Source organism: Globicephala melas, chromosome 4, assembly GCF_963455315.2.
Source record: "Globicephala melas chromosome 4, mGloMel1.2, whole genome shotgun sequence".
NCBI lineage: Eukaryota > Metazoa > Chordata > Mammalia > Artiodactyla > Delphinidae > Globicephala > Globicephala melas.
Window position 1 is genome coordinate 73,778,603 of NC_083317.1, and position 144,179 is coordinate 73,922,781.

Here is a 144,179-nt window from a genome sequence, read left to right on the forward strand (position 1 = left end):
GAAGAACAAATGGGTTCTTTTTCTTTATTACTATAAAGAAGCAACAGCCTTCAGCAAACAGACGATAACAAACAACCTCCTGGAGATCTTGAGATATGGACCCGTAGTTTATAGTGGGATGAACATCTGTCGACTTGAGTGAGACAATCATACCCACCTACTGGCCTGCAATCCTTTCACCATTACCGAGCAATTCTTTTTTGTTGCCGGGAGCCTAAAGGAAACAATCACCTATAGCTGGGCTTGTTCCTTGTTTGCTCTAGAAGCCAAAACTGCCAACACTGAAAATAGGTCACAAGTGACTAGCAGTCCCTGAGAGGCTCACAGGAAGTAGCTGCAAAGGTCAGGGGAGGTTTTTAAAGATTATCTAAGAGGCCAGTGAATGACAGGCCTACAGGTGTTTCTCTGCTTGGCATCTGGAACAGCCACGTGGAGGAGCTGCCTCGGAGACAGACTGACAGGTGTGGAGATGTGAGCCTGGTGCCTAAGCCCCATGAAGGAGGTGCCTTTGCTCTGTTGTACAAAAAGCCTATGACTATATACAGTATAGGGAAATCATCTTTCAGGACTCAAAGGATGATCAGGAAGGATTTACGGCATTAACTGCAGAAACCCAACACAATAGCCCCAAGTGGAGAGTCAAGGTTGCGATGAACAATCTCTGAATTAATTCCAACCCTGAGATGTTGGGATCCCATGACATCAGGTATATGTTTCTACTAATACTTGTTTTCATGGATCATTTGTTACTGAAGTTTATACCTTAATGCTGTTTCACTGAGAAAATTGTTATAGTACAAATGTCAGGGTACAGTTACAATCTTGACATTACTTTTCACTTGTCTTATTGGCCAAGAACACAATTTCAGAACCAGCTTGACCCTGGGAACTACTAGGCTCAATAATAACCATTGCCTCTCCCCGAATAAAGAGGCAGGATACCATAGAGTAGGGATCAGCCAACTTTTTCTGTAAAGGGCCAGATATTATAAATATCTGGGGCTTTGTGGGTCATATGGTCTCTGTCACAACTACTCAACTCTGCTGTTGTAACACAAAAGCAGCCATAGACAATATGTAAATGAATGAGTATGGCTGTGTTCCAATAAAACTCTGTTTTTAAAATCAGGCAGCTGGCTTTGACTTGGGGCCCTAAAGGGTAAAAGTACAGACTTTGGAGTCAGGTTCAAATCCTGGCACTATTACTTGCTAGCTGTGTGACCTTAAAGAACTTAATTAACCTCTCTGTGCTTTGCTCTTTTCGCATCTCTAAATTGATAATAGTACTTACACCACAGTGTTGTTATAAAGATTAAATAAGTAAATGTGTAAAGTACTTAAACAGTGCCTAGCAGATAGTAAGTGTTATACAAGTGTTTGTTAGATAATTAACCATCCTGTGAAGTAGGTAATATTATTCCTATTAAAACTGAAATTTGAAGAAATAAATATGTTACTTCTAAGAAGGCTAAGATTGGAACCTATTTTTCCCATCTCCAGTACAATTGTTCTTTTCTCATCAGAGGTGAAATCATTACCTCTAAACACAGAGAAATCCTGGGAACAGCCTAAGGGGGCAGGCTTTGTCCCTAAAACCGTCATTTAAAGAGCTGCTTGCATTTCTCCTCTCCCTGTCCACAGGAGGAGGCCCTATAGGCAGTAGTGTGCTGGAGCTGATTTGTGTTGGCTCATTAGAGCAGATTGCTAAATTTTCAGGAATCTGTGAGCTGTATAAACTGTTGGTAGCTTGAAAATGGCCGTGGTGGGAGTATTTACACCATGAAACTGGCAGGTGCTCCAAATCAGGGCTTTTTTCCTCCAGGAGGCCTGGAGCACTAGCACATGAGTGGCTACATGCCAGCAGTGAGCACCCCTCCAAGCAGGGGTCCTATGATCTAAGCGAGTTTGTAAACAATATTCAGTGGCATGTGACCCACCATATCCTAGTGTACCATGGCCTGAGAAGAATGCGCATCCCTGGCTTTCTGTCTCGTGGCAGAGACAGAAAAGATTACATGCTTTGTTTAGCAACAGAAACGAGTCAGTGGTGGCCCCTGGACTCTGATTTCTATACATCTGATTCACAGCTCTCTTCTTATTCCTGTTCCAACACACTCGTGTGCATGCACACACACACACACACACACACACACACACACAGAGGCCTGTGTGGTTCAAGCTAAATAGGGACAAAACGACCTAAGAGGGGCTAAGGGAAAGAGAGAGCTTGTTAGGCAAACATCATAAAGTACTTTTAATGGTCACTTTTTATAGGAAAGGCAGTGAGTGCTGTGGCATTTTGTTTTTAGTCTTCTAAATTTTTTTTTTTACTTTTTTTTTTTTGGCTGTGTTGGGTCTTTGTTGCTGTGCACAGGTTTTCTTCTAGTTGTGGTGAGCGGGGGCTGCTCTTCATTGTGGTGTGCAGGTGTCTCATCGTGGTGGCTTCTCTTGCTGCGGAGCACAGGCTCTAGGCGCGCAGGCTTCAGTAGTTGCAGCGCATGGGCTTGGTAGTTACGGTTTGCGGGCTCTAGAGCCCAGGCTCAGTAGCTCCGCGGCATGTGGGATATTCCCAGACCAGAGCTCGAACCCGTGTCCCCTGCATTGGCAGGCAGATTCTTAACCACTGCGCCACCAGGGAAGCCCCTTTTCTAGTCTTTTCTAAGGTGAAGTCTTCCTGAACACTGGCCTCTAAACTGTGGGAGCAGCGGAAGAAATACAAAAGAGGGCTGGAGTCAGTCAGAAGGACAGTAAGACAAATCACTTCCTCTTATGAAGTTGTGAATCTCATTTTTCTTCTCTATAAAATGGGAAGCTTAATCATGCCATTGTTAGTTTGACATGGTGGTTGTGAAAATCAATGACAGTTTGTTATTCATTTAGTCGACATACTTGTTACTGAGGACCATCATTAGCCCGGTCCTCCACTAAGTGGTAAGGATCCAGAGATGGGTGAGTTGGGTCCCTACTCATGAGAAAGTCAGAATCTGGGTGTTTAAACAGATAATCCAAAGAGTTTGGATCCCAGAGGCTGGATCCCTGTGGCTTCATTTGGTCGTACTGATGAAGAGTTTGACCCTGGAGCCAAGTTGCCTGTGTTGAATCCTGGCTGTGTGTTGTTTATTAGCTCTGTGACTTTGAGTGAGTTATTTAGTATCTTTTCCTATTCTGTAAAAGGGAGTTTTAAGCTCTCCTCAGTTTCATCTTTAAACATTGAGATGATAATAGTACCTACTTCCTGGATTATTCCAAAGATTAAATGAGATAATACATGTAAACTTCCTCAGTTTAAAAAATACAGATAATAAAATCTATTAAAAAATACAGATAATACAAATAAAAATCTCTTTAAAAATACAGATAATAGTAACTACTGCTGCTTTTAGTATTGGCATTGTTGTGATGATCAAATAACACACAAAAGTACTTAGAACTGTAGAAACAAAAACACAAATTCAACATAGACTAATGGAAGACACAGACGCTAAACAGGTACTTGTTCAAGGTTGCAAATGCAGTAAAAAAGATGCACAGAATAGGGATGCTTAGCCTGAGAGTCAGGAAAGGCATTTAACAGAGATGACGTTTGGGAATGTAAGTTCATTCATTCATTCATTCATTTGACAACAAACATTTGAGAGTCTACCATATGCCAGGCTTCATCTAGTGCTTGATATATAGTGATAAACCAAACCGATTCCGTCTTTGCCAGTAGCTGCACCAAAAGATGGCTTCTGGGGAAGGCAGGGGAAGTGCTTCCTGTGTCCCTTCCCCTTAATTCCAAAAATCCTTTCCCCATTTACAAACATGGACAACTGATCCTTTTTCAGTTTTATATAAAGTGTCATGGAAGCATAGCCGCAAGACAAACCCTCATTTCTTCATCCAAAAAGACCACTACTTTTAAGCCCCTTCTAGAAAAATTCTTGAGTTGTAATCAGTCCTCATCTTCACAGAATTGAAATCAGGTGGGAGAGACAGGTGTTAAATATGTACATAAACTCACAGGTAATTAAAATTGTGGTAATGGTTATAAAGAAAATAAATGGAGGTCATCAGAAAATAAAGGAAAGAATAAATAGCCAGGGAAGGCCTTTTTCAAGAACTGAGGTACACGTATTTAAGGCATGAGCTGAACTTGTACGAGTTAGCCAGGCAAGGAAACAAGGGAAAGAGAGAAAGAAAAGGTTGTGCAAAGGCCCTGGGGCAGGAAAGAGTGTGGCATGTTTGAAGAGCTGAAAGAAGGCTTACTGTGGTTGGAATGAGGTGAGGTAGGAAAGGATCTAGGATGGGGGGAAGGTGAGGGTGCAGGAATGCCACTGAAGGGGGAGTGATGGGCAGGCCGCGTCTAACCCTGGACTTTGTAGGTCAAAGAAGTTCACATTTTAATCTCAGTGAAATGGGAAGCAGTTGAAAACTTTTATCAGAAGCTATGCTCGGAGTCACACACAGTAATACACTCTGGCTGCTGTGTAAGAATGGATTGGAGGGTGGTAAGTGTGAAAGTGGGGAAATCAGTTGGGGGCTGAGGTAGTAGTTCCAGGTGAGAGAGAAACTTGAGAGGTGGCTTGGATTATTCTAGTGGAAGTAGAGATGGAGAGAGGTGGAAGGATTTGAAGTGGATTTGATATTGGAATGGAAAGAATGATACCCAGGTTTCTGGCTTGAGCAGCTGGGTGGGTGACAGTGTCTTTTGCTGATGAGAAAGTCTGAGAACGTAGCTGGTTTGGAGAAGAAGGGGAAGAGCTGGGTTTTGGATAAGTGAATTTATGAGGTACCGGTGAGACATGTGAAGATGATATGGACGTATGGCCCAGAGACTCTGAAGTGAGACCTGGGCTGCAGGTATATATATATACGGTTGTGAGTTATTAATGTACATGCAGACAATAGCTACAGCCATGGTATTTGAGGTCATCACGGGGAGTGAATGTGGATCAGGGCTCTCATCCTTTTTTGAGGTTCCAGATGTCTTTGAAAAGCTGATAGACACTATACTTCTTCGTTTAAAGTATTTTCATTCAAGTTTAAGGAATTTATAGACCCCCTGAAGCCCATCCACAACTCCTGTAAGGTCCATAGATGACAAATGGAAAAAAAAAAAAAAAAGACCCAAGCAATAAGACTTGTATATACAGAAAAACAGGCCCTGGATTGAGCCCTGGAGAGCAGCACCATTTAGAGGTGAGACAGAGGAAGTATCCACAAGAGTCTGAGGTGGCGCAGACAAAGACAGAGGAGCAATTCCAAAAGAGACTTATTGAAACTGAGAGAAAAGCCTTTCAAGAATGGGAGATAAGTGTTGCTGAGAGGTCTGAGAGATAAAGACTGAGAAGTGTCCACGGAGGTTGGCAACAGCAGTGACCTTTGGGAGGCCCAGGACTGTACTTATGAAGGGTTAGAGCTCTCGGGAGGAGGCATTGCCTGCTCCTCTGCAAAAACTGGAGTGAGGGAGAGATACTGGATGCAGAGGTGGGTTGATGTGTAGACTTGCAGGTGTTCCCTCTTGATGGCCTGCATTTTTTTCAGTGAACTAGAAGGTAAGGTGACGGTGAGAGAGGAAGACAATTGAGAACAAGGGTGGAAAGTGAAGTTAGAGCTCAGTAAGAGGACTGTTACCTATTTGGGGTTGTGATCAGGGGTTGGGTCTTAAAGAGCGAGTAGGATCAGAGGAGGGAAGGGCTGGGCTCAGTATGAACAGAAGTGTGGGCACAGAATCATTGTGGGCCAAGAGCCAGCCAGGCTTCCAGAACTTCTCAAGGCTTGCTCCACTCCCTTTCTCTTCATCCTGGGCTTCTCTTTTTTCTGGCTTGTCTTTCCCCTCAGCCTATAAACATGCTCAAGCTTTACCCAGTGACTCAGCAACTCCTCTCATCACTGTCCAAATTCTCTTCTTTCCATACCCAAAACATCTGTAACAGGAAACTTTATGAAATCTTCAATTGCTCTTGTTCTTCCTATAGTTTTCCCTTGTTTGGTTGTGTGTTGACTTATTTTGGGGATGTTGGCTGCTTTTTGAAGTCTGGAGCTTTGCGTGGTCTTTTAAAAGCCTGAGTGCATTGATAAGTTCATGCTGGGTTCCTTGGAGATACAAGCAACAGCCAGAAGACGGGGGAACCCCTGCAGGATTTTAGATAGGTATGTGTTTTAGTTCACTCTGGAGGCTGCGTGGAGGATGAATTTGTCTGAAGGAGACTGTTAGGAGGCTGCTGTAATAGTTCAGGCTGGAGAGGATGGCTGGAACTTTTGCCAGTGGGAATGGAGGTAGAGATTTGAGGGTTACTGAGGTGAAATAGAAATGACTGGATGATTGGATAACACAAGAGGCTGAATCTAGAATGACTCACACTCATTCCCAACTTTCTAATTCTGATGGCTGTGGATGGTGGTGCCAACAGCTGAGGGAGGAGCTGCTATGAAGGCAGAGGATGAGTTCGGTTTTGGACAAGCTGAGTTCGGGGCGCCCCTGTGATATCTAGATAGAGCTGCCTGGTAGGCAGTTGGATATTTGGGTCTAACTTTTGTGGAAGAGGTCTGGGCTGGTGATCACTGATTTGGTAATCGAAACTGTGAGGATGGAGGTGATTTCCTAAGAGTGGAATGAGACGAGCTGTGGGCTTGCAGTGGAGTCTTCCATATAAGGTGCAGACTCACAATTGGTGGTAAAACAGGATAGAAAGGGGCAGGGCACAACTTTTTTAAAAAATGACATAGCCATAGTACATGACAAAAACTACTGAGAAGCAACTAGGTCCAAGATGGTGGAGGATTCGACTTCCAGTAGACCTTGCGCCTCATTATACGCTCATTGTAATACCATGCTAAATGACACACCCACAGGCCCATGACAGTTTTGAGGCCAACCATAAAAGGTCAAAAAGTGGAAATCCCCATCCCTTCCCCGAAACAGTTGAAATAATCTTCCCACTCATTCGCTTACGAAATCCATGCCATATTTCAAGGACTCTTGCTTCTTGCCTTCCGAGATGGCCCACACTCTGTCTGTGGAGTGCGTTTCTCTCTAAATAAATCTGATTTTTACCTACCACATCGTCTCCGAATTCTTTCACAATGAAGAAGGAACCTTAAATTCACGGGCAACAGTGGCACTTAAGGTGCCACCCAAGGAGGAAGAGGCTTTATTTACTGATGTGAGAACTGGAAGAGTTCTCACATCTTCTGAAAACCAAGACAGTATTGAGATTCCAGAGGTGGAAGTCATCTGAGCTGTCAAATGTAGCAGAGAGATTCAGAAAGATAAGGGTCTGCAGGATGCCTGCTAGATTTGGGAAAATGAAGGTCATGGGTTACTCTTGCCCTAACAGGGTGAGGAAAGGTGTTGGGGTGGGGGGAGAAGAGGGGAAGCTTGAGTGCCTAGTGCTGAGAAGGGAGGAAGTGCAGTCAGCAGGATAGACCACCGTTTAAGAGGTCTGTATGAAAGGAAGAGAGATAGTTTTGTTTTTAGAACCTAAGCTTGTTTAAAGGCTGACGGAAAACAGTGACGAGCCAAGGAGCCCAGAGAGGTGAGGAAGGAGGCTTTAAGGGCTCCACGCCGCCAAGACAGCTTCTTAGAGTTTGCCCAACGCTTCCACGCTCCTTATCTCATTTAATCATTTGAGGGGGAAAACAAACGGTGAGACCGAGCCCAGGAATCGGGGAGTAGAGCTGTAGATCCATCCTGGTCCAGTGCGCAGTCCATGCCACGTGGTACCAGGAAGTGCGCGGAAACCGTCCAGCTCCACACAACCTACGGGCCAGGAGCAGCGTGTTCCTGGCTCCCGGTGAGGTGACATCGGTGCCGCGGACTTGGGGATGTGTGCTGCCCCCAGATGAGGTGTCAATACGTGTCACGGACCAAGGGTGGCAGCCCCCCGCCTAGTGTTATCATGTGCTATGAACCGGAGCATGAACGCTCCCTGCCCTCGGCAAATATGCCCAAGTGCTGTGCACCAGAGGTCGTTGAGTCTCCTCCTTTCTTACGCTCCAGCAGCTGGGAGTTCTGTTAGCCGTAAGGTGAATGACAGTAACAGTGATAGCCGGGCCTTAAGGGCGCGGGCAAGGTAGTCTCACGGCCGACAGATGGCGGGAGCCCGAGGAGGCAGATGGCTGAGCGCGCTCCTCGCGCGAGTCACCGAAGGGACGTCGCGAAAACCAAACTCGCGATTTGTTCATCCGGCCGGGGCCCTTCTCCGAGATAAATCTTCTGCGGAGGGAAGTATTTAATTTGCATCCAGCGCTGTCGGAAGAAACTCCTTACCGCTGGAGGCGGTGTAGTGGGTACGTGGGAGCTTTCTCTTGGGTACGTCTTCCAGTCCTCAGCCCAAGGTCGGGCGAGCCTAGCAGGTTGTTAAATGCAATTTATAGTTTTTGGTTTGTTTTTGGAGGGGGGAGTCTGCTGTTAAGGAATGAAAGGTACCTGGATTGCGAGCCAGGATCTGACCTCCTCTCCATCATTCTAGTACAAGCTACCTCTGTGACCTTGACTCGGCGCAAGTTAAGCTAGGCCCTTCACTGTGACTCAGTTTCCCTGTTCATAAAATGGGGATTTGGACTATGATCTGGTCTGCAGGGCCAGGATGGCAAATTCCACCTCCTCCCGCCCAAAAAATGAAGTCCTCCATTAGGAACATCCCCTCCCCAACAGCCGGCTCCTCCGTAGTGCCCTCCCTCACCCTTTTTTTTCTCCTCCTGCCTGGGGGGACGGGACCAAACGGGAGGAGGTGGGCGGGGCCGCCCCTCGCCCCGCCCACAACGCCCCTCCCCTCCCGACTTCCCCTCTGCGCCCCTCCGCCTTCGGCGCTGGATGAGGCAATCACGTGACCTCACATCCGGCTCGGGAGTCCCGAGCTCGCCGCGCGCGCTCCCCCGCAGCCCGCCGGCTCTCCCCGCAGCGTGATCCAGGCGCCACCGCGGAGGGGAGGGGGGGTTCGCTACGTCGGTGGCGGCGGAAGGCCGTTTCGGAGTGCAGAACGCCCCCCTCCCCTGCCTACCTCCCCCTGCTGCCCGCCCTTGTTCTCGCCCTGCTCCGGCTACACGCCGCCGCCGCGGGCGCAGAGGAGGAGAGCGCGGACGCTCCTGCGCCCGCCTCGGCCCGGGCCCCGCCGCGGCTCCTCCCTCCCCTCACCCCGAGCCGCAGCGTGCGGCGGCGGCGGCGCCTCGAGCTCGAGCGACCCGCGGCCGCCAGCGCCGGCCGAGGGCGATGGGGCTGGGCTGAGGCGAGGCGGCGGCGGCGGCGGCGACAGCGGTGGGCCCCGGCCCTGCGCGGCCCCTCGGCTGCTCCGGCCGGGAGGCCGCCGAGGAGGCGGTGCCGGGTGAGTGGCCCCAGCTTCCCCGAGGCGTCGGAGGGCTGGGTGAGCAGGGCGTGGAGCCGGTGGGAGGTTGGAGGAGGTGAATGGTATTGTCGGGGGTGGCGGGTACCAGGTGAGCTCGTGGTCGGCCTCCTCGAGCCGGAATTGGGCATCACTTCTCGGGGAAGGTGTGTGTGGGGTGGGGAGAGGAGCGTTAAGACTGCGGAATGTCTATCTGGGACAGGTGAGGCGCGGAGGAGGGCACCACGTTGTGGGTGTGAAGGCCTGGTTGGGACACGCCGCTTGGGGGGAAGGCGAGTGTGTTGGGTTTGAGAGTGAGATGGTGGTCCAGCCCTTTCAGAAAGTACGGGAGATGGTGAGATCGAAGGTAGGGGTATTGGCAGGGCGCTTGATGGGTTTGTGCGGGTGCTGACTGAGGAATCTTCATTTTGTCCTTAGCCACGGAGTAGTGGAGCTCCTGGCCAGTCACCGCATTAAGCTAATTGAGGCCCAGAGAGGAAAAGTGACTTATGACTTGCTTAAGGCCTCTCACTTTGACTCTAGAAAAACCCGGGGCCCTTTCTCCAGTACCTCCATGGCCGCTCTCTTTAGAGCCTTTCCTTCTCCCCACATCATTCGCAAAGTTAGGTTCTGGTGGATATGTGACCTCTTTTTTTTTTGCGGGGGGCGGGAGGAGGGGGAGCGGAGGGAATCTGACTGGGGATTGACAGTAGTAATTCAGAGCTTCCCAGTTTGGAAAGCTTTTGTGACAGGTGTTTATCATTTCCTCTTCCCACAGATCTGACAGAAACATCCTTGGATCTTGGTGTCTGGACATAGGAGGTATGAATCACTCAGATAATTAACTACTTTTTCATCAGTGTTTTAGAGCTGTATTGAATGGTTACATTAGTGTAAAATGAATGGGTATGGAGTTGTAAACCTAGAAACAGAAACCTATGTTTCCTACATGATTCCAAACGAAATGAGTAGAACGTTTATGTATGTAATGACTATTTTAGATCTATGAATCAGGAAGTTAGAATTTTTCAAAAATCTAAGAAATGCAGGGACGTTTAAGATAATTGCAAAATGAATACTTTTCTAAAGACTTTGTTGCTAAAGTGAAGGTGTTCTGATTTGATTGTCTTTTGAAGGGCGATTACTTAGTTAAAAATGCTCTACCGGGCTTCCCTGGTGGCGCAGTGGTTGAGAGTACGCCTGCCGATTCAGGGGACACGGGTTCATGCCCTGGTCCGGGAAGATCCCACATGCTGTGGAGCAGCTGGGCCCGTGAGCTGTGGCCGCTGAGCCTGCGCGTCTGGAGCCTGTGCTCCTCAACAGGAGAGGCCACAACAGTGAGAGGCCCGCGTACCACAGAAAAAAAAAAAAAAAAAGCTCTACCTTTGCTTAGAATTCAGCCTTTTAGTACCAAGGCACATTTATTAATTTTGTTTCACTGGAATATATGTGGTATTCTTTTCTTAGGAGGATTGTTGCTTTGCTGAATAGGCTACAGTTGCCAAAATAAATGTATGCGGGCATCCCATTCTGGTTTAGCGACTCTTTTTAAAGGCAAGTCAGTTCCTGGAAGTTGCTTGAAATAGTAAGCCTATTATTAATAATTGTTAAGAAAGTTTACTTTTGCTGCTATCCTTGTTTTTGCATTATCCACCATTAAAGCAGATGAGGATGAGACGGCTAAGTGAGATTTTTGAACATTATTAGAACAGCAAAGCCTGTTTTTGGTCAGGGGATTGGATAGGAAGAATGTTGACATTGGTTGGTTGCGTTATTTCCTAAGTAGTACAATTACAAAAAAATAAAAATATTAAGTAGCAATAAAGTTGACAGGCTTCACTTTGACTCTGTGTTCAAATTATGTAGTAAGAGGGCAGAGTTCTTCGTCCAGGCTGACCAGGAAGCTTTATTTGGGGTAGCTTTGGTTGTTAAAGTTTTAATTTACAACTGATTTGAGATAAATAGGATAAATTCCTATATAGATAGGAAAATAGTTTCACAGTAGTTAAAACAAAACTCTATAATCTGAATGTCTAAATAGTATTTTCTGATGAGTTTTCTACTTGGTTCTGCTTATTAGTTATTGGAACTAAAATCCTTCTGTTGGTTTAGTTAGCCCTAAATAGTTATTTCATTTAGGTAACATCAGTTTCCCATCTGTTGTATTTCGAGTATGGATTCTTATGTGGATAATAATGTGTGTTTGCTGCTACAGAATATTGTAGTAGAAGAAGCATGAACTTGGGAATCAGACCTGAGTTTGATCTGACTTTCTTAACTAGCTATTGACTTTGACCAGTGCTGATAGTTATTGAGTAAGCTTACTGTATACTATGCTTTGAATTAAACATGATGTGAATTGTCTCATTTAAACCCCATTTTACAGATGGGGAAACTGAGGTTCAGAGATGTTAAGTTGCTGAAAGTCACATGCAGCTAATCCGGTAAACCTAGAAATAGAAACCTCTATGTCACATACAGTAACAGAGCTAGGATTCTGGCTGTGTTGAAAGTCCCTTATACTGTTGCTTAACTTCCCTGTTCTGCTTTTTCTTTCTTTTTTTTTTTTTTTAATTAACAAAGGAGAATACTAGTACTTACGTCAGAGAGTTTTGAGGATTAGCTGAGAGCATATGTAAAGAAAGGAGCACTCTTCCTGGCACATAGTAAATATTCCTTTCCCCCTTCCATTCCATATACTGAATCAGGGCTGTGCTTGTTTAGCATGGTGGTTTTGTAACCACTGTGAATATAAGGTTTTAAATGTGAATATACTTTATTGCTGAAATGGATAGCAGTCCTAGGAAGTGGGCAATGCTGAATGATAATGGGGCATGCTGTGGAGTTTTGTCTTTAGTTTTTGTATTTTTTCCCACTGGTCTAGGTGATGGTGGAAATAGGAACTTCATGCTTGTGAATGACAATGAGGTGGTGGTTGTAGTTTCTAAAATCTTAGAAGACAGAAGTAGAATTTCAAAATGATACTGATTACTTGGTTCATCTAAAGCTGGCTTTTGTTCACTGGTATACTGGGTAACCTAAGCAGGGGACCTTGTGAACAGACCCTAAGTTGAATAGGAGTTAGCAGCTTATCACTAACTGGACAACATTCTTAAAACAACTCACAGTGGTATGCTAAAGGAAGATAATCTAGTGTCTGATGTCTACCTGGTACATAACCAGAAGGTTTGTTCCAGTGATGGAATGTGTTCTGAATGTGCTGTATAGCTCATCTGGTTAAATCTGGATCTAAGAGTTAGCTGATGGGATTTAGTCTTTGGTTTTAGAACATAGTTTTTCTGTGTGAAATGAAGCCAACTGGCCTGTTGGAGAGAGTAAATCTGTAGTCATCAAAACCGTATTCTAATTAACCCACTGAACTAGTCCAGGTAACAAGCAAGAAGCAAGGAAATTATCATTACAGTCTTACTTGAATGTTGTTGATCTTCATATTTTGAGAGTAGAGAAATGAGAGAGGATCAGGATTGGGCTACATATTTTAAGATTTAGGTTAAAAAGTAAAAGGTTCTAGGCTTATTTAATCTGGAGAAAAGTATGTATCAATTACAAGGTAGAATGTCCTGAAGTTAATGGTAACTAGTAATTATAAAAATTGAGTTAAAAACATTAAAAACATATTAGATTAAAAATAGAGGTAATGTGAAATGTTATGAATAAATGGTAACTGGAAAAAACGATCACTGTTATAATGGTGAGTTGAAAATGATTTTTTGGTCCTCAGTAAGAAGGGAGAAAAGTGGAATGAAGGAAAGGGAGAGTTGTCCAAATAATCAAATATCTGAGACAGAGGAAAGTTGAGGATGAGGATTGCTGAAGAGTTTCCAGAGAGCTATCCCAACACCAGGCCTCATAATATCTTCAACCCACAGGCTTGTATTGGGACCTTTGCTAGGTCTGAGATTGTAAAATATTAACTCAAATAGCAAACTTTGAGGCTGTCCAAATTAAAAAAGGACTTATGTACCTTATGTATGTGTCTCCCCAAGGGAAGGGTCCACATAGATTTATGAAAATGGAGCTTCTCAGAGGCACGTATCTTTGAAGTTACAGGTGAAAATGCATCTTTTATCTTATCTATCACCAAAGGCCACTAATGCTAGTATGAGCTGGGAATGCAGGAAGAAATTAGTACCCTGTGTTTGAAGTCTGTTTTTTTGTATGTAAGATGGGGTGAATGAAGTGAGTTGTAATTAATCTTTTTTTTTTGTAATTAATCTCTTAATCAAAATTTCTCTCTTGTTGACTCTTTCACTTACTCGCTGTGGATCTTGCTTTTAAATAACCCGTTGAGGGAATTCCCTGGAGGTCCAGTGGTTAGGACTCTGAGCTTCCACTGCCCGGGGCCCGGGTTCGATCCCTGATCGGGGAACTAAGATCCCACAAGCAGCACAGCGTGGCCAAAAAAATATATATATATCCAATGACACTCAGATACTAGTTAGATTAGAAGCATAATTTCCAGGAAAGGTGAGTTAACTATAAAGTAGAATTTCTTGATTACATGATGTGGAACACGCTGATATCTATATAATCTTCCTCAGAAATTATTAATAAAATTTATTTATATCTGTTGTTGGGTGATGAGGTGAAAGACAGGTCTGCCTCAGTGATAGCAAGCTAGATTAATTGACTGCTATTTTTTTGTTGTTTTTTAATTTTTTCACAAAGGAGTTTATGAGTTGGACATTGAAATAAGGAGGTATGAGATTGGAAAATAATAATGCTGAGTGGTTGTAGGTTATTTAGACTAGCCCCTTCTTTTTATAGAAAAGGAAACTGATGTCTGGAGAGGTAAGTGACAGCATGTTGGTAAAGGAGAAGCTTTCTATTAGTTGGGTGTTCTTTTCACCCTTGTCTTTAGTTTGTACTCTGTAGTAATGGCACATCTCAAAACTCAATGTATGTTTTGTGGGGTGTTTTTTTTTTTTCTTATTGAGAACCAACTTTAAAGGATTGATTTTGATCACTTGACAGACTTCTATTACATTTTTAGTTTATTTTAAAATAAGTCATGGAACAGCTCCCACATGTGTCTAGCATGGCTTCTTTACAGCATCCCTATTGCTCTCTTTTTCCTATTTGTAAAGTAGGATGAAAAATATGTTAGTAACTTACTTTGATATATAAAAGACAAGTATTTTGGTTCCTAATTCTTTCTGATCTAAACAGCTGAGTAAAATGAAATCCCCTTTTATGTAGGGGCTTTGGGCCTACATTCTCATTTAAGATAAAAATCCTGTGAAGTCAAAATTACCCATGAAAAAGTCATTTAGGAAGGCACCAGTTTGAAAACTGGTTAACTGACATATGGTTTTTCAATTCTCACAGCTAGTTTTTTCTTCAGCTATTAGTATAGGTTACTTTTTTCTGGAATCATAATCGGTTATGTGCTTTGGATTGACCAAGGAACACCAGATTTAGTCTCCGTTGCTTGCTCACTCTGGGACAAGGATGTGAGGGCAAGCGTCCTGCCGCCATTATTTAGAGTATTTTTCTCTCTTCTTTTTCTTTTTTCTTGCAGCACAGATAGTTGAATTGTAATTAAATCCATATGTGATGTGATTCCACAGTGTGAATAATGGAGAAAGAAATTAGGTGTTTAGGAAAATCTGCTATTTCCCTAGGGTTATACTGGGTGTTTTATACCACACAAAAAACCTAGCATAATTAAAGGGCTAAGTAATAAAGTTGGGATTATTGGGGCACTGTTGGTACTTTTTATAATTCTAGATGGATATTCAGCTACTATCAGTGTTTTTTGTTTCTGTTTGTTTTGTTTTTTTTGTTTTGGCTGTGTTGTGTCTTTGTTGCTGCTCGCTGGCTCTCTCTAGTTGCCGCGAGTGGGGGCTATTCTTTGTTGCGGTGCGCAGGCTTCTCATTGCGGTGGCTTCTCTTGTTGTGGAGCACGGGCTCTAGGCGCGCGGGCTTCAGTAGTTGTGGCACATGGGCTTAGTTGCTTCGTGACATGTGGGATCTTCCTGGACCAGGGCTCGAACCCGTGTCCCCTGTATTGGCAGGTGGATTCTTAACCACTACGCCACCAGGGAAGCCCTGACTATCAGTGTTTTTAAGAGTTAATGTCTCCTTACTGCTAGCAAGATTTGCCTTATTTAAAAACAACTCTGTAAGTTGTTAATGTTTTCCATGAAATTTAAAGTATTTGAACTTAAATATCGCTCTGGGGATAGCACAGTAAGAAAACACCAGTCGTTAAAGAAATGTTATGGTGACTAAAGATTTAACAGTCCTGTGCCCTGGGAGAGGGCATGTGTATTGGTTAAAATGTGGCCTCAGAGCCATATACAAGTGATTTTGAATTCTAGCCTCATCACTTACTAGCTCTGTAGTCCCTTAACCCTATTTAGCGTCTTCATTGGCTGAATGGAGGTAATAAAACATAGAGAATTGTGAGGATAAGAGGCTCAGTAATTGGTAAATTACTATTATTTATTAGTTTAATAACATTTAACGTATTCAAAACAAGTCACACTCCTGTGTGTATCTGTGTGTCGTGAGAGAGTGTGTGTGTGGGTTGTGATTGAGGATTGCTTTTTCTCAACTGGAGCAGCAGGCAATAATGACATACTGTTTAATTCCGGCTTTTATAGCAAAAATACCATGATTTTGCATCTTTGGTAGTGACATCCTGTAAAGCTCAAGATGTTAATTTCATGGGTCTCTAATGTACATTTGATGTATATTTTTATCTTGATGTTTCTGGGTGTGTTTGCAGTCTCTTTTTCCCCCATCCTCTGTGTTAATGTTACCTGTTGTCTCTCTCCCTGGCTGCATTATAAAATTTAAAAATGTTTATTTAATAGGATTTTATGTTTCCTTTTTTTTTTTTTTTTTTGCGGTATGCGGGCCTCTCACTGTTGTTGCCTCTCCCGTTGCGGAGCATGGGCTCCGGATGCGCAGGCTCAGCGGCCATGGCTCACGGGCCCAGCCGCTCCGCGGCATGTGGGATCTTCCCAGACCGGGGCACAAACCCGTGTCTCCTGCATTGGCAGGTGGACTCTCAACCACTGCGCCACCAGGGAAGCCCTATTTTCCCTTATTTTCATTTAGAAATTCTGGTTAGTGAAATGTGTCTACATCTTTTCTTTAAAAAGAAGTCTTGAAATTTTGTTTTACTTCTGTGGCCTTTGGATTGATTAGATGTAGTCACTGGTTCTTTGTAGACCAAATATTTTTTCCTTATTGTTTTCCCAAGCACCTGAGATGGAGTTCTTACTTACATGCTAATTATCATAATATAATTCAGTTTACTAAGTGAAATGTAAAGTACTGCAGGCAAGTAACCTGAGTAGCACTTAATTATTTGAAACACTAGTCTAGCAAATTGTTAGTTAAAATAGATTTTTATTCCATGGGTCCTATATAAAAATATACTTTTTATAGTTATCACCACTGTCTTAGAGTTAGTTGTTGAATAATTTTGAGCTAATCTACAGTTGTTTTCTGTTCAGTTTTTGGTGAGAAGAGTAGAAAAACTGCTTAATTTTGTCAGGTTCAAAAGCATCTTAATGTGTGTTTTCTCAAAATCCTTTCTAATCTCTGGTGCAGCCCATACCTTTCCCCATGTTACTTTAAAAGTTGTGCCAATTACCAATTGTTGTAGTGCGTAAGAGTTGTGAGTTTTATAGGCAGTAAGGAAGGAGGCTGGGTTAGGGCCACTTAGTTGAGCCCTAAGATTGTGTTGGCACATCTAACTATTGGATACTTTTTTAGTTCCTGTCTGTGCCAAGCACAGGGCTAGATGCTGGGTATATGTTGATGAGTGAGTTCTGCCTTCTTGGAGGTAAACAGTCTAGCAAGGGAACACAGAACTGCTGCTTTGCACACCATTCACATTGTATTCTTTGGGAATGTGGCCTCTTGGCACGTCCTTGGGTCTCTTTCAGTAGAGAAAAGTTCAGAATCTCCATCACGTACAAGTTAATCCATATCTTTATCAAACAAGGTCTTTCATCATAACTTGATTCTGTTCCATCTTTTTCAGCTCCATTTTCAGCCATTCCCCAGAGGCCATCCTGTGCTCCAGCTAGTTCAAGTAACTTGTATTCCTAACATTTTCTGGGATTTCTCACCTTAGCACTTCTGCATATGGTAATTCCTCTACTTGGATTCCATCTCTCTCTTATTTCCCCTTTTTACTGCTTGTTTGCTTGATGAACTTCACACCCGTCAGGTCTTAGATCAAGGGAGAGTTCTTCTCTGAAGACTCTTTTGTCCCTTGCCTGCCTCTTCCTCCCTCCCTGTGCCTCTCCGTGCTCCCAGTGCTCGCATGATACTTACTTTACTGCAGTGTGCAACCGCTTTGATAGGTTTGTTTACTTGTCTAGCCTAGGTTTGGCTTCTTGAGGTTAGAAATTTAATCTTTGTAATCTCCAACATTTAGCACGTACTTGGCACGTGTAGACAATGACATTGTAACAAATGATTTTTTATGAAATAGGAAGTAGTGATAAACCATACTGATTCTTTCTAGAATGCTAATTTAATAATTACAGATTTATTTTGAAATATTAAGGGTACTTGGGCAACATCTTGGTTTTCTCAATTAACTTGCCTTTTCCTAAATCAAACAATGGTCTAGGGTTGGATTTTAAGATATTACTTGGTTAGAATAGAGGCATTGTTTTTTTTTGTTTTGTTTTTTTGTTTGTTTGTTTTTGCGGTACGTGGGCCTCTCACTGTTGTGGCTTCTCCCGTTGCGGAGGCTCCGGACGCGCAGGCTCAGCGGCCATGGCTCACGGGCCCAGCCGCTCCGCGGCATGTGGGATCTTCCCGTACCGGGGCACAAACCTGTGTCCCCTGCATTGGCAGGTGGACTCTGAACCACTGTGCCACCAGGGAAGCCCTAGAGGCACTGTTTTAAGTTCATCGGTGACCGTGTTGGTGAGACTTTCTGTCCATAATAATGAAAAACTGACCGTCACTGGTCTCTAAAGCAAATAAAACTTTTCAACCCAAAAAGAATGGGTGATCCGTAGGATTGCCATAGCACCAGCTCCATCTGTCTCTGCTAGTAGTGCCCACTGCTGCTCCTGGGAAGCAGGGAGACTCAGTCAGGAGGACTCCCAGATTTTTATGGGCCAGCCTCTCTGAGTGGTAGAACTGTAATGCCCACTCCCTGTATCTCCTTCATGCTTAAAGAAAAAATATTTTGGGGACTTCCCTGGCTGTCCAGTGGTTAGGACTCCACGCTTCCACTGCAGGGGGGCATGGGTTCAACCCCTGGTCAGGGAACTAAGATCCTGCATGCTTCATGGTGCAGCCCAAAATAAATAAGTAACTAAATAAATTGTTGCCTAGAGATTCATCTTGGATTTGCCAGCTTTGAGAAGCTGTAACCCATTTATGTATTAACTTCTGAACAGAATAACTCTTGATGAACTGGACGAGGAAGTAGTTGATACTGATGAGCATAGTCTTGTGGCGGCGGTTGTATAGAGTTAGGTGAGGTCACTAAGGACCTGGGGAGAGGGTATTGGGAGAGTCAGGAAAGCGAAAGGGGCATAAGGATGAGATGTGGGAGTGGGGCAAAAACAAAATTTACTTTGTTGTGAAATTTTGCCCAGAAAAAGGAAAGATTTTACCCCTTCCTCACACTCACCTCCTGTCTTGCCCTGTCTGATTCAGTCAGCTATGTTGCTGGGTGCTGGCCTGCTTCCCAACTTTAAGTCTGTTTTTAGTCTGTAAGCCCAATATTGTGAGACAAGTGCTGACTGCTCTGACACGTGTAGAGGAGGGACAGAGGTGGGACAAGTCTGCTGCGGGGTGGAAGGGACAATCAAAGCTTAGTAGAGAAAATAACTGACCAGGGGCTGGAAGGACTCACAGGAGCTCTTCAGCCAGCCTAAATTAGGGAACGGCATTCTTAGCAGAAGGAACGATGTATGTAAAAGAATGGAATCAGGAATCAGTAGGACTCTTTGAGGAACTGCAAGTTGTGTTCTGTATAGATGGGATGTAAGGTTTGTAGGAGGTGAATAATAACCTTTGATGAATGGAAGGTGGTGTTGACAACTAGGCAGGGCCAGGTTCTGAAGGATTTTATGTCTCGCAGTTAGTTGTGACTTTGTCCTTGGAGCCCAGTTGGGTCTGTCTTTTGCACCAGTTTCCCATGGTAGGCAAACACATAATAGTATCGTGTGTTGTAAGACTTTCCAAAGTCTTCCTGGTAAGAGGGCTACTTAACTTTGTTTAATGCAGTACTTTTCTTCAATTTATATGAGCAGTCAATGCCTTTAAAATTTTTTTATTTTGGGGCTTCCCTGGTGGCGCAGTGGTTGGGAGTCCGCCTGCTGATGCAGGGGACGCGGGTTTGTGCCCCGGTCCAGGAGAATCCCACGTGCTGCGAAGCGGCTGGGCTCGTGAGCCATGGCTGCTGGGCCTGCACGTCTGGGGCCTGTGCTCCGCGGCGGGAGAGGCCACGGCGGTGAGAGGCCCACGTACCGCCAAAAAAAAAAATTATTTTGGAGGGACTTGTACCAGTTGGGAAATGATGCTGCAGACAATAGGAAGCCCTTGAAATTTTAAGCAGAGAGAAACGATCACATCAGGTTCGTATATTGATTAGAATGAGGGAGACTGGAGAGGGGGTCAGGACCCAAGGTGAGGCATGCCAGTGCAGGTAGGGTGGGGTGAGGTGGGTTTGAGAAAGGTAGGAATGATAAGACTTAGTGCCCAGATGGATGTAGAAGGTGTGGGATAGGAAGGAGTCTAGGATGACTTCCAATTTCCTAGCGTGGCTTTTTAGGCAAGTCCTATTCGTTAAAGGAGTAGAGGGAATTGGTAGTGGCAGCAGCAGGTGAGAGGGCAGGTTTTTGGAAGAAAGTTGAAACAAGCCATTTGAATTAGCTGTCTGCAAACATGGACTGTAGATGTTTGAATCCGTGGGTCTGGAACTCCTGAGAGAGCAGTGCTGACAATACTGATTGGTGGTTGCCACTGTAGATGGGCCAGTGGTGCCACCCTTTGCCCATGATATTGTTACAGAGAGAGGAGCATGGAGGAATTAATAGTTAAGAAGTAGGCAGAGGAAGTAGAGGCTTGGGGAATATTAATAATTAAGAAGTGGACAGAGGAGGTAGAGGCTTGGTAACCTGGCTACCTGCCTCAACACCCAGGCTAGTGTAATAAGAAGTAGATCAGCAGCATTGTGAGAGGTAAAAAGGTCATTTGCGGGCTGTCTTAGGAACCTACGCTGTTTTCCGTATGAAAGCGTGTATTTCAAGTACACGCTGCTTTCAAATGAAGTTGTGGAAAATGGATGGTGCTGTCTACATTAATTTGTTGGCAAGGCTTTTCGGTATAATGTCACCCCATGCTTGACTTTCTAGGGAAGGTGAAAAATGCTAATCTTAGTTAAGTGAAGATTATTTGTTTTCCTGTTTTTAAAAGACAGTATTGATTGAAAACTGGTAAATGATAATATTTTGTAAACTAAAAATCCCTTTTCAAATGTCAGTCACTATTATTACGGTTGACATAGTACCCAAATACATTGATTTTTTTTTTTAATCCTGAATAGTGGATTATAGAATGACCATAGGAAATGAGGAAGTTTAGATTTCTGTGATGGTTGTACCATGAGTAAGGTCATTATCCTCTTCAGTAGTAACTTAAAGTTCTGTATTATTGAAATATTTGCTGAATGAAAATGTTAAGGCCTTTATACTTCCTTTCTATGCTGAATCAGCATGAGTAGGTTTCAAATTGGGGAAAAGGAGTAAAGTGGAAAAAAATTCACGTAACTGAAAAAAATTGATCCAAGTGCCTATCAGTTGTAAGTGGAAATTTGCAGGATTGTACTTTTTGTACAGAATGGTTTCCTGGTGATTTTGTGCTTCTTTGAGGTTGAGCCTTTATAATGTTTGGAAAAATGAAATGTGAACCATACTGTAGTATAGATCATGAGTAAAACTAATTTTGTTTTTTTGTAAGCATAATACAATAATCCTGAAGTGACATATGCTGAGTTAGTGAAGAAAAATTATTTTGGAGTTTGTTGTTATAAGAAAAATGAACATATCTGTAGTCTATGTGTGACTCCTTAACATACTGAAGATTTAGAAGTATAATTCTCCGGAAAGTTCTTCTGTTCTTCCTTTTTCCTTCTCTACCTTTCCCTATCCCCCCACCCCTTCTGATCCTAGTTCTTCCTTTTCACTCTGCTGCTCTATTTTGATACTTTTCTGTGCAAATGATTACTTCTTGTTTCAGTATGCAACTACAGTGTAATCTTTTTGAATATTTTTAATAATCAATTTAAACTCAGCATTGTACTGCCAATAATGCACTTTACTCAACTGAAATGACAATGCTATAACCAGTTGACACCAACTTTGAGTGTGTGCATGCATTGATCACTGCGTCACCATGGTTACCTGTCAACTGCAGCAGTAAGATTTCATCTATAAGTTATATCCCAATTTTAACTATGCTAAAATGTGGAAAATACGAGTCTTAGAATTAATGAATGTTTAAATTTCAAAGACCATCTTTTAAATTGCTGATTGAAATGTCAAACAAGTTATTAGGGATTGGATTAATAGCATTACATTTTAGAAGAAATAGTCACTAATTTGCATTAAAATGGAAGAAACATTCATGTATATGTTGCTTAACAAAAACCCTTACCTTACCTCTGAAAAGTGTAACTTTTTTTTAGTTGAAGTATAGTTGATGTACAATATTATATGTTACAGATGTACAATATGGTGATTCAATATAGTGATTATACTTCATTTATAGTTATTATAAAACATTGGCTATATTCCCCATGTTATACAATATACCCTTGTAACTTACTTTATACGTAATAATTTGTACCTCTTAATCCCTTACCCCTAAACGTGTAACTTTTAGTTTGGGGACTTAGGCACAAACAATTTGGTTTATTTATACAGTTGTTATTAGAACTCTTTTTTAAAATAAATAAATAAATTAGGCTGCGTTGGGTCTTAGTTGCGGCACATGGGATCTTCGTTGCGGTGCACGGGCTTTTTGTTGTGGCACGTGGGTTGCAGAGCGCACAGCCTCAGTAGTTGTGGCACATGGGCTCTCTAGTTGTGGCTCGTGGGCTTAGTTGCCCTGCGACATGTGGGATCTTAGTTCCCCAACCAGGGTTGACCAGGGATCGAAACCCGTGTCCCCTGCATTGGAAGGTGAATTCTTAACCACTGGACCCTGTTACTAGAACTCTTGATTTGTCAATTCTTATTGTATTAAATGCCCATGGCACACAATTTCTTTTGTGCGTGTTTTAAAATACTCTCATTTGTTTCAGCTAGCCTTGGTTGTTTGTAGGTACCCACTTTCACCCCTAAAGAAAAAAAAAAAGCACAAAACATTTATAGTCTATTTCATAAGTCTAACAATGCAGAGAGGAATTTGAAGAAACTGTTAGTAGTAACATACATGTATAGGTACATGTGACATGGATTTCTAATTGGGATTGTTGGATCAAAGTATGTAGGAAGTTTAAATTTTTGTATACTGTCAGTTGGTTTTCCAAAAAGCTAGTACAGATGCACTCTTAACAGCAGTGTATAAAGGTGCTCTTTTTTGTGTGTGTGTGCCAATTTAATAGGCAAATAATGTTTTATCACGTAATTTCATACTTTACCTCATCTTGTTTTCTAATAGGATCATGTGCTCTTTAATTGTTACTGTTTTCCCCCTCCCTGGTTCTATAGCATTGTAAGATCCCTAAATTCTAGTTTCAGATGATTGTGAATTTGGCAGTAATCTTTATAAAGGGAATAATATACCTGCCTTTCCCTCCCATTATCATGTTTTATGTTTATTGCCATGTCTTATTTTTCCATTGAGACACATGAAATAGAATTTCTATTATAGGCAACTCCTACTTTCTCTTATTAGTATTTCCATTGGTACTAAAAAAAACTATATAAAATTTCTTACCTTTAATCATTCTTGATCAGTGATTGCCTTGCTAAGGCTTGTGAAAACTGTCAGCCTCTTTTCTTACCAATGTTGGAACGTCACCTAGTGGTGAAAGAGTGCAAGAGAAGGCTGTATACACAGGCGATACTTGTGTAGCTCAGAAGCTTTCATGGTTGGAGTAAATCATGAGTTATTGGGTTGGCCAAAAAGTTCGTACGGGTTTTCTGTAAAATGTTACAGAAAAACCCAAACAAACTTTCTGGCCAACCCAGTATTACAACCGTCTCATTTTAGTGGAGAAGTTGAAACCAAGATGGGTGAAGGAACTTGCAAAATAGTTCGTGTTGAATTAATTGACATTTAAGAACAAATTGAAGCTGATTCTTGAGTTGTGTACTCTTTTCATTTGTTTTTGTTTTGTTTTTTTGTATTTTGGGATAAAGTTGTATATCTCCTACTGTTCCTAACATAGTAGTGAATATGTCATATATGCTCACTTAATACTTATAGTTGAATTAGTTTGATAAAATAATTTAGAATTTGCTGTTGCTTATGCTGTATCACTGGCTAGTACTTTTCCTCAGTGGAGCCAAAATATGGAGGAGACAGAAAAATAAAAATAGCTAACTGTAGCTTTCTTGAAATATGCTTGTTAAAGGAGCCTTCAAAATGGTACTTTACCTTGTCTGGGGTAAAATAACAATAAGAGTGCATCCAGGCAAAGAGAGTGGAATGGTCTGATAGAGACCATCTGGAGGGTCCTACAAGTTCAGGCCCACAGTTGGCCACGTGTGGTAGAATTAGAATTCTGTACATATGCTCAGTCTTCTTCCTTTACTTTCTTCTTTAACTATTTAAAAATATTATTGCACATAGATGGTGAAAGCATTCAAAGAGCACAAAAGTCTCCCTCATTCCCATCCTGACACACTGTTACCCCTGATAGTTACGTCACCAATTTACAGCTATATTCATCCTTTGGTTGTCTTAGGGGTGGGTGCCAGTTTTCTTTTGAGGCCTTTTTGGTTCTGCCAGTTTTGAATATTCACTCTTTAGGACTGGTCTTATCATAGTGAGCCTTTCTACTGCTTTCAGTTGTCTGCTGTAGCATTTTTCATAATAGATGGTAAGATTTTGAAATCAATCTAGCAATTATAATACTTTCATAACTCTCAGTCCTTGAGTATGGAGTTTTAGAAAGTCACATACATGAGGAAGGTTTAAGGGGAAGTATAAAAGTTTTAAGTTCAAAGTAAGTTGAATAAATGAAAAAAATCTCTCATTCATATTAAGTAGACAAACTTAATTATGCTGTATATAAATTATATGTTTTACTCATTTCCTTTTTTTAATAATGAGAATAAAGCATAGATACCATTTGTCAGTCCAAAGGTACCTTCTCCCAGTTTTTACTGATTAAATACTATACAATTGACTGTAATACTCAAAGCCATTATTTTGTCTAATGATAGTCTTACCACATGGGGTTTCTCTGAATAAATGGGTTGATTTCTTTCTTTAAATAGCGAATATAATAAAAGTGATAAAAATGTATGCATGTATGTTATAGTGTAGGTTAGGTTATGACTCTTAATGTTCTTGAATTGACCCTAAGACAGAAAATTGCATTATCTTTCCTAATTATAACTTATTTTGTTACAGCTATCACATTGTTTTATAACTTACAAAAAAAATAATTTTACAAAGACTGCATTTTACAAATGTAAATACAGTTTTAGTTTGGTGTATATTGGATACAATGGTCTTCCTTAAGCCTAAACACAGAAACAAAAGCATGTATTATAAGAGAAAGTTCAAGATGGGAAGTGATAAAATGGGTATTGAGTAGAGCTTTGTTAAGATTTAGCTGGTATCCTCGTAAAATTTCCATGTATTCATTAAATTATATTATGTCATTCTTATTGTTAGGAGCTGACTTGAAGTGTTAAGTTTTGCCCTCATAAAGTTGTCACAATTTGGTTACTGTTGTTGGGAGATTGAGATTTTGTCATTCTTTTTACACAAATATTTGTATAGATACTAAAATTAAGGTTGGACAGTGAGTAGAGTTAGGATTTTATATTAATAGGGCATATTTCAGTTGTAAAGGTAGAACGCTTTTGAATTGCAGAAAGTCATCTTAATTGCTGTGGATGCTACAAATTTGACAATGAAATAATATTGATTGAAATATTGATGAAATAATACAGAATGCTGGCTTTGCTGTTTATACTTCAGAATCTTTGAAACACCCTTTGTTTTGTGGTTCTGAAAGATGTGTTTATCAAATCTTTATTTAACATGTATAGGTATGTTTAATTCTCAGGAAAAAACCTAGAACTACAAAATAAAGTGGGATGATTCATTTTGTTTTTCAACAATACAAGGTGGCCCAAAAGTTTTAGTGCAGTTTTAATTTTTAAAACTTAAGAAGTACATGTTCCAAACTTACAAAAAATATCATTTCAGAATTTTTAATACTTATTTAGTTTTGCAAATATTGAATAGTACATTTTTAATTTAATTTTGTGTATGTGTGTGTGTGTGTGTGGTACGCGGGCCTCTCACTGCTGTGGCCTCTCCCGTTGCGGAGCACAGGCTCCGGACGCGCAGGCTCAGCGGCCACAGCTCACGGGCCCAGCCGCTCCGCGGCATGTGGGATCTTCCCGGACCAGGGCACGAACCCGTGTCCCCTGCATTGGCAGGCGGACTCTCAACCACTGCGCCACCAGGGAAGCTCTAATTTTATTTTTTTAACTTCAGTTTCCCTGAAGTTGGCAAATACCAACAGAAGTAAAAAATTAAATTAAAAATATTTATTCAGAATTTGCTTGAGGTTTTACTTGAGTAGCAGATCATTCATTCCCTAATTCACCTCATAAAATTACCTACTTTGGAAATCTAAGCACATACATTGAGTATCCTCAAAGAAAACCCTCCACATATAATACTATAATATTGTTACAGCTTGTGCGAAACTCAGGTTTGAAGCAAAGATGCCTTAGGTGTGGGGATTCTATGCTTGTTAAGTCCAGCTCATCTTGTTTTAGGAAATGAGATCTGACTCTTAACCCTAGGTTTAAGACTGTACCTTAAATGGTTCTTAGTAATTACATAATATGAAAAAATGAGTTAACTTTCACAAAAATTAGCATTAGATTTTGTGTGATTTATTCCTGATAGCTTCACTTTGTCCTGTGCTGCTGTTTTTACTCACACAAAAAAATCAGGTTCATTGTAAATGCAAGGAAGGGTTTGGTTAAGCACAATAGCCTATAAGCTGCTTGCTATTTAGATAACATCAAGGCTCAGTCATGCACCGTGGAATTGGGACTTCAGTATGCTAGCTAGATATGATTTATTCACGTAATAGGAGCTCTGCAGTGACAGTCAGATGGCAGAAGGTATGTCTTCTGAAAACCCATTTAAAATTGGAGCATTAAAAAATCCTAAATTTTAATGTCTTAGTCATTTTGAAAACAGTTCAAAAAGAACCCAAACAAGTATGTGGCAGAAAATTGTCATTTGAATGGATTTTTATGCTTAGTTTCATTTTATTTTTGTTATTAAGAGCCGGCTTTTGAAAGCTCTGCTAATATCAACAGTTGGAAGGAATGATGATACAGTGCTATTGGTAAGAAAAATTTCTTTGTTTTTTATGATCTAGAAATTGACTTGATTAAAAAGCACATGCCCTCAAGCAAACCACCGGAAGTTATACTTCTGTAAGTTAAATGGATTTTAGAAGTTCGATATTAATGTTTTAAATATCTAATTGGGTAAATGGTAGGATAGTATTTAATATGTATTTTCATCTTGATAAGTAATATATTTTGAAATATGTTATATAGATTTTTATCTTCATGATGTCATAAAAATGTTAAGGGCTTTCTATATATGTACATGTTTTTAAAATTTATACATTTATGATATGTATATGTTTTAAATGTAAGCTGTTGCAGTTGTCTCACTGGGTTTTACTAAAAGTTTATGTGACGAGTGAATTCTTAGTAATTTCCTATGAAGTATAATATGTTTATAGAGAACAATAATTGGTGACTTTTAGAGCAACTTTTAATTTGAATTACTTAAATTATTTTTAACATTTCATCTTTGGTAAAGTTTGGTAAGACTTAAGAACTTTGCCTTAAAAAGTAGAACTTTGCCTCAAAAAGTAAGTTAAATTTCAGAGAAATAACACTTATAAAAAGAGTAATGAGATAATACGGTCAAGAATTGTATTTAGAAAAGTATGAACATAGATTGTTGTAGGCAGTGCACCATGTGTAATGGCTCATTTAAAAATAATTTGAGTATTTTTTTGTTGTGGTCAGTTTTTACCTGTAGAAGATGAGATGAAAATATAGTTATCTTGGACTAATTTGAACTCTGTCAAGAGATATTTGGGGAAAAGATTTTAAATAGTTATGAGCATATGGAATTAAGGAAAACATTGAATTTTAATGATAGTTCTTTTTCTAAAATTATGAAAAGCATGCTTATTTATCTGCAAATATATTCTACATTGAAAACTTAGAATTTACAGAAGTGGGGAAGTACATCTATATTTCTAGGCAATGGATGAAAGACAAGAGTGAAGAAGAGTTAGATTCAAAACCCAGGGGTAAGAGTTTATGGATAATACCTGAACATAATAGGTTGAGTCGGTAGATTTGGGACTCAGAGTCCTCAAGATTCATATCCCTTTGTGCCAGGAATGACTATCCTCTGAAAATTTTATTTTCACTTCAGATGGGTGAATTTTTTTTTTAATTCAAGTATATTGATTTACAGTGTTGGGTTAATTTCTGCTGTATAAAAAGTGATTCAATTGTGTGTGTGTGTGTGTATATATATATATATATATACACACATATATATATATATATACACACACACACATTCTTTTTCATATTTTTTCCATTTTGGTTTATCACAGGGTATTGAATATAGTTCCCTGTGCTATACAGTAGGACCTTGTTTATCCATTCTATATATGATAGTTTGCATCTGCTAATCCCAAACTCCCAATCCATCCCTCCCACACACCCTCTCCCCCTTGGCAACCACAAGTCCATTCACTGTGTCTCTGAATCTGTTTCATAGATAAGTTCATTTGTGTCATATTTTAGCAAATGGATGGCTTTTATTTATTTAAGAAAACTTTTCCATTATGGACAATTTATACATATTAAAGAGTAGAAAGATGAGTATAATGAACTCTCATGGACCATCACTCAGCTTTTTTTTTCTTTTTTTCATTTTAATTTTTTTCCATCACTCAGCTTTTAAGTCAGCTTTAGCAGTTATCAACTCACAGCCATCCCCTGACTGATAAAGATTTTTTTTTAAGTTTTTTTATTGGGAAGTAAGTTCAAACCTGCAGAAAAGTTGGTTTGTTTGTATAAAGTTGCTTGTTGGTTCCTTGATTATCCTTCTGATATCTGCATAATCTATAGCGATGTCTCCTGTTCTATTCCTGATATTGATAATTTGTGCCCCCCCCTTTGAGTTTAACTAGAAATGATCAATTTTATTAATGTCAAAGAACCAGATTTTGGTTTCATTGATTTTTTCATCATTTTTCTGTTTTTTAAAATTTCATTTATTTCTTCTCTGAGTTTTAGTCTTTCCCTTAAGTGCCTACACTGGGTATAACTTGCTGTTCTTTTTCTACTTTCTTAAGAGCATTGTAAGAGTGTACTTTCATTTCTCCATGTTCTTTGTGCTTTTGCTGTGTATAGTTACCCTCTTAGTTACCATTTCTGGTGCTCATCAATCCTTTGTGGAGATCCTTATTACCATTGGTTATCTTTTTTTCCCCCATCTGAGGAATTCTCTTAACAATTTTTTTTTTTTAAATAGTGTAGGTTCACTGCTGGTGAATTTTTCCCAGCTTTTGTATCTGAAAAAGACTTTTATTTCACCTTTGATTTGGGAAGATATTTTTGCTGGGTGTAGAATTCTCAGAATAGTTTCTTTTTCTCAGTACTTCAGAGATGTTGCCCTACTGTCTTTTCGCCTGCATTGTTTTTAAGCAAGAAATTTAATGTCATTTTTATTTATTTTCCTTTGTATGTGACATGTCTTTTTTCTCTGGCTTCTTTCAAGATATATATATATACACACACACACACACACACACACACACACACACATATACACACACATATATATATACATATACACACACATATATATACATGTATATATATACGTGTGTGTGTGTGTATGTATATATATATATATTTATATATATAACCCATTTTTCATCATGGGTTTTGATGATGGTATGCCTTGGTTTAATTTCTTATGTTCTTTGGTTAGTGTTAGTTGGACTTCTTGGATCCGTGGGTTTATAGTTTTTCATCTAATCTGGAAATTTTGGGGCCATTATAGAATTACATATTTTTTATTCCCTCCTGCCTTACATGTATATCAGGGTGCTTGAGATTGTCACACAGCTTACTGATGCTGTTATGTTAGCTTTTTTTCCCCTCTAGTCTTTTTTCTCTCCATTTTTCATTTTGGATATTTCTATTACTATGTCTTCAAGTTCATTGATTATTTTTGTGTAATATCGAATCTGCTGTTAATCCCATCTAGTGTGTTTTTCATGTCAGACATTGTACTTTTTATTTTATGTTTGATTTGGTTCTTTTTTATATTTTTCATGTCTCTGCTTCACATGATCAGTCTTTCCTCTTGCTTTTTGAACATATGAACTATAGTGGGGACAGTGTCAGGGCAGAGTTCCTTTGCAGTCATTTTAATGTCCTTGTCTACCAGTTCTATTATCTCTGTCAGTTCAAGGTCCTCTTCTGTCCTTTGATTTTTCTCATTGTGGGTCATATTTTCTTGCTTCTTTGCAAGCCTGTTAAGTTTTTTTGTTTTTATTTATTTATTTATTTATTGCGGTACGTGGGCCTCTCACTGTTGTGGCCTTTCCCGTTGCGGAGCACAGGCTCTGGACGCACAGGCTCAGCAGCCATGGCTCACAGGCCCAACTGCTCCGCGGCATGTGGGATCTTCCCGGACCGGGGCACGAACCCGTGTCCCCTGCATCAGCAGGCGGACTCTCAACCACTGCGCCACCAGGGAAGCCCAAGCCTGTTAAGTTTTAATTGGATATCAGACATTGTAACTGGATATTTTGTATTCCTGTAAATCTCCTTGGACTGTGTTCTGTGAAGCAGTTAAGTTACTTGGAAACAATTTTATTCTTTCAAGTCTTAAAAGTTTTGTTAGGCAGGAACAGAGTAGCTTTTAGTTTCAGGTTAATTTGAACCCACTACTGAAGCAAAACCCTCTGAGTACTCCGCCTGATTTCATGCAGCTAATGAGGTTTTCCCACTGATTGGTGGGAACAGGTACTCTGCCCAGCCCTGTGTGAGCCCTGATGCATTTTTCCCCTTAAACCTTTTGGGTGGATTTTCCCCTGGTCTTGGTAGTTTCCTCACACACAAGTGCTGATCAGTATTCAGCTGAAGACTTGAGAAGGGACCACTTTGCAGATTTTCAGTGTTCCTTCTCTGTACATACCTCTTCTCTGGTAATCTGCCCTGCAAACCCAGTCACTTTGGTGCCTCCCCAGACTCCCAGCTTCATCTCTTCAACTCAGGAAGATTGCTGGGCTCCCCCTGGGTTTCCTGTCCTACACTTTTTTTTTTTTTTGCATCCTGTAAATTATTCAGTTTGTAAACTGGGACAATTGTAGAGCTCACCCATTTTTGTATCAGTTTCTTTCATTGACGTCCAGCTCCTTGAAGGCTATATAGTTTTATATATTTTATTCATTTTGTTGTTTTAGTTAGGAGGGCTAGTCTTGGTTGGAAGCAGAAGTCTCTCCACTTAAGAATTTGAAGAGGTTCTTCCCCTCGAGAAACATATTTTAGGTGGTGGTGGGAAATGGGGATCAGAATTATATGTTTTGGTTGTTAAAAATGAGTGGTAAATCCTGAGTGATGATCCTGAGACATAGTCCAGAGCTTAAGGAAGAACCACGGATTAAAGGTTAAGAACCCCAGACTGGATTCTTTAGTGGGGACAGTGTCAGGGCAGAGTTCCTTTGCCTTATTACCCTTTGAAGGTAGGCATGTGCACATTTGAAACCTTGCAGGATTGGACTAAACCTTACAGGTTCAGGCAACAACAGCTGATCTTTTCTACAGGGAAAGAGGTTGGACTTGCTAATTCTCCCCCAAAGTCTGTAGCAGCAGGTGTATAGCCCTTGAGAATAACTGCTGCCTCAAGTTGTATTGGTTTGATGGAACAGTCTTACAATGGTGGGATGACTCTAGTACTATACTTTTCAGGGCTCTAACAGTACCCTAGACTGAAAAGAAATTGTTACTAAATTGCCTAAAAGGTTTTGTATGATAATGTGTCTTGTTTTCCTCTGAGAAACAAGATATCTCTGAGTCTTCTTTTCCAAGATGGCACTGAGTCCAATATATTGTGTGTGTATGTGTGTGTTTGTAATCAAACTCTTGCATTTTATTTCTGTGGAAAGCCCTGACTCTACCTAGCCCTAACCCCATCTTCAGGGCTACCAGAAAGTAGAGAAACTTTGCCCATTCAGGAGGCATCAATATTTTTTATTGGTCATTTTGTTGATGACATAAATCAGGAGATTTCAGTAGTCTTATGGGGGGGGGATTAACTTGAAATCCTGCAGTTGGTTTTACTTTGCTATTAATTCATATCATGTAAACATTACATGTGGCTATTGCTGTCTTAGCACAAATTCTTTATCAGGTCATTCATTCAGCAAGTATTTTTTGAGTGCCTACCGTGTGTCAGACTTGTGCTATACACCATATAGATGAGTGGAGGTATGGCGTCTGGAATGAGGGAGGTAATATTCCCACTGTGTTCTGCAGAGATCAGCCTAGTCTAAAGCAGTGGCTCTCAAACTCTTTGGGCTCAGGGCTCAGACCCTTTTACATTCTTGAAAACTGTTGTGAACCCTAAGGAGCTTTTGTTTATGTGTTATACCTGTTATCGCCACATTAGTTTTTATAGATCTTTAAGAATATTAATTTAATAGAACAGTTATAGATACTACATGTTAAGTAACATATTTTCCAAAAATATATATATTTTCCAGAAGCAAAAAAAAAAACGAGAAAACTGGCATTGTTTTACATTTTGCAACTCTCTTTAATGTGTGGCTGAATGTCTAATATTTGAATTTAATCTGTTTTTTTAATACAGGAAAAAGATTTTTGTCAGTGGGCTCAATGAATTTTTTCCTACACAAGCATTATGGGTAGTCAGGAACAATAAGATTGCTCAGTGGACTTGGCATCAGAATGACATAGTCAGTTGAGTGGTCTCCAATAGAGGTACACCTGCCTTAGAGATTAACCCAGCAATTGCCATACATGTGATAGGTGCTCAGTAGATGAGTCTGGGGAATGAAAAAGGAAGAGTCTGTAGAAATAGTTTCTCTCAGAATTTAAATGGCTTTGTAGCAAGGCTAGTGCTAGTATAAATTAATTAATGAAATATGCCAAGTTTTGTGATAGTAGTAAGCCAGGCAGTTTCAAGAACTGGCACACCATTGAAAATGTCACGAGAATCAGCACTTTAATGACTACTTAAATATCAGTTAAACTTGCATCAAAACAGGAAATCTGGTAGTATGAAGTTAGTATCAGATATAGTCTACCAAGATATAAGATAATGTTCTAATATTTGTTCCTCTTTCCCTCAGTTATCTTCAATTGTTCTGAAGCACAAGACCTTTCCAACCACTGTAGATATGGACAAAGAAGAAAGAAAGACTATCAACCAGGGTCAAGAAGATGAAATGGTAACCAGCTTTTATAATATACTTATAAAGTGTGAAGAATTTATATTTCTAGGGAAGTAGAAAAGTATATTTAAAAAACTGCTAAACTAAAATACAGTAAAACAACAGCTAAATCGGTGTGCTGTCGTCTTTCTGACTATGTTTTTGAGTTGGGATTATGTAACACCTCTGGTTCCAGTATAGTTCCTGCTTCACTTGTGAACTGTTAAAACTTAGAGGAAAGAGATATGTTTTTTCATTTGATAATTTAAGAAGTTACATTAGCTAATGCTTAAATATATCCCAAATGCAAATTTTCTAATTTTCCATTTATAAAAAATGTTTAAGGTCAGCTTAATAAAACTCAAGTCTTTGTTGGTGGTATGTGGGGGGAAAGATAGGGTTCTCACTTTGAAATTTACCTCTCATGTCACTTGATGTGTAATCACTATGTCCATGCAGGAGATTTATGGCTATAATTTGTGTCGCTGGAAGCTTGCCATAGTTTCTCTCGGAGTGGTGTGTACTGGCGGCTTTCTTCTCCTGCTCCTCTATTGGATGCCCGAGTGGCGGGTAAAGGCAACCTGTATTAGAGCTGCAGTTAAAGACTGTGAAGTGGTGCTGCTGAGGACTACTGTAAGTCCACGTGTTTACTTGTAGCTGATTATTTGAGGAGTAAAATAATGTCTTTGTGTGTATTCAAAATAAAATACGAAGAGAACATCACTGCTAGGATACAATGAGGAATACTAATCCTAGTATTTCTAAAGCATCTGTGTTTGAAGTGACTATTATCCCAGTGATTAGACTTTAAAGGAATCTTAAAAATGATCACATCTACCCTTTTTTATAGTTCTTGATGCACTGAGAGATTGGATCAGTGGTTGGTCTATCAAGGTCTCTTGACAGGACTGTATCCCAGATCTCTTCTACTGTGCAATGCTGTTGCACCCTAGGATTTGTTTTAAAATCCTAATTGGAAACATTTTATAAGAGGCTTTAATATCTAGTCTCAGTATATAGTTGGATAAATTAAGAAATTATGATCTTTTATGAGATCCTCTCAGTGAAGTATGACATATAAAATGGTGAGCAGTTGAAAGCACTTCATGTTTGAATTTATGCATCTTCGTAATTCGAAATGGTTTAACATTTAGTGAGTAAAAAGTGAACTTTCTCAATTAGAGATAAGTAAATAATATATCGTGTAAAGAATGGAAACCAATATATATGGTTATGTAATATGCATAATTGACTCTTTATCCTTATTCCTTTCTCTTCTAAGGATGAATTCAGAATGTGGTTTTGTGCAAAAATTCGCTTGCTTTCTCTGGAAACTCCCCCATTTTCAAGCCCCAAATCTATGGCTAATAAGGTTTCAAATGGCCATGCAGTTCACTTAACTGAAAATCTGGCTGAAGAGAATAGGCTTGAGATGAATAAATATTCACAGCCTCAATCACAACAGGTATTGTGATCTTAGTCTCAAAGTTCCTTTAAGAACCAGAATTGTTACATTTTATACTATTACGGATAGTCTATAATTTTGTACTTGCAGTTTTTTGTTTGAGATTATATGCATATAAAATGCCTATTTATCATTGTATATAACACTTTAGTTATTTACTAGAAGAAATAGATTACATGTCACATGTGATTGCTTTAATTTTAATAGTTGTTACATTATATGCTAAATTTGTGTTAGTAAACTTAATTGTTAACAAGTGATAATAATGCTTTTTGATATAACCTTTATGTATGTTCTACAGATTCGTTATTTCACCCACCATAGTGTAAAATACTTCTGGAATGATACCCTTCACAATTTTGTTTTCTTAAAGTACGTACTTTTCTTTTGTTTGGATTATGAGTATCTTGATAATGTTTTAGCTAGAAAAGAATTCATTTTAGTGTTACATAAAATTGAAGAGGTTTTTGTTACATAACTTTCATTCACTTGTTCATTAATAACTTCTTGGTGTTATTTGAATACTTACTAACCATTTTAGAATAAATCCTATCTGCAGCTTGTACCTTGGCAAAACTTACATAAAAGTTAGAAGCAGTATGCTCCCAAAATCCAGTCTGAGTCCTTTTCTTTTTGAGGATTCATCTAAAGTGAATTTTGAGTATACCTTTATTTATTATTTATTTATTTATTTATTTATTTATTTATATTTTTGTGGTATGCGGGCCTCTCACTGTTGTGGCCTTTCCCGTTGCGGAGCACAGGCTCCGGATGCGCAGGCTCCGCGGCCGTGGCTCATGGGCCCAGCCACTCCGCGGCATGTGGGATCTTCCTGGACCGGGGCACGAACCCGTGTCCCCTGCATTGGCAGGTGGACTCTCAACCACTGTGCCACCAGGGAAGCCCTGAGTATACCTTTTAGTCTTTCAGTTCTTTTTCTTTTTGAGGGTTCACCTCAAAGTGAATTTCGAGTGTACCTTTTAGCCTGTCAGCGTATCTGAATTATCACCTCTCAATTTCCTGACAGTTCCATCCACTTGTACTTGAGGGATGGAGTGATAGACAAACATAAATTTCACTTTAATATGTGGATAAAGATGGGACATCATCAAACAAGTTAAGCCTTGGGTAGGACATATTGGAATAATCCTTTAAAATTTATTTTTTGTGGAGGCTTCAAATGATATAAGTACTAAACTAGGATTCTATTTTTATTGCTGTTAAAGTGATTAAACACTGTTAAGTATCGTTGCTTGAGAGTGGCAAAGGAATTCTTAATATTAGCAGTAAAAAAAGAATCACCTTGTGAACATTTAAAATGTTCATGCCTGGATTTTTTTCCTCAGACACTAAAGAATTGGTATATTCTGGAATGGAGCAGGGCAATTCCACATGCCTACTTCTGAAGACCATTCCTAGTTAAGAACCATTGATTTCTTTATAGAACACTGCCTATAAATTGTCATTTTGTTTTTTAAAAAAATTTTGACTTGGAGCTGATCCCTGCTACCTTTGGAGAAGTAATCCATCTCAGTGGGAAAAAAGAGTCAAACATATTTGCTGTGTAGCCTTTGCCAACCATACCAACTTGTAGAATTTAAACTTATCCCAGTGATAGCAGCTAATCATGGGGCTTGGTTTTTCTATCCGAAAAAAGTAGAAAAGGATTGGAGTTAAATGATGTGTTATATTCTCTTTAGAGTTTTTCTGAATAGCATCTCAGTTAAAATAAGCATAATTAAGACATTTGTGGTGGAAAGTAGATATGCTAGTTGAATCCCAGTTTTAATAGTTACAGATTTTAGACATTGCCTGTGACTCATACAGATTCAGCACTTCTCTTCTCAGTATGTATTAGATGAGGGAAGGATTTAGATGGATGCTTTTGTAGAAAGAAAAATGAGTAGGACTTCTTAGAGTGAAGCTTAAAAATTGAAGAGGGAAAACTAGATAAAAAGTAAAAACTTTTTCATCTTTAGTTTGGAATTCTTGAGTTAGTCATACTTTAATTTTATTAATTATTTGCTCTTAAAACTTTGGCACAGACTTAAAGGATAATAATATTGTTACATAAGCTTGAGTATTGAGAGCCATCTTATTATGTGACACGTTGGATAATTTAGAAGTTGTCATATTTGAGACTTAGACCTTTCATTATTGTTTTATCTTAGGAATTGGAGATTTAAAAATTGTCATCCATATCTCAGTTTTTGTTAGGGGTTTCTATTTGTAAGGAAGTCACACTTTAAAACCAGGAATATAGAAAAATGAGGCATTGAGAAATATGGATATTTTAAACTTTGTTTAAAGTAAAAACTTTGGATTTATTTAGGGGACTGGATGAAGGTGTTTCTTGTACGTCAATTTATGAAAAGCATAGTGCAGGACTGACAAAGGGGATGCATGCCTACAGGTAATTTTTATCCAACTAAAGTTAGACCTATTATCAAAATTCCTAAATAAAGTAGTATATATAGTCTACCCTTTTACCATATAGTTGTAATATTAACAGGTATTTAAGTGTTATAGTAGATGACAACTTATTGATATTTTATTTGGGTAACATTGTCTCTCAGTTTAAGAATTATAAAAATGTTGAAGCTGATTTTGAAGTGAATATCCCTGATAATGTACTGTATTTCATCAGTTCTAAGGTGCACACTTCCCTGCATTTTAACATCTCTATAAGGAGGGTGTGTCATACAGTGGGTGGAGTGTCATCCTTTACTTGACAGCATTTTTGTCTTTCTTGATAGTACATAAAATCATGGAATGTCTTACAGTTCAAATCTTAGATTTACTGAAATGTTGGGAATTGTAAGCATGAGCTCAAATTTACCACAATGAAAATTTGTAAATTGGGAGACATAATCCTTCTTATAGTGTTATTCTTTGCTAAAGTATAAAAGTATACCAGTGTATTACATATCGTAGAGATAAATGCCTTTTTCAACTACACTAGAAATTTTCTTGTACTCCTATAGCATGTTCTTTCAAAGGGTTGGAATATAAATTCATTCATTCAGGCTTCTACTTCATAAAAGGCAAGAATTAATGTATCATATAGGAAGTACTATTATAAGGAATTTAAGTGGAAGGTTTTAAGCAACTTAAGCATTAAAAAAAGCCAAATGTATAATGTTCTGAAATAAACATTTTTAGTACAGTATTCTTATTAGAAAAATAGTACAGGACCCCTCAAATTTACTTACGTAGTCTCTTGCAAAAATTAATTGCAATTCAAAATTGTTGAGATGTATTTTGTTCATGGGTGGAAAAGAAAGTCTTTTGTTGATATGGTTATTATAGACTAGTGGGAAAGGTACTTGTCACACAAAAAGATAAAGTGATAACAGTATAGTTATCCAGTATGGACTACATTGATTTAAATACTGTAGATAGAGAGTTTAAATTGTAGAAGACAGCTGTTTAGAAACATGAACGTTTAAGTCCTGGATTTAAGGAGCAGTCGGTGGTTTGAGCCTTATCTAACGCAATGCCTTCCCTAAATTGTTATTATGATATAATATAATGTAATATTATTATTGTATTTTCCTGTTATAGAAAATTGCTTTATGGAGTAAATGAAATTGCTGTGAAAGTGCCTTCAGTTTTTAAGCTTCTAATTAAGGAGGTAAGACAATTGTACTTGTCTCAACATTTGTGATCAATAGGTTTGCCATTTGAAAAGAGCCAGGATTTAAGTAATGATATCCTTGGTGTTTTGTTTCCTAACTTCTCTTTGCTTATTTTTTTACTTGGAAGGGCAGAAAGATATTCCTCTGATAGATCAGTAATTTGGGAGCATGATTACTTTTTTATTTTGTCTAATTTTTTTCTTTTCGAAGTCTGTTGTTTTTTGTTTTTTTACTCTCAGGAAGTTGCACATCTAAACCTTACCCTATTATACAGATGTATACACCTGTCTTTTCTTTTTTCCCGCTAATTTTTTTGGCCGCGCTGTGTGGCATGTGGGATCTTAGTTCCCTGACCAGGGATCGAACCTGTGCCCTCTGCAGTGGAAGCGTGGAATCTTAACCACTGGACGACCAGGGAAGTCCCTCCTTCTAATTTTAAAAGCGATTAATCATGTTTTCTTCAGGTGGTACACTCTTAGGAACTAGGCATTGTGCCAGAAGTTTGGAATTAAAAACATGACATGATGAGTAACAATGAGGAGCTTGCACTTTAGCCCAGGAGTAATACATGTCAGTAGTTACTGTGGTGACCCTTCAGTTGTAAGAGCCGTAGAAGCGGTGGGGAATGAGGGATTGCAGGCATGTAAAGGAAGGAGTAAGTGGTTTTGCCGAGGAGAGTGGGTTCTCCAGTCTTTCTGGTTTGGGGCTAAAGTATAGAATTAGCTGTATTGAGTGAATACTTTTAGTAGAAGGTACAGATTGTTTTCCGTCAGTTCCTGAGAGTGGCCATATAATCTGCTTTAGAGCATAGCAAAGTGTAATAATGATTAGGAATTAGAAACACTGGTTTATAATGTGACTTCATCAGTAACTAGCTTTGGTCATTAGAAGACCTTTCTCCCTGCTGTTCCTTTATTGGTAAAATTGTAGGAAATCCTTTAATGATCCATTTGATTTTTTTTAAGGGAACTTTTATTTATTTATTTATTTGATTTATTTATTTATGGCTGCTTTGGGTCTTCGTTGCTGCGCGGGCTTTCTTTAGTTGCAGTGAGCGGGGGCTACTCTTCATTGCGGTGTGTGGGTTTCTCATTGCAATGGATTCTTTTGTTGCGGAGCACGGGCTCTAGACACATGGGCTTCAGTAGTTGTGGCTCATGGGCTCTAGAGTGCAGGCTGAGTAGTTGTGGCGCACGGGCTTAGTTGCTCCGCGGCATGTAGGGTCTTCCCGGACCAGGGCTCAAACCCGTGTCCCCCTGCATTGGCAGGCGGATTCTTAGCCACTGGGCCACCAGGGAAGCCCATCTCGTTTGATATTGAAGTAAAATGGGACTATATATGTGAAAGTGCTTTAAAAAGTACAGAAGCATCAATTTTAAAACATTGGGGGTTATTAATGAAATTGGTAAAATACTATAAAATTTGGGTAAACAAAGTCCATTGCCAGGACTCCTTATCTTTTTTTTAATTCAGATTTTAATACTTAATTATTTCCTTAGAGAAAGCAAAACTGTAACTTATTTCATGTTTGTCTTCTCTTTGGACTCCAGTGAACCTTTGACTTATAAGTAAATTAGTGCTTCGAGTTCATAATAAGTAAACGTTTGTTCCAGTTGGTTAAAAGTTTTTGTATCCTTTAGCAGCACAGTAATTATTGAAAGTAAATGTATTTTATTGCTAAAGCAGAATGAAGAACAGCTAAATTCACACGTGTTAGCTGTTTCTAGCTGAATCTGTATTTGGGTTTGGTATGAACCTAAATGGATGCAAATAAATTAAGCTTATTTAGTCAAACTCTAGTAGTTTGATGGTAAAAAAAAAAAAAAAAAAAAAGTAATATCTTGCCCTGCTCTTTGGGTAGTTACTTGTTACCGTAGGATACTACAGAGCTTATCCTGTAAGTATCCTGTTGGTTATTTCTTAAATCTGTATGCTTATAAACATCTCATTCAATTTGACTTAAAAATCTTGTTTTTTAGGTTCTCAACCCATTTTACATTTTCCAGCTGTTCAGTGTTATACTGTGGAGCACAGATGAATACTATTACTATGCTATAGCCATTGTGATTATGTCTGTAGTATCAATTATAAGCTCCCTATATGCCATTAGAAAGGTAAGTCCAATTTATTATGGGTTTCACAAATGTGTTTGTATTTTGTAATAACACGTAAGGTGTGTAGAATGATGCTTGGTATAACGTAAGTACTCCATACAGTTATTCTTTAGTTATGTGAATATGTACTCCCTTTCCCTCTTTTTTGAGGTGGGGGAAGGCAGCTGCTTTTTAAGAGTCAATGTATCGCTTGACTGCTTTGAGGCTGTAGGATCTATAGTTGCTTATCTAAGACTGGAATACTGGAGGGCTGATTCTGCTGTTTTCAGGGCTGTCTCATTAAAGTGCTTCTTATTTTGTCTAATGTTTTGAGCTAAAATATTGAATGATCTTTGAATCTTTTGGTCTTGACCTTTTCAAAGGCAGAGTGATATGAATTTATTATTTTAGCTTACCTTATTTTATATTACCCTTGCTTTCTAATAGCTTGAAGAGTTAGTTTATATTAACAAGTTAATTTTTTTTTCCCTGATTCAGCAATATATTATGTTGCATGACATGGTGGCAGCTCACAGTACTGTGAGAGTTTCAGTTTGCAGAGTAAATGAAGGTAAGTAAGTACTTCAGTTTACTCTTGGAAAAGTAAATTTAAAAAGATTTCCACTAAACCCTAATGTGTGAAGCAAGCCCAATATATTATACATATACACTTATTTCCATAAGAAATAAAAATGTGTGTTTGGATTTGTACTCATGTTTCTGTATCAAATTCATTCATTTATGTGAAATTGTATTTTTCTATAATGTGACACATACTATACTAGACTCTTGGGATACAGTGGATGGACATAGTCCTTGCCATCATTGAACTTCAGTCTAGTTGGAAAGACATGATAAACAGAAACAGTAACGTGTGATAAATGCTATGATAGGGAGAAGTCAGGGTTAGATATTAGAGCTCATTTACTGTAGGTGTCAGGGATGCCTTCTTTGAAAAGGTATTCTTAAGTGATTGAATTAGACAGATAAAAAGTAGGTGAGAAAGTGGTAAGGTGGGGGTGAGAGAGGGATAGAGGAGGGTTCTAAGTGCCCAGAGGCCTGGGTATTAGAGAGAGTTTTGTCATTGTAATAACTGAAAGCAATTCAGTGGCAGCAACTAGATAGTGGACAGCCTTTTAAGGCTTGTTAAGGGATTTGGACTCTCCCAAAAGGCAGTGGAAAGCCACTGAAGAGTTTTAAGTAGGAGAGTGATATGATCATATTTGCCTATTTGAAAAAATCATTCTGGCTGCCATGTTCGAACTTATTTAGAGGGGATTAATATTAAAGGCATGAAATGAATCAGGGTGAGGGTTGTGGAGATGGAGAGTGGTGAGATGGGTTTGAAAGATACTTAAATGTGGGCATTGAAGAAGATTTGATGATTCATTGGATGCAAGGTGATACAGTGGTGTCAGGCTGGGGGCATGGATATTGGTGTCATTTAATTAAATAGGGAACACTGGAGGAGAAGCAGGATTGTAGGGAAGGATAATGTTTTGGACACGTTAGTTTGGTGAGATATTGAAGAGGTAAAGGAGATAAAGGGGAGGCAGCACAGCATCATGGGCCTTGGAGACAGTAGCCGCTTTGATTGATCAGGAAAACCAAATCAGTCTGCATTCTCTTGGCTCAGTATACTACATCCAGGTGTAAACCCAAGTTGGCCTGGCAGGTTGCTTTCTTCCTTGCGCTTCCTGGTCACTTGCTAGAGTACTAGCTGATAGTTTCTGCCTCCCTAGCTGCAGTCTTAGATGTGTAGCTTATTGGTGCTCCTCCTCTCCCCACTCTGCTGCTGCTGAAGATCCTGGGGATGCTAGGACAGATGCACTGCTCAGTGTTTAGCTTCCTTATCCCCTTTGTATAGTCCAACAGATCATTGATATTTAGTTTCTCAGTGCACCTAAGAGGGTTAGAATTTCACGTGGCATTAAGGCATTGAGTCACGTTTTTAAAATAAGGGATCTTATTAAGAAATGAAGATTATTATACTTACTACATGCAAAATAGCATCAGAATTCTTTAAAAGTTGTTTCCTCATAGCTTAGTAAACTACTTCTACCTTTTTTTAGAAAGGGAAGAGTGTTTGTCCTGCAGACTGACATCACAAACAGTAGTTTTCTCCTCACCCATCTTTGCTTAGAAACCAGTGTAAGTCTCTTCTAAGCATAGTTTAATAAAATCTAGGGGTAGGGGAAGAGAGAGAGAATGCCCAAATATAAGGCCACCTTTTACTTGGGAAGATCATTAAAGAAATGTTTAACTAACTTGAATATAATACATAAACTTCTAAGGAAATAATGAACTAGGTATGACAAAGTTTAATTTATTTTATAAATTGATTTAAAATAATATCTAAGATATTTTGGGACTATTTTAGGAATATTGAGAAAACAATGAGACATTATGGATTATAAATAGTAGCAACAAGAAAAAGAATGCTGTTAAAAAAGAAAGTGCTAAAATTTCAATGCTTTTATCTGTTTCCAAGGGATTACAGAAATCTGAGTTTATTTACCTGTTGCAGGGGGTCTCCTGTGTGGATTCATCATCTGTTTACTCATAGGGCTGATAGCTAAGATTGAGCATCCACCGTTGTAATGAGTGTTGAAGCCCACCTACCTGTTAGCTTAGAGGGGACTTGGCATCAACTCTGTGCAGTTGGCGTCCTATCCAGGGGCAAACTAGCTGACACATTTAGACACCATGCTTTGTTAGCTTAAGGAATAATAATCTTATTTGTCAAAACTCTTCATCTATTGGGATTTTTCTATTTAACTCCATTATATTTTTAATGTATTTTTGAGATCAGGTGACCTTTGGATAGATCTTTTGTTTGCTGTATTCTTATTCCAAGTTAAAGAATATTCTTTTCAGACTTTTCTTTCTTTCAATTCAGAAATCGAAGAGATCTTTTCTACAGATCTTGTGCCAGGAGATGTCGTGGTCATTCCATTAAATGGGACAGTCATGCCTTGTGATGCAGTACTTATTAATGGTACTTGTATTGTAAATGAAAGCATGTTAACAGGTAAACTAAATTAAATGAGTAAAACCCAGATGAGTTGTTTATAATGATACTAGGATTAAGTAGTTGTTGATTAAGCTATGTCACAATTAACTGTGCTGTTTGTGTCCTTTACTTATGAATGTCATGAATGTGATAGATATTTGTGAAAAGATTTTCTTTTTTTTTATTTTGAGGGAACCAAATTCTGCATTATACTCAGCTGTGATACTAAAGCACAATGCTGTTGTTCACGATATCTCGTCCTTCTTCTGTCCATTCTTTTGACATGAGGAAATGCTTTATAGTAAGGGAAGAGGAAAGAAATCCTTTGCCCACAGCATATTTACTTCTCACTTTGATATGCAAAAAGTGGGACTAGAAGAGTTGATATTTTTATTAAATTGGGGAGAAATAGACTTTAAAATAGCTTCCCTTTGGAAACTCACAATCTGGAGGTAGAGCTTTATATCTTTATTTTTTTTTAATTTAATTTAATTTAATTAAAAAATTTTTTTTCTTTGAACATTTTTTTAACATCTTTATTGGAGTATAATTGCTTTACATTGTTGTGTTAGTTGCTGCATAACAAAGTGAATCAGCTATGTGTATATATCTTTTTATCATGACTATTTTTTAATTGTCATAGTCAACCTGGCAAGAAAGTGATTCCTATATAATACATTTTTGAACTGTTAAGAGTCTTAAAACACACTCATACACATAAATATCCCCACACACCTGTCACCTTTGACATAAGAAGTGCGAATGCTACAGAGCACTACATTTTAATGTTAAAAGAATTTGGCTCTTTTTTACTGTTAGAGAATTACCATACTCTTCTGCCTTGCTCGGATGCTTGTTCTCTTCTTACTCGTGTGTGTGTGTGCGTGTGTGTGTGGGTGCGCGCGCGCGCTTGTGGTCTGGGAGTGGGTGGGATTAGGAGTGGATCTTCACATGTTGTGTGTGCTTGGGGTTGCAGAGTACTTCCTAGGTTAGTTCTCAGGGATACCAGAACAGGTGCTGAGGCGACGGTAGCAACCTCGTCTTCTTATTTGAAACTTGGCACAGTTATTTCCAACTGATTACCTTTGAGTCACAGATCACTTTCAGGAATTATTGTGGAAGACAAAATTTGATATTTCTGGGTAAGGAAATTGATAGACCAAAAGCTAATTGATTAAGCTATGTTATTCACATGTGAGAACTGTTAATAACTGTTGTCAACAGTATGATAACATTTAGGATATTTAACAACTCAAGATTTGTGTGTTTGATACTGATTTCTATGCTTTAACTTACGGATGTTTTTTTTAAAGGAGAGAGTGTTCCAGTGACAAAGACTAATTTGCCAAATCCTTCAGTGGACGTAAAAGGAATGGGAGATGAATTATATAGTCCAGAAACACATAGACGACACACTTTGTTTTGTGGGACAACTGTTATTCAAACTCGTTTCTACACTGGAGAGCTTGTCAAAGCCATAGTAGTTAGAACAGGTAGAAAATATTTAATCTTGTCTTGCATGGTTTAGCACATTTGAAGCCTATCGAATGCTTAATAAGAGATTCTGTTTTGAGAGATAATTCTCATTTTCTTATAAAAATACTATATAATCATTTTATTCTTTAATTTTTTTGAAAGGATTTAGTACTTCCAAAGGACAGCTTGTCCGCTCCATATTGTATCCCAAACCAACTGATTTTAAACTCTACAGAGATGCCTACTTATTTCTACTGTGTCTTGTGGCGGTGGCTGGCATTGGGTTTATCTACACTATTATCAATAGCATTTTAAATGAGGTATGTACATGGGACCCTTAATAGAGTTTGATTCTTAGTTTGATTCACATGTGGCTCTTGAAGATTTGAAATGTAGCTAGTGAGACTGAAAAATTAAAATTTTAATTTAATTTAAATGAATTTAACTTAAAAAAAAAGCCATATGAGACTTGTAGCTATTATGTTAGAAGGTACAGATCTAGAACATCACCATAGAAGCAGAAAGTTTTGATCAGCTCTGGTTTAGATGATCTTTTATTTGCTCTCTGGTTACTTTAAAAGAGGGAGGAGTGATCCCATACTCACCAAAAGCTTTATTTTTTCTTTTTTTAACCTCTGGTATATACAGCATTAAAATTATTTGTGATTACTGAATTGAAGGTATTTCTAAGGGACCTTGTCAAATTTCTTTTTTCTATCCCCTATAGAGACTAGCATAGTAGTTAAGAGTCAATATCTGATAATATTTGTTGACTTTGAAGTATGTAGTGTATGAAGTATATGGGGCTATTAAAGTAAGAATTAGCTTTAAAAATAGCTCATTCCCACAGTCCACTGACAAATTCATTGAGCTTTCCATTTTGCAGAATGTCTAAAGGGAAAAAAATTATAGATAGTTAATACATGAATATACATACACACTTATTATATATAAGATTAAAAATGGTTTATAGACTTTTCACTAAAGAAATACCCCCATTGGGTTAATAAATATTTAATATTGGGGGTCTGACATTTATTTTTATGTTAACTGTAGGTAGAAGTTGGGGATATAATTATCGAGTCTCTTGATATCATTACAATTACTGTGCCGCCTGCACTTCCTGCCGCAATGACTGCTGGCATTGTGTATGCCCAAAGAAGACTGAAAAAAGTGGGCATTTTCTGTATCAGTCCCCAAAGGATAAACATCTGTGGACAACTGAATCTTGTTTGCTTTGACAAGGTTGGTTCAATGTCAATAATCATTGTCAAAGGTCACTTTGTAGCTTTTTAAGTCTAAAGTATTTAGATTAATGGTTTCTGTATTCTTTATCATCTAATTTGCACACGTTTTAAAAGAAATGTTCTTCTCATTTTTCTCTTTTAACTTATTTGGCACATGCATCATTTTTGTATTATTTCTTCTCATTATTTTTTCAATTTTTAATACTTTGGATATTGCTTATTTGCCCAGATCTACCATTCATATCCAGAATTATGCCTTATAGTAGTAGTAGTAAAATTTATCTGCTCTTTCACCTTTTTAACAGAATAGGCTCTATACAGATATAGTTACTGGAATGTTATTGCTGTAAAGTATATACATTTAGTGTTTGCTCTATGATTTCATTGAATGTGTTACAAAATTATGAAAGACACTGATTATATGATTTTATGTGAAAATGACAAATTTTGTACCTGTGTGAAATATACCTTGCCTCTTACAAAGGGTTCTTCTTTCCTCACCTGAAATTAGTTTTCCTAAAAGTTTAGAGAATTAAACCTTGGTCAGAAAACTTTCCATCTGTCTCTTCTGGGTGACTAACATGATAAGAATTTGATTTTTGTGCATCTTCATTATTAAAGAAAAAAATATGAGATGTATTTTATTAAGAGAAAAAAAAAGTCATATCCCATGACTGTGTTTTATATGAATCTGTTCAGAAAATTTTACTTAAAATTTTGCTTAATCTTTTTTGGAAATGTTTTTAAAATTTTTAAGCAGACACAAAAGTGGAGAAAAAGATGCAAGTATAATAAATCCTCGTTTGCCCATTATCCAACTTAAACAGTTACCAACATTTTGTCAGTCTTATTTCACTATCCCCTCATTTTGAAGGTGGCAGCATCAGATATGTTATTTCATCCATATACTTCGGTATATAGCTCTAGAAGATAATGTTTTAACAGAACTTACCACAGTACCATTATCACTGCTTACTACACTTAACAAAATTAACAGTTCCTTAGTATTACCTAATATCCAATTCATATTCAGGTTGCTCTGCCTTTCTCAAAAATATCTCAAATTTTTACAATTTGTGTTTTCAGCCAGAATCCAAATAAGGATTTCATTAGTTATAATTAATCTGTGACCATTGCTTTTCTTGCCTCTCTTTCCCAGTCATCTTATTGAGGAAACCAGGTTATTTATATCCTGAATTTGCCTAATTGCACCTCTTGATGTCATTTAACTTGTTCCTCTTCCCTTTTTTGGCTCCCTATGCCCTAATCTCCCCATCTTGTGTTGGCATCCTTCATTGATTGATAGGTCGATTGGTGCATTGTTCCACCATTTAATACTATAAGTACATAAGTATACTATTCCACACATATCTCCCCCTACCCCGCCCCACCCACAAAGAGGAACCGCACCATACGGAGTGTTCTGCACACTTTTCCTCACTTTTTGTCCTGCAAGTTACTCTGTTAGTACATGCACAGAGATCTTACTTATCCCCCTCCCCATCTTATAGCTGTATTGTACTCCATTATGTAGTTGCAGCATAGCTTTTCATGATTTTGTAAATGTGCTCTTTTTTTTTTTTTAAGACTGGAACTCTTACTGAAGATGGTTTAGATCTTTGGGGGATTCAACGAGTGGAAAATACACGGTAATTATTAGCTAGACTTGATCATTTATTTTAGTTAATTTTAATAAATATTTTAATATATGAAACATTCAAACATATAGAAAGTAATATTATAGCTATGTACCCACCACTAAGATTATACAGTTGACATTTTGCCATATTTGCTTCAGATCTCCTAAAAGATTTAAAACATTACAGATATTGCTAAAGTCTTAACCTATCCCTTTTTCTATCCCTACCACCATTTTGAAGTTGTATTGTTATCTTTGCATGTTTTTATATTTTTACTTCATATATATCTACCCATAAACAAGATCTGTTTATAAATAAATATACACAACTGTTATGTACTGTATGTGTTTTGCTGCTTTTTTGCCTCATAACATTGTTTTCAAGATTCATCCATGTTGATATATATAGATCCAATTTATTAATCTTAACTGTTGTTTAGTATGCTGTTATGTGATTAAACCATAATATTTGTTCTTCAGCTAAGGTACAGTTTAACTTTTTCTCCCTTTTTCCTTCCACTTTCACAGTGTCGCAATTAAAATTCTTAGGCATACAACTTCTGTGAGCATGTGGTTGAGTTTCAGTAAACCAGCTTCTTAAAAGTTTCACTGCTGGGTCATACCGCACATGCATGGCCACAGCTCTAGTAGGTACTGTCTACTTGCTCTCTAAGTGATGGTGCTAACCTACACTCTCTCCCTCAGTGGGTAAGAGACCCTCATGCTCCATATCCTTGCTAAACTTGCCATTGTCAGACTTCTAATTTTCCCAAATGGATAGATATGAAATGGTATTTCATTGTGGCTTTGTTCAGAGTTTCTTTGGAGTTTAAGCGTATTTTCACATTTTTGGAAGGAGGGTCATTTAGCATTCTCTGTATTGTCAGTTTATATCATAATTTTTTTAATGGTGTTGTTTGTCTTTATCTTATTCACTTGGTAGAAGTCCTTTGTATTTTCTGGGTGATCATCTTTTTCAGTACTATACATTAAAAATATTTCACCAGTCTCTGTTTCATCTTTTTACTTTGTTTTTGCTGTCTTTGATGCTTAAAAGTTTTACTACTATAGCTGTGTCTATGCCACTTTTTATTTTTTCTCTCTCAAAAGTCTGTGGGATTTTGGTTTATACAGTCTGAGAGACTATTGTTTGGTTCATGTCATGTCAGAGCTGTCACATCTTCTTGGTAAATAGCGTGTCACATTGTGACCTTACTTATCCCTAGTGATGCATCATGCCTTAAATTCTGTTTCATCTAATATTTGTATAGTTTTACACCAGCTTGCTCTTGCCTGATGTTTGCCTCCTATATCTTTTTTTCTATCTCTTTACTTTTCAGTCTTTACGTTCACATTTATTGCCATCGTGTTCACATTTATTGTGATTTCAGATATATTTGAAATTATTTCTACCATCCCTCACCCCAATTCCCAAACACATTTTCTCATATTTCTCTCATTTTCTCAGAATTTATACATCCTAATCTTTTACTACTTGTCCTTAAGTTATTAATATTCATATTTAGAGTCTAAAGTCCATGGGTGTCTTTATTAGTTTCTAAACCCCCAAAACCCATGCACTGTACACTACTTTTACTTTCACCTCCCTTTTTATATGTATTTGTTGCATAACATTTTATGATTATGATTTTGGTTTTATACAGTCTGCATGCAAGGATTTACCTAGGTTTACGGATACCTTTGCTAACCGTTGCTTCATGTATCCCATTCCTCTGGATTAAATTGCCATCTTCTGTAACCACATTCATTAGTAGTTCTTTGTTTCGTTCTCTCTCGTGAATGATGGTGTAACTATAGATTCCTAGGTTGACAGCTGTGTTCCCTCAGCACCTTGGAGGTGTTATTCCATTTCTCCTAACTTCTTCTGTTATTGCTACTGAGAAGTCTTAGTCTTCTTTAGTAATTTTTTTTCTACTTTATTTAAAAAAATACTTCTTTATGCTTGATTTCTGCAGTTTTACCATGATCTTTTTCTTTGTGCGGTACTCATTTTGCTTCTAGATTCCAAAGATTCATGCTTTTCCTAAATTCTGGAAAATTTGCAGCCTTTTTCTGTTCCATTATGGCTTTTCCCCCATTCTTTGTTTTCTCTCCATCTGGGAATCCTAACCATACCCTGGACAAGAAATTTCATTTGGTTCTTTCCAAATCTGCCTCTCCCCTTTTCCCCGCCATGGTGTCTTGTTCTTTTTCTAAGTCTGTAATTTTAAAATGCCTTCTTTGCATTCTTTCAGATTGCCATTCTATTATCTCAAGTTTATGGGATTCTAATTCGGTCTTTGTTTTGTCTGTTGAGTCGTGAGAATTGTTTCCTGGTTCATTTTTAAATTATGGACTCATCCTTAGCAGGATTTTTCTGTGAGTCTCCTTTGTGGCTGTGTTGTGGGAGCTCCTCTCTAGAGAGTTTAGACTTTGGCCAAAAGTAGTGTCAGTGGTGCCAGACAAGCTGTAATGTTACTTTCATAACTTGGGGATTTCTAGGCCAGGCAGTAACATACATTCAAGCCCAAATGCCATCCTGAGTAGCGTAATTGTTTAGAGTTTACGTACTGACACCAGACCTCTTGTGTTTGAATCCTTGCTTTGCCACTTATATGCTGTGACTTGGCAAGTCACTTAAGCACTCTGCTTCGGTTTTCTCATCTGTAAAATGGGGATAATAAAACACCTTCCTGTGGTATAAGGATGAGAGGAGTCAAATAAATTTAAAGTTCTCGGAACAGTGCCTAATGCATAGTAAATATGTTATATAGATATTAACTGTTTTCTTGAATTTTGGGTGGGGGAAAAGAGGTAAGCTTATTCTTAGTTATGCCTTTGTCTGTGGGTAAATTTTTTCTAGTATACTCTTTTTCCAAGGGTGTAGCTCTTCCAGAGCACTGGCTGTCTTAGGTGAGAGGGATATTCTCTGTTCCAACTCCCCACTTTGTATGTGGCCACAACTTTGTCTCCTGTTCCCCATGTGGTTATTAAAACCCAAGGCCTTAAGCGTACTGAGATGGCTCTCCTCCCTCTTCCTTTTCCCCCAGACAGTCACAGCATCTGTTTAAGGTCACACCCCTCTGGTTTTCCTTTCACTGTTCCTGGCACTTGAAATTTTCCTTTTCTTTCTTATGAGCCCAGTTTTGCATTTGAAAGGTAATGGCGTTACACATTCATTTTATGTTTTTACAAGAGAGTTTTTATGTGTTCTAATTTGCCATGTGTCCATAGGCAGGAGTTTTAATTATTGTTTAGTACGTAGCATTTTCTATACTGTTAATGTCTGGTCTAGTTATTCAGAATCTAAGGTAATAGTGTATTTTAGTCATGTATAATAATTTTCATGGAAGAAAATGTTTTTGAATGTCAAAATCTATAGTGAAAATTAATACATGCATAAATGCAAACATTTTATTTCTACTTTTTAAAATAATAAAACCTGAAAAGTCCTGTTAGACTATTGTCTTCAGTCTTGGGATTTATGAATCTAATTCAGTGAATTTTCTATATAGTTTTCTTTTGCCAGAAGAAAAGGTTTGCAATGAGATGTTGGTAAAGTCTCAGTTTGTCGCTTGTATGGCTACTTGTCATTCACTTACAAAAATTGAAGGAGTGCTTTCTGGCGATCCACTTGATTTGAAGATGTTTGAAGCCATTGGATGGGTAAGTTCAGTGTTTTAAAGTACAATTAATTAACTTTAGGAAAATAGTAAAAATTAACTTGCAAAGAATTGTTTCTTCACATTGTTTTGACAGTGGTCTGTCTTGTACCATAAAAGGAACTATGTAATTTCTTTTTTTTAATTAATTTATTTATTTTTAAAAATTTTTTTATTTTGGCTGCATTGGGTCTTTGTTGCTGCGCATGGGCTTTCTCCAGCTGCGGCGAGCGGGGGCCACTCTTCATTGCGGTGTGCGGGCTTCTCATTGCGGCGGCTTCTCTTGTTGCAGAGCACAGGCTCCAGGCACGTGGGCTTCAGTAGTTGTGGCTCGCGGGCTCCACAGCGCAGGCTCAGTAGTTGTGGCTCACAGGCTTAGTTGCACCATGGCATGTGGGATCTTCCCGGACCAGGGATAGAACCCGTGTCCCCTGCATTGGCAGGCAGATTCCCATCCACTGCGCCACCAGGGAAGCCCTGTAATTTCTAAAGTTACATCGCTGGAGAGATATTTATAATTGTCTAAAAAGTCTGTTTTAGTAAAATTGACTCATTCAAACGACCTTTAATAGAGGATGACCTGCTCAGGGCCCCGCTTCATGTTTACAAGAGAAAGCAGGTATCAGTATCTTGAGGCAGTAGGTCTAAGTCAGTAAGAAGATCTCAGTGATACAGTTCGTTGGGCATAGGGCAGAAGTATAGAGTGGGCATGTGTCTTCAGTGCTCTTTTGTCCCCATCCATGTACTACTTCCTGTGTCCTTACTCTCACACACGCACACACACCTGCGCAGCGGTTTCTGTCTGTTCACTTCTTTCTGTTTGTTTTGTCCTCGATTATTTTAATTTCTGAGTGCTCGCTTGTGTTCTCTGGTTTGTTTTCTCTGTTCTTCTTTTATAGATGTAATAATAGTTTGTTTTTAAAGTTCCTTTCTTGCTTCTGAATTTTTAATTTTCTCTGGGTCAGGTTTTCTTCCCCCGCTTCCTATATTAATCTTCTCCTTTATGCTTTTAGAAAAAATTGAGGTGTCATTGACATCTCCTTCATGCTTTTGGTTTTCATTATGCATCTTGATGATACTTTTATATTTAAGAATGAGGGTCTGATTTGATAGTTCTGGGTAGCTGCAACAAGGTTTTCATCCTTGTTCATATGTATGTTGGTCTGTTTGCCTGAGAAGTGTCTTCCCTGAATGGGAAGGCTGACTGGGGGAGCCTGTTGTGTACTGAGGGTGGGGCCCCTTCAGCAGGCATTCTTCAGTTTCAGGGGAGCAGAAGTAGTCTTTAGGTTGCTTTCCCCGCCCACTCCCCCAATGCTTGCACATGCAGTACTCTGGAATGCTGCCCCTCATATTAGCAGCCCTTCCTCCTCTCAGGTAGGTAGTTCGTATCTGTAGAGCATGACTCCTGGGTTTTTTGGGGGTTTTTTTTGTTTCTTTTTGCTTTGCTCAGCTATTCTGGCTGATAAGAAATGTTCCCACCTCTCCTGTACGTCCTTTTGTGTTTATTCTGGGCTACTATTTCCTTCATTGCGGTATCCATCAATATGTTTCAGTCTCCTTGCTTTGCTTTCTGTTTACTTTTACAGGGTTGTTTCTTTTTGTGTGTTTTGTTAGTATTTTGAAAGGGAGGGAGATGAGTGAAGAAGTACTCTGCCACTTTCTGAAAGCCCACAGTAAATACTCATTAAATTTAATTCCTTAAAGGAGACCCACTTCATTTATAAGGAGTAGAACAAAGTACAGCTGATTCATCTCTGATATTCTCTAAAGCCGTTCTCCAACTGAATAGATTTTCAGTAGATTTTTTGTCCTGTATGTGAATCTTTCAAAAAGTGGGTTTAAATAAGTAAGTTTGTATAATAGCATGCTTTTTTGACTCTGAGATGCTTGATCTTACCACAGAGTATCTATGGAATGTTTTTACATAACTGGGCACTACTATTATTTTATGTGATTAATACCATGTAAGGTGTTAAAATGTTTCTTAAGAACTGTGTAAATTGGACACAGCTCTCTTCCCCTTCATGTTCCCGTTGATGATTCCTTCACTTATAGAGCCAAATTAGTTGTATTGTCATGTGCGTGTATTTAATACAAGTTTTTGATAGAATTTTTCACCAGAAATATTTTAAAATTAAATTTCAAGGAGTTAGGATAGTAGTACTTTAATTAGACATATTCAAGGTGGGGAAACTAAATTCACATCTTTGTTCCTCAGAGTGCTCTTGACCCAGTGGTTCTGCTAACCGTATCTGAGTTCCACATATTTTTGAATCCTCTTCTGTTGGCAGAAAGGAATCCCTGGATGATAGACTGACAATTTTTGGAACTGCAAGGACCTTCTTTATCTTGCAGAAGTAGTCTTTAAACTCAACTGGTTGTAGGAGCAAAATTAGAGAAGTTTTTCTCTATTTCTTTACTAATCTCTGTCTCCCCTCTGCCATGAGTTGCTAGGACTTTAACTAACTAGCTTTGTTTATATATTGTTTTACTTTTTTTTTTTAACTTAACTGAAGATAGCCGTAATGTTTCATTTTAAAATGGAACCAGTGAATTGAATTTATGAATTTCATGGATCAATACTTTGAATATTTTCCTTTCAGATTCTGGAAGAAGCAACTGAAGAGGAAACAGCACTTCATAATCGAATTATGCCCACTGTGGTTCGTCCCCCAAAACAGCTGCTTCCTGAATCTACACCTGCAGGAAACCAAGAAATGGTGCAGAATTGTTTTAAGCTAGATAATACTGTTGGTGCTCACATTTTGTCCTCATTTTAAAATATTGCTGGAAGATGAAGTCACATGTCCTTTTTCTAACTCTAATAGAGATATGAATATGTTTACTGCATTTATCAGAAACTACACCTGGTGTGTTGCAGGCCTTCTGTGTAAAACATTGAGATTCAATTCTCAGTACTATTACTTTTTTCCTATATACTGAGTGGCTTAGTGCCTTGTGATTTAGATGCATGGTGGTTAAGACTTTTAAATTGCATCTGTATTCCTGGGACTTAATAAAAATAATATGTGAAAGGCTTTATTTTTAGGGTAATTTTTAAATATGTTCCTATTAGTTTATGTTAGAACTTAATATTTTAATATTTCTAGGATAGCAGAATGTTTTAAAATACTCAAGAATATACTTTTTTAAGAAATGGGAGGGGGTAAAGAAGCAATCTTAAAACCTGACTTTGAAATACTCCGAATTCCTTACTGTTTTCCAAATAATGTTTTGTGGATGTGTAGTTAAAATTTTTTTAGCTTGAGTGTGTTAATGGACTTAATTTATACTATTACTTTATTCTTTTCGTCTTGTTTTATTTTTAGGAGCTGTTTGAACTTCCAGTAAGTGAAGAATGTTTACTTGTTACCTAAGTATATCTTTTAAAAAAATTTTTTTTTAAAATTGAGGTATAGTAGATATACTTGTGTATCTGTTTTAATTCTTAAAAAATAATAAATGGTTTGTGCATCTTTTGAAATTACATAGGCTATTTATGAGATAGGAATTGTTCGCCAGTTCCCATTTTCTTCTGCTTTGCAACGTATGAGTGTGGTTACGAGGGTGCTAGGGGACAGGAAGATGGACGCCTACGTGAAAGGGGCGCCGGAGGTCATTGCCAGTCTTTGTAAACCTGAAACAGGTAAGGAAGCAGCTAGGCTTTGAGTGAGATTCTGTTATTTGTGTAAGCTTGTAGTCACAATCCTACTAATGACCTTTATTTTCTCCTTCTTAAAAGTTCCTGTTGATTTTGAAAAAGTTTTAGAAAATTACACCAAACAGGGCTTCCGTGTGATTGCTCTTGCACACAGAAAATTGGAGTCAAAACTGACATGGCATAAAGTGCAGAATATTAGCAGGTAAGGTTGGTGAATGGTTTTTCTACAGCTTTTCCAATAAAGCATCACTTATGTTTATAAAAGTCTTGTACAATAATTTATATTCAATTACTATTTATTTATTAAATATTTATTGGATATATGCAAATATGTAACAGTTCAATGTTTGTTTTAGGCAGTTGAGATAAAAGTACAACTCTCTGGAACTACTTTTATTTTTTTAAAGCTACCTTACCTTTAAAATATTTATTTATTTATTTTTTGGCCGTGTTGGGTCTTCGTTGCTGCGCGCGGGCTTTCTCTAGTCGTGGCGAACGGGGGCTACTCTTCGTTGTGGTGTGCAGGCTTCTCATCATGGTGGCTTCTCTTGTTGGGGAGCACAGGCTCTAGGCACACGGGCTCAGTAGTTGTGGCTTGCGGGCTCTAGAGCGCAGGCTCAGTAGTTGTGAGAACGGGCTTTGTTACTCTGTGGCATGTGGGATCTTCCCAGACCAGGGCTTGAACCTGTGTCTCCTGCATTGGCAGGCGGGTTCTTAACCACTGCGCTACCAGGGAAGTCCCTCTGGAACTACTTTTAGTTTATTTGTTAGATATTTATTGAGTGCCTGCTATGTGTCAGGCATGTTTTAGGAACATAATTATGTTTTTGGTAAACATAATTCTACAGAAGTTTATTTTTCCCCAGTGATCTACAGTTACTCCTTGGTATTTGTAGGGGATTGGCTCCAGGACCTGCCTCACGGATTCAACTGTGAATTTTGTAGTACTGTAGTATTTATTGAAAAAAATCTGTGTGTAAGTGGACCCACACAGTTCAAACTTGTGTTGTTCAAGGGTCACCTGTACTTGCTTTTGCCCAGTAGCTGAAACCAAGTATCATGAGTCACAATAACCACACCCTCCCACCCTCACCCGCAAAGGTCAGATGGCCATTACCAGTGTCACGTTTACTTCCAGTTATAGCTATGGGTTTCACATTCAAGGATTGTCACTTTTACTATAACTGATAACAGACCGACCTTTTGAAGATAACACTTTTGTTTAGGAATATTTCACGGGGTACCTAGCATTTTGTAAGCAGAAAGAAATATTTATTGGCTATCCTGCTAATTCTGCCTATCAAACAGACTTTTCTTCTCACATCCCTGCCCTGCTGCCATTGTCTCTAATTCAGGGACTCAGCTCTTTAGTCCAGTCTTTCCTATATCTAATCTGTGTACCACACTATATCTACAGAGAGCTCTTTAACATTCAAATCTAATACTGGTCTTCTACCTGGAATTCTTATAAATAGCTCCCCATCATCTACTGGCGGAGTTCACAAGCAAGAATATGAATCAGGAAATAAACAACAGAATACATACTTAGTTAAAAAAAAAAAAAGTAAATGATTCAAACAGCTAATTATCAGAAAAAGACATGCAAATGGCCACTGAACACATGAAAGTGATAAGACACTTCAGTCTTGGGGAACTACAGAATTAAACCACAGCAAGACATGACTTCTTTCTTAAGGTTTACAGAATTGAAAAGATTGATGATATCAAGTGTTAGAGAAGGCTTGAGAAAATTTTAACAACATACTGCTACTGCATTATTGTAAATAACATGCATAGTACCGATCAAAATCTCAACTTGCTTATACAATTTGACCCAGAAAGTGCAGTTCTAGGAATCCAGCCTAAAGAAATATTTCTATGTGAGCATAAGGTTCAAATTTAAATAGTATAAATAACATGATATGATAGTGGTTAAATCCTGAAGTATTAATACTTCTGTTAATTATTCTAAGCGCATTATGTGAAAAGGGTAGGACAGTGTTTATAGTACAATCCTGTTTTTCTGGATGAGGACTAAAGGAGTGGAGTGGATAGCCAAATAATAACTAAAAGTAAAAACAACTTTAGGAATTCTACCTATTAAAACAGAATACTGGGGGAATTTGGTCTAAGCAGGGACGTTTAAAAAAAAAAAAAAAAGGCAGCGGCAACCAAATGATCTGATGCATGCATACGTGTGATTGGGAGCCACACGTGTAAAATATCATACCCTAATTCCTACGAAGGGAACATGAAGGGTTGTCTTTCTCTACGGTTTTGCCTTTTACCACCTCTCCTCCCCCACCTTAAAGACTGAGAACTGAGTTGCCTATGGTTCTTGAGCCTGTCTTTCAGGCATCCTTCTGTGCCTTGGACAGGCTGTTCCGTCTGTGCAGAATACCCTACCCTCCCTATCAACCCTTCTCTCTCTCTGCTCCCCTTCCTCATCTTTCAACCAGGATCTTCTCTGTGTTTCCATTCTACCTGTAGGAACAGGTTTTGGCATTTCTCTTACAGCTTGAACCTGTATATCTTGAATTGAATATTGTACTGTTCATTAACTAGAGGGCAAGATTTCCATGACCTGTATCATTCCTAGTAGAGTTAGGAAACCAGCTGCAGCCAGAAACTAGAACCTCAGAGGAAAATGGTTACAGAGCTTTGACCCAGTAGTTTCACATCGGTACAGCTTTGTGCTTTGAATTGCATTTTCAGGCTTCAAGGCTTATTTCTCCTGTTACCACCAGCAGGATAATTCATATTAAGTTTTCTAACTATTCTTTTAATATCTTTACCACTCATTGTGTAATTATATAATTTCAAAGATGTTTAGATTTTGTCGCTGTTTACTTAAGCACCCTTATTTTGAATTTTGTGTAGAAAAACCATTTGGTTATTGCAAGTCTGAAATTTTGGCCCCTATCTTCAAACCCCATTTTCACTATTGAAAAGAATATTTCTGTGATATAATTTTGATAGCTTTAGATTTTTTAAGAATGCAGCTGTCACTGAACAGACTTCATCTCCATTGTAGTGCTGAAGCACATATTATTTTTGCATAATCCCTTTGCTTGCATGTCTGTTTCCCCACAAAAGGGTCTTGAGAGTAGAGATCATGCCTTTTCATCTTTGACCTCCCAGTGATGAGTGTACTACTCGGTGCACAGTAGATGATCAACTATTTGAAGAAATAGCATCTTGATAACTATTGAATATTAATATTCTAAAAGACCCATCTCTGGATCCTGAGTAGATCTCATTGTTGGACTACTAATAGTTTTTGTATCACGCTTCCAGCATCAAGAATTTGATCAAGAGTTTTATAAAATTCCTCAAAGACTTGATAATGAATCCAGTATAACTATTGAATGTGCCTGTGTACAGTTTTTCCTTTTCTCTTAACATTTAAATTAGAGTATATTCGATGGGGAACGGTAAAAAATAGATATATTTTATGGTCATTCATTTTGTAGGTAGGATACAAGATGAATATTCCTTAGTACTAGAAGTATTTAGTGTCTTAGACAAAGGTATACATTTCCTAAGGATCTTTATATGCCCATGTTTCAAGGGTAAAATTTAATTTCAAAATGTATTTCTTGGGAATTGTTTTTTCAGATTTAAGTTCATTGAGATTGAACTCATAAACTTATACATTTATGGTTTATTCAGCATATAAAATGTTTTAATTTATAATTTTTGGCTATTTTAAATTGCCTTATCAACATAAAATGAACAAATACTTGTTCTCTTGACTAAATCATTATGTTAAAATTTCTTTTTCTGCAGAGATGCCATTGAGAACAACATGGATTTTATGGGATTAATTATAATGCAGAACAAATTAAAGCGAGAAACCCCTGCAGTACTTGAAGATTTGCATAAAGCCAACATTCGCACTGTCATGGTCACAGGTTAGACTTTATAAAAGGACACAGAAAAAAATCGAGTATGACTCTTAGAGTTCAGGTTATCTAATATTGAGGAATGATGAGTTAGTTATAAAAGCATACTTATTACTGTTGATATATAGCTCCATCTAATACCACACTATTATCCTATAACTCAGGTAATTAAATTTATTATATAGTTGCTCCATCTTACATTGCCCTATTTCAGCTCTGAATACTTTTCCAAGATAGAGGACAACTTTACAATACACTTTGGAGGTCTAGCAAATCTGTATATAATAAGTATAATACAGTAGTGAAAGGCACACTGTAAATATTTAACTGCTCTTTTTTGTTATCTCTCTTTAATCATATATTTCTTATAGCAGTTGTTTTACTCTGCCTTGTGTTAGTTATTTGTAGATTTGTTTTCTCTATTAGAATATAAGATTCTTGAGGGTTAAGAATATGATTTACTTATTTTGAGACTGTCTGTAATTTTTAGAACTGTGCCACATACATGGAAAATGATTAATAGATATTTGTTATAATTATATTTTTATATATAAGATAGTACATTTATCATTGTTTGTGTGTAACAGTGAAAAGAGCCATTTTTTGGTTTCTTTCTTGACTGCTACATCTAAATGATTCTCCTGGTGTTTATCATACTGTTATGATCAACAGTTTATCATACTGTGGATAATATTAGATAATTCCTTTCTTAGTCATATGAAATTGTGGCAGCTCTTAAAGTGTTTTTTTCTTAGCAAATAATCACATTTAAGATATTCACTTTATGGCATTTACGTGTACAGTAAGACATATGGAAAAAGCTTGTGTACATTTTTATGTTTTAGACTCTGAGATCCATCTAATACCATACTTATTACCAGATAGCTCAAGTAACCAAGTTTATTAGCATCCCAGCAGTTCTTGGTTCTCATGATCCTGCTTCAGAGCACTTTGTCTGTATCACTGGCCCTTGTTTTCCTGCCCCGGACAGAATATGGCATTGTGTCTCAAGGATCTGTCAGGTCATAGGAAGACACGCTTGGAAATAGTGTGTGGGAATTGAAGGAAGAGACAATCGTGCCCTTCCATTCTGGTAGCAGTGGGCTCCCCAGACCTTTGCCTGCTTCTCCTGTACATCTGCATTTTCCTCTCTTGATCTTGTCTTTACAGTGTCTTTAGTTCTTTCCTTTCGTGACTGAGAAGTTGTCTATCTTGCTTCTCTTTATATCTTATAAAGATTGTATTCTTGTTACTTTGCTTATCTTTTTGTTTTGTGTAATCTTACTTTTGTAACTCAGTTTTTTCTGTGATGCTACTCTCATATTCTTGAACAGATTACCAGTCACTCCCAGGTTATTTCAACAATATTTATTGAGCACTGTGCCAGGCGTTGAATGGGTACCACTAGTCCATGACTCAGAAAGATTGAGACTGTATTTGTCTTTAAAAATTGTGGGTGAGAATGTTCTGAATATTTAGTATCTATGTGCTTTTGAATTATTTGAGGCTTCTTTTGATATATATATATATCCTGATTTTATTATTTTTAAACTCCAAGAGTAAGGACCATACATTGACTTCATTTTGCCCAGCCCAGTAATGGGGACTGTAGTAGATTCTCAGTAAGATTCTTGTTGTTTAATGCATTCATGTTTCTGTTGTAATGTTAATGTATTTTCAATATTTTGAAAATTAGGTGACAACATGTTGACTGCTGTCTCTGTGGCCAGAGACTGTGGAATGATACTACCTCAGGATAAAGTTATTATTGCTGAAGCATTACCTCCAAAGGATGGGAAAGTTGCCAAGATAAATTGGCATTATGCAGACACCCTAACACAGAGTAGTGATTCATCAGCAATTGACTCAGAGGTAATATCAAGTAGAATTTTCTTTTACAAAACTTGCTTGTTTTAATTTATTCTGAAGAAATGTGCATTAAAAACACAACAAAAACTCAACAAAAACAGAAGCCTGGGCCATCTCCTCAGAGACTGATTCATTAGGACTGGGGCAGATGTAGGTCTCTCAGTGTTTAAATTTTGATATTTAGCCAAAGTTGAGAAGCACAGTTTTAAAGTATAAGAATCCCAGATACTTATCCTATTTTAAAAGTAGTGGTGAATGATGCAAGTGATCCATAATGTTTAGCTCATGGATCATTTCAAACCGAAGCTGATATTTAGCCTTCCTTAAGTTTTATTTTTTAAATAAACAATATAGACAGATTACCTTAAAACTGAATTTTCTTTTACTTTCAATAAATGTTAAACATTCAGTTGTCTTGTGTAAAACATCAAATGAAAGAATTTAGTTTTGGATCAAATATATTTAAAATAGGATTGTGTTACTTGGTTTGACTAAATATTGTTCTGAATGTCTTATACACAGGCTATTCCAGTTAAATTGGTCCATGATAACTTAGAGGATCTTCAGGTGACTCGTTATCACTTTGCAATGAATGGAAAATCATTTTCGGTGATACTGGAACATTTTCAAGACCTTGTTCCTAAGGTTAGTGATTTGGGTTATGTATGTGTTCATACAAATACACTGTGAACAGTATTTTAAAGAAATTTATATCTTTTCCAGTTGATGCTACATGGCACTGTGTTTGCTCGTATGGCACCCGATCAGAAGACACAGTTAGTAGAAGCATTGCAAAATGTAGAGTAAGTATTGGTGGATTTTGTTTTTGTTTTGGTTTTTTTGGGGGCCCTGCTGCGAGGCATGCAGGATCTCAGTTCCCTGACCAGGGATCGAACCCGTGCCCCCTGCAGTGGAAGCACAGTGTCCTAACCACTGGATCGCCAGGGAATTCCCTGTTTTTTTTGAATTGTAGTTTTGTTTTCAAAACAAGAAAAGTAACTAATATTTCATGTATATAAACTTGTCACCTGTAAGATAGGTAAGTGCCTCTTTAAAAGAGGCTCATCTGCTTATTTATTTAGGTAAAGTACAATATCCACCGTTCCTTTTCTAGGTGATATCCATGAGGATATCCTTCACTCTTGAATGATAGAAGTGATGTTATACTTTTAGTAACTAATTATGTTTCAAGTTTTTAAGGGAGAAATCTTTACTGATAGCCTTAAAAGTAAGCGTACTAAAGACTAGGCAGGCCCAATCTTTGCTCTAAACATTAGGAAACTGAGATGCCAAAATGATAAACTAATGGTTGCCCATCTTGTGACAGTACTGGAGCAGTGACCCAGGTCATTTGACTTGCAGGCTGGTGCTGTTCGCAAAGCAGCATGCCTGTGGTCATTGTAATGAAAAAATTCATTAGTCCCACTGGGGGAATCGGGGTCTGTCAGCTCTTCAAAATACTGTGTTGGAGGAAATCTTAAGTTAAAAGTTGTATGTTTTTAGAAATTAATCAAAATCTTAACATAATTTTTGTTTCTTAGTTACTTTGTTGGGATGTGCGGTGATGGGGCAAATGATTGTGGTGTAAGTATAGATTTTGTGATTTGTAGTTCTTTCTGTGGCCTAAATCACATGCACAAAACGCAAGTAATTTTATTCTTCAAACCATTAGGCTCTGAAGAGGGCACATGGAGGCATTTCCTTATCAGAGCTCGAGGCTTCGGTGGCATCTCCCTTTACCTCCAAAACTCCTAGTATTTCCTGTGTGCCAAACCTTATCAGGTAGTATACATTGAAAAACTTCCCATTATCTTTTTGTAGCTTGCTCTAAGAATATAGAAAAAAAAAAAGTCATAGAAAGTAATTTGAATTTGTTTTAATGGTATGTTAGTGTATTTGATCTATAACTCTCTAGCAACAGATTGATTGCTACTGCTCATTTCTTCCAGTTCTGCTTTGGCTAAGTTCTTTTGGTAGAAAAGTGCTTTGTTGTAACGGTTGAATGTTGATGTTCATCTGTCAAGATATAATTGTGGTTTGGAGGAGGCATTTAGAAAACTTCTGTTCACATGCCAACATTTGTTTTCACAGGGAAGGCCGTGCTGCTTTAATGACTTCCTTCTGTGTGTTTAAATTTATGGCTTTGTACAGCATTATACAGTACTTCAGTGTTACTCTACTGTATTCTGTGAGTACTGACATTGCTAACAGAGATGGTATTTAAATTAAGATATTGAGCATATATATTTCAGTTTGAATGCATCCATTAATTGTGGAACTTAAATAACTAGCATCTGTAAATATTCCTTTAGTTTACTATATTTTGAGTAGCAAATTGAAAATCTCATTAATCTGGAATAGCATTTTCCTTAACTGTGGATTCGGCCTTGTGAATGAAAGATGATTGTATTCTTTTTTTGCCTTTAGTGCAGATTGGACATCTTTTTAAGAACTCTTCAAAATGTCAAGGTGTGACATACTTTAGAATTGCAGTTAACTTTGCTATCCATTTATAAGGAAAGGCCAGAATGAGAAAAGATGTTTCAGCTGTAGTTTTAGGACTTGTATAAACAAGTGATATCCCTAGGTACTCCATAGGTTTTGTAGTTGAAGTGATCTCACTTTAGATTTTTCTCTAAATGAACATTGGTGAGATCCCAAGGAGTCTTTGTGAAACTATCCCCTTTTACCATTTGTGGAAAGTATCAGGCGGGGTGGTGTTAGATATTAAGGAAGCTTCAGGATACTAATTTTCAAGAATGTCTAAATTTTGTGAGTAGAAGTTTGTGTTTTCTTTTTGCCAAAAAACTTTTAAAGTTTTTATTGAATGAATTTTTTGGAGCTACTTTTTATACTAATATATTAAATTGAATTTTGCAAATATGTTATATTTCACTAATTTAAAGGCAAATCTGTTCAATTTTTAAGCATGTCCAAGTGTCATTTTGAAGTTGTCATTTAAAACCAGGGAGGAAAAATCTAATAAAACCAGGGGGAAATGATATAAAAGTGGTGCTATAAAAATAGTTCCTGAACACTAACTATTTTTAAAAAATCCCTTCTCTAGATCTTAAGTAACCTAGGAGACTTCCAGTTTCTCTTCATTGATCTGGCAATCATTTTGGTAGTGGTATTTACAAGTGAGTATTTTGCTTTGTTATTGTTTTTAAAGCATATGAAATTCTGATGTGGCTTATTAAACTTTGGTAAATTTACATGAACAGTTGTAACACAGTGCATATCTCTCCATTTTCCCTGTAAGTATGTTCTTTTATTAGTGGTTATTTATATTTTGCCCCGTTTGTTTTATTCTTTCTCCATTTTTTTCTGAAATATTTGAGAATATGTTTATGTTATCATGACCCTTTGCCTCTGAATGTTTTAGTATATATTGCCCTAAACAAAGTCATTTTCTTATACAGCTAAACACAGTTATAATGATCAAGAAATTTAACACTGATAGAATTTTACCTAATCCATACCCATATTCAGGTTTTGTTATGTGTTCCAGTAAGGTCCCTTATACCTATTTCGCCCCCCTAGTCCAGGATCTAGTGTAGGCTCATTAATTTCATTTAGTTATCATATCTCTTTCGTCATCTTTAATCCAGAATAGTATGTCAGCCTTTTGTGGGGGGAGCTTCTTGACGTTGACATTTATGAAAGAAGATAATCCAGTTACCCGAGTTTGTCTGATGTATTCTCATTAGACTCAGGCTATGCATTCTTGGCAGGAATACCAAAGAAGTGATGCTGTGTCCTCCTGAGTACATCATATAAGGAGACAAGATGTTGATTTGTTTCAGTATTGGTGATGTTAACATCAAAATAAATGATAATGGTGATGAGATATGATCTATTTAATCAAATGAAAATTCATAAGTCCATAGTGGAAATAAATAAGTGATTGGGAGAGAAGGGAAAGCTCTTCCTTACAGTAAAATGCTAACTAATAATACAGAAGGAATGATTGGCTTATACTATGGAAAGACCCTTGTCTTACTGACATCTTAGGCCGGCTGCGTCTTCACTGTGGGGGACTATTGTGTGTGTCATAGGATGCTTACCAGTATCTCTGGCCTCTACCCACTGGATGCCAGTAACACTCCCCCATTTGTGACACCCAGAAATATCTCCAGACATTCCCATATGTTCTCTGGGGGCCAAAATCACTTTGGTTGAGAACCACTGAGTTTGACAGTCTTTAGTGGATGCTACAACTAGTGAATGAAAGTTGATAAGGAACAGGATTTTTACACAGTCTTAGTATCTTTCTACAAATTACTTATTAATTACAAAGAGAAAAATTAGAAACACTACAGTGGAGAAACTTGGTGGAACACCTTAATAAGCGATCAGAGCCTTTTTTTTTTATGTTACTGTTATGTTTATATAGCTTCAAACCTTTGTCAATATCTTCTTAAGAGGAGGAAATATGTATTATTTTAGCTGTAGCTTTGCAATTAAAGATTCAGAAATAAACATACAAGGGTGGTGATGATATATGCTAATATTTACTATTCTTTTTACTTGTACTAGTGTTTCCTTTGAGTTTCAATAGACTAATGTAAAAAGTACTCCTGAGCCATTTTTGAAAAAGCCTAAATTGTTTACTTTTACAGATTATTTAGATATGTATAGCATCTGGCTTGTTTTTTGGACATTTTTCATGCTAAATATTTGTTAGAGAAAAACAGGTTTTTTTTTTCCTAAATGTTCCCAAATGAATCTGACAGATGAATTTAGATATAAACCTTTCCTCTCTTTCTTCTCAATGTAGTGAGTTTAAATCCTGCCTGGAAGGAACTTGTGGCACAAAGACCACCTTCAGGTCTTATATCTGGGGCTCTTCTCTTCTCCGTCTTGTCTCAGATTATCATCTGCATTGGATTTCAATCTTTGGGGTTTTTTTGGGTCAAGCAGCAGATGTGGTATAAGGAATCGCATCCACATTCAGAGTAAGTTGGTCACTCCATTAAAAAGTATGTGTAAAATGTATGTAATATATATGCATGCAAAAATAAGTTTAAAATTTATGTAAAAATTGCATGCAGCTTGACTAAGCACTTAAATAATTTGGCCTGTATTTGACTTTATCTGTAGGAAGGTGGTCAGGCCAGGTCCTAATCACTACCAAGATGGGGACATTGGACCAGTTTCTTAATTTGCTGCTGAGCCTTGCTTTCCTTATCTGTAAAATAAGAAAGTTGAAATTAATCACTAGGGTCTGTTCTAAACCCAGAATGTTTGTGTTCCTAACTTCTCTATCCCCAGTTTGGGAAACGACATTTAAAACCTAAAAAAATTTAAGTAAAGCTATTAAGTGGGTCTTTTATTTGTTTATGGGCAGAGTGTTTTCCAGTTCACAAATTATGATAACATTATTTTAATCAATTACACAAGGTCTGTTTACCTTTACTATGCTAATATTACTCCCCAAATTTAAAGAATGGGGAAAGGGTTAAGTAAGAGAGGCTTATTAATTAATGAAGTTTCTTACTTTCTTGTAATTTTTTAATTGATTGGAATGTGACTAGAAAGAAAAACTGGTTTCCTTTGGGAAACATATTGTGTTTACTAATATAAAATCTTTTGTGTGTGTTTTAGTACACAGGAAGCTTTTAATACAACAGGAAGCCTATATGGGAATTCTTCACATTCGTACAATGAAACCAATCCTGATAGACATAATATAGAAAATTATGAAAATACCACAGTGTTTTTTATCTCCAGTTTTCAGTACCTCATAGTGGCAATTGCCTTTTCAAAAGGAAAACCCTTCAGGCAACCTTGCTACAAGAATTGTAAGTTTGGCATTTATTGTGATTCCCGTCCTGCTTCCCTTCTTTAAAAGTAATGCAAGAGTAGAGTTAAAACTGTCCTTTCAAAGTAAAATAGATCTTCACAAATAGAATGAACCTAGTGATTTAGATGTTTACTGTCTTGTTTTATTCTCATGGTAGCTGCCACCCTAAGTTTAAAATTAAAGCCAGCAGTTCTAAACATTCCTGGTTTTCACATCCTATTACTTCTGGCTCCAACTTTTATTTTTACAGCCCATTGCAAGGAGAGTTAGAATTAGAAGCAGGAACAGAGGTTCCTCAGTTGGAACAGTGGGTATTATACTTTCCTTCTGGGTGGTCTGCATAGCACCAGCTGTCTTTTCTCATTTTTGACACTGTTCCAGCCAGTGTTCACCTGGAATTCTTCATTTCTGTCACCTTTGCATCCACCACACTTAAGGGGCCAGTAGAATGGAGGCTTGTGCCTATGTAAGCTTGTCTGCCTGTGGCAATAGGAGATAGCATATTTTGATTGATTACAATTAGGGTTTTAGGGGGGAAAAATTATTCACTATATGTAAATTGCTAGTTTTAAAAATTTGAGACTGTACTAATTAATATATGGAATAACTTAAATTTTTTTTCACATAAAACTGTAGACTTTTGCAGTATCTTGGGATGAGTAGTAGTTATTCTTTTGCTGTAAAGAAATGCCAGTGTTCTAGTTGGCAGAATGTCAGGCCACAGGTTTTGGTGTGTTACAGGGGTGATAGCTACTCACATCTCTCTCTCATGTTAGAGTTAACAAAGCATATTCACATATGTTTTCTTATTTAGTCTTTACTTCTATCCTCTGATTTGTAGGGAAGGTTTTATTACTTTATATTTTGGACAGGTAAGACTGTTTAAAAATGTAAGTGCTGATAATAATTGAAATCTGATTTTTCTCTTTTTTAAAAAGAACTGATATTTCTTATCTAATAAATGGAGGCTGTATGACTGAGAGTCATATTAAAACCATGGGGGACAAAAAGCCTTGCATAGAAGGTTTATCACTGTACTTTTAAGAGAACTTCATAACTTAAGTTACCTTATTATAAGGTGAACTTAAAACATGTATATCAACCTTAATTATTACTTTTAGTTCAATATTTTTAAATTTTAAGGAAATACTGAGCATGCCCAGGGGTAGCTAAAACATCTATCAAAGAACAAAACTTTCTTTACATGAAGAAAACTGGTGTTCAGACTGGTTGATAATAAGTAAGACAAGCTGCACCAGGAAAGTTAATTTAGAGGTCTAAGTAAATCCACCCTATCCATACTTCTCCAATTAAGAAAGAGAAAGAGAATATTAGTTGCCTAGTTTTTAAGCACATCTTTTAAGTTATTTTGGGAAACTTCCAAAAAAATTAAAGGCTCAAATATTTTGATTTCCTATTTAATTTCAAATTGATTTAAATAAGCTCAGTTGTTGATGGCTGGACTTTTTTTTTTTAAACGTGTTAAAACTTATATTTTAGTAGAAATATAGCCACAAAACCTTTGTCTTTACTATAAGCAGCTTGTGCATGTCTGTCAGTGCATACAGAAGTGCATGCTGTCATTAAAACATGCCTCTCGGAAAATACAATAGGAACAGGAAAGTCAACATATACATACTTTGTGATTTTCACATCCTGTCTGTCTGTCTGTCTGTCTTTCTGTCATTGACGTCCCCTGATCTTGGAATGTAGTAAAGAAGGAATGTAGTAAAGTAGAGAAGAAAGTAAGAAATGACAGAAATAAAGTATTACTGTATAAAGTGATATACAATATAAAGTATAAATATAGATGGAAAAGAGTGGGGAAAAGGTTAAGGCTTTCCTAGAGCTGACATTAATTAGCCTTTCCTTTTGTCCTGCACAATAGACAGTTAACAGGTCTTCACTGGGACCTGCTAGTTGCTCTTCTCAATATCTAAACAGTGTAATGTATTCAGTCTATCTTGAGGTGATTATTTTTAAGAATTAACCTCAATCTTAGGCATTTAAGGCATTATAGAGTTTTTTGCTGTCTTCTAGTGGTTCAGATTAATCTAAGTAAAACCTTATTTCAGCCTGTGGTTACCCATTTTTAACTTTAGCTTAGCCCAGTTATATTTTCTTGTTTGACTATGCTATCATTTCAGGGGCCATGATCTTACGGACTTAGTTCTAACACTCTCTCTTAACTAGATGTGATTTCTTGAGATCTGGCTTCAATTTTTGCTACAGTTTTTTTACTTGATCCCTATAATTTACTGCTTGTGAAATCCAGGTTCTTTCTCAGTTTATGAAGGCATTATTACTGACATGCCAGTATCCTTCCTGTTCAGGCCTATGTATCTTTTTTTTTGGCTGTACGCGGGCCTCTCACTGCTGTGGCCTCACCCGTTGCGGAGCACAGGCTCCGGATGCGCAGACTCAGTGGCCATGGCTCACAGGCCCAGCCGCTCCGCGGCATGTGGGATCTTCCCAGACCGGGGCACGAACCTGTGTCCCCTGCATCGGCAGGCGGACTCCCAACCACTGCGCCACCAGGGAAGCCCAGGCCTATGTATCTTTTGCCTGTTCATCTGCCATGCCTGAATTGGTTGGAGCAGATACCTAGAGGCCCTGCAGAATAAGGTGGCCTTTGAAAGACAAGTAACTGAGTAAGGAGGGAGGGAATAGAAGTACGAAAGACTTGAAATCTGTGTTATAGATCAGGCAGTCCTGGTTAGTATTTTTGAGGAAGGAACAAGAGAGGTATATATCAGAGCCATGGACAAGTATTGCGGATTTATTTACTCCATGTAGGTTTTTATTTTTGAGTCACTTAGCTAAGGGGAATATGAAGGAAATCCTTTATGGTGCCTTATTTTGATGCCATATTCCATCAAAAGGAACTGGTATCATTAGAAGAACAATTCTGTGATGCCATAGCTGGGATGTATGTAATAATAACTTAAATCTACTGTTTCCTCCAGGATCATCACCATATCCCCATTTTATAGTTAAAATAATTTGACTCTGAATGACTCGATGTTCACATAGCTTTGTGGCAGCATCTGAAATAGAAGCTAATTCTTTAACTTGTGGAACATTCTCCCTCAGCCGCCAGTCACCACCAACACAGAATTTGTTTTGATAGCTAGCTGTCTTCTGGTGAAGAGCATTCCTTGCACTTCAGTACGATCACTAAGGAATCACTGACCATGCCAGGAGAATCCCAGAGTTGAGAGCACAGTCTACTAGAAACTCATACCTCTCCAAAATGAATCCCTGAGTTTTCCATTCTTGGTTGAAATCCTTATTGATTTTTTTCATTTTGGTGGTTATCTAAATCTGCTAGCCATCCACCTCCCCTGTCAGATTCCTTTGAATAGTGCCTCTTTTTCTCCCCTAGCTAAACAAAGGAAAGATTCAATTATTTATTTTTTCCTTCAAATGGAAATCTTGGCAGATTTTTAGAGGTGTGATCAAAGGGGGTGGTTATAGGAGAAGGACAGATGAAGAGTTGAGAAATACTGTTGAGGTAAGATGTAAGAAGTTTTTGAGCTTGAGTAAAAAAAAAATTTTTTTTCTGGTAACATGTCAGGACTAGATTGCAAGTCTGTTTTTGCTTATCGTTATAAAAATGCAATAGGAGTTGAAAAACATTCAATATGGGCTATTACTTTATTGAAACAAAACCTTTCTGTCTTTCTTTGGGATTTATATTCTGACTTTTTTTTTTTTTTTGGTCCTTTTTCTGATTTAGCCTTTGTGTGTGTGTGCTTGTGTGTGTGTGTTCACGTACTTCCAACTAGCACTTTCCGAACACTTTTTCTTTAACTGACTATATAGATATTTGAATGGCTATATAACATGTATTACTTTCATTGCTGCATTTATTGAATAGAATGTTGTATCCCCGGTTTGAAATTTATTTTTTATTATTTGGTGAAATTTTTATTTTTATTTTTTGGCTACCCCACGCAGCATGTGGGATCTTAGTTCCCTGACCAGGGATCAAACCCACGCCCCCTGCATTGGAAGCGCAGTCTTAACCACTGGACTGCCAGGGAAGTTCCATCCTGTTTGCAATTTAGTAGAATGTTGGAAAAGATAAAAATCTAGAAAAAAATTTCTTTTTTATCTAAGTGGGTTCCAAATTTTTCATCCTGTTGGTCAGTGGCTCATAGTAAAAGAGTTTCCCCACTTTTGGCATGAATGTTAGTATAACTTTCAGTCTAAGCTTCTAGAACAATAAATATATATATAAAACAGTAAACATATATATATATATATATATAACACAGTATTGTTTCTATAGAATAATAACTGTTGGCCTATAGTTTTCAACTGATGGATTAACAAATTTCATATTTACAGATGACTCCCACATTTAAAAATATTGAGACCCCTTCCTTCATTTACAATCTGTAAATAGTATATTAAACTTCTTTACTCAGTCTGAAGGCTTCATGATAAAGTTTTGGTTATATGTGGTCATAGTAAAGTTTGAGTTTTGAAGCCATCCTCAAATAGGAACTTAGAAATAAATATCCAGACCAAAGAAAAAAGGGGGGAAAAGTTGGGGTCTGTCAATATAATTGAGACTATTTCTGAGCCCCTCCACTCCCATGGCTTGTTACATAAGGGTGTGCTTGTATACGTGCATGTGAATGCATGTATGTACACAGTTAACAAAATGAGCAGGGAGTTTTATTTTTGAGTTAGGAAAGTGATACAAAGTGCTGATGGATGGAATTTACCATCCCTACCTACCACAGCAAGTCACAGGGTTAGCCCACATTTAAAGTAGCAGATCAACTCAGTTTCTCAGTTTTAGCTAGCGTTTTCTGTGGAAATATTTTCATGGAGGAAATTAATGAAAAAGTGGGATTCACTGAACAGAAATATACTTACGTTCAGCTTAGAGTGCCTCTGTTTAGGATTATAACATAACTAATACTGAGAATAAATGTTATCAGCATTTTTACAATCAGTTGTCTTTGCATGTATGTTTTAAATGATGATCTAATTTTGCCATACGTAGTCTAGTCTCCTATTTATGAATTATAGGTTGGCTTGGTTGTCTTATAAAGTAGCTATCTATCTGTGAGATACACAAATAAATATTCATAAAGGTCTGTCTCATATTTTTTATAAATGCTGATTATTTTCACATTACATAAATAAATCCTTTGGGCCTGCATGATGTATCATACTCTAGGAATATCACAGAGCACACATTTTATATACTTCATCAACCTGAATAGAAGTATTTAAAACCAAATTTAAGATCGACAGGATACCAGCATGTGCCTTTTTATTTAAAGGAACTCCCTAATTTAATTGTTTTACTTTCTGTTTCAGATTTTTTTGTTGTGTCTCTGATTATTTTGTATGTTTTCATATTATTCATCATGTTGCATCCAGTTGCCTCTATTGACCAGATTCTTCAGGTAAGGCTTAAGCACATCAATTATTACTGATTGTCTAAGGAGTAATAGGATCTGGGATAGCAGTGGTAAATAAGACAGTAGTGGAAAATGACACATTAGTATCACATAGCCAAATGAGACTTCTGGATGATTGCTAGGGCTTAAGATCTGTCCCCCTCCTCTGCTCTTATGTTACTGGGGAAAGAAACTAAACTGTCTTCGTTTCTTTTTTCCAGGATCTCTTCTTTCCTAATTTTCGAAGATCCAGTTATATTAACCCAAAGGGAGCATAATTAAAACAGCAGCCTTTATTGACTACCTGATATTTTTCTTTCCTGTTTCTTCATTCTTTGCTTCTAGTTCCATTTCCCTTTGTCCACACACAAATTAAATGTCCCTTGGTCTTTAAAAATAAAAGAACATTGATTCCATTATTTGACCCGTCCCTTACCAACCTACTTCTTGAGTAGTCTGCCTGTGCTGCCTCATCACGTGCTGTCCATTGAGTTCTTATTCTCGTTCTCATTAAAAACTTTATGAAAGATGAAATACTTGTTTTATACAAACGAATATGCATACACGTTTAAGTTGTTAATCATAATAGCAATAAAATAATACCTAGGAGTCCAACATGTAACCTAAAAAAAAGGTAGCATTACCAACACCAGTAAGGCTCTATTGTGCACCTTTCTCCAAACACCCAGAGGGAACCACTACCTCATTGTCTTACTTTTCACTATACCATATATGTATGAAGTCTTAAAAGATAGTTTTGCTTACTTTTGAACTTTATGAAAATGGTATCTGGTGATTGCTGCTTTACTCTGACTTGCTTTTTCCCAAAAGCCTTATTATGATGCTGCATGCATTTCATTTTCATTCTATATAGTATTCCGTTATAGGAATATACCATAATTCACTTCTCAGTTCTCCACTGGTAAATAACTGGATTGTTCGTAGACTTTTCCTGAATTAATGGTCCTGATGTAAACATTCTTATACACGTCTCTTAGTGTAAGGGAGTGAGTAACATCAAAGAGTTCATCCCAAGTACAAGCAGCAAGGGGGTGGTACAATGCTGTTGAGAATTTAAAACCAGCAATAAAGCCCACTAAACGTCCATCTGCTAGAAATATCACCTTGTCGTGGGAATTCTAAACAATGTCAGTGGTAAAATACTCCTTCCATTACCACCTGCCCTACCTTGGCATACCACTAGGGCAGACCGTCTTCTGGTGTGTTCTAGTATAAGTTTGAGCATGTGCTCTTTAGCTTTCTGAGGTTCCAGTTGTTTTCCAAAGTGATTATACCAATTTATACTTCCATCAGTGTATGAGATCTTTTGTTCCACATCTTTGCCAATGTTTGTCTAGTGGGTGTAAAGTGTGATATGACTTTGTAAGTAATTTTGATATATGGTTGGATAGGACCCCTACCCCACCTCACATTGTTCATCATGATCTTTTTGGCTGTTCCTGAGCTTTTCCTCCTCCGTATACATTTTAAGTTTATACCAGGATAAGCCCTCTTGGAATTTTTATTAGAATTACACTGGGTTTATCAAAAAATTGAGGGGGAGAATATCTCTATTTATTGAGAATATCTTTCTCCCTAAAGGTGTTTTTTTTTTTTTTAAAGAAGATGTTGGGTGGTAAGAGATTATTAATTTATTTATTTTTGCTGTGTTGGGTCTTCGTTTCTGTGCGAGGGCTTTCTCTAGTTGTGGCTTGAGGGGGCCACTCTTCATCGCAGTGCGCGAGCCTCTCACTATCGCGGCCTCTCGTTGCGGAGCACAGGCTCCAGACGCACAGGCTCAGTAGTTGCGGCTCACGGGCCTAGTTGCTCCGCGGCATGTGGGATCCTCCCAGACCAGGGCTCGAACCCGTGTCCCCTGCATTAGCAGGCGGATTCTCAACCATTGTGCCACCAGGGAAGCCCTCCCTAAAGGTTTTTATACACATTTTTGTTAGATTTATTCCTGTAGTATTATGGTTTTTGTTCCTCTGATAAGTATCTGTTTAAAATTGTATTTTATAGTCCTTTTATGCTGGTGGAAACAGTGCAGTTATTTTGGATATTCATCTCGTATCCATCAGCCTTGTCAAACTTTATTCTTAAAATTTTTAGATTCTCTAGGATTTTGTTTTAGACAGTTATCTATAAATAGTGACTTTTTTTGTTTCTGACATTTCAGTCCTTATTCCCTCTATGTGTTTTGCATGTCTGTTAACCACACGAATGTTGGTGTGATAGTGATGTACTTGTCCTGTTCCTGACTCTACAGGGAGTGTTCCTAGTATTTCACCACTGGATATATTGTGGGCTGTAGGTTTCTGGTATATACTCTTTATCGGGTTGAGGAAGCTTATTTCCATGGTGTTGTTAACATAAATAGACGTTTAATTTTATCTAATCCTCTTTCTACAGCTGTTGAAATGATCACATAGTGTTTCTTCCAGGAGAATGTGGTGAATTACAGTTGACTGATATTCAAATGTTGAACCAACACCATTCCTAGAATAAATCCAACTTGGTCATGATGCATCCTTTTTTATATCTGCTGGATTTGGTTGACTATGATTTTGTTTAGGATTTTTGCTTGTGGTTGCATGAGTGAGATCAAACTTGGTTTTCTTTTCTTGATGTATTGACAGGTTTGGGCATCAAGCTTATAAGCACTTTATGGATGAGCATTCCGTTTCATGGACTTTCCATATTTTAACTAATCCCTTTAATGGATATTTAGGTTGTTTCCACTGTTTTGCTATTATAAACAATGCTGTATTTGCAGGTTCTTGCACACTTCATTAAGAAGGACAAACGCATATTTAGAGGTTAATGTCAGAAGTAGAATTGCTTGGCCCAAGGGTATCTAGAATTTGAATTTTTATAAATACTATGTTATTGAACTTTGAAAAGGTTGACAGTTTATAGTCCTACCAACAGTGTATGAGCATCTGTTTCCCCACACACTTCATTCAGGGATTTAGATAAGCACTTTAGGCAAAAGAAGAAAATAAAACACATTTATATAATATTTCTCTCTCACCGCATGCCTTCTACTTCACAGCCAATTAATTTTTTGAAAGAATGCTACATGCAACTCACCTCTCACACACTCATCAACTAATCTAATCTGGCTACTACCCCTGCCAGTCTACTGAAACGGCCCTTGCCAAGGCAATTAACAACCTTCTTGTTAAGTCCAGTGGATTTGTACCCCTGACGTGTGTGTGGTTTTCTTTTTCCCCTCAGTCTTACTTGTCTCCTCAGCAGTATTTGACAAGTTAGCCATGCCATCGTTCTTGAGACATTCTCCCTGGAATTCTATGATGCTTTGCTTTCTTCTGACCTTTTCCTACTTCTTCTGTGACTCCTCATTCTCCATTGTGGTTCCAAACCCTGTGCCTGTGTCTTAAATGTTAGTGTTCCACACATTTGTGTTCTTGTCTTACTCTATCCATTCAGGTGACCTCATCCTTAATTTTGGCTTCCCCTGTAGTTGCCATCTATGTGTTGAAAACTCCTTTTTTTTTTTTTTTGCAGTACGCGGGCCTCTCACTGTTGTGGCCTCTCCCGTTGCGGAGCACAGGCTCCAGACGTGGAGGCTCAGCGGCCATGGCTTACGGGCCCAGCTGCTCCGCAGCATATGGGATCTTCCCGGACCAGGGCACAAACCCGTGTCCCCTGCATCGGCAGGCGGACTCTTAACCACTGCGCCACCAGGGAAGCCCGAAAACTCCTGACTTTATACCCTTAGCCTAGTCTCACAACTGAGCTTTAACCTGAATATCCACTAACATACTGAACATTATATGCATGGTTCACCCATCAGTTCTCTCAGTCAACATTTAAAAAACTAAGCTCATCATGTTCTCCCTCAACCCTGCTTCGACTCTGTTTTTTTTTTTTTTCGATTCTGTTTCTTGATACTCCCATTTATCCAAGGCAGAAGTATGTGTGTATACTTGTCTTTTCCTTCTCTTTTCATGGCCAGTCTGGTCCTAAATTTTCTCAGGTTTCTTATTCTGTATCCCTGTCTCTCTCTTTACTCCAATCCCATCTGCCACCTAAAAGGAAACTATTGTTTCCTACTCAAAACACTTCTGACCCCAGATGTGTGGGGTTGTTTCACACCAGCCAGTTCTCTGGACACCAACTGGGTGTCTTGCAGTTCAGTTTTAACACTAACTACCTGGGGCGAGCACAGACCCTGCGAGTTAAGGGCATGGTCCCACAGATTGCCCCCACTCCAGGCACCAGATGCAAGTCGCAGATTGTCACCTGTACTTCTTCTGACCAACCAGCTATAAGTCATGGTTCCCACAACCCTCTTCTCAGCTTTGGTAATTTGCTGTAACAGCTCAGTGAAACACTTACGTTTATTGGTTTATTATAAAGAATATAATAAAGGTACAGGATACAGCCAGATGAAGAGGTACATCAGCCAAGGTCTGGAAGGGTCCCGAGCGCAGGAGCTTCTGTCATATGCCATTGGGATGCTTCACCCTCCCAGCACACGGATGTGTTGACCAACCCAGAGGCTCTCCAAACTCTGTAGTTTAGGGATTTTTTTAAAATGGAGGTTTCGTCATATAGACATAATCAATTATTAACTCGATCTTTAGCCCCTCCCCTCTCCCTGGTCTTTCTGGTGACCAGCCCACATCCTAAAGCCCATCAAGAGTAGCCTTATTAGGGCTTTCCTGGTGGCGCAGTGGTGGAGAGTCCGCCTGCCGATGCAGGGGACACGGGTTCGTGACCCGGTCCGGGAGGATCCCACATGCCGCGGAGCGGCTGGGCCCATGAGCCATGGCCGCTGAGCCTGCGTGTCTGGAGCCTGTGCTCCACAACGGGAGAGGCCACGACAGTGAGAGGCCCGCGTACCACAAAAAAAAAAAAAAAAAAAATAGCCTTATTAGAACGAAAACATTCCTGATACCCAGGAAATTCCAGGGGATTTAGAAGCTCTGTTTAAGATATTCCTATCTCTCCCACCACTCAGGAAATTGAGTTTATATATAAACTCAATTTATATATAACTCAACTCTCAGATATAAATATATCTGAGACCAGATATATTTATTTTTCATTGTGTCTGCCACCACTGTAGTTCAGGCTACCATCGTCTCTTGCCTGGATCAGTATAGCAATCTCCACCCCTCAAATCCTTGCTGAGCCGTAAGTGTCTTTCTAAAACATGCTTTATCATGCCACTCCTCAGCACTTGACACAGGTACTAGTGTGTACCTAGGTACTCAGTAAATATTTGCTGACTAAAGAGATGAATGTATGGAGGAGATTTATTTCCTTCTTTCTTCTCTTTTTTTTAGGCCTTAGAAATTAATCACAGGTTTTAAAGTGAAAACTTCCTTCTTAAATTGATCTGCACAGTTCTTTTTATGAATTTGTCTTTAAACAGTGTAGAGTTTTGAGTAGTACTTCATTATTAGATCAGTATCTACTTCATTGTTTAAAGATAGGACTTTATTTTTAAAATAGAGACTTGTTAGAAATTCATGATCTAGTAGAGCATGGGCTTTTGAGTTTGAATAGGATTTGTCTCTTAAGTTCGACCACTTTAATGTATCTTTTAAACCTTGAGTTACTTTACTTTGCGTTTTATCATCTGAAAAGTGGATATAGTATCTACCTTGTGGCATTGTTGAGGATTGAGTAGATAGTGTATGTGAAAGTGTTTGGTATATAATAGGAATGAAATAAATTTGGAAATTACGATATAATGCTATAATATCAACTACGTACTATATTAACATAATTTTTGTCTTACAGATAGTGTGTGTACCATATCAGTGGCGTGTAACTATGCTCATCATTGTTCTTGTCAATGCCTTTGTTTCAATCATGGTAGAGGTAAGCACTTTACATAATTAAGTGGCTGCCTTGCTGCTTTGCAATTCTTGGTGATTTAATGGTAATGGGGGAAATGGATAGGTAACATTATGGAAGCCCATAAAGAATTTCAGTTTCATTGCAGTTAAATTCATTTAGCCTTCTCTTCTCAACTTTTCCATGAGCTAATAATCGTCATATTAAGAGATAGGACGGAATTCCCTGATGGTCCAGTGGTTAGGACTCCGTGCCTTCACTTCCGAGGGTGTGGGTTTAATCCCTGGTTGGGGAGCTAAGATCCCGCCTGCCATGCGACGTGGCCAAAGAAAGAGAGAGAGAGAGATGATTTAGCTGAAGTCATAGGTGGGAGAAAATAAGCAGTTATAAATCAAAAATTAGTGACTGAGAGAAAGGAGAGAAGATTGGTGCTCAGGTGGCCCATAAACTGGTAAACCAGTGGCCATGAAATCAGAGCACCACCCAAGTCCTGTGATGTACAGTAAAATCTCCCATTTAAGGGAGGAAAGGGAGGGGGCTCTCTCCATGAAGTATAGTAAATCTTAATCATTAGAGAGTTTATTGAAATTGTAAAATAGTGACCATGATGAACTTACCCAGTCTGAGCCTGATTGCTGGAACTTCTTCCTTGGTATTTACTTCTAAGTTTTCCTTAGAGGGAAGAGGTCTTAAGTACTCTTTGGTCCATTTTATACTGTATAGTTAGTCTCCTACTAGGATTCCTTTAGGTCAGCTTCTCTAAAAGGAGATAGTAGGTTCTCACTTGCTGCTTATTAATAAAATTTGGTCTGTTCTCAGAGCTACTATTATTCACTCTTACAGTAGCAGTATGCCAAATGAAGAAGGAGATACAGTTGTGATTTTTAAGTTAAGGCTTTCATAGAGTAGGCTTTTGAATTAAAATTAGGTAATTTGTGGGAAACATGTATACTTTAAAGATAATGGCTGTAGACTTGGAAATTATGGTTAATTTGATATTTTTCTAAAAGATGACTTGGTATTTAAATTGGGGCCATAGTGGACAGCATGGTTATTATGGTACTGATCTTTTTAGGTTGCCCATTTTAATGTATTTTTGCTGTTTTATGGACAGTAGAAAGCATGTCCAAGATACTGTACTTTAAAAGCTTTCCTTTTTCTATAGTATAAGTTCATCTTTTCACTCAAATGTTATTTAGGATAAAATCTTTTTATAAAACAGAATTTCTAGGGAATCCTTTCTTAATCTCCCTTAATTTATTCTTGCTTACTATCAAAAGAATTATTTTTCATCGTATGCATATAGATATAGTTGTATATAGATAGAGATAACTCAATTCACTGTTAAGAAAAATACTTCAGATTATAAGCATTATTTTAATATGGGAAAGCCCTGAGGATTCATATAAAAGCTATACTTCGTAGAAAATTTATCAAGAATTTTATGATGATTTATATTTGTTACAAAAGTCCTGTTGTTATTCTTTGTCCTTTTGCAATATAAACTGAAAGCCGCTATATGAAAGCCAAATCATGTTTTTCACGTATGTCTCAGCATTGTGTGAGCCTTTTTAAATGTACGCATTAATAAACAATGACATAGTCATTTTTAATTCTTAACTCGCTGGACTATCTCTCAGAACTTCTTCCTTGACATGGTCCTTTGGAAAGTTGTGTTCAATCGAGACAAACAAGGAGAATATCGCTTCACCACCACACAGCCACCACAGGTTGGAAATCAGCCCTTACTCTCAATTCTTCACGTCAGTTGTGTACTCTGCATTGTGTAGGGTGGTGTTCTGTTGTGTGTTGCTCAACCTTTTCCTCTATGCCTGGCATTTCATTTTTTTGTAAGGAGTCCTAGAAGATTCATGGCAAATATTTGTTACAGTCTTTTTAGGACTTCAGAAATTTCATAAGTCTCTTTTCCATTCCAATCCGTATCTTCTCTGTGTGTGAAGGTCTTGTTCTCAGTGGTAAATTTTTCCATTTCTGTCTGGCTTAAATTTTATGTTTTCGGTTTTTATGAGTCCCATTAGAGGCTAAATGAGATTCATGTAAATAAAGTTATGGAATGGGAATTGTTTCTTCATGGATCAGAGTCCAAAGGTCAAAATTCTGAGGAATTATTTCTGATTTCTTGTCAGTTACTGTGCCTTAATTTTGGGTGACTTTTTGGTTTTCCCCAGCATATGTCTCTCATCATTTAGAAACATTTTCAGAGAGATACAAACCATGGTTTAAGGTTTATACAAACCATGGTTTTTATACAAACCATGGTTTAAGGACTTTTGACTTTCTTTGTGGTGAAAAGAAAAGAGAAGCAGATGAATAAAACCCATTTTTTGGTGTTAGGATGTTGAAATTCTTGATAGAAAATATAGGTTAGTCTTGTTTTTTAAACCAGTACCATTGAATCACAGCTCTGAGCAGCTTTTTGAGTATAGAGAACTTGACAGCATAAAGTTCCACTCCCTCATTATTGTGCCCATTGCTGTTTGTAGGTGGGCGATATGCTTTATACACATGAGTTCTAAACCTGTCACTCATCCCAAGCCAGAAAGCAGCTTTCCGAATTCAAGAGGATTCCCTGGCGTGGGTCACTCGCTTATTTTTAGCCTTCTTGTACCTGAGTAGCTATGTCCTGAGCTTTGCTTTGGTAATTCATCAGGCTTGATGCCTGGTGTAGTAGTGTCACAGGATCACTTTATAAGAAGTTCTGTAGAGCACCATTTCCTTTTCTAATGCTTGATGATGAGTAAGGATAGTTTTGTAATAATGTGATAAGTCTGGAATCCGCTTTAGTTTCTTTTTCTCAAAGCAGTGTAAGGCACAGTTGTCCCTAGTAAGTATGACCAGAGCTGTATTAGAGAGAGGCTCAAGTCCCTGAGCTACATCTCCTCTGTGTCTTGGTTACCTCACTACATTGCTTCAAAGGGTTAACTTTGGGTCCTATCATCAGTCCTCATATAAAATATTTGTACTGGCAAGGCCTTGGCCAAGGAAAACATTTCCATTGTTTTTAGCTTTTCCAAAGAGATCTCCAACTATTGGTCTAAACAGGAAACGCAGGTTCTGAAGAGGAGCTGTACCCTAAGTCAAAAGTGGGCATCATAAAGCTCCTTTAAAACATTTGAATTGGAAAGCCTTCCTCACTTTTCAACCAAAATTAAATGGCAGAAAATTCTATAATTTGCTACATCTTTTTTCTAAAATTGTGTCCTCATTATTTTTAAGAGTTTGTGCCTCTTATGTGAGGTTGTACCTCTGAAGTGTTCTGGGGAGAGAGTGGTCTGAGCAGGGAGGCTCCCACCGGCCCCATGTGTTTACCAGTTCTGAGCACCACTGAGTAGACAAGAAGTTTGGCCTTCAGTTTCTAGGGTCATGTTTTAAGAAAGCATTTTTTAAATCATTGGCTTCAGAAAAGAGGGTTCTTATAACCTCTTAGCACAGAATGCTGTGCTTTCATCTTCCAACACTTCCGTTTGTAGTTTGCTCTCACTGTTCATATTTGTGACCCTTGGAGAGCCCATCCGTTAGTCAGATTACTGTAAGGCTGTAGTTCTCAATTAGGGGTAATGCCCCCATCCTCCCAGGGACACGTGGCAGTATCTGGAGACATTTTTGTTTGTCACAATTGGCGGGGGTGGGGGGTGGGGGTGAGGTTGCTCCTAGCATGTGGTGGGTGGAGCCTGAAGATGCTGCTGAGTAAACATCCTACAGCAGCGCCCACGACAAAGACTGTCTGGGCCAACATGTCAGCAGTGCCGAGGCTGAAAAAGCCTGCCATAAGGTGAAAAAGCAAGTGAAGATGAGAGTGACCTGACACCTAGGAGCCCATTCTGTGCTCTTTCCTACCAAGAGTCCCATGAGGTCTTCTAAGATCGCAGCTCTCAACCTTCTCTGTTAATGTCGGGGGAAGAACAGCCATATTTCTTCATTCCTTCCTTACCATATAAACCCAGACACCATTGAGTAAGGTTCGAAGTTTCACAGCTAAAGACCCTGGACTAGGCTCCAGGTCTTAATGCAGTTGAGTTATGAAGTCGAGAACCTCACCTAGAAATCTCAGGTAACCACGTCCAAAATATCTGGTGATCTGCAAGACAGCTATGTAACACCTCCAGAATCCTTCCAATCTCAAGGTGTTTCTAACTTCGTTTTATACATAAAGAAACAGCATTCAGTCAACTTGCCGTGGTTATGCAGCTTATGAGTGGCAGAGCTGGGAGTTGAAGCCAAGGTTTCTGATTTCAAGAGGAGTGTTTTTTCCACTGTGCCACACTGTCTCACATTATGAGGCCACAGAGATGCAAAGTAATAGAACAATCAAGTGACAAAATGGAGACAAAGAACAGCTACTGTTTTCAAAACCTACTTTTTATGGTAGATACTGTGAGGCATTTTGTATAAATTCTCTCTAGTTGTTACAACCACCTAAAAGGTTAGGGTAGAGAGACCGAAGATATCCCTGTCTTCACAGATGAGGAAACAGCATTAGAACTGGAATTCAGGTTCAGTTTTATCTGGGCCCAGGACATAATATTTCTGTAACAGAAAGCCTCCATCTGTTCTTTAAAAACGAAATAAACCTTTAGGTGTCATTTTATTTAATAGTAGACATTTTAGATATTATGTTTATTTGGCCCACTGAACATACATACAGCTGATCTAATTTAGATACAGAAAGATTTTTATATAATAGTCACTTATTTCCTACAGTGGTTCTTTTTCTTACTAATGCACAGTGGCCTCAGTAAACGTCCATTGAATCAAATTGAAAACAGGTTAAATAAACCATTTGTAAATAATCAAAGTTAAAACTTTTATGTAACTAATTATTTTTTTTCTGTAGTGATCTTTAGCAGCTCCAGATGTTAATACTTATTCTCTGACAAAAAAAGAAAAGAAAAAAAAAAACATTCTTGAGATGCAGTGATTTTCAAGTAAGGATACTCATCACAAATGCCTTGAGCTCCACCTTTGATCTACTGAATGAGAAGTCTTTAGTGGAGGGGCCCATCACCTGTGTTTTTCTGTACAGCTTTACCCGTGTTTGAGATCTGTGCTGCTTCATGTTCTCTTTCGAAGAAGCGTTTGTGCCTACCCTGTGTCTGGTAAACTGAGGCTGCTTAGTGGTTAGATGTGGAACTGGAGTCATACCGTCATGTATTTTGATAATGCCTGAGAATGTGTCCTGATTATGTTTCCCTTTTGGGGGAAAAATCCAAATGTTAGCTATAGTCTTTATGCCACTTAGGATATTATTCGAGTTTATTTAGATAGAATGCTCATTCTGATTGTGTTTGTCTTATATTCAGGATTGGTATGGAAGAAGAGTTTTATGAAAACCACAGCACCATTACAACATTTTCCCCATAAGCATGGCTTTATATCTTACATACTGCCTATGAAAACATTTCCTAAAAGACACTGCTAGGAGTTAGCTGGCATTGGGGTTCTGGAATGAGCAGCTTGGACTGGTCTAAAAAGCAGGAGAATTTTAGCTGTAGATCTTTTTAAAAGTTCTTTGTGTTTTTTCTGCTGGGCTGTGGTAGCCACTTTGCCTTCTCTGAGGGATACACTTGGTTATTTAACCACTCCTTTCAGGAGCAAATCACAAGATCCAGTTGCTGGGGCTCCTGTGTTCTGCTTCAGAGACTTACCCTAGATGTTAGGCGAGGCCTTGGTGCTCATTCTAAGCCCCGTGACGCTTCATCTCTTCCCTCTCCTTGTGCAGTGCTTGCCTTTGTCCTGTTGCCACTGTCTTTTCTCCCTCGATTTAGTTCTATTCTAGCATGCCTGTAGCACTGTTTGTTTTCTGTACCAGTGAATTATGTTGTTTAAGGATGTCTGTGGTATGCTTGTGTTTGTAAATGAACAAGCCTATGCTTGCTTATAGTGTATTTTTTGTGTATGCTGTTTGGGGGAGGTGAGGGTACAAGAACAAAATATGAGTCTAATTGTAGTGGAGGGGGGGATCCCTAGTGTTCCTTGTGACTGAATTTATTTTTAAAATTATAACAGGTGTATGTTGCTTTTAATAGGGACATGAGGATTTTTGTTTAAAAAAGCATGCACATTAATGTGAAAAGAATTGTGATTCAATTGTGATTCTGTTTGCAGTGGATTTCATTTTAATTTTATTGCTTGCCTCATTTTCCACAGGTGGGGAAATGATGGATTTTATTATTTTGTGTGTGTGTGTGTGTGTATGTCTTACATTTGAATACACTTGGCTGTGACTTTCCTTAACTCAGCCTGTTTTGCATTGCTTTCAGCCCAGCTGGCTCATCTGGACAGACAAGGCTTATATGTTTCTGCCTTTTTTTTTTTTAAAGTCAGCATTCACCATTCGCCCTTTTCTGTGATCATTTAACAATGCTACTTGCTGTAAAATAAAAAGTGACAGCTTTCACATTGATTTAGGAACAATGAATTTTTTTTCCCCTGCAATTAGACGGAAGAATTTAAACACCTTGGGGAAGAGATAGGTCCAAGTAGTGAACTGTCGCCTCAGATTAAATATTAAGGTTTGTCATGTATACACCTGTACCGAAAAGGAATTCTTTGTTATTTGGATCACCTGAAGAGTCCTATAGCTAACCTCTTCTATATTCTAATGCTAAATGTTTTCTTGTGGACTTCCTCTGAGGTGATGGTAATAACTCTGCTTTTAGCTATGACAATAAAGAGGCTACTAGATGAATAATCCTCAAATCTGCATCCCCACTAACCCACCCCACCCCTAATCTGTATCCCCACTAACCCACCCCACCCCTGATCTGTATCCCCACTAACCCACCCCACCCCTAATCTAACATAGCTTACTTGTGACAAACCACAGTTTTTGCCTTTGAATTCTTGGTAATGGTGCAGCTTACACTGTTTTGTCGACAGAGTAAACTAGAAGGCCTTCAAAAGCATGTCGTTATTGTGTATCACGCTCTCTGCCGCATGCCCACCCCCAGTTTTGAAGAAGGAGAGAGTAGTAGGTTCCTGGTGGTTGTCTCAGTACGATGAGACCTACCAAGTCAAAGTATGAAAAAGTTTTAAAGAGTTTTCATTTTAAAGTATTTTTGCTATTCTCCATTGGCCAATTTAGAAACCTGTGTTTCAGGGTCTATGTTGTAGCAAATTTGCCTTTCTTGATCATGAAGATATTTTGAGAGTTAACATTAGAATGCTTCCGGAATTTTGTGAGATTACAGCTGACCCTTGAATAATGCCAGGGTTAGGGTTGCTGACCCTCCCCACAGCCAAGAATCTGCTATGATTTATATAGTTTATAGGCCTTCTGTATACAGGGTTCCTCCGTATCTGCAGATTCAACCAACTGTGGATCATGTAGTACTGTAGTATTTGCTAAAAAAACCCACATGTAAGTGAACCTGCACAGTTCAAACCCGGTGTTGCTCAAGGGTCATCTTTACTTCAGTTGAGCGTAGACCTGGTTGTAGCCTAGGTTATATGTTGATGGCAAAACAAAACAACCTGGGATTTAAATTTTGCTTTGTAGAAGAAACATCCAAAATAGTTAAGAATTGACTGTTCTTCAGAGGTGAATATAACTACAGGTCTCAGTATAGTCATTTAGTTTTATTTCATTTATTTCCGGTTCCAATTAAGACAAATTCTGAGGGCCTGTATTGAATTTACATTTTTGTACAATAACCAGGGACTCTGCTTTCTTGTTCTTCAAGAACTATTTATCTAAGATCACATCCAGTAAAAACATTGGGATTGATCCGAAGGAATTCTGTGACAGCAGAGCTTTTTATAATGAAATAATACTAAGAATTAGTACTTGCTTTATAGTTTTGTATGTACCTCTTTCCAGTTGTGGAGCACCAAGGGGAAACCATCATTATAAAATAAAATTGTTTTTATGTTAATGAGAATGTGGTTTTAAAAGAAGTGATTGACATTAAGCATGATCTAAGTTCTGATTTTGACCTAACAGTATTTACATAATGCTTTGAAAGGTGATATTAACAGTAGCAGTGGTATCTTTACAGTGTTTTCTTTCAAAAATGATCAGGTGGTTAAGTTGCTAGAAGCAGTAGTACCAAAAGATAGTTTAGGATAGAACGAGGGTTTTCATATTAAATATTAAAAATTTTTTCTCTGAATAGTTCGAAGTTATTCTTAATACATCAGATGTTTTATGTTATGGAATCACAGACTCCAGATATACAAGTTATTTTTAAAATGTATCTGCATACAGGAGGAGGTAGGAACATAGAACTAAATAAAATGAAGTATAAATTACATGGATACTTTAGAAATATAATCTTAAAAAAATAATGTTCCTAAATAATGGAAAGCTGTTTTTTAAGCGTGGATTTTTTTTTTCTTTCCTTCATGTATTTGTTGTGCCCAGAAGTAATTTCCTCTTATTTTTCTGTGCTGATGAACTGTGCTTTAACAAACTTGTTAAAAACAACAGCTCTTAATCTACTGGGTGTTCCTCTTTTTCCTTATTTTCTTAGGAGTCAGTGGATTGGTGGGGAAAATGCTGCTTGTCCTGGGCCCTGAACTGTAGGAAGAAGATGCCAAAGGCCAAGTACATGTGTCTGGCCCAGGAGCTCTTGGTTGACCCGGAATGGCCACCAAAACCTCAGACAACAACAGAAGCGAAAGCTTTAGTAAAGGAGAATGGATCATGTCAGATCATCACCATAACATAGCAGTGAATCCGTCTCAGTGGCATTCTAGTAGCAGCATTGAGGAGAATGTAAATGTAGGACTTACTCTGATCCTGTGTGTCAGAATGGCACCCCTTCAATTTATGTCCCTTCCAATATAGTAGCTGATTTGAGGGTTTTTTAAAAACAAAACAAACAAAAAGAGATTAGCCTGTCAGTTAAATTAATAATCAAAATTCAAAGTCCTATACCTTCATTCAGTAACTCTAAATATTATATATATTTCCAGAACTGGCTTGATTGTTATCCTCAGTGATACTCTTTATAGGGTACAGAAGAAAGTTGGTATCTGGAAGGTGTTTAGATATTAGCTTCTAAGACTTTAGTTTATGCCTTTAAATTTATTTTCACAGCCCCCTTATTAGAAAAAGTCATCATTTATTTACAGGCCCTAAATTTGTAGTTGATAAATAAAATGGGTGTTAATTAGCCTCCAATGAAAATAGGTACAAAGCCTGTTTTTATTTGATTTCAGTATTTCTCCCAAAGAAGACTTAGTATGCATACCACCAGTTCCCTTTAATAGCATAGAGTTAGGAGTGAGTTTTATGGTGTTGCAACTCAGGTAATTTCCATTTATGGTTTTATATTTTCTGTACAAACTGCCTGGGTTTTATTTTTTCTAATCAGCAAGGTGCTTCACTGCCTTCTTGAGATGTCCCTCAAAGCTATTAAATGGATCTTGTGCTACGTCTGATGTCAGTAGTATAATTTGCTTTAGTTAAATGTTGTTGAAGCCTTTTCAGTAGGAAAAAAGCTGATTTCTTTTGGCAGTAGATGCAGATCTCCCTTTCTAATATCTCTTCATACCTATTTTTTTCCTCTCAGGCTTTATATTATTTTAAATGTCTTTTTATTTTCTCCTACGTCTTTAATTACCTAAAGACATAGGATAATAGTTTTTTGTTTTTTAGTTTTTTGAGTTAGAATTTTACCTCCTAAAATTTTAAAGGTTTGATGTATGTCTCTCCTGTTAATAATGAGGCTTAAAAAAATGAGTGGTTTTGAATGACTGCTATTTTTTCAAAGCTGTATGAACCTGGCGAGTTTGCTCTATGCCATTAGGTGGCGCCAGAGGTCAGAGTTTACCTATTTTGGATTGGGTGTTTACGAATGAGCACATTTGGTTGTGGAAATTTCTGGGAGAAAAAAAAAAATGAAATAAAGTTTAAAAGAAAAGTCATTCATTGAGCCAAAAGAAATGTGGAAGATATTTTTCACCTTTCTGTTTTGCCTGGTTAATGTTTAAATTCTAAACAAAATTAAGGTAATTTAAAAATGCCTTTATAGGTAAGATCCAGCAGTTTGGCAAAGACCAAAGTTCTGATAAACAAGAAAACTGATACTGCTGTAAAGTGGACACCAAACTACTAAGACTGTGTGATCTTATCCTGTGCTCTTCCTTGACCGGTAGCATGCTTGTGCTTTCTACTTCTAGCTGATCATTATTTTCCTGATACATATTTACCAATTTGATCAAATGTTACCCAGAACCATAAAACCAAATGGTTCTCATTTTTTATGCTGCAGAGACCTGATGATTTTTGGTTAACTGTAGAAAAATGTATGTTACACTCAGGATCACTGTTAACTGCTGTGGCCACTGATGATTCTTACAAAAATATAATCAAAGTTTTCCATCAAAAAAGTATACTATATTAATACACATTAGATGATAAGAACAATTATTCCATGAATGATTCTATGAAGCTATGCATCTTAGACCTCTTGAGCTGTGATTAGCACTGTTTTTATAGTTACTTACTCTCTTTATCATTTTATAATTTCCACATTCAGTTCACTTCCAATACATACGAGTGATAGTCTTCAGTGATCTCCCACAATTGTAAATTTTATTCTCTGATTTAAATACTGAAGCATATAATTAAAGTAATTGCTAAGTAGCAGCTTAAAAATCCAACTGTCAGATTGTATTTAACATCTTTAAGAGCATGATCATAAAGAGCTATATTTTTGACAACCTCCCCCCTTTTTTAACATTTAGATTTTATAAGGGTTTTATATCACATCTGTCCATATTGTTTTCAAAGGAATGAGGTTTTTAGGTAGGTGGACAAAGCATTTGTAGGAGGTTAGATTTGAACATAGACAAGGTGGGTTGTTCAGGTTGAAATGGATGGCTTCCAGAATGTGATTTGAAGAACGCCTGTGAGTCCAGGTGTGGGTCCTACTTAGTGCCATAGATAGATGAGTCCTCTCTCTGTAGGTCACCATTACATAGTAATCTTGATTCTGAATTTCACATTAAATTATTTGAGTGTATACAGATCTAAATTTTAAAATCTGTACATATGTTATTTTGACGTATTAAGATGAATAAATATTGCTGATTTAAATTTTATTTATGCACATACCTAAAGGACAGAAATGTCCAGGAAAGTAATTGTTAAATAATATGTAACTTTTTAACTTTTTAAATAAATAACAAGATTTTTAATGTGTGTCTCCCTCAGGGTTGTTTAAAGGTTTTTTTCCTCCCTCAGATATAAATAGTGGTAACTATATGTTTTGTATCTTCTAGCACCAACTGCTGTAAAGCAATGCTGCAAATAATGCTTGAATAAAAGTGGCTAAGCCAACAACAAAGTAAAACCTTTTTATATTAGTTTTATAATCCCTACATTCGAAAGCTTTCCAAATTGTACTTGCATTTAAATAAAACTGTTGCAGTTTTTACTATTCATTTTGTTTCCCATGTTTATGAAACTACTGCACAGTTTCAAAGGCATGGAAAATTATATCAGTGTTTGTGTACTCTGTTCCCCCAAACGGCTATGGATCCAATGTCCAGAGAAGAGCAAAATTCCAGCTTTAGAAAACATTCTAAGATTTCATGCATGCAGTTTTGACATATCTGAAAATAGGCTTTTTGTATATTTATGGTGGGAGGTGGTTGGGAACTTCTAACAAAATGTTAATTTTTGTACAGTCTGTAGGCATTTACACATATTTTTAATGTATTAAGATTTGGTAATTATGTGCACATTAAATTAATAAAATAATTACTTCCTGTTATGATTTGTGAATTCCCTAAGACTTTGGATTTTTTTAAGTAACTTTATATCAGAAATGATACTGCATCTTTATATTTTTTAAATAGTATTGCTGCTCAAGAATGGTACCCTGATGTCAAAAAGGCATACGTTCAGAATTGTACATTCAGCACTGTAAATAACCTTATGAAAAATTTTTGATTGAAGCTGTTCAAAATAAAGATTTGAATAATATATATAACATTTCTTTTTTCTGTGTCTTTATATACGTTTGTTTGCTCTTTAGTTGCATGAATACTGCCCAAATACTCTGGATTTATTTTCCTGCTTAATACTTCCCCCATTTCTCTCTTTTTTTTTAACTTTGAATTTTTCAAGAAAATAATGCAACTTTCCACACACCACGTCATGTCTGTGACCGGCCCGTGGAAACCCATCCGTCAGATACAGTGTAGAGCCAAATGTTAAGCCTCAGGAGGTCTGAGGGAAATGGTGAAATAGAAGACTAGGGGCTTAGAATTTATTAGTAGTTGGGAAGATCAGACGGAAAGCTAATGCCATGTAAGCCATGTAAGTTTGAGGGGAAGCGGCATCCGTGGATGCAAAAAGAGCGCTCCATGGTACAGGAGACCTTGGAGCTGACTACTGGCCATAGGAATCCCGGAGAGGGCAGGATGTGCTGGGCCTTGTGCTTGGGTGGGAGGGCTTTCCTTGTGTCACAGGTTCTGCAGGAGCCATGTGTCCTCTGCTGTGGGCCATGTGGATGGTTGGCTGGTGTGAGACCTATTTTGAGCCCAGGTTCCTTCCATTCTCTGTGGGTTGTGTAGCAAATGATCGTGTCCCTTGCACCACAGCCTGCAGGTGGCAATACAGTTCTGCATGTCTCTCCTTCCTTTTCCCCCTCCATCACTGCCAGGTGCTTTACTCTGGGTATATACTTACTGCAGGGAAGGACAGAGGGAGTTCTAGGAGTTTGAATGAGATTGTCCCCGTACCAAGTTGGGGTTGTGGTTACTCTACAAGTACAGAGAGATCGCTGCTGTGCCCTGGCCTTGGAGTCTCTCCCACGGAGGAAGAAAAGCATATCTCCTTCGGTAGATACCTGGTTTTGAATGGCCAAACCCTGTAAGCCAGGGTTCTGCGACTGATACAGAAGCTGCCACTTAGGACAGCAGATTCCCGACTTGTTTCATGGATCCAAAATCCAAAGGACTTGAAACACTGGTGCCGTCATTACTTCAGTGCTCAAAGTACTTCTCAGTACCTCATCAGTTTGCTCATTGGATCAACTCTGCTCCTCCACTGTCTGCAACTTCCGTGCCCAGCATTCCCTTCTTGGCCCATCATAATGTCCTCTCTTCAAAATAAAACTTGGAGGTAATTCTCACAGGAGATCTTCCTGGGGAAATGGGCTAAAGAAGCTTCACCCGAACTTGACTCGAAGTCGTACTCTGATTATCCCACAGTGCCTTTTCCCAGGCCTCTGTCATGCTGGCTTCTGGCATCTGATGGGCAAGGGGCCTTTCACTTGGTCTGCCTGTGTGACTGGCTCACTGGTCACCAGGGGAGCTGTTCCAGGCTCTGGAGCTTCTTCCCTTGATGTAAGCGGAAAGACCGCTCAGTGGCTTTCCCTGTGTTTTAGGACTGCATATGCTTAGAAGATCATTTCAGTCCCTTCAGCATTTAATGGGCTTCGACTGCATTTGGCTACACTAAAGGCTGAATAGATTTCAGTTCCTTTTCTATAACACCTGACAATGTCGATTTGGGGGACTTTTTTCCCAACGATAAAATAATTTAAGAACCACTTCTGTTGTACCACTGCACTCAGATTCCAGAGGTTAATGTTTATTCTTTTGCAATTCAAGCATTGACTTTTCCCAGTATTTTAAAATACCTATATTCCTACCTTTTTTCTTAAATAATGCCATTTTCCCTTCCAAATCACTTTATATTTGCATTAAAAAAATTTTAAGTGACATTAGGCACATTTGATAAAATTTCAAAGCTCACAGAAAGGTATATAAGGAAGTCACCTTTTTCCTGGTTTCTCCCCCGAAGGGGGAATACTAAAGTTTCTTGGGTGTATTGTTCTAGAAGAAATATATATGCACATATGTTTTTAAAAATCCTACACACATAGAACCCCATGTTATATGCTATGCTGCCCTTGATTTATGTCATTCAGTGTGTTTTAGAAAGTTATGTCAGGGACTTCCCTGGTGGTACAGTGGTTAAGAATCCGCCTGCCAATGCAGGGGACCCGGTTTCGAGCCCTGGTCCGGGAAGATCCCACATGCCGTGGAGCAAATAAGCCCGTGCACCACAACTACTGAGCCTGGGCTCTAGAGCCCACGAGCCACAACTACTGAGCCCGTGTGCCACAGCTACTGAAACCCGCGTGCCTAGAGGCCGTGCTCCACAACAAGAGAAGCCACCGCAATGAGAAGCCCGCGCACCACAACGTAGTCCCCGCTCGCCGCAACTAAAGCCCACGCGCACCAACAGAGACCCAACGCAGCCAAAAATAATTTTTAAAAGTTATGTCAGTACTTGCAGCTCAAATCCATTCTTTTCAAAGTCTGCAAGGCATCCTATTGCATGGATATACTATAATTTAAACGACTACTTCCCTATTGATGGTCATTTAGATTTTCTTTTTTTTCTATTAAAATCCTGCAAATAAGTTTTTGTGTACATGTCTTAATGAGCATTCCCATAGGATATATTTTTAGCAGTGGAACTGCTGGACAAAGAATATGTATGTTTAAAATTTGGTTGATACTACTAAATTTTCCTCCCCAAAGTTTGCTACCATTTATATTCCCACCAATGTAGTATAAGAATATCTACTTCTTCACACTTCATAAAACGCTGGATATTTTCAGACTTTATATTTCAGTGTGGTGTTGGTATAGGGATTATCAAATAGCCCAGAAACAGACCCACACAACACTCATCAGATGTTGATTTATGACAGTGCTGACATTGTAGCTCTGAGGGAAGAAGGGATATACATATATAGGAAAGCTGGTTATCCTAATGGAAAAAAATAAAATTGTACTTACATCATACACAAAAATCAATTCTAGACAGATTAAAGACCTAAATGCGAAGGACAAAATTCTAAAATATAATAATAAGGTGTTATAGGAGAATATTTTTTGGCTTGAGAAGAGAGGAGGAATTATTTTAATACACATAAAAAAACAAATCTTAAAGATTAATAACTCTGCCTATATTAAGACTTCTGTCCATCAAAAGACAGAAAGCAGGTGGAAAGGCAAAGCACAAACTAGAGGAAATATCTGTAACACCTACAGTTGACAAAGGATTAGTATCCAGAATACATAAATAATGCCTACAATTCAGTTTTTTAAAGACACAATCATACATACTTTGCATATAGAAAAATGGTCAAAAGAACCCAAATTTCTCAGAAGATGAGGCACAACTGTCCCTTAGAAATATGAAAAGATGCTCAAGTTCATAATTCAATAGGGAAATGAAAAATTAAAACCATATCGAGACAATTATTTCACACGAATGGCAAAAATTAAATTTAAAAAATCAATTCCAAGGCGTGGGTGGAGATGTACGGGAACTGTCATACACAGCAGGTGGCAGCATACATTGGCACAACTACTTTGCAAAGCAGTTTGACATCCCTATGTTCAATTGAACATGTGGACACCCTTCCTTCAACCCAGCAAGGCCATTATGGAACATATTTGAGAATGTTTTTAGCTTTACTACTCCTAAAATGAAAAAAAAAAAAAAATGAGTAGGGCACTTGAGAATGTCCTTAGCCTTATTCCTAAAAGGGGGAGAGGGGAACTGGAGTAGAACTGGAGCGAAACGGCAGAAAAAGGAACACCCAAAGGAAGTGTAGCCCAACCAGGGGGGCGGTTGCTGCAGTGGCCCAGCTGTGTCACTACTGGACACACATCACAGAGTCATATTGTGCCTCTGGGGAGAAACTGCTCTCCCTCCTGCTCTTATCATTCGGCTTTGGCCATAGGACTTGGGTGATATATGGTCTCTTTTTCAAAGTTTGAAGAGATTCGTCATTAAAAACCAGAATATGCCCTCTGAGATAGGGTCCTTAACGTGACTTTTATTCTGGGAAAGCCTTTATCCTCAGGATGCAAGGATACTTCCCTCTTCCTCTGGAAAGTGCCCGATCACATGCAAAGCTCTAAGCCTTTCAGTTGCTTTGGGGTGCAGCAGCATTTCAGGTAAGGCCAAATATTTTAAAAATTAGTATGGGCAACTGGAGGGCTCGGTTAGTCTGTACGGATAAGAAATAAAATTTAGTACAAGAAGCAATTCGTTTAAAATTACGTGTAGAAAACATTGTTTTGGCCGATTAGTATTGCTGTATTTCACAGATAATTCAGTGCCACGAGTACTCATTTTTATTTAAGCATCTTAGAAGTGATAGCTCCTTATTTATGGCTCAATCAGAGATACTACTCTCAAATTCTAGCTCTGGGACCCTGGTTAAGTTACTTAACCTTTCTGTGCCTTAGTTGCGTCATCCTTTAATTGGGGATAATATTAGTACCTAACTCATAGGGTTATTGTAAGGATTAAGTGAATTAATTTAAATAAAGTGCTGAGAACAATGCGTGGTGTAAAGTGATAGGTACTATTACCTACTTTTCTCAGTGTGGTTCACTATGATGGGGTGGTCCTGTTTTAGAGTAAGTTGGCACTGAAGATACAGCATGACTGTGATAAAAGGAATCAGGTGATGGTCGCTGCTGTTTTAACAGACTTTGCTGTTCCCTTCAGGGCTGTAGGTCATAGCCACCCCAGGCTAAGTCATGAAGTCAGGAGCAGGGCTATGTTCACAATGCACACTGCTCTGTGATGTCTGTGAGCTTGACTGTGAGAAAGATTATTTTAATTAGTTCTCTCTATGTAAAGGTTTAAAGGTGTTGACTTTTCCATAGCTTGAAAACGCTTTCATTTCAACGATTTGAACTAAGAGTGGAAAATCAGTAAAACGAACGAGGCCTCGTAGTGTAGAATGAACGTCTTTTCACCACCCAGGAAAATCAGCACTCCTAAGAGGGAGACTTAACTTGTACCTGGGTAACATTCAAAGTCAGTGGTAATCCTGGCGAAAGGATCATGCAGGGTTACAAGACTGAAATTCGAGCGTTTGTCCTTTGTGTGCTGCCCACAGATCTGCCGCGGTCGCCTTTCCAGACATGCTGAGGAGCGCTCTGCTGTGCGCCGCGCTCGGGCTCCTGCGCGCCCAGCCCTTCCCCTGCCCACCCACCTGCAGGTGCATTTTCCGCGACGCCGCGCAGTGCTCGCAGGGTAGCGTGGCGCGCATCGCGGCGCTCGGCTTGCCCACCAACCTTACGCACATCCTGCTTTTCCGAATGGGCCCCGGCGCCTTGCTGAACAGCAGCTTCAGTGGCATGACCGTCCTGCAGCGCCTAATGCTGTCCGACACCCACGTTTCGGCCATTGCTCCCGGCACTTTCAACGATCTGATAAAACTTAAAACCCTGAGGTTATCGCACAACAAGATCACTCATCTTCCAGGCGCGCTGTTGGATAAGCTGGTGCTCTTGGAACAGTTGTTTCTGGACGGCAATGAACTAAAGAGCCTTGACCAAAACATGTTTCAGAAACTGGTTAACCTGCAGGAGCTCTTTTTGAACCAAAACCAACTCGCTTTCCTCCCTGCTAGCCTCTTCACACACCTGGGGAACCTGAAATTTTTGGATTTATCGGGAAATAATTTGACCCACCTGCCCGAGGGATTGTTTGGGGTCCAGGTTAAGCTTGAGAAGCTTCTGCTCCACTCGAACCAGCTCGTGTCTCTGGATTCGGGGCTGTTGGATAGCCTGCGCGCCCTGATGGAGCTGCAGCTCGACAGAAATCACATCCGTTCCGTCGCACCCGGCGCCTTCGACCGTCTGCGAAGCCTGAGCTCTTTGACTCTTTCCAGAAACCGCCTCGAGTTTCTGCCCTCTGCCCTCTTTCTTCATTCGCACAATTTGACCTACCTGACACTGTTCGAGAACCCGCTGGAGGAACTCCCCGAGGTGCTCTTCGGGGTGACGGGCGGCCTGCGGGAGCTGTGGCTGAACGCCACCCAGCTGCGCACCCTGCCTGCCGCCGCCTTTCGCAACCTGAGCGGCCTGCGGGTCCTGGGGGTGACGCTGAGCCCGCGGCTGAGCGCGCTCCCGGAGGACGCCTTTCGGGGCCTCGGCGAGCTGCGGGTGCTCGCCCTGCGCTCCACCGGCCTGGCTTCCCTCCCCGCCGGCTTGCTCCGCGGCCTCGGCGGGCTGCGCCACTTGTCGCTGCGCCGCAACCGGCTGCGGACCCTGCCCCGCGAGCTCTTCCGCAACCTCAGCAGCCTGGAGGAGGTCCAGCTTGACCACAATCAGCTTGAGACACTGCCTGGAGACGTTTTTGAGGCTCTGCCCCGGCTGGCGAAGGTCCTGCTGGGGCACAATCCCTGGCGCTGCGACTGTGGCCTGGGGCCGTTCCTGGCGTGGCTGCGGCGGCACGCGGGCCTCGTGGGTCGAGCCGAGGCCCCGCTGTGTCACGGCCCCGGGCCGCACGCCGGCCTGTCGCTCTGGGCCCTGCCCCTCGGCGACGCCGGCTGCCCGCGCCCCGGGAGCACGCCTTCCCGCCGCCTTGCCCTCGGCTCTTCCGAAGGCCCCCAGCAGCCCACCCTGCCCGCCGCCCCTGCCCGCGCTTCCTTGGGACCCAAGCGCTCCGAGTCCTGGGCGTGGGCCCGGCCGGTGGCCGAAGGCAAAAGTCAGGACCAGAGCCTGTTCTGGGGTCTCTATTTTCTGCTTTTAGCTGCTCAGGCCATAATAACCGGGATCATAGTGTTTGCGATGATTCGACTCGGCAGGCTCTTTCGGAAATTAATCAGAGAGAGAGCTCTGGTTTGAGGCAATGGTAAAACCTTGCAATTAATTAAAACGTGACCAGGGTATTGTCAGACGTGGCTCTGGAGAGAGTCCCGACGGGCTGCCGCTGTCTTCCTCCTGCTTCCTCTTCCTCTTCTCCCATCTCCCTCCCTCCCTCTCTCCCTCTCTCCCTCTCTTCCTCTCTCCCTCTCTCCCTCTCTTCCCCTTTCAGTCTCACCTCCCATTCCCGCCCCCGCCCCATACCATTTACAGTCAGAAATTGTGGCTGCCTGCTGTGCCTTTGTCTCCTCCGTCGTGTGCATCAGGGCGCGCGGGCAGTGAAGGCCTCTCCCAGTGCCCGCCGTGCCGGCAGGAAGGAGGGTTCTCTCCACTGTTTTCGGAGGGAAGGTGCAAAGGAGGCAGCCACCTTCGGTCCAGGGCCCGCCTCCCGCACCTGGCAGGTGTCTGGTAAATGTTTGTGAAATGAATGAATAACATGAATACAGGGGAATCCAGTGATAATGGCTTTTCCTAGCGGAGAAGATGGAGTGCTCGCTTTATCTACTTTTATTTGAAAAGCAGAATTCTTCCAGTTCTTGGACTTCCCTGGTGGCGCGGTGGTTAAGAATCCGCCTGCCAATGCAGGGTACACGGGTTCAAGCCCTGGTCTGGGAAGATCCCACATGCCGCGGAGCACCTAAGCCCGTGAGCCACAACTACTGAGCCTGCGCTCTAGAGCCCGTGAGCCACAACTACTGTAGCCCGCGCGCCTAGAGCCTGTGCTCCACAACAAGAGAAGCCACCACAATGAGAAGCCTGCGCACGGCAAGGACGAGTAGCCCCCGCTCGCCACAACTAGAGAAAACCCGCACGCAGCAACGAAGACCAAACACAGCCAAAAATAAATAAATAAACAAATTTATCTTAAAAGAACTTTTCAAAACAAAAAAAAGAATTTTTCCAGTTCTTTTTCTGTCCTGTTTCTTCTCACTTTATGTATGTCTGACCTGTGGGGTTTTGGGGAGAGCGCTGAACTCCATCCACACAAAAGTATATTTTCAGAGCAGGTCCGCTGTGTGATAGGCTGAGAGAGAGAAAACCCAGCCTTCCCTCTGGGAGCTCGGTGCCCAGAGCAGAGCCCTTACAGCAGGGTCCGGGCTGAGCGCCGAGGAGCGGGGGAGGGGCGGGCATGAGAGCAGGTGGGACGGGGGTTAGGGGAGGAGCGGGGACGTTCGGGAGGTCTAAGTGTGGGGCTGGGAGCGCCCAGTGTCCACGGATGCGTGCCCGTGAAGCGCTGCTCTGCTTGTTCACGGGGCCTGTGAGTTACTACTTGCTTCCTACAGGGGTGAAGACTGTCATTTTGACACTGGGTTGGTTTTCATTTCCTGAAACTAAACGCTACCTCATTTCACAAGCATTTACGGAGCACCTGACAGTGACAGGTGTTCATGAATGTAATGATAAGCTTGGGTTTTAGTTTATTATGCTCGGATCACGTTCTCATTTATTACAATTGAAGGCAGTAAAACTCTTGTTGCTTTCATTGGGTGTCTGCTTGTGAGAAGCAGTGGTTAAAACGCAGGCTGGAGAGTCGGAAGGGTTCAGATCCCACCTAACTAACTCCATAGGACTGTGGGCAAGGCACCTGAATTCTCAAAGCCTTGGTTTCCTCAAAGGTATAAATAGTACGTGCCTCTTAGAGTTGTTGTGAGAACTAAAGGCAATAAAGCATCTGATGACAGCCCAGTGCCCTGCATACAGTAAATGCTCAGTAAATGGTAGCTCTTATTATTAAAGGGCAAGCAATTATTACTGCTGTCATCATTTCAAAAGAAGAGCTTTGAGCTGTTCCCCCGCCCACCATGTATATAAAGATGAGAGCAAACATCCTCAAACTGGAGGTAACATTCAAGTTAGTCTTCACTTGTGGGTGGTCTCAGCCCTGTGTGGTCAGGCTCTGTGCTCAGGGTCCAGAGAAATAGGTCCTCCAACAACCACTGGATGTGGAGCAGAAAGAGCTGGGCTCCTGGCATTGTAGGTGCACTTCTCTTTCAAGGCCAAGTTCACATGTCTCCTCCTGGTGAAGTCTTCCCTGACTGTCCTAGCAGATTAAAGCATTCCCTTCTGTGGGCCCCCGTCTCAGGCTCTCTGGCACTAGGCACCCTCCCACTCCAACTGGTTCTGCTCACCCTTCGCTCCAGGGGTTGTGTGTGTGTTTATGTGCCTCCTTGGCTTATTTATTTACATTGCTGCAAATTTTGAAACTACCTACAGCATGAAACTCATCCTCTGCCTATAGCATTCTTCAACTCTTCTGGGCTAACACATTTTTGAGATTTAGCCACATGAAGCATTTGGCTCTAGTTCATTCATTTTAGTAGCTACATAATATTCTATTGAATGAATATACCACAGTTTATCTGTTCTCTTGTTGATGGACATTTACTCCCAGTGTTTTTTCTTTTCTTTTTATGGCCCATTACTCTACATCCTTACCACCTCTTGATAATGTCAGAATTTTTAATTTTTGTCAATCTGATAGGTAGGAAATTGTATTTCATTGTTGTTTTATCTTATATTTCCCTGATAACTAGTGAAGTTGAACTTATTTTTAAATGTCTATTGAACGTTCAGATTTATTCTTAGAATTATCTGTGCATATCTGTCAACCAACTTATAATGGGGCATTTTGTCTTCTTGGTATTGATTTCTAGGAACTCTTTACATATCCTGGACACTAATCTTCTGTAAATTATATGCTTTGCAGGTACCTTTTTTCTGTTCTTATTTCACTTTATTCATACTATCTTTTGGGGAGCAGAAACTTTAATTTTAATTTAGTCAAGTTTAACAATAAAACTTTATAGTTTGGGCTTTTGAAAAAAAACTCTTGTCTTAAGAAAATCTTCCTGGGGCTTCCCTGGTGGCGCAGTGGTTAAGAATCCTGCTGCTAGTGCAGGGGACCTGGGTTCGAGCCCTTGTCTGGAAAGATCCCACGTGCCAAGGAGCAACTAAGCCCGGGTGCCAGAGCTACTGAGCCTGCACTCTAGAGCCTGCGAGCCACAACTACTGAAGCCTGCAAGACTAGAGCCCATGCTCCACAACAAGAGAAGCCACCGCAATGAGAATTGAGAAGACTTCACACCTCAAGGAAGAGTAGCCCCCGCTCGCTGCAGCTAGAGAAAGCCTGTGCGCGGCAATGAAGACCCAACGCAGCCAAAAATAAGTAAATAAAATGGATCAATTTATATATAAAAAAAGAAAATCTTCCTACTCTCAAGCCATGAAACTACTCTCCTTTATTTTCTTCTAAAAGTTGTAAAGTTTTTCGCATTTAGATCTTTAGTCCACATGGCATTTATTTTAGTATACGGTGAGATGTAGGGAGCCGACTGTATTTTTTGCAAACATACATCCTATTGTCCCAGACCATTAATCACACAGTCCATTCTCTCCCCGCTGGTTTGCAAAGCTGTCATTTATCAAGTTTCCTTATATGCATGGGTTGGTTTCTGGGTCCTGTAGCCTAAACCATTGGCCTATGTATCTAGTCTTATACTCACTGTCTTCATTGTTGTAGCTCTGATAATTCTCGGTAGAATCACCACCCCACCTTGTTTATCATCAGAAAAGTTTCATCTATTCTGGGCCCTTGGCAGTTCTATGCATATTTTAAGGTCAGCATGTCAAGCTCCACTGAGAAACCCTGCTGGAATTCTGATAGGCAACTGGCATCCCCCAGATCGAGTGTTCAAGAGAGAGATATCAAGACAGAAGCCAGTGTCTTTTATAGCTTAGCCTTGCTAGCCACATTTCGTCAGTTCCTCAGTAACCTACTGGTATACGCAGGTCAGCCTCGTCAGGGCACCAGCTGGAGTGAGAACACCCGGAGGCAGGGATCACCGGGGCCATGTTGGAGCCTGGCTACCATGGGTGTGTAAGTTTGTGTGGTTTACTCTTAACTACTGATTTAATTTCAATGGTCATAAATCTGTTCAATTTTCTGTTTCCTCACTTTTGTTACATTATATTTTTTTTTTTTTTTTTTTTTGCGGTACGTGGGTCTCTCACTGTCGTGGCCTCTCCCGTTGCGGAGCACAGGCTCCGGACGCGCAGGCTCAGCGGCCATGGCTCACGGGCCCAGCTGCTCCGCGGCATGTGGGATCCTCCCGGACCGGAGCACGAACCCGTGTCCCCTGCATCGGCAGGCAGACTCTCAACCACTGCGCCACCAGGGAAGCCCACATTATATATTTTTAAGGAAATTGTTCATTTTGTCCCCACATTTTCAAATTTGTTAGCCTAACATTTTCCATAATATTTAATTTCTCTGTTGTATCTGTTGTTGTCGTCCCCCTTTTATTCATTCTTAATATTGTTTATATCCATCTTCTTTTTTTTCTAGATAAACTTCACGAGTGTTTTTTCTATTTTCCTACTTTTACTGAGAACAGACTTGGGGTTTTGCTGCTCCTCTCTACTGTATCATTGTTTTCTATTTCATTCATTGTTGGCTTTATTATTTCCTTCCTCCATTTCCTTTGAGTCTATTTAGTTGTTTTTCTCTGCATGACTTCTTAGGTCAGATACTTAGCCCATTAATTTTCACTCTTTCTTCTTTTTCGGGGTGTAAATTTCCCTTAAGGACTGTGTCGAGGTTGATGACTTTTATGTTCTCTTACTGTAATTAACATTTTGGTGGTTGCTGAAAATGAATAAAAAGGAGTTGATGTTATTGTTTCTTTGGAAATATGGTTTACTATAGCGTCAAGTAGTACATTGTAACTACATTTCCTTTCTAACACTTCCTTCATCTTTCTAGAATTTGTGGAAACCGCCCTGGATCTCTACCCAGCTGCCTCTGGGAACTCCTCTCCATGGCTTTCATTGGTTGCATCCACTATCTCCTAAATTCCATGTCTTCCTCTTTCTAGTGTGCTCTCCCATCTTATAACTTCCTAGGAGAAGGGATACAGAGGGTATCCTTTTTTCTGAGTCCTTACCTGAAATTTTCTTTATTCTCCCCTCATACTTGGTTGCTAGTTTAGCTGGGAATAGAATTCTACATTCAAATTGTCTTTTGCACCAAGATTACTGGTAAGAATTCATTGTCATTATTTACAGCTGACTCATTTTTTTCTTTTTGGGAGCCTTTAAGATCTTCTCTATGTCTTTTGTGTTCTGCTGTCACTATGATGTGCTATGTATTCCTCTTTATTTCATTCACACAGCTGGAAACATCCAGGGTCCTCTGGAGACTTATGTCCTTAAGTTTTGTGAAATTATCATACACTACTTCCTTGATAATTTTTTGCCTCTCTTTTAATCCTTTATTTATTTATTTTTATCTTCTCTTGTGTCTTGTCTTTGAAATCTCTCCTACTTTCCGGAGACTTCTCAACTCTGTCTGCCAACACTTTAATTAACATTTTAATTTCTGCAGTTGTATTTTTAATTTCTGTGGTGCCTGTTCTTTACTTGTTCCTTTTTATAGATTCTTACTCTTGTTTAATAGATGCAGTCTCTTTTAGATTTCTCTTAGGATGCTAGGGTTTAAAATTTTGTAGTTTTTAAAGTTACCTTTTCCTTTCTGAGCTATGTCTATTTTCTCTGGGATTTGTCGTTGATTGTTGTTTGCTTCCCTTAAATCCATGGTTGTTGGCTCATATTTTAAAAGGGAGGCAATAAAAGTCACTATCAGAGAGCTCTGTACACATGGCAAGTTTCATGTTTGGGTTCTGGGGTAGCAGGCTGAGTATTATACTGGGAACCTCTACAAGCCAGAATGTTCGTGGAGGGTTGTTTTCTCTAGAACATTGTAATTTAAAAAAATAACTTGTTTGTTTTCCTAGGTGTGGGAGCAAAGGCAAATGTTCTATATAGTAGCTTTCAAATGACGCCCTGGTTTTTACTCCCCGTCTCACACACGCCTGTCCTGCATTGTACCTGGTGTAATCAATTTTCAAACCTCTCTGGGGCTCTGTTAAGAAAATGAGATCTCTCTGCTCAGCTACCTTCAACTGTTCTGTTCCATAAATATGTTGAAATCTCTAGTCCAGTGATAATCCTCTTCCCTTCCCTGTGATGTAGTGGGCTTATCATTTCAATTCCTTTGTTACCATCTAAGTGGGGTCCTTGGAGGGAGAGGAGATAATTGGGGACAAGCAATTTGCATGTTTAACTGCAAGTCTTTCCATTTCTATTCTCCAAGTTTCCAGTCTCTCTGCACCACCAACCCCCCCACCCCACCCCAGCATGTTGTAATTGGCTTCTCTTTCTGGAACAACTGCAGGTTGGGCTCTGAATCTCTGCTGACATGGGGACTGACCAAGTTTGTTTTGGGAGAAGTCACTTTGGGCTTCCCAGCTTTTAAAAATCACCATTACTACCAGGGCGTGCCGAAGGCAGGGAGACTCCAGGACTGGCTGTGCAGTAGCTGTGCCCACCCTCATTAGGCATCTGGAATGTTACAAGATGATTTCATCGCATCATGAAGAGACAAGCATTAATTGAATTCAGTGGCTGGATCCAGGGTACTGGGGAGGCTGAGATGCCCAGGGGGAAAGACAATGAACAGCTTCTTCCCAGTGACACTCTTCCTCCATTCCCTTCCACCTCTCTGTTGATGCTTCCAGGTGCTTCCTGGCTTTTATTACCCCAACACAGATACTGATATTTTCAAGTCCACTGCTTGGGATGGTTTTGTGTTCCAGCTGCTGCCGCATTCAACCAAACTTTATTAAATATATAATACATGCCTGGTACCATGAAATCAATTTTCCTAACCTTTACAACTGTCCTGGGAGGTAGCATTTATTATCCCATTTTATCAATGAGAAAACTGAGGTCCAGAGTGGAGCAGTAATGTACCTAAGGTTATGATCGGCAGAGCTGTCTGTGAGCTCAAGCCAGAGCTGGCTCCTGGCTTCTGGCCTAGACTATTCCAAGCCCCCTCCCCCACTGCTTCTCCTGGTGTGGACGGGTTACCTGCTCAAACCAGGACCTACTGATCGGGGGAGGCAAGCACCAGGAGGACACTCATTCGTGGTGGTAGACATCCTGACCTCAGCATTCTAGTCCCTTAAGCCTATTAAGGGCTACCGAGAGCTGAGAGTTATTTGTAGGGGCTTTGGTTGCTAAGAAGGAGAAAAGAAGAGAGAATAAAGAGAGAGAAAGAGGGAAGAAAAAAGGCTGGGAGAGAGGTAGTTGAGAGGGGAAGGGAACGAGAGGAAGGAGGTAGAAATCCAAGGGCAGGTCATTCTGACAGTGGCTGTGAGCATGGCCCTGACCCAGCAGGAGCTGTCCAGAGCCCACGGGAGGCACCGTTGTGTGGTGGGAAAGACAGAGAGTTGGTCTGAGATATGGGTCTGAGCAATGCCACTGACTGAGTTTCCGCATCCTCCTGGGGTGGTGTAGGAGTCAAATGGATGTAAAAGTGCACTGTACGCTGGAGCTCTGTCCCGAAGGGTCCCCTGTTTTTGGCACACCGTGGGGGCAGGGTGGTTCTCGATCTACCACCTCCGCATCCCGGAGCCAAACCCAGAACAGTCCCACTTGGCACAAAGAAGACCCACAAATGCAAAACATCAACAGAAGGTGCAAAGAGATAAAGGGATGCAGGATGTGTTTTCTGCACAAGCCTTTCCCATGGTCCTGTCTTCCCTCCACAGGCCCCGCAGCCCAGAGCTCCCACGCTCTCCCCTTAACCGCCACAGCAGGAGCTGCCAGATTGAGGCCTGCCAGAACCCCAGCTTGACAGAAGGCAGAGAGTTGGGCCTCTTCCCTGGCTCCAATCCCCTAGCAATTCATGGCCACAGTGACATCAAAAGAGAAACAGAAAATGTCGCTATTTCTGAGTTTTTGCCCCCTTCAAGCTCAAGGTCAAAGTCAACCTCAGTTTAAACTCTTTTGAGTTGATTTGTAGGACAGGAGTAGAGTAGATGGCATCAGTGAAACTCTGCAGCCCACCCAGCTCTGGGAATGCTATCATTCTAATAAGGTATTGGCCCGATGACCTGCCCAGGAATATTTAGGTGGAACACAGTCTATCTGAAGATGAACCTCAGAGAACCTCCTGGCTGCCTCAGACCCCTGTGTGCCATGACCCTCCCACTGCCCAGCATCCTTTCTGGTTCAATTAAAGTAACTCCTGGGCACCATAAGATCTGTTAACACTTCCAGTGATGATGAAAATGTCAGGGTCCTCTGTTCAGATCTGTCAATAGGAAGAAACAAGCTGCCTTGACAGGTAATGTATCACACAACCCTAGAGGCAATCAGGCTCTTTCTGGAAAAGAAAAAAGAAAAGCAATCTAAAAAAAGTTGGGGAAGGGCACAAAAACTAGCCAGGCTATCCTGTCCCCATGCCTTGTGCAAGCACATTTTTGTAAATCTCTTTTCCCTTTTATGCCAGGGTGCTCCTGCGAAACTACAAAGCCGTAAAGGACCCACTCCCACAGGCAGAGTTAGTTGTTCTCTGTGGAACATAATGGCCCAAATAGCGGCCACCAAAGATGTCCATGTTTTAGTCCCCTATGAATGTGTGAATAGGTTACCTTCCACGGCAAAAGGGACTCTGCAGAAGTGATTAGGTTTAGGACCTTGAGATGGGAAGACTATCCAGGTGAGCCCAATGTAATCACAAGGGTTCTTATAAGTGAAAAGAGGCAGGAGGCTGGAGAGAGATTTGAAGATGTGACAATGATGCTATTGGCTTTGAAGATGGAGAAAGGGGGCCATGAGCCAAGGAATGCGGGCAGCCTTCAGAAGTTGGAAAAGGCGAGGAAGTGGATCCTCTCCTAGTTCCTCCTGAAGGAACCCAGCCCTGCTGACACCTTGATTTTAGTCCAGTGAGACCCATTTTGGGTTGGTGGTCATTTGGTATAAGAGCAACAGGAAACCAACTTTTCCCACTTCCATGCCTCAATTCCAGCATCTAGCACATTTTACTATAATTCTACGTGTATGGATCTGCTCAACTGGGCTCCTTGGGGTCAAAGCTATACATTAAGTAGCCTCTCTGTCATGGTGCTACTGTGCTCAGAGTTAGCTCTCCTGAATGAATATGTCATATCTACGCTGGCCCGCAGAATCAGACCTGACAGAGGTCAGCCGCGGCCCATGCTGTGCTATTAAGGGAGCTCACCTTTGACCCCACTGCCTTTAGAGAGTTCAATGTTCTTCCTTTTTAAGGTTTTGTAAAGTCGGGATTTGCCACACATTTAATTATGAGCGCAGGTTCCCATAACTGTTCTCTGAGCAAGTGTGGCCTTCGTGTGTGTCTCTCTGAAGCTTGGAACAGAGGGTCTAAACCCGAGGTAACAGGAAGGAGAAAGGGCACGTGGATGAGGTCTCTAGGAGGGTGCTTTGAGATGTTGACCTTCACCTTGAATGTTATGTTCAATCCTGGGGAGCCAGGATTCATAATTAACCTAGTAGAGAGAGTGTAGAAGAAAATGACTAGGGTGAAGTGTGGGAGGGAGAGCTGATGAAGGGCTGGAACCCAGTCACGGGGAAGCTGGTTGAGAGAACCGGGGTGTTCAGCCCGGAAAGGAGAGGATTTGGGGGGCTGATCGCTGTGTTTAGCCAGTTCAAGGGTTGGTATGGGGAAGAGGAAGGGATTTGTTCCATGGGGTCTCAAGAGACAGAACGAGGCCCACTTGGCAGGAAACACAGGGTGGGTGGTGGAGGAGACGCTTGGTCCCAGGGTTGGCATGGCCATCACGTGGGACCACGAGCTGTCTCTGTGAACTCCTCAAGCTGTGCCCGTGCAGCCCCGAGATGGAAGGAATTCCAGTGTTTGATGGAGACGGATGTGAGGCTGCTACGTGCCCTTTAAGGCCCCTTCTCCCTCACACGGCCTGTGAGTACTCGACCCTGCCCTGGGTTGAACTGGGTGGATATGGGTGTACCCTGCTGCCCAGACTCTGGCCGCTGGAGACACTGGCCGTGGCCTTGTTGAGCTGATCTGCACAGAGGGGAAGAGCAATTTGCAGGCTCTGTGTCAGCTCGGGTCCTTAATGCCCTGGGGTCAATCCACATCCTCAAACATAAAACCAGCCATCCCAACAGCAGGCTTTTTGCAGTTTGCTCTTTCCGGGGAGGAGACCTCTCACTGGCCAGCAGGGCCTCCCAGGGGTTTATATTCCCAGATTGCTTTGGAAAAGCTCAATCCTAGGTTCCCACACAGTCCTTAGTGGGCTGGTCCCCGGCCAAAGTGTGTGTCTGCTTTTCTCCCCTCTTTCTATGCCTCTTCTAGATACCCAGCCCCCCCGCCTAGGGATCAGGTCCTCACTCTGCTACTGACCAGCTATGTGACTGTAAGTGAGTTCTTTTCCCTCCTTGGACTGTAGTGTCCGCATCTGTAAAATGGGGGTCTGGACCAGGAGGTCACTCCCACTCTGATGCTACAGAAACCCAGAGTCTAGGACCTGAAAAAAATCACTTCCCTTCCTTGTACATTTACCTCTGTCCTTTCAAAGACACATCCCTGTCCCCTCCTCCCCGCCCACCTCAGGCTGCCCTTGAATGACTGACCCTGCTCGTCTCCCTCCTAACACTTAATCAGCTACAGAAAGGGCCTTTTCCCAAAACGAGTGGAGAACCAGTCTAAGTGCCTGTCCAGGTGTCCCCGTGCCCATGTTTGTTCCTACTGCCGGCACCGCACTTTGTAGGAACGCATTTTGGCTGGTGGTGCTCATGACTCGTGGTTGGAGGGCACCCTGGCGAGGCCCCCTCCGAGCCTCAGGTTCAGTCCATGCTGTGGTGGAGTCCAAGGCTCCCCGCTAACTAGGAACACAGCAGCAGCTACCTGCTGCCCAGTCCCTGCCCACAGAGAGAAGGCGCATCCTCTGGCACGAAGCCTGGACTCTCACTCATCCTGTGCGACGGCCAGACATCCCCTGGGTTATCGTGGCCCTGCTCCTACGCCCGCCGCCGACGGCTGGGAGTAGACGTTCTTGGAACCATCATGGTGAGACATGGGTGAGAAAGTGCTTTGTGATTTGAAGAGCTCCATGTGAGGAATGACTACATCTGGGAGGTCCACTGGGCACCCATGGGACAGTGCGGTAGGGCCTCCCCAGGACTTGGGTTCTCCCTGGTAGCATCTGGGGAGGCGTGTTAGCTCAGCAGATGCTACTGTACGTAGGCTTAGACGTGTTGAGTCAGGTGCTTCCTGGAAAAAGAGTGTGACCCAGAACAAGAGCAAGACACAGAGAGAGAGAGAGAGAGAGACGGAGAGACAGAGAGAGTGAGAGTACGCGTGGACCCCATCTTGGCTGTGCCCCTCAATGCACGGCCCTCGGCAAGTTCTCCTTCTCTCTAAAATCAGTTCCTTCAACTGTAAAGGGAGAAGGTTGCTTTCAATGCCAGACATCCACACGCCCCCTATCGGTGAAGCTCTGTGAACTCAAGCCTCTTCTTCGCCTCCTTGGGACTCCTGGACCACACAGCTCCTGAGCTGTCACCAAGGCTGAGGCAGTAGGGAGACCAGAGTGGTCTGGGTAGCTCAGTGGTTGGAGGAGGGAGCCAGTGGGGCCATGGAGATCCCTGCTTGGGCTGCATCCTCCACAGGCCTCCCTCACCGAGCAGGAGTCAGGGGGAGAAGCGAGGCTGATTCCCAGGGGCCCGCCCGCAGGGTGGATGGTACGGCTTCCCGGGCACATCATTCTCCTGACAGGCCTGCAGTGCCAGCCTCTTAAACAGAGCCCAGCCCTTTGGACTTGGTTTATAGATTGAGTTATGGGACATCACATAAACGCCCAGTGGAAAGCCAGTTCCCGCATCTTCCTTTCTTCCTGAGGAATTCCCGCTTCTGCTCAGATTAACCAGGTGGTCCCTTTGTTGGGCATTTAAAGACTCTCCCTTTTAAAAACGCTTGATTTTAGAAGAAGTCAACTCGAAGATGGGCAGGTCTGGATTTTCTCGAGGGAAGCCCCGCACTTCAACACTTGGCCGAGAGAGCAGGGTCAGCCTCATGGCCCCTTGATGTTGTTTCGAAGCTCAGGTGAAAGGAGCAATATTTAGGGCGAGTTGCTGGAAAGAGAAGATGTGGGAAGTGGCTCATACACTCCCCCAGCTACCCTAAAAGATGTCTCTCAGACAAGCCAGAGGTGTAGAGAGCTGTAAATGTATTTTAAAATTCCCATCCATAAATCCATACAGAAAAGGACATAAATCGCATGTGTGCCGCTGGATGAATGATCACAAAATGAATTTTGAAGTATTCACTTTCAGTCGCATTCCTGAATACCTTTGAGTCCTTCACTTTTGTTTTTCCTCCTTCTTCCCTTCTTGCTTTTTTTTTTTAAACTAAAAATTTATTTTTCTTTTTGGCTGCCCCGAGCGGCATGTGGGAATCTTAGCTCCCTGACCAGGGATCGAACCCGTGCCTCCTGCAGTGGAAGTGCAGAGTCCTAACCACTGGACCGCCAGGGAAGTCCCCCTTCTTGCTTTTAACTTAGGTTATTTTGTTACATTTTATTTGAGCTACCTCAAATCCTTTCTGGAACCAGGAGGGATGAGAGTAAATACACAGAAAGATGAATGGGTTGATGGATGAAAACACGGTTCTCTGAGATGACTGGGAAGCTGATCCACCCAGAGCCACCAGTCCTGAGGGCCATGACTCCATCCTAGACATGAGGAAATGCCTCCCAGCAGGGATGGGGTGGTGATTTTAGCAGGGGAGAGCCCGGGGTCATCCTTGTTCTGCCCTGACGCCAGCTCTCTCCTCCGCGTCACTTGTCACCTGGGTCGCCATCCATCCTGTTAACCACTTCCTGCCTACCTTCCAGGTTCCCAGTTGTAATAAGCACTATCACTGCATTCCTGTCTTCAAAATCCTCTGCTGTCAGCAGCAAAGCTTAGTCATTTCCCTTAATTTGCCAGCAGGGAAATGGCCGATGCCAGAGAAGACAGCCTGTCATTCCAAGGACTCAGGTGACAGCTCTGACAGTGGAACCCAGGCACCACGGTCATTTAGCCTTGTTTTCCCCTCAGAGCAATAACCACCAGCTTCATTTATGAGGAGCCGCAGCTCTTTCAGCTGTCTCATTTCTTATGCAAAGCCTGACCAGAAGGCAGTCTTCAGGAATAATATGTTGCTCCTCTGAAGAACAGAAACTAATAGTCAAAGGTGTGGTGTATGGGGCTTCCCTGGTGGCGCAGTGGTGGAGAGTCCGCTTGCCGATGCAGGAGACGCGGGTTCGTGCCCCGGTCCAGGAAGGTCCCACATGCCGCGCAGCGGCTGGGTCCGTGAGCCATGGCCGCTGAGCCTGCGCGTCCGGAGCCTGTGCTCCGCAACGGGAGAGGCCACAACAGTGAGAGGCCCGCGTACCGCAAAAAAATAAAAAGGTGTGGTGTAACGCAGAGAATGCTGGATTCTAATCCCAGCCTTTGACTGAGACTTCTCTAGAATTCAGTTTCCTTTTCTAGAAGAGCATAGATTTAAACTAGATGAAGTCTGGGCTCCTTTCCGGGCCCCACCCTCCTCCAACCCCTCCCCCAAAGCACATGGTTTGGGTGGGTAGTGGTGTGAGAACCCTGACCACTTTTAGGTGCCAAAAATGGTTCTGGATAATAACACATGTATAAGCAACTGTTTGAACAAAAGAAGAAACCCCAATTCCTTCTGATACCGATTTTATTTAGAAAACTTTGCTAGACATATCTTTTTTGAAAAAGTCCTTAAAAAAGGGAATAGGAGCCAAAGGCCTGAGATGAACCTTGCTATGAGAATGTCTCACTTTCTGAACTGCAGATGCTGCAACCTTTCAAGGTACTGGATTGAATAAATGGCCTAAAAGCACAGGTTGGAGTTTTTCAAAGCAAATGAGGGGGCAGAATTACAGAGGCCTCAGCTCAGGCAAGCCGTCTGAAGGGGCTCCAATCTGAAATGCTCTTTTCAGGCCTTTCGATGGAACTGAGTCGCTGAAGGCTCCAAGTGCAACGAAACCTCTGAAGGAGTTGGTCACAACTTATCCAGACCCAGCCCAGCCGATTTCCATCCTGCAAGAGCCGCTGCCCCCCAGCCCAGCCTGGGGAGGAGCCTGGGTCACTCTATGCACCTGTGCGGTGAGAGAACGCCAGAAAAACGTTTACCATTTATACGTAATAAATGATAATAATAACAATAATAAGAAATAAAGCTGGAAGCTGTCGGGTCTGGGCACTGATGTGTGCGGTGGGCAGTGCAGAGTCAAGACAGTCTGAAATTAGTCAAGGCGAATGCAAATAAACTGTGAACAAAATTTGCCCACCTCCCTCCGTCACTTCCCTCCTCCCTCCCTCCTTCCTTTCTTCTCCTTTATCAGATGAGATAGGGGGAAAAGTTATGATTTTTTTCATAGAATAACAGACTGTCATAAATAGTTAGCTCATGTAATGTCCCCACTTTATGGATGGGAAAACTGATACCCAGAAGGGGAAGTGACTTGCTAAGGTCCATGTTCTGGGCTCCCAGCTGTCGTCCATGCCTTTCTTGAACCTGTTTGTTTAGCTAACTGCGTTTTCTTGCTCCTTTTTGGGTTGTATACTGAGAGGAATCTGTAGAGAGTGTGCTGATCAAGGCAGGTTTCTCAGAGTGGGGAGCAGGGGAAGAATGAGGCTCCTTGGATTGCGCGCAGGTGCCCCTGTGTTTCTGTGCAAACTTCAGTCATCTAGGGCATTCAAAACAGACTTGTTCATTCATGTAATAATTAAGGAAAACACGGGCAGCTCTTACAGCGCTCATCTCTGACCTTTAATTAGGTGTGGTGACGCGCTGGAAGCTGCTCTAGCCGTGAGGACCACGAAGTTGCTAGTTTAATCATTTCAAAGGCTGCTCTGTTTTATGGTGGCATAAAATTTGGAAGTCTCATATTAAAATGTACAATTAAATGTAACTCGAATAAATTGCTTTAGGCCAAAGAGAACTTCTCCCTTCTTCCTGTGATCAGCCCTGTCCCCTTCCCACCCCCATCTGTTAACTGTCTATTTTCAAACTCCCTGAATCCCTTTGAGGTAACTAGATGATTGGGCTCTTTGAAAAACAGTGTTTAAAAAGACATTTGGCAAGCTTGCCGGAGTCAGTCTGTAGATTCAGAGATAGCTACTGGTTAGGCTCAAACTGTCCTTCCTGCTTGATTTGAGGCTGCTGGGACGAGAAAGCAGACTCTGAGGCCTCTTGGTCTACATGGGCTGGTCTCTTGATAAAGTAAATGAAACCATAACAACCACTACCCTTCCTGGTTTGCAGTCAGCTATGGAAAAAAGTCCAAAAAAGTCTCTCAGCCTGGCATACAAGGGCTTCACAATCCAGTTACCTATAAAAGCTCACACCCTCAAACAAGTACCCTTTCTTGCCTTTGGACCTTTGCTCACCCCATGGCCCTTGTCTGGAATGTCCACCCACCCCCTTCAAACCCTTTCAAAATCCCATTCATCCCTGAAAGCCCTGCATCCACCCTGCCATACCTTCCTTGATCTATCTCGGCTGGAGAACGGTCCCCTCCTCTGTCCCTTCTGGACACAATGCTTGCATGAGGTCAGGACCTGTTTTTAGTTTGGGATGCTTTATGTTGGTTGTTTATGTGTCTCAGGCCCCTGAGACTGAGCTCTGAGGATGGGGGCTGAAGGTCATTCCAGTTGGTCTCTGCAGACAGTTTGTCCCTAGCAGAGCGCCTACCTGGAGCCCAGCTGATGGCCACAAAGGTTTGCGGGGACATTTGTCCATCTGGACTGTGAGCCTAGCCCATCCCTATGACCCTACCTGCATGACTCACTTAGGAAAACAGCATTTCACTTGGGGGCTGGTCCTAGGCAGTGGAGGTCCCTCCTGAGAAACACTGAGCCCTCCTCGCTCACAGGGGTTGGCATGGAGGATGAGGTCTTTAAAATATGAGGAATTTCAGGAATGTTTTCTTCATTATAAAAATCATTTCAAAAAATGTGGAAAAAGTATAAAAGACAAAATTATAGGGGAGGGAAAGATGGTTCTTATTCCCGTCACCTAGAGGCAGGCCAGTCTTCCTCCAAGGCTCAGACATGTCTGCTGGGCGAGGGGAGCTGAGTTCAGGCCAGAGCAGAGGGGTGGGTTCTGTGACCTGTCCGCGTCTGGGTGAACCAGGAACCAGCTCACTTAGACTGGGTTTCTGTGTTCTTTATTTCGGATAATGTTTTCAGAAAGGCTTAATTTTTAAGTTCATAGAAAAAACATTTCACCAGTTAAATAATCATCTTCAACTCTGTCTAGCATACCATTTTTAAGGTACACTTCAGTGGCATTAAGCATATTCATACGTAACCATCCATCTCCATCCATCTCTAGAACTTTTTAATTGTCCCAAACTGAAACTCTATACCCATCAAGCACTAGCTCCCCATTTCTCCCTCCCTCAGCCCCGGACAGCCACCATTCTACTTTCTGTCTCTGTGAATATGAATACTTTAGGCACTTCGTATAAGTTGTATCATACAGTATTTGCCCTTTTGGACACTTGGGTTGCTTCTCCCTTTCGGCTATTATGAATAATGCTGCTATTAACAAGGGTGTACACTTATCTATCTTTATCTACCTATCTGTCTATCTATATGTACATATACGTACATACACCTGGAAGTGGCATTGTTGGGTCATATGGTAATGCTATGTCAAATTTTTTAAATTTTTATTTTATATTGGAGTATAGTTGATTTACAATGTTGTGTTAGTTTCAGGTTTCTACAAAGTGACTCAGTTATACATATACATATATCTATTCTTTTTCAGATTCTCTTCCCATATAGGTTATTACAGAGCATTGACTAGAATTCCCTGGCTATGTTTAATTTTTGAGGAACCAACATACTGTTCTCCATAACAGTTGCACCATTTTACATTCTCACCAGCAGCACAACAGTGTTCCAATTTCTCCACATCCTCTTCAACATTTACTAGGTTCTATTTTGGGCATAGAAGCCATCCTAATGGGTGTGAAGTAATATCTTATTATGGTTTTGGTTTGCAATTCTCTGATGACTAGTGATGTTGAGCATCTATTCATGTGCTTATTGGCCATTTGTATATCTTCCTGGAGAAATGTACACTCAAGTCCTTTGCCTTTGTTTTAATTGGGTTGTTTGTTTGAAGATTGCTTTTTCACATGTGAAATCCTCTCTGCTCCCAGGCTTGACAACCTCTGACCAAACAGCCTCCTTGGGACACTCATGACTCAAAACACATCACCATCATCATCAGGAACAGAATTCTAGGATGAAAAACCATCTCATGACACCTGCCTTTGGAGAAACACCATTAATAACCTGGTATAGGTGGAGATGAGTCTGGGAGCTGTCACTGGGGATTTTAAGAAGGTGACTTTCAGAACGCTCCTACACTGCTGGTGGGAACGTAAATTGGTGCAGCCACTATGGAGAACAGTATGGAGGTTCCTTAAAAAACTAAAAATAGAGCTACCATATGATCCAGCAATCCCATGGGCATATATCTAGACAAAACTCTAATTTGAAAAGATACATACACCCCTATGTTCATAGCAGCACTATTTACAATAGCCAAGACATGGAAACAACCTAAATGTCCATCAACAGAGGAACGGATAAAGAAGATGTGGTGTATATATATGCAATGGAATATTACTCAGCCATTAAAAAAAGAATGAAATAATGCCATTTGCAGAAACATGGATGGACCTAGAGATTACCATACTAAGTGAAGTAAGTCAGACAAAGACAAATATCATATGATATCATTTATATGTGGAATCTTAAAAAATGATACAAATGAGCTTATTTGTACAGAATAAGCTCAGACAGAAACACACTCACAGAAACAGACTCACAGACATAGAAACAGAAACAGACTCACAGACATAGAAAACAAAGTTACAGTTACCAAAAGGGAAAGGGTGGGGAGGGATAAGTTAGGAGTTTGGGATTCACAGATACACACTACTATATATAAAATAGATAAACAGTAAGGACCTACTGTATAGCACAGGGAACTGTATTCAGTATCTTGTAAAAAACTATGATGGAAAAGAAAAAAGAAGGTGACTTTCTGCTTGTTTGTTCCATTAATATTATTCTGCATATTTTAAGTGTTTCATTCTTCCCTCATGAGGCTGGTGTGCAATACTTTACATGGCCCAAATCGTGCCACTTTGGGACAAGTAGGAAGATTAGAAAGTCATTTTTTCAGACTGCCCTTTTCCTGAGAAGTAAAAAGCAGACATCCTATAAGAAGAGGAGGGTGGGGAAGAGAGAAGGGCCCGCCCACCTACTGAGCAGCTACTGCCATCAGGACTGAGCTGGGCCCTTCACACATGATTTTTCTTCTCATCCTTTAATCAGTCATGTCAGGCAAGTTGTTACTGAGTTCACACACGGGGACAGGGAGGCTTGGAGAGGTGACGAACTCACCAAGGACCCAGACAGAGACAGGTAAAGGTGGCAAGTGCCCCAGAAGCCTAAGCCCTTTCCGTGACAACAGGCACTTCTGCTCCTGGTGCTGGGACCACACCTGAATTTGGTGTCAGGAACCTGTTTCAAGAAAATATCGTTCGCTCTATCTCTTCACAATTCCTCCCTCTCTGCTGGACATTTCCACTCAACCTCTGACATGTTGAATCTTGTCACCCCAAAAGCCCGGTGTCCCCTCCAGGATGAGGCTTCTCTCCCATCCCTCGCTCCGGGACCCTGCCTCCTTCGCCTGCTCATTCTACTGCCCCCACAGCACCGCCACGCCCACGGGCTCCCCACCACCGCCACGCCCACGGACTCCCCACAGCACCGCCACGCCCACGGGCTCCCCACAGCACTGCCACGCCCACGTGCTCCTCCGTCAGCCGCCACATTGTCGTAAACGCTACCCCACCCCTCAAACGCTGCATCATACTGCTCCTACCACCTCCCTCGCTGCTCTTTTTGGTCCCTGCAGTTGGCTACTCTGCCTTTGTCTGCCTCAGTAATATTGGGAAGCCCCAGGCTGCCTTTCTGAACCCTCTTTTTAGCTCACTCTGCACCCAGACCCGTTGAGAATCTGACGAAAGTCATGAGATTTTTTTTTTTCTCTAGAAAATCGCCCATGCACAGCACATGCACTGACATGCTATCTCACGGAGTCGCCCGCTGCCTCTCCCTCTCATCCTTCAGGTGTAGAGCCTGCTTTAATCAGTGAGGTTCTTGGACTCCAGATTAACACCATTTCTGGACAATGTCCTCATCTATGGCTCCTTAGACCTCCATCAGCATCCAGACCCTTTCCTGAGCTCAGACCCTGATTTCAGACTCCGCTGGACAGTCTACATTATGGTCCCATGAGGCTCAAATGCAGCCTGTCCAGGTGAGTCTGCCATCGTGCTCCCAACGCCCTCCCCTGTGTCTTCTCCCCCTCCTAATGGTACGCACCATGCTGAAAACCTGGTTGCTTTCCTTCATGAGTTTTTTCTCTTTCATCACCTGTGGCGTGGACTGCTAAGAGCCCCCCAGTGACTGTGCACACCTACTTTCATAGTTATAAGTGTTTTACTTTTGTATATGGCGTTCAGCTCAAGACTACATTTCCCTTGCAGGAAGGGGCAGCCATACGACTAAGTTCTGACCGATAGAACGTGAACAGAAGTGATATATGTATAGCTCCTAGATCATGCCTTGAAAAAGAAGGACTGAGCCCTTCCTCCTTTCCTTTGGCTGGAATATGAATGTGAAGGCAGGAGATGGAGCAGCTATTTCAGCCATGAGATGGCAACCATGGATTGAGATGGCAGAGCAATTAGATAGATGGGATCTCAGTCCCTGCTATACCACCCTTCCAGCTCTAGATGGAAAATAAACCTTCATCTTATTTAAGCTCTTGCTTTTTGGGGCTCACTTTGTTGTGACCTAACCCATATAGTGACAGCCCCATTGTGTTACCCCACTTACCAGTGTAATCAATCCATCACCATGTTTTACCAGTTTTACTCCTTACATAACTTATGATGCAGTCTCCTCTTTCAGTCCTCACTGTCTGGTCTTAGCTCAGGCTTTCATCATCTCCCATCTGAGCTATTGCTATACTTTTTTTATTAGGTCTCCGTACCCACACCTCCTCCTCCCAAGCAGTCCATCTTCCGTACTGCTGCCAGAACCATCCATCCTCTACACCAGTGTTCCTCAACCTCAGCACTCTTGACATCTCAGCCCAGATTACTCTTTGTTGTGGAGGGCTGTCCTGGGCACTGGAAGCTACGTAGCAACATCTCTGGCCTGTGCTCACTTAACGCTATTTGCATTCTCCAAGTTGTGACAACCAAAAATGTCTTCAGTCATTACCAAATGTCCCCTGAGAGGGTGGCAAAATCACCCTTGGTTGAAAACCACTGCCCTACACCAACCTGACCACATCTCTCCTTGGCTGTACCCTTCTATGGCCCTTCATTGCCTGCAGAATGAATCCAGTTGGTGGGACCCTTCATACAGTACCTCCTGCATTCCCCCGGCTGGTGTTCCTGCAGAGCCCTCACACACACCCTGCCCTCTGGTTATCTGCAACTATTTGACACATGCTCGATGTGCCATGGTCCTTGGTGCCTTTTAGCTTTTGCAAATGCTACTTGTTCTTCCCAGTGTGCCCAAATGCCTGCTCATCCTACCAGGCTTAGACCAAGGGTCACCTCCTTGGGGAAGCCTTCCTCCCATGGCTCAGGCGGGCTGAGCGGCTCCCTTGTGCGGCCCCGTCTCATACATGCCTTACCCTTGAATATGACTGTTCATGTGTTTGAGTCCCCTTCAGACAAATTCGCTTCTGTATACGGGCTCTGGGCTGGGCCTGACCTTTAATGAACGCTTGGCTTGCTGAGCTGGGGCTCCAAGCTGAGCAACCAGGATGGTGGAGGGAAGGAACTATATGATGTGTCCAAAGGTGCAGGAGAGGAAGGGGCTTGGAATGAGGTGATCCTGTTCATGGATCCCAAATGTCTGAGGGGCTGGCCTGTGGGCGAGAGCAGGGACGATGGGGCCTGAAGTGGGGAAGAGAACCATCTGTAGCGGGTCCAGGGAGCCAGGATTCAGTGTAATAAAAAGAAACATTAAAAAAAATAGAATTTTGGTTTTTGTCTTAAAATAGTTGTCCTAATGATCAATTAGATGAAATTCAGGAATGTATGTTTATTTAGTTATTTATTTTAAAATTTTTAAAATTATAGTTGGATTTACAATATTGTATAAGTTTCAGGTGTACAGCACAGTGATTCAGTTATATATATATTCTTTTTCAGATTCTTTTCCCTTACAGGTTATTACAAAATATTAAGAATCGTTCCCTGTGCTGTACAGTAGGTCCCTGTTGGTTATCTATTTTATACATAGTAGCGTGTATATGTTAATCCCAGCCTCTTAATTTATTCCTCCCCCAACCCCCCTTTCCCGTTTGGTAACCCTAAGTTTGTTTTCTGTGTTTGTGAGTCTTTCTGTTTTGGAAATAAGTTCATTTTTGTCTTGTTTTTTTTTTTTTAATGAAACATAAAGCAACAGATAGTTCTAAAAAATCCTCATTCATCACTGCTCCCTACCCCCACTGCTGGAGCAGTTTCTTGTGTATCCTTCTAGATCTATTTCTGTGCATTTATATAATAGATATAGACAAAGATATACTTGTGTGTACGTGTAAACACACACACACACACACACACAGATGTATAGCTGTTTGAAATTTTCTCTCACCTGCACTCTTCTCTCTTGTTCCTCCTTATCTGTGTTGGGAAAGGTTTTTTATAAAACGGAGTAAGTGGACAGAGACTTAGGTGGCAGCCACATCCCAGTCCTGTTATGAGAGGCTGTCTACGTGAGCACAAGGGATGCCTGTGTGTCTTTGAGATTCACTGCTCTGAGGAACCACCTAAAATTCCTCCTTCAGAGAACAGCTGGGGCTATGGGAATGAGCTGGGAACCACAGCCATGCATCTGGAGCTCAGGGGTGTGGCCTTCTCTGCCTCCGAGACAGCGGGGCCACTGGGAGGGGAGCAGCAGCTGAAGGCAGAACAGGGCCACCTGGGGAAGGGGAGAAGTTGGGGGACAGGCAGAGACAAGGGCCCTGGGTGCCCATCTCAGGCTGACTCCGTGGGCACTCAAAGGGCCATGCGATGGGAAAACTGAAGTTTTGTACCGTCTGGCTTTTTGTGTGATCGTGATCAACACATAGAAAGAGTGCTTTCCTAAAACCAATAAGTGAGATCATATTATATATATTAGCCTGCTTAAAACATCATATACATTTTTCTTTCTCAGCAAATAAAGGTGAACCCCCTCTTTTTTTTTTTTTTTTTTTGCTGTACACGGGCCTCTCACTGTTGTGGCCTCTCCCGTTGCAGAACACAGGCTCCGGACGCGCAGGCTCAGCGGCCATGGCTCACGGACCCAGCCGCTCTGCGGCATGTGGGATCTTCCCGGACCGGGGCACGAACCCGTGTCCCCTGCATCGGCAGGCGGACTCTCAACCACTGCGCCACCAGAGAAGCCCCCTCCTCTTTTAAATTAGCTACTTGGTATGGGTTTTCACGATGCAGGGAATCATTGCGTTATGGACGACATCTGCATTGTTTACAAAGATCTGTTATTGCCAACAATGCTTGAACATATAGCTTCATGCCCACATGATCCTGTCAGTGAATGTGGCAATGACGCTGGTTTACATGTTTTGAATTTTGATATCTACTGCTCCACCAATTTATATTCCCGTTAACAGTGCGTGAGACCACCAGCATCCTTTCCGAGCCTGGGTGTCTCCATCTTTTTTATTCTGCCCATCTACCAGAGGACCTCATGGTGCAGTACTGACAGCCCCATCCTGGAAGTAGACCAAGCGGGTCATAACTTCACCTCTTGAGGGTGAGGTGGAGGGGCTTCCTCCCCAGTGGGGAGGCTGGATGGTATGGTTTACAGTTCCCTGGATTCCGTGCTCATTCACCAAACTAGAGAAACGTGTGGGTGGGAGTGCTGAGTTCTCTGAACCCCGAGGCAACCTGGTCCTTCTGGTACTCCCAGAGGGGCTGGAAGGTGACCCCTGAGGTTTATAGGACCTACAGGTAGTGAATCAGCCTTTTACTTTCACCAATAATAGATTTCACTTCTGGGGACTGAGTGGGGTCATTTTGCTTTCTCTGTAGCAGAGAGTATGCTTCTCCGTGAGAGAGAGGGGCTCAGTGAGCGGAAGCTCTGAGGTCCTATAGCTGGATCCCGACAAACACTCTTTTTTATTTTTTTAATTGAAGTATAGTTGATTTACAATGTTGTGTTACTTTCAATTGTATATAGCAAAGTGATTCAGTTATACACATATGTATGTATATATCTATATTCTCTTTTTTTCAATTCTTTTCCATTATCGGTTAGTACAAGATATTAAATTTAGTTCCCTGTGCTATACAATAAATCTTTACACTCTTAATCTGGGAAATGGACCTTCCTTGCACAGCCTGGTTACTTGTATTGAAACCCGTGTCTTTTCATGAGGACCAAAGAAAATGATAGAAGTGCTTTGAAAACTGCAAGCACCCAAGGGTCCTCCATGAAACCTGGAAACCCTGTGTTACTGCACCTCCGGCAGCGTGGCTCTGACTGTGCCTCTCGCCTCCTCCAAAACCTTCGGTGACTCCGTCCTGCCTGCAGAGAGACATCCGACTCCTCAGGGAGGCATCCCAGCCCTCCCAGCTGGGTCTGTCACCCACCCTGGGCTCTAGCCACACACAGTGTTTGGTTGTGAGCTCTCTTGCCTTCTTGCTCTGACTCCGTGATTTTCCTTAACTCCCCCCCTCAATTCCAGATCCTGTTCATCTTTTTTTTTTTTTTAATTTAAAAAATTTCTTTCTTTCTTTCTTTTGGCTGTGCCACGTGGCTTGCAGGATCTTATTTCCCCAACCAAGGATTGAACCTGGGCCACGGCAGTGAGAGTGCCCAGTCCTAACCACTGGACCGCCAGGGAATTCCCCCTGCTCATCTTTTCAAGCCAGCTTTTACATGAAACTCAAGCCCTATCCCTTCAAATGCACCCACAGGTATCAACCTTACCTCAAGGAAGCTTCTGTCAGTGACTTCACTCCCCTCATCCCCGCCTAATCCTTCCTCTCCACCAATCCCAACACAACCGCACTTCTATCTACAGTATTATGTGTGTCTGAGCGCACAGTGTGGTGGAAATAGCATACAATCCACAGTCTAAGATTTGAATCCTAGTTCTGCCACTTAGTGTGTGATCTTGGGGAAATTAGTTAACTGCCCAGGGCCTCAGTTATTCTATCTGTAAAGTGGGGGCAATTACTCCCACTCGCAGGATTATTTGGTAATCAGTGGTTCTCAGTTGTGTGTGTGTGTGTGTGTGTGTGTGTGTGTGTGTGTGTGTGCTGCCTCCCCAGGAGATATTTGGCCCTGTGTAGAGACATTTTTGGTTGTCACAACTTGGGAGGGATGCTACTGGCATCTAGTGGGTAGAGGCCAGGGATGCTCTAAGTATCCTATGATATATAGGACAGCTCCCTACGACAAAGAATCCTTTGGCCCAAAATGTCAATAGTGGTGAGGCTGAGAAAGCCGGTGTAGATGAAGGAAAGTAATAAGGTGCTCTGGGCTTTCTGGCTCACAGTAGGTGCTTCCTGAACAGCCTTTCTTTCTTCCTGCCCACTAAGTGTCAGCTCTTTATGGGCAGGAAACGTGTCTGATTCATCCCTGTGTTGTCTGGAGCTCCCAGCATAAGGCCTGGCACAGGGCGGCTGAATGTCAGGATTGGGAAGGAAGGAAAGAAGGTAAAGAGGGAATATTCTTATTCTTGCAGGCTCTATGGAAAGGCAGTTGAAGACCCGAATGTGGGGATATGAAGGCTCCAGGGGAGTAAGAGGGAGGGAGTTTTCCACGTGGACTATTATTTGGAAGGAAGGCTGGTGGCTGAAGAGATGGGCTGGGTGCTGTGTGGAGACCCCCTCCAAGTACCCTGCCCCTTTTGGACCAGCATCACTTAATGGACAGGGCACTTTTTGTTTCTGCCTCTGAATCATGGGGCCACGGTGAGGAGGAATGTGGCATGATTCAGGCTGAAGGGCTTGACCATGGCAAGCTCCCCAAATGACTATTTCAGTAATAACACTACGCACTTTTATGTTTTCCTTTCATCACAGCTCTCAAAGCACAGTGCCAACGTTAATTAAGGCTTTCAGCATGGCATGAGGCACTGTGTGTAAATGTTACTCTCCCCACTTGGCTGAGGGTAAACTGAGCCAGGGGAGGGCAGGTGGCTCAATCCAGTGTGGCTCATACCTTGTTGAGGCTCCACCTTGGAGAAGTTGGGGTTTAACAGCCTCCCTGCCTCTCCAACTATGACTTCTTTCTCTCCTTCCCAGGCCCTCTTGGTGATACCATGAGTAGAAATGGTTTCTCATTTCCCACTGGGGCAGCAGGATGACAGCTCCAATGCAGAGGTGCAGGGCATAGGGGGCTCCTCATTCAGATATATCCTTTCACTGCCATGTGTCACCACTTCTGGTTGGGGGGGGCAGTGAGGGGACAGAGGATGATGTCAGAAGGCAATCGAAACATTGTGGTTTTTTGGGGGGTGTTTTTTTTTGTGGTACGGGGGCCTCTCACTGTTGTGGCCTCTCCTGTTGAGGACCACAGGCTCCGGACGCGCAGGCTCAGCGGCCATGGCTCACAGGCCCAGCCGCTCCGCGGCATGTGGGATCCTCCCGGACCGGGGCACGAACCCGTGTCCCCTGCATCGGCAGGCGGACTCCCAACCACTGGGCCACTGGGGAAGCCCGAAACATTGTTTTTACGGACTTCCCTGGCAGTCCAGTGGTTAAAACTCCAGGCTTCCTCTGGAGGGGGCACAGGTTTGATCCCTGGTGGTGGAACTAAGATCCCACATGCCCCGTGGCAGGGCCAAAAAATTAAAAAATAAATGAAGAAAAGAAAAGAAACATTGTTTTTAGGAGGGACACTGGGGGTAACTTTAACTTTCCTCGGAATTTTTCCAAAACCTTAACAACAGGTGAATCGGGTTAAGCAAATAAGAGAGTTCCTTGTATTGTTCCTGCAAATGTTCTTTAAATTTGAAATTACTTCCGAATAGAAAGTTTAAAAGGAAAAGAACGGATATCTTTTCTAGAACCGCAGCGGCCAATGCAGCAGAGTCTCCAAAAGAAACACTGGAGGAAAAGAGACAAGAGGAAAATGTGTTCTTAAAAAAGAAAAACAAAATCCAAAACACTGGCAGAAGGAAACCCCTTCCGCTGAGCGCACAGGCTTGCCTCCTTGGGTGACACCGCACCTCTCTGTCCTCGCACGTCGGGGTGCTGCAGTGGCGCGCGTGCCCCTCCCCGCCACCGCGCCGACACTGCCCCTGGCGGTGACTCACGCCGGGCATCCTTTAAATACGGGGAGGGACCGGCGAGCCGCACTCCTGCAGCAGCAGTGAGCCGTCCCACGTCCTCCTCTCTGGCTCCCTCTGGTTGACGGCCGCCGGGCGGGCTCTGAGCTGCTGGTAAGTAGGAGGGCTGGCCTCCTGCCTCCTCCCTCCCTCCCACCGGCCTGGAAGGACCCGGCTAGCCTCCCCCTCCTTTTTTGCTGACCCCGCTCCCCGGGGAAGAGCGTCCAGAAGGGGCAGGGCTGGCGCGGTGCCTGGGGATGCTCTCAGAACGCGGCCGGTGGAGCCTGCGCTGGAGGGGCACGTGGCCGAACCCAGGTGCCTGGGGCCACAGCCCCTCTCTGCGGATCCCTGACCAGCCTCTTACTCTTTTTGTCCCGACCCGTCCTGGATGTCGACCTGGGACACTGAGAAGATGTTTTAGACCGGCAAAAAGTTGACTTTGAAAGTTGACTTTCAAATTATCACACCAGTTACCCATCGAGCTTACCTCTTACGGGATACTAGCTCCACTGGGAGAAGAGTTTCTCTTTTTAAGATCCAGGTTATTTGAACCCAAGTCCTCTTCCCCAGCACTTACTATGGTGGCCACCAGCGGCCTGTCCTGTATTTGGGTCTGTTGAGGACCAATGGGGGTATCCCAAGTGACAGAGCTGTCCTCTTTTCATAGACTGACTTCTAGTTGCTACAAAAGTGGCTTCAGCAGATGTGCTGGCGCCTGGTTTGGATTTCCAATTTGGAATTCGGCTGTGGACTCAGGGTTGTTCCAGATTCTAAGTTTGTGTGTGGCTTAGGCGACTCCATCATTCTGGCGGCTTTCCCCTCTTGCCTTGGCCACTAACGGCTTTGGGAAGGGAGAGTCAGGGCTGGAGATGGATTTGTGATGAAGCTGGTTTGCATTTAAAATTGTGACTGTTGAACCTTTACCAGATTCTCTGCTCAAATGTAGAGGCAGGAGCGGGGCCAAGGAACCACCTGTGGAAAACCAGGACTTTTCTAGAGCTTCCCACCGTGCCAAGTGTGAGAGAGCCAGTCTACCTCCAGGGCCAAGTGTGTGACCTCAGGGCAGGTTGCGACTCTCTCTTGGATGACACGTCACTCAGGCTGAAGGTGCTGGATGCCTGTCTGTCACGCTCTGGCTTCTCCTTCAGGATTATATCACCATATCAACCAGTGCTGGTGCCACTGGCTCTGTAATTTAGAAATTCTCTAATGGCTGTCACTTCTTATACTCTGAATCGATTGAACATCTGGGGTACGTTCAGGGCCAGACAGTCCTATTTGCCTGTGGTCTTGAGTCAGCTGGGCGGGCTCTGCAGGGATGAGACAAGAATGTGAGAGAGGTCGGGGTGCGGGGAAGGGTTCTGAACAGACCCTGCAGCAAGTCAGGGCACGGAAAGGCTCTCCCAGGGCTGGGGACACTACCTGGGCTTGCTCAGTAAATGGAGGGGGGTGGGCTGCCACTGGAAGTAGGTCCAGATGTGGAGAAATAAGGAGAGCTGGGAGAGAAGCTGTCCCTGCTCGGTCCTGCCAGCAAACACTCCCACGGCTGTGACTACACGTGGCAGTTTGCCTCCCTAAATCCTGACCGCGAAAGACTGACAGCAGCTTCTGGTTTCACTGCCTCCCTGGGCTTTGGGGACACAGGATTTAGAAACTTCTGTCAAGATGCTTTGATGAGGGACTGGTCCATTTTATCTAAGTTGGGCCCCCCAGGTGTTACCCTGAGAAGGGGGCTGTAGCCCATGGCTTTTAAAATAAAAGCCCCGAGTGGAAGCGTCTCCCTGCTCGGCTGGCGAGTTTGTCGGTATGTCCTGCCACTTCTGCCAAGCTAATTCCAGCCCTGCTCTGGCCTCTGCCAGAAGCCCTACCTCCCCTAACCCCAGGGCTGGAAAGGACTTGTTTCCTCGTACTCATTTCCTTTTCTAAACGAATGGACTGAACTTTGACCTTGATGGGCCATGAGAGATGGGGTCGGTGACTGAGGCAGGTGGAGGATGAGGGTGCGGCTGCTCTTCCCTTGGGGCTCCAGGATGTGTTTGGGGTGGAGCCCTGAGCCGGGCTGTGTGTTGAGACGATGGGATCACCCCCTTCTGGTTGAACAACCTCTTCTGTTCTTCCATCCACTCCTCCAAGCCACTCAGGTGAAACTGAGCAAACACGAGCATCAGAGCAGCCTTGAGGAAGAACATCTCTCAAACCATGCAGCCTGGGAGTTGGGAGAGGCACTTGACCTTGACTCATCACGCTGGGCAGCTGGAGGGTAGATTGTAGATGAGCCTGAGATCATTTTAGAATGGAGGGAGAGAAGCCACCTCTTCCCCGAATCCAGGCACAGCTGGACACGTGGTTGATGAGGTCCTAAAGCCTCATGATAAGGTCAGGGGGACCACCAAGCTCTATGGTTAGTTAGAGTCCTGATCTGGGTGTCTGGAATCTTCCACTGACTGTGTGAGCCCAGGCAAGGCTCCTACTTCCTCTGGGCCCCTTAGTTTTCCCATCTACAAAATGACCAGATGGTTTGACCAGATGGGCTCAAAAGGACTTGGCATCTCTGATGCCCTGGGCTCTAAGTGCTGCTTCTGGGAGCAGCCTCTACTGCTGGGTTCAACTTAGCTCAGACCCCAGATTTCTGACAGGGATGGAGAAAGGGCCACTGAAGGACGTATCGATAGAGGGGGCTGGACCTGTCTATGGCCTGACTTTTAGCCTCCCCAATCCAGGGTTCAATCTCTCTGTCTTGGCAGTAAATGACATAGGTCAGGAGCATGGGGTCCCAGCTGGTCTAGGCCTCCAGTGGTGCTTCCGAGTGTGGGCTGTGGACCCCTGCATCAGAGTCACTTGGGGCGTTTGTTAAATGTGCAGGGTCCTGGGCTGTTCCCCCTGCCTCCCGGACCTAGGGATCAGGAGCTCTGTGGGTCGAGCCTCCAGAGATTCTGACTTTACTCAACAAGATGAACAATAATTGTAAGTAACATTTATCGGGTACTCATTTTGGGCCAAGAACAAGCCTAAGGGCTTCACATGCATTAATTTGTGCAGTCCTCATCACTGCAGTGCTGTGAGTTCGGTTCTATCAAGCGAGTTTCCCAGGCACTTCCAGGCGACATTTACGTACTGATCTGGGGAACACAGTGGTTACCCCCTTCAAGCGAGACGTGGAGGTCAGGATACAGTGAGCCTCTCATTCAGACAGTGGCTTCAGACCCGCTGGACCGCGCAGAGAGGAGCGCCTTGGTTGGGGCTGACGCCAGCTGTGTGCAGGGGAGACAACACAGCCCCAGGCCTGGCATCTCCCTCGGAGGACGGGGCCACGTCTCAACGCTGATGAGGCCATGTTTTGGGAGATCTCTGTGCGGGGAGGGCACAGGCCACGGAGGGAGATTTCCTGTCTGGGCTTCAGTTTCCCCAGGTGTGCTGGGAGGGGGCCTCCCTAAGGCCCCCCTCTCAGCTCCCTGATCCATGAAATGGCTCTTGGCCGTGTGAAGATGCGCCAGTTAACAAGTGGGATTGCCCTGCCTGGAAAACTTTGGAAGCAAGGTGGGCCTGAAAAGATGGATGCAATGTCCTCCAGCCTCCATGAGAAGGTGGCACTGCTGGTGGTTCCACGTGACCTATAGGGGGTGGTGGGAATGGCGGGGCTTCAGGCCAAATCTCCTTTCTGTCTCTGGTAAGATATCAGAGCTGCCAAGGGCCCCTGGGAGTCTTTGCAATAGGGGAAACTGAGGTCTGGAGAATTTACCTAACCTCACACTCCAACTTAGAGTTAAGACAGAGTAGCACATCCGTCTCTGAGGTTCTTTCCAAAAGCTTTGCTCCATGGCATTGAAATAAGAAGGCGTCTCCTCGGAGGGAACCTCGTGTTTCAGGAATGTGATGATGGTATTAAACCCAAAAGTCCCAACCCACCAACCAACAAAGCTCAGGGCTTCGAGGCTAATTACGTGTTTGCCCATGAGTCATAGAGGCTGTTTTTGCTAAAGAGACCAGAGCCAGAGCGCCTGGTCCAAGCGCTTCCACTCCTGGGGAGGGACCACGTCAGAGTGCCCAGGTGAGCTGTCTGTCTGTCCTTCTGTGTGTCTGCGGGCTCAGTGAATTCCCTGGGCCAGCGACAGACGCCAGGCTGCTCCCCCTCCCAAGACAAGGGCTGGACCAAGTCGCTGCAGTGACTAAGGACGCATTTGGCTGCCTGGAGGAGGAGGGTGTAATTAGGGCAGCTTTGTGGGCCTTTAACTGTCATGGCTGCCAAGCGGTACAGGGCAGCGTGGACTATTAGTCCACTGTGTGCTGGGCTCCTGAGGGCCTCAGGCTGCCGTGGACGCCGGCCACACTTGCTGGAAATCCAAGGGCCCGGCTGGTTATCCAGCCTGCTCCTGCGGCCCCTCCCTCCCCTGAGGGCTCTGCAGCTGGGTTTGGGGTAGGCTCCCTGGAGGTCCTTTGCAGCAGTCAGTGCCAGCCGTGGAGGTAACAAGTGCTGGAAAGTAGGAAAGCAGTGCATGTGGTGCTGGAGTGGGCTCTGCAGACACGAGGATTTATAAAAGGGAAAATCTGCAAATTCTTGCAATATTCGTTAAGCTGAGTGTGGTTCGTTTTAAACAGCAGTGGCTCTGTTGCCATAAGGGAGTTGTTCCCATACGGGAGTTATCTTTTTCCTCCTCTTCCCAAGACGTGAGGCACCACCCCTGGCCGTGGGCCCTTCCTGGGGCTGCCTTGATGCCCCCTCCCCAGCTGGGGAGTGCAAGCTCAGAGAGGTCTGAGACGGGTCTTCAGAGGGTTCTTGGCCCACACCCTCATTTATGGATGGGGAAACTAGACAGAGACTGCCCTGGGCTTTCCAGGTTACGGGCACTTTAATTTAGTCCCTAATACTTGTGCTGCAACACCATTTTGAAGCATCCTGGGTGTAGGAGTGTACATAGAAATTAAGCGCTAGACGGCTCATCACCAGGAGAGACGCTTCCCATTTTGTAAGTCAGTCCAGTGGGTAGATCTCTCTCACACATATATCAAGGGGATGGGCAAACACCCACAACTGTCTGCGTGGACCCCCTGGGAGCACAGGCACAATTGTCCTGGTTGATGGCTGTCATATCCTTGCCCTTAGAATCCTAAAGTCTTGGTGATGGACAGCTGTCATCTAGTCCAATACTCTACCAGGTGTAGAATCTTCTCTCCAGGTTCCTTACCATGTTTCTGCTTAGTTTCTGCTTGAACACTTTCAGGGATGGGGAGCTTACTGCCTTATGAGGTTGTCCATTCTGGTTCAGACAAGCTGTCTTCGGTGAAGAACTAAAATGCATGTGACCCCATAGCTTCTGTGTACTAGTTTCGACCTCGAGAGCCACACTGAGGCTGTTTGCTTTATCCCAGGGCAGCCCTTCACGAACACTAAGAAAGTGCTTGCAGGCTCATCACATCTTCTCTTCTTTCTGCTATTCATCCACAGTTCCTTCAATGGATGCTCAGATGTTCTGGTTTCTGCATCCCCTCACCATCCTCTTACCGTTCTCTAGAAGGCCTTCAATAGACCAGTTTGTCTTTGGCCTTCTTGAAGTTCAGGGTGAAACTGAGAACAGCATTATAGGTGTGGACTGATGAGGGTGGTGTAAAGCAAGACTATCACCTCCTTTGTTCCATACTTAATACTTCCATTAATGCAGCCTAAGATCACATTAGCTTTTGTGAGCAGTCTTCTTTCTCCGCTACCATCAGTAAAACGCCCTCACACCTAAGGGTGGATGTTAAGTCACTTTTTCAGTGCCTCCTTTCTAAGTTGTTCATTTTCTGCTCTCAGGTTCTGGATCCCACATTTATCTATACAAGTTCATTCTTTTAGATGTGTCCATAGCTTAATCTGGTCCCCTTCCTTTGAATCTAGCCTCCATTGTCAAGTTGTTGTTTTTCTTTCATTTCTCCACAGTTCTACATACTTATTTGAGTCTTGATGGAAAGTACAGCAGGTCAGGGCTTGGATGGGCTGTAACTAGGGCAACAATCAAGGCCTGGGTGGGTGGGGGATGAACTTGGGTTCTGTCCTCAGAGTAAGCTTGTTGGGAGCAGGGGAGGGGTGCATTGAGTTGAGGCCAGGTGGGGAAGCCTGGATTATTCTGAGTTATGGGCTAGACTCAGGATTCCATGAGTTCAGGGGAACAAAGAAAGGCCAGAGAAGTACCTTCTCCACCCAGCCAGTTTATGCCTTATAGGCCATCATTTGAAATTCCTTCTTCTGACTCAGGACTTTTGCTCATTAAAAGGACAGGCACTGCAGTAACACTCACGGTTCTCATCCAGGAATCTGGAGATGCTGGCTTTAAGCTCTGAGCCTCAGTTTCCCAGCTTCCTGCATTCCCCCAAAATGATGGGCATGCATGATCAGCAGGTCTTAACCCTTTGGGAGTTAGAGACCCCTTTGAATCTCAGATGGAAGTTACAGGTGTCCTACACACACACAGAAATCTATAGTCCCTTGACTAAGAATGCCAAGATTAAAAGCACCTTGAGGCCTTCCTGCCTCCAAGAGTCTGCAAGGGCCATTGTAGGGGAGCTTGGCACATGCTCACACGTTTGCACAGAACACACCCTCACAGCCTTTCTTCAATTTGCTCCTCATGGCGGCCTCAGGAGGGGGCAGAGGTTATCACTGTCACTTAACAGATGAGGAAGCTGAGCCTGGAGGCCTCAAGCTTCATTCGAGTCAAACAGCTAATCTGTGGTCCTTAAATATTCATGTAGGGCCCAGTTCCCATGCCCCCCATCTCCACTTTCTGTTTGTATAGACCTGATCTCAAACACCAAACGTTCCATGACTTTGACTCCATTCCCAGATCAGCACCATGTCTGCGGGAGCGTCTGGGCCTACCCTAAGTTTTCTGGGACTTACTCAAGGCCACCCAATGTTTCTTCTGGAAACTGGGACTGGTACCCAGAAGGCAGACCCCAGACGTCGGTCGACCCACAGCAGCCCCTTCCGGAGAGACAGGAAGTGGTGTGGATAGTTTCCTTTTATTGGGAAGGTGGTTTGGATTAAACCTAGATGAAGCCCCTGTGAAAGGGTTAACACAGGGGCAGGTTGGTGGTGGTGGTGATGGGGCAGTGCTGGTCGCTGTGCGGCGGGGCCCAGGGAGACGGAAGGCTGAGCTTCCCTGCAGTATTTTCCACCAGATCGCAGTGTGGTCCTGCTCTGCTGGCTGCTGCTGCTTCTCCCCACAGGTGTTCATATCTGTGGCCTCAGCATCTTCCCCCAGGTTCAGGCCCTGTTTATTTAATCTCGTGTCCTATCTGTTCCTCCTGAGGAAGCCACGTTCAACTAGCAAGTCCAGGTGCTCTGAGAGACACAGAGGTGGATAAGATACTGCTCCTGACTTAAGGAGCTCATAGGGACGGGACACAAACATCCCTGCCCTTGCAAAACCTATTGACTAGTGAAGGAGACAGATGGGGACACAGTGAATGCCATGTGTGGCTGCTATGGCTTAGGCCGTAATGGAAGTTGGGAAAATCGCCTGCACGGGAGGGTAACTAAAGCTGACTCATGGAATCCTGGAAAGCTTCCTGGAGGTGACTGCCTGTGAGCTAGACTTAGAAGTGTGGGGAAGATTTGGATGAGGATGAAGAGCCCTCCAAGTGGGGCGAATGGCTTGGGCAAAGGCATGGAAATAGGAAGGCCTGGGGGAAGACGAAGAGGCTGCAGACCAGACCACAGGTAGCATGAGATGCGTATGTGGTGATGGGGTTCAAAGGCAAGCCAGCGTTTGGCACCCAAGGTTGACGTTGGCTTAAAAACAGCTGAAGCGTCAGTGAGGCAGTCCTGACTCGTGCCCTTTCTCTCCTTGCAGAGGCCATGCCACTGAAACATTATCTCCTTTTGCTGGTGGGCTGCCACGCCTGGGCTGTGGGCTGGGCCAACCATGGCTGCCCTAGAGAGTGCACCTGCTCCAGGGCCTCCCAGGTGGAGTGCACGGGGGCGCACATCGTGGTGGTACCCACCCCGCTGCCCTGGAACGCCATGAGCCTGCAGATCCTCAACACGCACATCACCGAACTCAACGAATCCCCGTTCCTCAACGTCTCGGCCCTGATCGCCCTGCGGATTGAGAAGAATGAGCTGTCCCACATCGCGCCCAGTGCCTTCCATAAGCTGGGCTCACTGCGCTACCTCAGCCTCGCCAACAACAAGCTTCAGGTTCTGCCCGTCAGCGTCTTCCAGGGCCTGGACAACCTAGAGTCGCTCCTCTTGTCCAGCAACCAGCTGGTGCAGATCCAACCGACTCACTTCGCCCACTTCAGCAACCTCAAGGAGCTGCAGCTGCACGGCAACCACCTGGAGTTTATCCCCGACGGGGTCTTCGACCACCTGGTGGGCCTCGTCAAGCTGAATCTGGGCAAGAATAGCCTCACCCACCTCTCACCCAGGGTCTTCCAGCACCTGAGCAACCTCCAGGTCCTCCGGCTGTATGAGAACAGGATTTCAGACATCCCCATGGGCTGTTTTGACGGGCTTGGCAACCTCCAGGAGCTGGCCCTGCAGCAGAACCAGATTAGTACGCTGTCTCCTGGCCTCTTCCACAACAACTGTAACCTCCAGAAGCTCTATCTGTCCAACAACCACATCTCCCAGCTGCCCTCCAGCATCTTCATGCAGCTGCCCCAGCTCAACCGGCTCACGCTCTTCGGGAATTCCCTGAAGGAGCTCTCTCCGGGCATCTTTGGACCCATGCACAACCTGCGTGAGCTTTGGCTCTATGACAACCATATCGCCTCCCTCCCGGACAATGTCTTCAGCAGCCTCCGCCAGTTGCAGGTGCTGGTCCTCAGCCACAACCAGATCAGCTACATCTCCCCGGATGCCTTCAATGGGCTGGTAGAGGTGCAGGAGCTGTCCCTCCACACCAATGTGCTGCAGGAGCTGGACGGGAGTGTCTTCCGCACGTTGGCCAATCTGCAGAACATCTCCCTGCAGAACAACCGCCTCAGACAGCTCCCGAGCAACATCTTCGCCAACGCCAATGAACTCAGGACCATCCAGCTGCAGAACAACCAGCTAGAGAACCTGCCCTTGGGCATCTTCGATCACCTGGGGAAGCTGTGTGAGCTGCGGCTCTATGACAACCCCTGGAGGTGTGACTCAGACATCCTTCCGCTCCACAATTGGCTCCTACTCAACAAGGCCAGGCTGGGGACAGACACTCCCCCGGTGTGTTTCAGCCCAGCCAATGTCCGAGGCCAGTCCCTCATCATCATCGATGACAATGTTGTCTCCAGTGTCCAGGGTTCAGTGGTCCCCAAGGTGTCCACCCACCCAGAGACACCCAGCTACTCCGACACCACCTGCGTCTCCTCCACCACTGACTTCACCAGTCTGACCACCATCAAGACCACCAGTAGCCGTGACACGGGGGGCATGACCCAGGCCCAGAGCGGGCTGACCATTGCTGCCATTGTGATTGGCATCATCGCTCTGGCCTGCTCCTTGGCTGCCTGCATCTGCTGTTGCTTCTGCAAGAAGAGGAACCATGCAGTCCTGATGCAGATGAAGGCACCCAATGAGTGTTAAGAGAGGCAGAGGCTGGAGACAGGGCTGGGGAACAGTTGGACCCCCAGAGGATCCGGGATTTCATTGTTCTGCCTCCACCCCTGGGTCCACAGAGCCATCCCCTGCTCCCCCTCTCTCTGGTCCCCGAGAGAAAGGTGTCCCCACCTTTTCCTGACCTGCCTGGTTCTCCTATAGAAGAGGTTCTTTCAGAGCCTTCTTACCAACAGGGAGAACTAACCCACTGTGGCAAAAACCCTGCGGTGTTCCCAATTCACATCCCTGGGCTTCTCTCAAGAAAGCCCCTCCTCTAAAGCCTCACCAGCTCTCCTCCAAAAACCACCTTCCCTGCGTCTGTACCCCTGCCAACCTCTATAGACGCAGTTATTACACACCTGCCACTTTGTAGCAATGGTTCTCCACCGGGACAGCCCCGCTCCCAAGTATTATGTAAGTTGATTCCCCTTCTTCGCTCCTCTTGTTTGCGACATGGCTCTACCCTGTCCCCTCAATGAAAGGTCTCCCTTCACTTCCTACTCCTGAAGGCAAGGTGACTTCTCTCCTCGAAGAAGGCTTCAAACCATTTAGCTGATCTCTTAAGAACTGCCAAGTGCCCTGGCTTTCAGGATGGTATGCAAGAGAGAAGGGAAAAATGAGGCTGTTCAGGTCCTGGAGGCCGGACTACCCTCAGCATCTCTTGTGATTTTTATCTGGAAAAGGAAGAAAGGCACCGGTGCAACAAGTTTAGCCGCTTAGAGAATGATATTTCTGAACTGCAAACTTTGCTTTGAAAATTTCAGTCCTTTAAGGAATAAAATCATGTAGAATTTCTCACTGCCCCGCAGGAAAACTTGAAAATCAGCTTATTGGTACTGGATGGAGAAAGCAATTTCGTGTCTGGTGGTCCTCGTGTTCACCCCCAGGATTTTTCTCTTTTAACTTTTTATGGAAGTGTAATATACATACAGAAAAGCATGATAGTGTATAGTTTGATGGATTTTCACAAACTTTACACACCTGTGTAACCAGCACCCAAATTAAGAAACGAGACATCGCCAGGATCCTCCATCCTGAGCTGTTACTGGAGGAGACTGGGGCCTGTGGAGGTGGCATGACCTTACCTGGGAACTGGCTCCCCATGGGTCAGGATGAGCCCCTCACTGCCCTCCCCCTGCAGCCAGCCCTTGCAAAGGCCCAGCTGCCAGGGTTGGAGGAGACGATGTAGGTACACTCTGGCCTGGACGGGAAATTGTATTAAATCCCAGACCTTGAAGCACCAGGCTTGGCCAGGTCAGAGGCATCTCAACTAGAGAGGCCCGTGCAACCACACACCCTACCCTGCCAACAAGCTGTCTGTTGCTCATTGGAGGCTCCTCTGTCTGGGCCTTTTATGGGCATGATATGCCTATATCTGTTTTTAATTTTCACTCTCCGTTTGGGAAAGTGAAATAGCTCAGAGATGAGATCCTTTAATTGGACAGCCAAGTGTAATGGAACCCAGCAATCCCTCTGGTTGTGGTAAAATTCTCCATCGACATTACAGTCAGCTAGACACTGAATTTCAGCATTCTCATACACAGCAGGCAACATGGGTACACAGATAGGTCACACTGGGTCAGGGCCCTCTGTGGAGCCTCTCCCTGCCTGTGGTCTAGTTACAAGAGTTGAGTTGTTTGGTCCAGAGTTGCAGTCACATGAATGCCTGCCCTCACCATCCTTCCTGCTACATATATATTCACACTGATAAAGGAAGTACACTCAGGACGATGCATGTCTTTCTCTGGACAACTGGTATACCAGTTTAGACGTAGAAACAGTGAAATGGAGAATTTCCCGTATCTGTGTCTGCCCAGGAAAGAGCTGCATCAAACATTACAGGGATTTGGAAATCTGCTCTCAATCCTGACTGGCCTTTACTAGTTCCCTCTGCCCCACAAGACAAATAAGAAATTCCCTTGGGCCTTAACAGCATGATGCTGAAAGGTCCCAACAAAATGAGTGTGTAAGAACTTGTGCATTTTGTAGCTTTTCACTCTCTGTCACAGGGAATCTGGGAGAGATGGGGCCTGTTAAGGCAAAAGACATAGTATCCCCAAGGTGAATCTGGGTCTCCAAAATGTTTTCAAATTATTTATAGCACCTGGCGGACATGTATCAAGGCTTGCCAGGGTCCAAAATGATGTGAGTCCAGAACTTGGGGCACGGGCACCATTCCACTGATGGTGGCCTGCCATATTGATCCTGGGGCCCAAAGGGGAAGCTTGGCTTGCTCGCCTCCAGACAGGAAGCATGTTTTGGCACTGCATTCCTCAAGATGCTCCTTGTAACTAGGCTCCAACGTCTCCTTGTGCAAGGGTACAAGTGAGCCAGAGATGGCAGAGAGGTGGAGAAGGAGTCCTCTTCATCCAGCGTGCCCTGCCAAGCGGAACCCAGAACACCTGGGTATTGATGGCATTGGCCATGACCTTGGAATATCTTCCTGTCTGGCCCAGGATATCACACGTGGCCTGAGGGCAGCTGTCCTCAGATGACTCCCCACAGGAGCACCCTGCGTGGGGGTGGTGGGCCCTTTGCCTGACCTTCTGAGCTTGCCTGTTCCTTTCTCCCATCAGCATGGACCGGAAGGAGCCACTGGGCCTCCTCTTCCTTGGCAGGCGTTTTGGTCTTTCTGAACCACGTTGTCCGGTCAGGGAGCTGCCAGAAAATGTGGGTGGAGTTTCCTTTCCAACAGGATGATGCATTTGCTCACTTCTTGGGGCTGGAGTGAGCTGCTTGGTCCCCCAAAAGTTGAGTTCACTTTCCCCCTTTGCTCATTGGCTTCTAGTTCCCCTTGCCAGTACTCCATTTGGAGTGGTGGGTCAATGTTGGAGGAAAGATAATAAAAGCCCATTAGAACCACTGTTTTTCAAAAATGCTTGCTGTGCATGGATACCCTTCAAAACACCTAACAGCCATTTTCTTTTTAACCCTCACAGCACCCCTGTGCATGAGTAGTACATGTGAGAGGGTCTAAAACCACTTGTCTTCCGCAACATTATTCAGTAGGCTGTGGCTTTACCTTCTCTCTTTAAGCTTTGCACAACCAAAGAAAATGGGAGTCACCGTCCTCTTGCTCCCCATACCATAGTCTTAGCCATTGGAACCTCACCTGGTACTGTGTGGATCCAACGCTTTGTGAATACAGGAAAAAATTAAACTCATCCACCCGTTAAAGAAAAACTGGCTTTTCTCAAGGGAACTGTTGGGCTGAGTGTATATTGTTCCTCCTCGTTAGAATTTAAAGGCAAAACACCCTTCTCAGAACTCTTCCTGGGAACCAATACAATTGTCTCAGATGTCTGTGTAGTGCAGTGATGGGAATCATTTCCAAACTCAGGAAGCTTGTGGCGAGCAGACAGCTAGAGATAACTAGATAACTAGAGTTGCTAAAGGGACACTGGAGGCAGCCCGGCCTTTAGCTATGAATCACTCAAAGAATTCAGCCTACAGATCCCACAGTCGGAACTGAATCAGGGCTGCTGGAGAGCCGGTGGTGGTCTTGGGGAGCAGGTCTTCGCTGTGGTTCAAAGAGGCATGGGGCAGACACTCCTCCAGGCCAAACTCCTCCCAGTGTGAGCTCTCTCCTTGACCTAAGGAGAGATTGTTCTCACAAACCTGTTGCCTTCGTGCTACCTTCAAAAGTAGATCAATTTCGCCTCGCTTAAAGAATCATTGCAAATAGTCCCAGGTGCTTGGTGATGCGTTTAGAGCTTTCTAGGCCCCCGAGGTTTTATAGAGTGTGAGCCCTGGTGGGCAAGGTTGGGGGTCTGTCTTTCCTGGATGCTGCTTGTAACAGATTTGGTGCGCAGAATCAGCAAGAAACGGTATACACAAGACACGTGTGATACTGTGGGCGCCTTGGCTAGGGGATCTCACTGTTGATGCTACGCTTGTCACACGAATGCAAGGCTGACCTGGACAGCCCCCCACAGAGACCAATTCCAGGCTGGGAAAGGTCTTTGGAAAGTGAGTGGGGACCACAATGATGTCTATAGGTCACTGTGGCCAGAAGGGGCCTTAAGAATAGGTTCAACCCATTTTATAGATGAAGAAGGTAAGATTGGGACAGGAAATGTCCCAATCGTATTTCCCCTAGTCACCTAGGGAACTAGTGGCTGAGCTTGCAAGAAAACCAGGCTTCCAGACTCCCAGGCTGGAGTTTCTTCTATGTCTCAGAAAGGCAGTGAGGTTCACTCAGCGTTCATTAAAGTACCTGCATGTGCGCGTGCACACACACACACATACACACACACTCTTCACTTTGTTCTGAAGCCCCTGGATGAACACCTTCAGGGCTGTTCACTCTCTCCTCAAGCAACTGCTTTCATCCTTGGATATCCCAGTGGTTAAAGCTTCTCTCTCCATATTGGGCCAAAATTCACCTTCCTATATCATTTCCCCCTTTTAACTCAGAAAGGGTTTACAAACTTAAATAAGCATTAAATAAAGAAACAAACACAAAAGGACAGCAAACCCACAACCCTCTTAGAATTTCTCCTGGCACTGAGAGCCCACGGGTGCGTGTGGCCGGCTGCCCAGCTGCGGTCAGTCTGACCTTGCACCGGAGGGGATGTGAATGCGGAGCCCTCAGCCCAGAGCAACTTACTAGAAACTTTCTATGCCCTAGTGGCTGCCCTTAGGGTCCTAAAGTTGCCAAGACCATAACCTTAGCTGGATTTTGGCCTCAACCTGGATCCGTCCATGGGAACAGTTCAGGGTCATTTTGTAATCTGCAGAGGCCTTGCCTAGATTCTCTTCTGCTGTCCTGTGACCCTGGTGACATTCCGGGAACGCTCAGGCCACGTGAGGGGAGGAACCACTGCCTGGAACTTTGATCAGCAGCAGGACTGCTGGGCTCAGGCTGACCACTGACCACACCAGAAGTCCTTCTGCTCCTGAGGAACAGCCAGGGCAGCTGGTCCCCAACCGTGAGCCCCTCGCGGTAGGTTTCCTGGGGTCACTACAGGGCTCTGGGGTCTGTGGGGACGTGGGAGGAATCTGGCCTGGGATCCCAGCTTGGGGGCAGGAGATGGGCTGGCCACTTGACCCAGGTTTCAGAGCACGTCCCCAACTCCATGTAGGCTGCACCTTCTGTGTCCCCTTGCCCGGGCAGGAGAAGCCCCTGAGGTACTCAGCCAGGGTGGTGCTGGGCTGGGGCTGGAGGCAGGTCACGGTGTGGGATTCTGAGATGAAGGTGACCCAGTCCCTGGGCACAGACAACTCCTAGTGGACGGTGGGGATAAAGCAGTGTGACCATATGTGTAGGTTTTCCCGGTCCCACCCTTGTTTATGCCTGTCATCCTGGCATAATTATCAAGAGCTCTCCTTTTATTCTCAGAAGTGTCCTGGTTTCGATGATAAAGTAGGAATAAAACATGTATGTGGCTACGTTTTAGCAAACATTTATTATTTGCCAGGCACTGCATTAAGTCCTTTATTATTTACCATCTCACTTAGCGTATTTATCATCCAATTGAGTGCTAATTTTAACACTAAGGGATGGGGTAATAACCAGGTATTGGGAAACTGAGGCTTAGAGAGGGAGTGACTTGCCCAATCCCACACAGCTAGTAGGTAGCCGGGTCAGAATCTAAACCCAGGGTACAGCAATGACAGAGCCCTAACCCATGAAGCAGGATGAAGGATAAGACCCTGGATACAGGCTCACGAGAGCCACAAATACATCCTGTTCAATTCGGCACCCAGGGCCTGAGCACCTCTCTGGCTCAGCCCTGGGCCAGGTGCTGGGGTGCACGGCCAGGTAAGAGATGCTGCGGTCACGGGACCGCCACCTCCCAGGGGCTCCTAGTCAGGTGGCACAACTGACTAGAAGGCAGAGCAGAAGGACCCACATGTTCAACAGAAAACAAGTCCCTGCAGGGTCCAAAAGAGGTGCAGTCCAGAAAGGCTTCCCAGGGGACGTGTGACGTGCTGGCCTGGAGGGTAGGGAGACTGGGGACAGGTAGCAACAGGGAAAGGTCAGCAAGGGCATTCAAGTGGAGGGGGCTGCCTAAGAGAGGGCTAGAGGTGGGGCCCATGGGGAGCATTTGGAGAAAGGACAGTGCCTGCTTCACAACCTCCTATTTCAGAATGTTAGTTCCCTTCAGGAAGCTATGACAGTGGATGAAGTTTCCTTGAGCCTCTGCAGTGTAATTGCAAGGAAGGAAAGGAGTCAAGGAAGCCCCTGTTAGGTCCGTGGAACTGTGCTGTGTGTTTTACATGATCTAAAAAATTGTTTTAATTGTTTAATTTTTTTGGCTGTGCTGTGCAGCATGCGGGATCTTAGTTCCCTGACCAGGGATCGAACCTGTGCCCACTGGACTGCCCGGGAATTCCCTACATTATTTTTATAATAACTTTCAACCTTATTACAACAGTGACACCTATTTATTATTTTTAAAAGTTGAAAATACATTATTAAGCCAAAGGAAAAAATTAAAATCACCGCAATTAATTCTGTTCTTCAGAGATAACCACTGCAAATATTTTGTGTACCGTCTGAAGCTCTCTAGGGGACCATCAAAGTCACTTCAGTGACATAAACTCAGGTGTGGGTTGAAAGGAGCTTATTACGAATAACAAAAGACGTTCCTCTTATCACTCAGGATATTCCAAGGGTTTTTGGAGCTCTGTGCCAGGAACCAGGAAGACCAAATATAAATTTATTATATCAGAGTATCATAAACCCATGGCCAGTTGTTTCATTTAATTGCCACGATGACCCTAATGTGCGGTAATGCGGGTGTTATTATCATTATCATGATTATCATGATTGTTCTCAATCTACAAATGCGGAAACTGGGACTCTGAGGGATTACTTCACTGCTTGGGACACCCTGGGCAGCAGGGAGGGTGGGGAGGGCGGGCTGGCTGGGAAGGGAGCCAGTGCAGGTCCCACTGCCTCAGCCACTTGGCTTACTTCCCTGATTGAGAGGAAAGGAGACCGGGGTCCTGGAGACTTGGGTGAGGCAGTCAGGGGCTCCAGATAAGCCTTGGAAGCCCCTCTTCCTGCTCGCAGATGTACTAGAGCCCGAGGGGCAAAATCCAGCCACGTTGGTGAGACAGATCCTGATGTGGATACCCCAGGTCCAGGGACAAGTCTCCCGGGGGTGTCGGGCCGGGCTCTGGGCTCCCATCACCCTCTGGAAGGAGTGAGGGTTGGCTCTGTGGTGGATGACAGATGGGCTTGTGGTACACACACAAAGGTGCCAATCCAAAAGTAATCTGAGAAGGAAGAGGAAAGAGTCCATTCGCAGCCAGTCACCCCTCCCCCCCTCCACAAAAAGCCAGGCTTCCGCGGCTTGCTGAAGGCATGGAACATTTTTGTGGGCATTTGCTGGTCTCTGCGCAAATGCAGAGGTGGTTTCTTAGATGACGAGTTGGAATCTTCTGGCTGCCGCCCCACTGTCCCCTCTGCTGCCATCCTGCACAGTACCTAGGCGGGGATGCTCCCGGTCTCCAGAGCCTGTGGAGACCTGCTCTTGAGGGTGGCTCGGGGAAGAGGCCCAAGTCCAGGGCGTCCTGGCCACATCAGAATCTGAGCTCCACTAAACCAAGGACAAAACAATGACCCGTTTCCCTTGGCCAGAAGAGCCAGAAGGTGCTGTAGCGAGACATCCGGCTGGCCCGTAAATGAGGTGCTTGGATGAGCCCACCAGTCTTTCCTTAGCTGACTCCTGCGACTGCTTTACCACAGAGCTGGGGCTGGCCTGGACTGATGGAGCTGAGTGCTCTCTGTGTACACGGCTCTGGGTTTGGAGCCTTCGATGCATTTTCTCATTCACCCTTCGGAACCACCCCTTGAGGAAGGTAGTATTGAACCTTGCTGTTTTGAAGGTGAGGAAATTGAAGCACGGAGAGGTTAAGTAATTCAGCCAAAGCCACACAGCTAGTAAGGGATGGAGACAAGATTTGAACCCAGACTCTCTGACACCACAGCACAAACTCTTAGCCATTCTAGAGTGATGTGAGAGTGAGTCTTGGGCTGGGAGCGGAACATTTGGAAATGATACGTGTTCCATACCCTCACTGTGAGTACCAACTATCACTTCCTTTGCCCCAGTGGACTGGGACAAGAGGGTCTTGCACTGAACTTCAGAGGCCTTGTTCTGGTTCCCCTCCCACCATGACACCCCCAAGGGGTGAGAAGTTTGCATGATCAAAGGGACATGCCCATCTGGAGGCTGTGTCCCCATCTCAAATCCTGATTCAGGTACCCAGGACCCAGGGCTTGTGTGGCATGCCTCCCGAGGTCCATCTTCTCTAGGCTGACCCCGTCACAGAAGTGCGTTCCCTTAGGCTTGTGAGGTGCGGGGACACAGCTGTGCGAGGGATCTCTACTCACAGTACCGGAGAGAGGTCGATGGGAAGAGAAGGGGACAGGCGGTAGACAAGGTCCCTTGTGTATGTTCACCTTGGGTCCTGAAAATGTGAGCATGGGTCTTCCTGTTCCAGAAGCCTTGTGGTGTTGCTGCAAGCACCTTGCTGACAGCTCAGGCCATCAGGACAGATCCTAGCCCCACGCTTCTTAGTCATGTGCCCTTAGACCTGTTGCTGTAGCTCTGGGTCCCCCAGTTTCCCTGTCCTGGAAATTTCTCGATGTGCTCTGAGGATCAAGATGTAGGTGTGAGAGCTTTGGGAGCTGGCAGGTGGGTCTCGCCCCCTAGCTCAGCCCCCCACACCAGAGAAGCTCCGCCCACCTCTCCCACCAACCACTGCCTGAGCCTAAGCTGATTTCTCTACACTTGATTTTCTGTGCCATTGATGCCATAGTTTTGACTCAAGTCCTGAATTCTCCGGTTACATCCCTTCGTTGGAAAATTCTAAAGTATATTATTTCTTTTTTTTTTTCTGTATAACTACAATTTTTTTATTAGTTATCTATTTTATACATATTAGTGTATATATGTAAGTCCTAATCTCCCAATTCATCCCACCACCACCCCCTGCCCCTGCTTTCCCACCTTGGTGTCCATATATTTGTTCTCTACATCTGTGTCTCAATTTCTGCCTTGCAAACCAGTTCATCTGTACCATTTTTCTAGATTCCACATATATGCGTTAATATACGGTATTTGTTTTCCTCTTTCTGACTTACTTCACTCTGTATGACAGTCTCTAGGTCCATCCACGTCTCTACAAATGACCCAATTTCATTCCTTTTTATGGCTGAGTAGTATTCCATTGTATATATATACCACATCTTCTTTATCCATTCGTCTGTTGATGGGCACTTAAGTTGCTTCCATGACCTGGCTATTGTAAATAGTGCTGCAGTGAACATTGGGGTGCGTGTGTCTTTTTGAATTATGGTTTTCTCTGTGTATATGCTGGGTCATATGGTAGTTCTACTTTTAGTTTGTTTTGGTTTTTTGCGGTACGTGGGCCTCTCACTGTTGTGGCCTCTCCCATTGCAAGCACAGGCTCTGGACGCGCAGGCTCAGCAGCCACGGCTCACAGGCTCAGCCGCTCCGCAGCACGTGGGATCTTCCCGGACCAGGGCACGAACCCATGTCCCCTGCATCGGCAGGCGGACTCTCAACCACTGCGCCACCAGGGAAGCCCTACTTTTAGTTTTTTAAGGAACCTCCATACTGTTCTCCATAGTGGCTGTATCAATATATTCCCACCAACAGTGCAAGAAGGTTTCCTTTTCTCCACACCCTCTCCAGCATTTGTTGTTTGTAGATTTTCTGATGATGCTCATTCTAACTGGTGTGAGGTGATACCTCATGGTAGTTTTGATTAGCATTTCTCTAATAATTAGTGATGTTGAGCAGCTTTTCATGTGCTGCTTGGCCATCTGTATGTCTTCTTTGGATAAATGTATATTTAGGTCTTCTGCCCATTTTTTGATTAGGTTGTTTTTTTACTATTGAGCTGCATGAGCTGTTTATATATTTTGGAGATTAATCTTTTGTCTGTTGATTCATTTGCAAATATTTTCTTCCATTCTGAGGGTTGTCTTTTTGTCTTGTTTATAGTTTCCTTTGCTGTGCAAAAGCTTTTAAGTTTCATTAGGTCCCATTTGTTTATTTTTGTTTTCTGTCCATTACTCTAGGAGGTGGGTCAAAGAAGATCTTGCTGTGATTTATGTCAAAGAGTGTTCTTCCTATGTTTTCTGCCAAGAGTTTTATAGTGTCTGGTCTTACATTTAGGTCTTTAATCCATTTTGAGTTTATTTTTGTGTGTGGTGTTAGGGAGTGTTCTAATTTCATTCTTTTACGTGTAGCTGCCCAGTTTTCCCAGCACCACTTATTGAAGAGACTGTCTTTTCTCCATTGTATATCCTTGCCTCCTGTGTCATAGATTAGTTGACCGTAGGTGTGTGGGTTTATCTCTGGGCTTTCTGTCCTGTTCCATTGATCTATATTTCTGTTTTTGTGCCAGTACCATATTGTTTTGATTACTGTAGCTTTGTAGTATAGTCTGCAATCAGGGAGTCTGATTCCTCCAGCTCCATTTTTTTCCCTAAGATTGCTTTGGCTATTCGGGGTCTTTTGTGTGTCCATGCAAATTTTAAGATTTTTGTTCTAGTTCTGTAAAAACTGCCATTGGTAATATGATAGGGATTGCATTGAATCTGTAGACTGCTTCTAAATCATATTATTTCCAAGTGACATTGGGTTAGAAGTTAGAGGTACAGCAGGGGCGGGTGAGGCACAGTGTCCCTATGAGGCTTTTCCTTTCGCCTGCCCCTCTTGCTTTGGTCCCAGGTCTCCCAGCAGGAGTGATCAAGGAAACCAGGAGATCTGGGTTCTAACCCAGGCCCCACTGCAGACACCTGGGGGCCTGGCCTCACCCTCTCAATGAGGCTGGCCAGATGGTCCCTAGGGTCCTCATGTCCCTTCTAGTGGGATTTCTTCTGGAAACTGCCTTTGAGAACCAAGGACCAAAGGGGTTAGCAGGAAGGGGACTGGCATGTTGATAATATTATGGCGCTTTACAAATAGGAATTGCTCCTCTCTTACTCTAGGTGGGGGAAGGAGGAGGGAGGGCTCAAGGCCGTGCTCATGCCTGGCTACGGTCATTCATTCCGGGCTGGAATCATTCCAGGGAAGGGCAGCTCTGCCTCTCAAGCTGCTCATCTCAGCCACGGATGGTTCAGTTCAACAGACCCTATCATGAATCAACACAAGCGTAGAGAGGACCACACCCACCTTCTCGCAGAAAGGACAGCTGTGAGAACCCGTCATCTGGAGGACGATGCCAGGTGCTAAGATAGAGAAACATATCAGGAGTCAGAGAAGGCTTCTGTCAGGATGACCAGGGGTTTCGTGTAGGAGCCTAGGGACAGCCCAGGTAGCAGGTATGGGTGGGACCATGGCTACATCATCCTTCTTCAGCCAGGCTCTCTTCTTCTTATCTGTATTCTGCGCATGCAATCTCAAGAGAATAAAGTCTCACGCTAAAGCTGAACTCTGTAATGCTGGTCTATGGGATGGCAGGACCAGGAGGCTTGTCCTTTGCCCTAGTGTGTCCTGAGTGGCAGCAAGACCCTCACTGTTAGAGACCTTCCCAACCATGGTGTTTAATCCACCTCCTGTGGCTTACCTATGTGGCCATCAGAGGAGCCTCAAGGGAGCGGCAGCGCTTTTTCAGGGAGAAATTGTTCCTTCTGTATTGATTAGGCAGAAAAATTCCTGGAAAAACTGAGAGTTATTGAGCGTCTGAATGGGAAGAGGGTACAGGGGGCTTTTTGTAAGCACCGTGCTTGCATGTGGAGCCTTTTGGCTGAAGCTGAATCTTGCGATGGAGGAAGCAGCCAGCAGAGGGCAGCAGAGAGGCAGGGTGCAGAAAGGGTGCTTGGGGCCAAGATTCCCCAACAGGGAGCCAGCTGAGTTCTTGCTGAGGACAG

The 144,179-nt window shown here is 42.0% G+C and overlaps 3 protein-coding genes across 9 annotated transcripts; all 3 read left to right on the forward strand.

The window, feature by feature from the left end:
• Window positions 1-9,201: 9,201 nt before the first annotated feature.
• ATP13A3 (ATPase 13A3) lies at window positions 9,202-89,737 on the forward strand. Of its 7 annotated transcripts, none has more exons than XM_060298272.2 (35): window positions 9,202-9,308; window positions 10,084-10,127; window positions 26,815-26,877; window positions 32,962-33,060; window positions 33,502-33,675; window positions 34,325-34,507; window positions 34,809-34,879; window positions 36,840-36,920; window positions 38,072-38,141; window positions 40,125-40,259; window positions 40,737-40,809; window positions 43,138-43,269; window positions 44,565-44,744; window positions 44,890-45,047; window positions 45,784-45,972; window positions 47,562-47,623; window positions 51,129-51,279; window positions 53,879-53,995; window positions 54,605-54,622; window positions 54,768-54,921; window positions 55,018-55,138; window positions 58,726-58,850; window positions 60,538-60,713; window positions 61,233-61,355; window positions 61,434-61,513; window positions 62,252-62,294; window positions 62,383-62,492; window positions 62,802-62,898; window positions 63,778-63,850; window positions 65,491-65,668; window positions 66,318-66,514; window positions 71,857-71,945; window positions 77,718-77,798; window positions 79,415-79,504; window positions 86,267-89,737. In XM_060298272.2, the coding sequence occupies exons 4-35, from the start codon at window positions 33,010-33,012 to the stop codon at window positions 86,462-86,464; spliced, it is 3,780 nt and encodes a 1,259-aa protein (XP_060154255.1). In that variant the 5' UTR covers window positions 9,202-9,308; window positions 10,084-10,127; window positions 26,815-26,877; window positions 32,962-33,009; the 3' UTR covers window positions 86,465-89,737. The 7 variants fall into 7 exon arrangements, with proteins under 7 accessions (XP_060154255.1, XP_030716315.1, XP_060154256.1 ...); XM_060298273.2 differs by lacking the exon at window positions 26,815-26,877 and adding an exon at window positions 26,911-26,968 and having other exon boundaries at window positions 9,235-9,308; XM_030860455.3 differs by lacking the exon at window positions 26,815-26,877 and having other exon boundaries at window positions 9,208-9,308.
• A 4,978-nt stretch (window positions 89,738-94,715) lies between these two features.
• Window positions 94,716-96,425, forward strand: GP5 (glycoprotein V platelet). The gene has a single exon (XM_030856574.2). It carries the CDS (start codon window positions 94,716-94,718, stop codon window positions 96,423-96,425), a length of 1,710 nt encoding a protein of 569 aa, XP_030712434.2.
• A 34,169-nt stretch (window positions 96,426-130,594) lies between these two features.
• LRRC15 (leucine rich repeat containing 15) lies at window positions 130,595-132,307 on the forward strand. Its single transcript, XM_030856578.2, has one exon. It carries the CDS (start codon window positions 130,595-130,597, stop codon window positions 132,305-132,307), a length of 1,713 nt encoding a protein of 570 aa, XP_030712438.2.
• Window positions 132,308-144,179: the final 11,872 nt, after the last annotated feature.

Excerpts from the sequence above, each read along its gene's own strand:
- GP5 (XM_030856574.2), top strand. The coding sequence starts at position 94,716 with ATGCTGAGGAGCGCTCTGCTGTGCGCCGCGCTCGGGCTCCTGCGCGCC.
- LRRC15 (XM_030856578.2), top strand. The coding sequence starts at position 130,595 with ATGCCACTGAAACATTATCTCCTTTTGCTGGTGGGCTGCCACGCCTGG.
- ATP13A3 (XM_060298270.2), top strand. Across the intron at positions 43,270-44,564 it reads AAATGAAAGCATGTTAACAG|GAGAGAGTGTTCCAGTGACA; the intron begins GTAAACTAAATT and ends TTTTTTTTAAAG. Across the intron at positions 62,295-62,382 it reads ATGGGGCAAATGATTGTGGT|GCTCTGAAGAGGGCACATGG; the intron begins GTAAGTATAGAT and ends TCAAACCATTAG.